Genomic DNA, 128,582 nt, shown 5'->3' with positions numbered 1-128,582 from the left:
GACTTTTATTTATTTATTTATTTATTTATTTAGATTTTGCTAGGCAATGGGGTTAAGTGGCTTGCCCAAGGCCACACAGCTAGGTAATTATTAAGTGTCTGAGGTCGGATTTGAACCCAGGTACTCCTGACTCCAAGGCCAGTGCTCTATCCACTGTGCCACCTAGCCGCCCCACCTCAAGGACTTTCAACATAATAGGGGAGACATCAGGCAAAAAAACCCTCAAAATGTTAACAAGCTATATATAGGATGGATTGAAAATAGTTAACAGAAAAAGGATACTGGAATTAATTGAAGTTCAGGAAGGTTTCCTATAGATGGTTAGATTTTAGTTGGGATGTAAAGGAAGTTGGGGGTCAGGGTCAGAGAAGTGGGGTTTCAGGAATGTGAGACAATCAGAGAAAATGATCAGAGCAGAGAAATGGAGGGTCTTGTTCAGGGAACAGTTAGAAGGCCCCTATCATTGGATTGAAGAATATGTGTGGGGCATTAAGGTACAAAAAGACTGAAAAGGTAAGAGGAGGTTAGATTATGACAGGCTCTGAATGTCAAATAGAGGATTTTATATTTGAATCCAGAGGTAATAGATACATTAACTAGATTATAGGAAAATCACTTTAATGTCTGAGTGAAGGCTGGATTAGAGGGGGAGAGACTGAGGCAGGCAGACCCATTAGCACTTATTACAAGAATCCAGAGGGGAGGTGATGAGGGTCCAGCCAAGGTGAGATGTCAGAGGAGAGAAGGGAACATGTTCAGGAGATGTTACAGATGGGAAATTGGTTGGCCCTGGCAACTGCTTGATACAACAGTGTGAGAGAGAAGGAATCCCGGATGTCTCCTAGACTGTAGGTCAAGGAACAATGATTAAAAATTAGCCTACTATATTTGTCAAATAATTAATTCACTCCTACAAAACTCCTGGAATTACTGAACTTTAAGATCCACCTGCAGTTGCCTTAGCAGCACCAGTCCAAATGATTCAGTGGGCCTTATGCTGACCATGGGTGGATATTTCCTATCCCTGAACTAGGAAGATAGCTGCCCCTAACAGTCATAGGGAAGGAAGGAGGTAGGGAGAGTTTAATAGGAACAATAAATTCTGTTTTGGATATGTTGAGTGAAAGATGTCTACAGTAAATCCAGTTGGAGATGTCTAAAAGGTAGTTGGAGATTTGAGATTGGAGGGCAGCAGAAGTAGATTTGAGAATCATTAGCAGAGATGATAATTAAATCCATGGGAGCTAATGAGATCACTAAGGGATTGGGTAGGGTAGAGGGAGAAGAGAAGAGAATCCAGGACAGAACCCTGAGGACACCTACAGTCAAAGGGTGTGCTCTGGAGAGGATCCAGCAAAGGAGAACGAGAAGGAAACTCAGAGAAGTAGGAGGAGAACCAGGAGAGAGGGGTGGGTGAAAACCAGAGAGCAAAAAGAGTTATCAAGAAGAAGAGAGTGATCAATAGTGTCAAAGGCTACAGAGAGATCCAAGATAATGAGGACTGAGAAAAAAGCCATTGAATTGAAAGGGCCATGGAATCTCCTCCCAATGCTCATTGTCCTTAGAGTCTTATAGGATCACAGGGACATTGAAAGATTCAGGGCCACGAAACCAGGATAAGTCAGAGTGGAGACTTGAATTTAGGTATTTCTGCTACTAAATTTGGTTCTATCCATTCCATCAGAGGGTATCTAGTCTCTCCCATTTTGATGGCCAAGCTGAAGGTTTTTCAAATGGTGGTGGATTCCATCAGGGAAGCTCTCTAATAGTCAACAATGTCAACAGAAGCATCACGGGGGAACCTTGTCACCGACAGAGAATCTCTAGTTCATTTGGAATCTGTCTACACTATACTTCTGCTGAGATAGACATTGTGAACCCCTTGGGGATTATATCCTCTTTTAAGCCAATTATGAGGATCAAAGCTATCTCCTCTCTGATCTGGAATCTTTTTCATTGCACTTAATTTTTCTGGAAGTGACTTAGTGGGATGACTCTGAAAGAGGAAGCAGTTATGCCAATATGTGAAAAGGACACATCATGTGAAGAAAGTTTTACCTTGGAGACATCTGAAGAACATCTATCATCAAACTATCTTCCAAAGATGACATTTGCCTGGTGATTTTTTTTGGAAAGGTTCAAAAACCCTACTTGTTCCAATAATCTTGAAATCTAAACTTAGACATCCTCATTAATTCTGGTAAGAAAATAATATAATTACACCCAGGCAGTGTCATTAAAATAAAGTTTAACAGTTCAGATCCTTGTTGCTGTCATCTCTCATCCAGTGAATTCAGTCCTTGCGGTCATAATAGTGATAACAATAGCTAGCACTTACATAATTTACACCTAGTTTTATTTATATAATTCATAGATTTCATATTTATTTGTTTATATTTATATAATATTTTAAGGTTTGAAAAGTACTTTACAAATGTCATCTCATTTAATCCTCATAACAACCTTGGTAGATAGGTGCTATTATTATCTCCATTTTACAGAAGAAGAAAGGGAGGCTGGCAGAGGTTAAATGACTTGCCCAGGGTCACACAGCTATTAAGTATCTGAGGCTGTATTTGAACTCACTCTTCCTGATTCTAGGAGCATAGCTCTATTCACTGCATCTCCTGGCCACTTGCATTATTCCAACCCTTGTTCTCACATTTGGGGAGTTTCTTACTAACATTATTGTCCTTTTTTGAATACCTCATCCTCTAAGTTCATGAGCTTTTTCAACTCCCTTGACCTCCATCTTCACTCTGCCTCTGCCACCCACCTTAGATCTCACTCATTCATAACTGCCTCTTATGTGATCTTGAAATCTGAAATTCTCTTCTATTTATAATTTCCTCTCCTTCCATTCCTCCCCTGCCTTGTTCTTCCTAAAAGTTATTCTTTATTCTCACTACAAACTTCAGTCCTCCATTTCTCCTTGTTCTTCTCCCAAAAGGACGACACTGTTCTGGCCTGTTCTTTCCTTCAACTCCAGTTCAGCAACACCTTCCTTCACCTCTGGATCCCCAAGCTCTCTTGTCCCTTCCTCCTTTACACTGCGCCAACCCTCAGCTCTGGCTTACCTCTCTAGGCTTCCTTCTCTTTTCCTCCCCCTGAGCCAACTCATTCAAGAGGAGAAAGTCATACATCCATGCTGATAGTCTGCTATCTAATCTCACCTGGACTTTCCCTGTTCAACAATGTTCCTTTTATTCTTCTTGTATTGACTTTATAAAATTTCCTTCTAGTTTTCAATGAATAAGTCTTTATTCTCTATCTCTCATAGAGTCTACAATTAAAGAAAATAAACCCTTGAAAATAAATGTCTAGGGGCAGCTAGGTGGCATAGTGGATAAAGCACCAGCCCTGGAGTCAGGAGTACATGGGTTCAAATCCGGTCTCAGACATTTAATAATTACCTAGCTGTGTGGCCTTGGGCAAACCACTTAACCCCATTTGCCTTGCAAAAACCTAAAAAAAAATAAAAAAATAAAAAAGGAAAAAAAAGAAAATAAATGTCTAGTTTAGCAAAACAAATTTCCACATTGTCCATGTCTAAAGTATCCCTTATTCCGTCCATCATTCTTCTGCAAGGATTCCTTCAACATGAGTCTTCTGGAATCATGGCTGGTCATCACAGGAGTGCTTAAGTCTTTCAAAGTTTATAATGTCATTCTATAAAATATCTTCCTGGTTCTACTCACTGCACTCTTCATTATATGTCTTCCTAAGTTTTTCTGAAACCATTTCTTTTATCATTTCTTATGACCCAGGGCTCACAATGAGGGAAAGTCAGAAGGCAGTAAATCAAAGCATCACCTTGGCCTCAGATCTCCCCTCAGATCCTGAAGAGTCAGCTGAGGATTCTGAATGCAGAATCCTTAGGAAGGGTTCAGCTGCATGTCCAAAGCCATCATCCTTGGAAGCAGCCTCTATGGAGATACAGTCTGGCAACCACTCCTTCATGTACCACTGGCCTACTGAAGACCCAGAAAAGAAAGTTCTTGCCACTAAAGTCTTTGACACTGTCAAACTGATAGGCTTTATCAAAGGAAATGACAGTAGAAATAGTAATGTTTGCTTTGCTGCTGTTCCCTAGGGACTATTTAACCTCCTTGCAAGTTGACACCACTCTATGTGTTGTCTCACCTATTTGAATGTGAGCACCTTTAAAGGCAGGGACTTTTCTCTTTCTAACCTCAGGTGGGGTACCAGTGCAGAGGAATCTGTGGAAGCATTCACTGATGCAGGCTATCTCTGAGTCAAGTAAGCTTTTAATGCAGAATGCTGGGGTACAGTGGGCTAAGGAGGGACTGTAGCACCAGGTTTGAGATAGGTCCTTAAATCAGGTGGAATGAACAAAAACGTTTTTGGCAGGTGACAGGATATGTTTTGAACTTAAGCCAACAGAGCAGGGCTCAGGTAGGATGAAGGATGAGATTGGGGGCAGCTGGACTTTGTATCAGAGGGGAACCTCAGGTAGGATGAAAATATTTTTCATAAGAAATGCAGGACTTGTAAACATATAATTCAAAAAATGTTTTTGAGGGTGCAACAAACTCAGAGTGGAGAGGGTTGGGGTCTCACATAGTAAGTAATTAATACAAGTTCTTTTTTCTCTCTCCTTCCTTTCCTTCCTCTTTCTTTTCTTCCTTCTTTTGTTTTTTCTTTCCTTCTTTTCTTCCTTTCTCCCTTTTTTCTCCCTTCCTCTTTCTTTCCTTCCTCCATTCTCCCTTCCCATAGGCAACTTAACTCAACATGCCCAAGACAGAACTCATCTTATTTCTCCCCCTAAACCTCCTCCTCCTCCAAATTTCCCATTGTTGTGGCAAGCACTAGTATCTTCCCAGTCACCTAAACTCATCACCTTGCAGTCTGTCAATCTTGACTCTTCCCTCTCTCCCAGACTCCCTGTTCTTCAACCAATCAGTTGTCAAGCTAAACAAATCTACTCTTCTATCTTCTGCACTTTCTCTCTTTTCATGTGGTCACTACTGCAGAGCAGAACCTCCTGGCTCCTTGCCTAGACGATTTCAGTCAGCTTGTAACTGGGGCCCTACAGAGACCTCTCCTCATAAGCAGCCCCATATGATTTTTTATTAAAGAAATACAGAAGACCCAGACAATTCCTTTATTCACCTTTCCCAGCTCTTGAAGAGTCCTTAGAATCCAGAACAATTACTCATTTCTCTTTGCATCAGACTTACAGGTGGGATTAGCTAGCATTTCATTCCAAAGCTAAGAGGGAAATGAATAAAAAAGCATTTATTAAGCAAGTATGACTCTCAAGCACTTTGCTTAAAGCTACAAATATCAAATGATAGTAATAAACCTAGCATTTACTCAGCACTATAATATTTGCAGAGGATTTTATATATGCTCACTTATTTCATCATTATTATTCATATAAATAGGGAGACAGACACAGACTTGTCTATGGTCACCTAGTCAATAAATATCTATGGCAGGTTTTAAATTTAGCTCTTCCCACTTCTCTCAGCACTGTATCTAAAGGGTATCTAAAAGCTGCATTCTCCAACCTGAAATAAGCAAAGTCACTTAGTAAAAAGGACAAAACCTAACTCTCGGACTTGGGAGTTCTTGTCAAGATTTTATTCACTGCACCACCTAGCTGCTGACAAAATATAAATTTGTCTGCTTCCCCAATAACTATAAACTCCCATATTTTATCAATAGCCACAGAATGACACTGACTTCCTGGAGGGGAAGATGCCATATTTTATGGAAATCTGTAACACAACTGATAAGGCATAATTATTCTGGGTAAGGAGGAGGCACTTCTCCCCTAATGAAATTCCTAATGGTTGTGACATGAAGCAGACATCCTGAATCAGGAAAGGAAACTATAATATATACTGTGACATCTTTATGACAGAAAATAAAATTTTGTTGGCTGCTGCCAATAATTTTATGGTCCTTTGTCTAATTCCTATAAATCTCACTTTGGGGCCCTGTTCTTAATGGGATCCTATGTATGTATAAAATGCAAACAATGTTAAGCTAATTCCATAGGCTAACACAAGTTGGCTTAATTCCATTTGTTCCTTATTAGGGGTTAACACACATGAGTTTAATTTTTAGTAGGACCAAACTCATGAAAGTTGTCACTGCAAAAGCAAAGATAATCCTTGCCCTGGAAGAGTCTACTTTTTTCCCTTCCTTAAAGTAATTTTTACTTTAAGGACATAACAAGGACAAAGGCACAAATATTTCCTCCCATATCCCTAGGACATACCCTGTTAGACATGGTCCAAGAGCCTTTTGAATTGGGAGTGATGTAAACAGGAGCGTGGTAACATACAGATTGACAGGCACAATGAAGAGAGAAATATTTATATATCAATTTATTTGGATATATACACAGAGAGATGCACAACATACACATTTGAGTGGAGGCTATTACATCCTTTAAGGCAGTTAGAATAAAGCCATTTTTCCTGCTCACTCTCTCAGCCGGCTTAGTTCCTTCCCATGCTATTTGCGAAGGAGAGTGCATTTATCCAAACAAGTAGATAGAAATCAAGGAAGTTATACAGATTAAATGATAGAATATATAAAAGCAAATGAGTTCCTCTACTCAGGAGCAAAATAAAATCTCAGCTTAGACCAAGAAGAGAATGATCTTACCAGAAAAATTTGTTCTTGGTTGTCTCTAAGGGGTGTGTTGGGGGATGGGGGCATATTGGGTTGTTAATTTCTCCATAGGTCTGAAGTTCTTGGGGCTCCAGTCATTCAAAGGTTTATTCTCTCTGTGTGTCTCAGGACACACGTCTTCCTCAGTGTATTAATCAGTTGTGGTAAGCAATTAAGCCTAATGCATTTTTTTTCCCTCTCTAAAGGACACAATTTGGCATGTGGGCTGGCTCTCCAGAAGGGATGCATTGGGCTATTATGATGATGAAAGAATGAGAGAATATCAACAAAAACATATTTTAGGAAAAAAGTGGTAACTTGGGCATTGTGATGCATGTTTCTCACGTCCGGCATCAGGAAGGCTGAAGCCGATGGCTCTTTTGAACTTCGGACGAAGCCCATCAGACGGGCACCTTAAGTTTAGCCCTGAGAGTGGGTCTCCTGCGGGCGGGTGGCAGCCGAGGGGCACACCAGCTCGGGTCAGAAGCGCAGCTTCCCTGGGCAAGCGAGGCAGGGCCGGCCCTGCCCGAAGTCTCCCGAGGCACAGCCCGGCCAGGGCTTGTTTTCCGGCTTTGTGACCAGAGGCGGGCCAGACGCCCGCAGACAAGCCGCACCATCCCCGCCTTCCCCGTCCCGGCCTTCTGGGGGCGTCCAGTCCCAGGCGGGGCCGCGCTGCCCAGCTCGGGGGTGCCCGCACACGCGGGGCCCACGGACCCCCGCATACACGGGGCGGACGGGCCCACGGGCGCGGAGCCGGAGAGGCCGGGGCGGCGGCCGGCCCGCGCCTCCGTCCGTCACCTCACCAGGAGGACCTCATTCGGGCCCCGCGCCGTCCCCGGGAAATGACCGTCGCGTGGCGGAGGGGCCCGGGGGGGGGGGGGCTCCGCCGGCCGCGCACGCGCAGAGCTCCCTCCCGGTCCCGCGCCGCCGGGTGCGCCTGCGCCGCCGCCTCCCGCCGGGTGCGCCTGCGCCGCGCGCCTGCGCACAGCCCCGGCCGCCGCCGCCGCCTCCTCCGCCGCCTCCTCCTCCCGGAGCGGCTCCTGGGCCCGTCCCGGGGCCCCGCCCAGGCGGCCGCGGCGCCGGCGACCAGAGGCGGAAGGCGCCGGCACGGCAGCGCGCGCCATGGGGCTCTTCGGCAAGACGCAGGAGAAGCCGCCCAAGGAGCTGGTAAGAGGGGCGGCGGCGGTTGGAGCCCTCCTCTCCCCCCGGGGCGGCACTGCCCGGGGCTGGGGGCCGGCGGAGCCCGGGGGCCTCTCCGCCCCGGCCGGAGCGAGGCGCCTGCCCGCCCCGCGCGGCCCCCCGGGCTCCCCCGCCCCGCCCGCGCCCCCTCCCCCGCCCGCTCCGCCCCGCCCGCGCCCCCCGGAGTTGGTACGGCCCGCCCCCCCCCCCAGCCTTGGAACGGCCCGGGCGGGGCGGGGCCCGGGGGCGGGGCCTGGAGGGCGGGGCCCGGGGCGGGGCGGGGCTCCAGGGCAGGGGGAAGTGACTTGTCCAGGACTAGGCGGCCGGTGCCACAGTGAGGCAGGATTTGAACCGGGGGCCTTGGAGACTCCAGGGCCGCCTTGTCCGTGCCCATGATGCCCGCAGGACCCGGCGCCCAGGCCAGCGAGAACCACCCTGGGGGGGGCGGAGGTCAGGCAGACCCTCAGGGGCTGCAGATGAGAGGGGGGCTGGGAGAGCCCCCCCATCCTGCAGTGGCCCCGGGTCTGGCCTGGGTCCCCGCCTGCGTTTCTTCTTCCCCTTGGCATGGGCATGACCTCGTGCCCCCGGGACACCGCCCCCGGCAGGCCCTAATGCCCGGGAAGGGCGCTGGAAGCCCCCCAGGACAGGGTCTGCTTGCTCTGATGATGACAATCTCGGGTATTTTTCTAGTGCTTGATGCACGTTTTCTCATTGTATCCTTGCAATGACCCTGTGAAATTGAGGTCTCTCGTTCTTTGTTACGGATGGGGAAACTGAGGCTAGAGATTCAAATGACTTGCCCAGTGTTATATAACTAGTAAGTGTCTGAGGCAGGATTTGCACTCGGGTTTTTCTGACTCCAGTGGTCATTCACCTGCTGGATTTCTATTCAGGTCACATCCATTGACAAGCCCCAGGGCCCTCAAGCTCAGTTGTCCACTCTCAGCTTCTCCCTTGCTGCTGAGACCCCTACCATTCTTCAAGCCACCCACCACCCAGCCCTGCAGACCTCACTCATCAAGCTTCTCGAAGTTTGTGCTCAGGCCTCTTGCAGTCCTCACAGCTTGCCACCAACCCTTCCCACAGCCCCAGGGCAGCCCCCTCACCCAGGCCTTCCAGTCTTTGTGAGTCTCCTGGGCCTTCCCCCACCCCTGCCTCCACCTCCCGCCTCAGGGCCCTTGCTCCCTGGTGACTTTGTGCCCCTCACCTCCCCTTCTTAATTTCCTGGTCTTTTTTCAGGCTCAGCTTAAACTTCACTTTCTTCAGGAGGCTTGTCCTGCTCCCCCCAAGCTGGTTGTGTCCAGCTCTGCTTCTCTACTCTCTCTCTCTCTCTCTCTCTCTCTCTCTCTCTCTCTCTCTCTCTCTCTCCCCCTGTAAGTGTTGTCATTGGGCTCCAACACAAGCTCCTTGAGGGCAAGCCTTGTTGTTGACTCCCTTTGTATCCCCAGGGCTGGCTTAGCTCTTGCTTGGTGAAGAGCAGCCACCTAATAAATGTCCACCAAGGTCAGATACCGGGCTTGGCCAAGGGGTGGTAATGAGCCCTGAGAAAAAACTGGTTCATCCTGTTCAGCTCTTGTGACGTGGATTGTCCCAGCAAGTTGATTACCTGTCTGAACTCTGCATCGAACGGGCCCTTTACCTTCTCTTGCCAGCAGGAAAATGAAAGCAGAAGGAGATTGAGAGGCTGCTTAGTGGCTTTCTGCACAGCCTTTTGGCTACTTATTCTTCCCCTCACCAAGCAGACCACTGCTTGCTATGGGCAAATCCTGGAGGGGAGCAAGACAAGGCTCTGCTCAAGTCAAGAGACATTGACTGCAAACCTGCTCTGAGGAGAGCCCACCGCTTAGGTGCCCAAGCCACAGCACTAATAAAACTCTGCCCTCGTGGATCTGGCAGTCCATTTGAAAGATGTGGCTTTAATGGATACCACACGACGACTTTGGAAGCATCCTTGATGTTGTGAAAGACTTGAGAGGCTAACAAAGCAATATGCTAAGTTTCAGGAAGAAAAATGAAAGCATCTTATGTACTGCTACAGTCAAGGAAAGTTTCCTCAAAGAGCTGACTTCGTGAAAAGTTCAACAGAGGAGAGTTAGAGAAGATAATTTAGACATATGTGAAGACATATAATCTAAGGAAGCATTGGAGGAGTTGAGAGAAGTGGGAGATGTCTGGGCTGATCAGGTCCAACAGAATAGTTAAGACAAGAGTTTTCCCTCCTGGCCTACTTAGAGTGGCCGCTATGGAGAGAGGGCTGGGGTAGAATAATCACCTTGTACCAGCTGCGTAACCCTGAGCAAGTTAATTCAACCTTCCCCCAGCCTCAATTTCTTATTTTTCTTTTTTCTTTTTTTCTTTTTGTTAATCAGGTTTTTTGGCAAGGCCATGGGGTTAAGTGGCTTGCCCAAAGCCGCTCAGCTAGGTCATTATGAAGTGTCTGAGGCCGGATTGGAACGCAGGTCCTCCTGACTCCAGGGCTAGTGCTCTATCCACTGTACTGCAGAGCTGAGGGTCATTGTGAGAATCAAAAGCCATGTAGAAAGCATTTTGTAAAATTTAGTTTTTGCTAGTTATTATTGTTAATAATAAACTTTAGAGTATCTTTATGGAGTTTGGGAAATTTACTCTTTATAAAGCCAAGAGATCTGAGAATGAAAATAATTGAGAATCTGTAAGGTACTATGTTTGTCTGTAGACAAATACTGGGAGACTTTGGTGGAAATAATAGTTTGATTAGGAAATAGGAAGGAATTTTGGGGGGGTGCCTATCAATTTTGTTTGACTCTTATAGTAAATGTCTTATGGAGAGCAGTTTTGGGGGCTTAAAGGAAAGGATGACAAGGTAAGTTCATGGTAGAATTTGGAAGGGCTTGAGTGTCCTGAGTTTAGAAATTATTTATTTGGAAACCATTGAAAATTTTTAAGGCCAGAAGTTGCAGAATTCAATGAACATTTATTAAGGACCTCTTTCCAGGGCATTGGCATTGGCCCCCTCCCTGCCCTCTCTCAGAGAAGGAATCTAGTAGGGAAAACTAGGAGAGGACCAGAGACCACTGAGACTTGAGCAACAAGGGAAGACTTCAGGGGCACCTCTCAGGAAGGGAAGAGCTTCTGAGCTTTGGGGGAAAGACTATTCCAGGCATGGGGGCCCTGTGTGCAAGAGTCAGGAGGCAGAAAAGGGCAGGTGAATTTCAGAGAACGGTCAATAGTGTATTTTAGCTTGAAAGTAGAAAACGGGAGCCAGACAATGAAGACCAAAGGACCCATCCCCAGCCTTCACAAGGACCTTTAGACAGAACACTTGCATAGAGAGGTAGACAGTTGGGTGGGGGGAAATCAGAAAAAAGCCTCCCTTAGGAGGTGTGGCACCCACACTGATCCCTGATGGAAGCCAGGGATTCTCTTGGTGTGAGACAGGAAGATTGATCAGACGCCGCAGCCTGGGCAGGGGTCTGCCAGGGACTGATGGGGGAGATTCAGCACAACATGCCCAAACAGTCATTCACCAGAGCTTAAGTCACCCTGTGAAGCAAGCCTTGTACCCAGAGGGTCTGAGGCTCAAGGGAGGCCTGGGTTCAAGTCCAGGCTCAGACCCTTCTTTGCAGGGTGACCCTAGGCAAGTCTAAACTCTCTGGGCCCCAGTTTCCTCATCTCTAGTGTTTTTTCTGTTAGAGTTTTTGCCTGTGATTTTCCTGCCTTTACTCACCTCCCTCTTCATTAGTTTGTAGATGTCTTCCCATGCTTTTCTCAAATCTTCACCTTCTTTGTTTCTTGTGGTACACTAATATTCCATTATAGTCAGGTACCACAATTTGTTTAGTAAATCCACAAATCTTTACTTTGTTTTTGTTTCTTTATTACCATAAAAAGTACTGCTGTGAATCTTTTGGAATATGAGGACCTTTGTCCTCTACATGTCTCTTCCCGAGTCAGACAGATGAGACATTTTAGCCATTTTCTTAGCATAATTCTAAACTGCTTTCCAGGATAAATGAATGAATAACAAAGAATTTATTTTTATCTCTGCTGAGCTGGGCATATGGGCAGCTAGGTGGCATAGTGTATAGATAGATAGAGTCCCTGTCCTGGCCTGGTCTGGAGTCAAGAAGACCTGGATTCAAATCTGACCTCAGACTTTTAGTAGCTATGTCACTTCACCCCATTTACCTCAGTTTCCTCATTTGTAAAATGAGCTGGAGAAGGAAGTGACAAACCATTATCTCTGCCAAGAGAAACTTAGAGAGTTAGATACAATTGAGCAACCACAATGATATGGGGACACAAATACAAAAGCGAGATTGGTTTCTGCTCTTAAGGAGCTTACATCCTAATTGGAGCAACCTCACAAATAGGGGAATGGTGGGCAGCAAGGAGCACTGTGTATTTTCCTCCCCTTTGCAACATACAGATAGAATCAAGGAAAATAAAGATATTTTCCTTGTCCTGAAATGTATGTTTCCTTCCATACCTTGAGACCAAAAAAGGACTTTGGGTCAGAAAACTACAGGGATGATGGGTGGAGAACAGGTGAGTCTCATAGGCGGTGGAGTTGTTTGGGTGCAGGCGCTGAGGTTCCTGGCAAGCAGCCTGTGCAGAGGAGGAAGGAAAGTGAAGCCTGGCTGGGTCATCCTGCAGTAGGGGCAAGGAGAGGCCCAGCCCCAGATAGCTGAGCATGGGTGTGGGCACTGGAGTCTCTGTCCATTCTTTTGTCATGTTTGTCAGTTTGTGGAATTTGGCAAAGTCTCAGAGCTCTTGGGATTTGTATCTCTATTTTAATATTAGTGAATAAAGAACCATCCTAAAATTTGGGATTTTCTCACAGTGACTTATGGTTTTAAGTTAGGAAGCCTGGGTTTGAATACCAGTTCTACTTTGACCATCTGTTTTCTCTTGGGTGATCATTTAATCTCTTTGGAACTCACTTTACTCATATAAAATGAGAGACTAGATGACTTAAAAGATTCCTTCTAGTGCTAGGTCTGAGATTGTTTGAAAAACTTGTGTGATAATTTAAAAAGGAATAGTTTCCAGGATTGAGTTATATCTCTATGTGAAAGATCCCTTTAATCCATTTTTGGCTTTGTGTTATTAGGTGAATAAAAAAGAGTACCGGAAAAGAACTGTAATTTGTTATTAAAGCTTTTACTTGAAAAATGATCTTATGTATGTACCACCCATAGGGTCATCTTCATGCAAAATAATTTAATATTCATACTCCATTTTAGAAAATTAATGACCTGTCTAGTATAGCATCTCATGGTAGGTTTTTTCCCCACTTCAGGTCAATGAATGGTCACTGAAGATCAGAAAAGAAATGAGAGTGGTTGACAGGCAAATACGAGGTAAATGATATTGCCTTTTTTACTCATTCTTAACCCTGATTCGTAAGTTTTATATTGGTGTATAATAATATGACAAAAATTCCTTGCCAGAATACTTGGAGATGTATTTTGTTAATTTTTTTGTGTATGTTGGGTATTAGAAAAATGAAGAAATAAATTCAGAGAAGCTTTGAATTTTGTCTAATGGATAAAAAGAGGAAAAAAGAAACTTACTTTGTAAGTAAGCCTTTTGTAGAATTTAAATGAAACAATTTTATGTGCATGAATAAAAAAGAATGCCGGATAATTTTTTTCAACTAAATTATTTGATGATGATGATGATGATGATGATGTTGTTGTTTGTTCTCTGTTCTTGAAGATCATGACATCAGGGAGGAGATACCATGAGAAGCAAGTGAATTGGATTTGAGTGTGGGGGCCTCACTTTCTCCTGCAGAACCATCTAGGTCCAGTGGCCAGATATGAATCAGGACCATCAGAATTAAGTGACTTGTCCATGGTCACCCAACTAAGTGTCAAATGTCTGAGGTCAGATTTGAACTCAGGTCTTCCTGACTCTAGGGCTGGTGCTCTATTGTACTACCTAGCTAGGCAGCTAAGTGGCTCAGTGGACAGTGTTGGGTCTCAAATCAGGAAGACTCATCTTTGTGAATTCAAATCCAGCCTCAGATATTTGCTAGCTGTGTGACCCTAGGCACTCACTTAACCCTGTTTACCTCAGTTTCTGAAACTGTACAGAAATCAGGATCTAAATTTTCATAGATAGCTTGGTTGTAATTTGAGGATATTATATTCTCAATACAGGAGATTTAAGATTTTTAGAGATGAAATCCCTCCTGTCCCCCTGACAAGCCTCTCAACTATCCCGGGGACCCCTCCTGAGGCAGCTGGATCTAGTTCTGGACAGTTCTGTTTGTGAGGAAGCCCAGCTTCTTCCCCCATCTACCTAGGCCTGGCGAGCAGGAGCCTAACCCCTCCTCCACCAGACGGCCCTGCAGCCTTTGAAGACTGCTTTCACGGCCACTCTGCGTCTTCTCCTCTTCTTAAACTGCTGTGTCCAGTCCTCTCCAGAGGTCTGACCAGCAGTGTGTAAAGGGAACGGATGCTTCTCACAGAGCCCACGGGGGCAGCCTCTGTTTGGGCGCCCATATTATCCTGCTCATTATTGATCTCGGCTTGGCCAGAAAAGCAAGACAGAACGCTATCGGGCCTCCCATAGTAGGCCCTGTGCTTGTGAAGCTGTTATCACATTCCTGCTTGTAAAAATCTTGGGATAAGAAATGGCTTGGTAATTGAGGCAAGATATTCCCAAGTGTTGCTGAAAAAAAAACTGGTAGAATGAGTGGATGAGGACAGGAGTTGGAAATGTGCATTGGATAGGAATGTCCTTTTTATCAAAGGATGCTATTTATATAGATCCTCATAGGAAATGTTTTTGAAACTACCTATTAAAAACTTGTTAAGAGTTGGATACTTTTTAATAAAATTCATATAAAATGCTTAATCACCCTTAAATCTATTAATTAGTTAGAACATTGTATATATCCTTGGCCATTATCTGAAAATAGAAGGTTTGTTGTACTGTGAAGTCCAAAATAACTTGAATCCAGTTGTCAAACATTGATTTCTCATCCATTTATAAACATAACATTGTACATGGTACTGACATCTGATGTACCATGTAATGGGTGAGACCGTGTCAGCGATCATGTTTCTAGGCCTTTGATGATATTCCCACAGTAGTTGCTCTGACACCTCTGTTTCCTCATCTGTCTTATTGCTCACAATACCTACTCCACACAGCTGTTAAGGGAAGTTTTTTTTCTGTAGTCCTTAAAGCAGTATTAATAGTAAAGGTTGAAAAAGATATCAAATAAAAATACTATTATTGCTAAATAGTAGAAGTACCTAGTCTATAGAATAATAAATTATTATAGGGAAGAAAATTTTTTAAGTTTTTAAATTGATCTTTGAGGTTGGTATTCCTTTTGTTTCTGTTTGTTTTTGGCAAGGTCATGGGGTTAAGTGATTTGCCCAAAGTCACACAGCTAGGTATTAAATATCTGAGAGCAGATTTGAACTCAGGTCCTCCTGATTCCAGGGCTGGTCAGTATTCCTTAGTATATTCACTTGAATAGAGGCAGAAGGCAAAAATCCCAGACATCCAAAATAAATGTTAACCATATCACTTTCTAAGGATTGCAGACATTCTAAGCATATTGAGTTTGGGGAGCAGATCACGGTCTATTTTGGTTAGAAAGTGGAGTCTCTGAGCGTGATTCATGTAGTTAGACTGGAGAGGAGGGGTTTGTTGGAGGGTGAGAATTGTTGGTGCTGAGGCCAGTGGCATTTGGGAGAGCCTGAGGGCTTGTGTCTCTCCCCTCTCTTATGTCACCCCTCCGTCACCCCTATTGGAAGAGGCTTCCTCAGCTGTCCCATGGCCAGGATCATAGCCCTGGCCCCTCTCTCAGGAGTGCTGGGGGCTCCCAGGAGATTGTGATGTTCAAGTGCTCAGTGAAGCCTTATGGATGAGCCTGCCACCTGCCTTCTCTTGCCAGCTCCTGCAGCAGTGCACCAGTTAGTCAACATGTCAGAAGAAGTGCTCCTATGCGAGGGAAATTTTGAAGGGAAACAGGCCCTGTGCCCAGGCCATAGCCCTTCTACTTGGGGGGGGGGGGAACATGGCCCTGTGCAAGAATAACTGGACCTGTGCAAGAATAACCAGCCCAGACAGAGAATAAACAAAAGGTGGTTTGAAAGGGAGGGCACTTGCATGGGGGGTGGGGAGGAGAGAAGTCTGGTGTGGAGGAAGGAACTGATGCAGAGTGAGGGTGGAGCTAGGGGATCTGGCTGTGATTGAGCGGACAGGTGGGAGCCAGGTGGGAAGGAGTCCTGTAAACACTCCCCACAGCGCTCCTCCATGGCAATCTTAGCCACCTGGGACTTCAGCTCCCAGGGCAGGCTGCTCTGCATCCGTGGCAGCAGCCTGACTTTGGTCCTGCTCTGGTCGCATCTTTATTTATCTTCCCTCTTCCCTCCTCTTCTCCCCTCTCATAGTCATCAAAGCTCTTCATGAGTTATTTCCAACTCTCCATGACCCCATTTGGGGTTTTCTTGGAAAAGGAACTAGAAGGTTTGCCACTTTCCCCAGCTCATTGTACAGATGAGGAAACTGAGACACAGGGTGAAATGACTTTCCAGACTCACACAGCTAGGAAGTATCTAAGACTAGATTTGAACTGACGGAGCTGACTCTTCCTGACTCTCGGCCTGGTGCTCTATTGGGGTGCCATTTAGCTGCCCTTCTCAAGAGTAGGGTCCATCCTGTTTTATTAGATAGTAAGTGATTGGTTGATTGTTTATTTACCACCTAAGTGACTCTCTGAACAGAGAAAAAAAAGACCTGTTGGTGATAATAAGGAGCAAAGGAGGAGCTTGAGAGGGCCCAAGACAGAGATCCAAAAGAAGAGAATTATTCTGAAAAGTCTACAAACAAGACCTTAAAGAAAACAGAGCTTGTCCACCGGGTCAGTCTTGGAAGAAATGGAACTGGAGTTTAAAAAGCATAATATGATTGAAATGAGAATCTGGAGAGAGGGAGGATTCAACAATTTAGAAGCCTGACTGCATTCAGACTCCACAGTTCCTTCTCCGTCCTAAGTCTTAGAATATTCTTTGACTATTGTGCTGCTGAAATGAGCAAGTGCATCAGAGTTGACCATCACACAGTGCTGTAGTTATTGTGTACAATGATCTCCTGGTTCTGCTCATTTGGCTTGGCATCAGTTCATGCAAGTCTGTCCAGGACTTCTGAAGTAACGTCCCTCATGATTTTTTTTTTAATTTAAATATTTTATTTATGTGTTTTTCCAACTATATGCAGCAGTAGTTTTCAACAACCATTTTTTTACAAGGTTTTGAGTTTTACATTTTTCTCCCTCCTTCCCTTTTCTCCCCCTCCCCCTAACAGAAAGCAGTCTAATATGGACTCTCTGTGTGTAACCATACTAAACATAGACCCATATTAATCATGCTGTAAAAGAAGAATCAAATCCAGATGAAAGGAAAAAACATTAGGGAAAAATGACATAATACATAAAACAATTTTTAAAAATTGAAGATAATAAGCTTTGGTCTTCATTTAAACCCCAAAGTTCCTTCTCTCTTGGCATTTTCCATCACAAGTCTTTTAGAATTGTCTTTGATTGTTGTGCTGCTGAAATGAGCAAGTCCTTCATGGTTGACCATCAACCCATGTTGTTGTTAGGGTGTTGTGGTTCTGCTCATCTCTGTATGAATTCATGCAAGTCTTTCCAGGTTTTTCTGAAATCTCATCCCTCATGATTTCTTACAGAACAATAAGGATCCATCACATTCATATATCACAGCTTGTTCAGCCATTCCCCAGTTGATGGAGTCCCTTCAATTTCTCATTCTTTACCACTATAAAAACAGCTTCAGTGAATAATCTTGTACATGTGGGTTTTTTCCCTTTCTCATGATCTCTTTGGAATCAGACCCAGTAGTGGTATTGTTGGATCAAAAGGGATGCACAGTTGGATTGCACTTGTTTTGTTCCAAATTGTTCTCCAGAATGGTTGGGTCACTTTACAACTCCACCAACAATACAACTACCATGTTTCAAGAAATTTTGAAGGAAAACTTTGTAGAACTATGTCTCATTTTCTATTTTTTTTAAATTTTATTTATTTAAGGCAGTGGGGTTAAGTGACTTGCCCAAGGTCACACAGCTAGACAATTATTAAGTGACTGAGTTCAGATTTGAACTCAGGTCCTCCTTACTCCAGGGCTGGTGCTCTATCCACTGTGTCAGCTTGCTCCCCCCATGACTCATTTTCTAAAGGAAACTTTAAAATGAAATTTTAGGAGCATCCTAGTTCAAATTGAAAAATTCTGGTCTCAAAGGAAAAAGGACTTATGCAGTCAGAGAGACAGTTCAAAGAACCAAGGAGACATCATCAGCACAAGTGAGATTTGGCAGCCACCGCCAAAGGAGGGAGGACCTTGGTACACAACCCTAGAGGCGGGGAGGCAGGTTGAGAATGATGACAAAGAGCAACTTACCTGCAAAACACAGTGACTTTAACAGTGGCATGCCCTATTGAGGAATTCCTGCTGAAAAGATTATCAAAGAGGAAATTTGAAATGGAAACACAGTCAACAGATGCTTACTGTTTGCCAGGTCTAGGGTTAAATGCAGAAATACAAGTGCAAACAGAAATCCATATAATGCCACCATCCTTAGGGAGCTGGCATTCTAATGGGGGGGGGAGAAAGATAGCCAGACAGGGGCATGAGGGAGAGTCTAGATAAAGATGTGGCTAGGGGGCAGCTGGGGGGGCAGTGGATAGAGCACTGGCCCTGGACTCGGGAGTACCAGAGTTCAATCCAGTCTCAGACAATAATTGCCTAGCTGTGTGATCTTGGGCAAGTCACTTAACCCCATTACTAAAAAGGTGTGGCTAGCTTGGGTTTTTTATCTTAAAATTCAGGTACTGAGGCTTCTGTGGTGTGGTGGAAAGAGATCCTGAAAAGGAAGAAGGAAGGTAAATTGAGGAATTGGAAGGAACAAAACAAGGATGAGTGTTATATTCTAATATCAGGAGAAGAAACAAGGTCCTCTCAGATCCTGATATCACAGAACACAGTAAGACAAAATATGTAATAGAACAAGAAATAGAGAATTTAAATAATCTAATTTCAGGAAAAGACATTAAAGAAGTCATGAATACTCAAAGAAAAACATCCCAGGACTAGACTAATTTATAAGTAGATTTTATCACATTATCACCAAACAATCGATTCTGATATTACATAAACTGTTTGAAAAATTAAGGGAAAGGAGGAATTTTAGATTAAATTATTCTCAAAATAAAAAAAATTAATCTAAACTGCAGAGAAAGAAATATTGACACAAACATAGTACATATCAGCAGTCTACCTTAACATAGTTAAAAGAATTTTATCTATCTACCTATCAATATATAAAGACACAAATATACATTATAACCAAGTTGAACTTACAGCAAGAATTCAGTGTTGATTCAATATAGGAAGCTATAAACATCATAAACTATATTAATAATAAAACTATTAAGATTACAATTATGTCAATAGATTCAGCAAAAATTCTTGGCAGATTATAACACCTATTTTTATTAAAAATACAAAAATGGGGGTGGCTAGGTGGCACAGTGGATAGAGCACCAGCCCTGCAGTCAGTAGTACTTGAGTTCAAATCTGGCCTCAGACACTTAATAATTACCTAGCTGTGTGGCCTTGGGCAAGCCACTTAACCCCATTTGCCTTGCAGAAAACTAAAAAAAAAAAGTATAGGAATAAACAACTTTTCCTTAATGTGGTCAATATTAATTAAAACTTAAGAGCTACCATTATATGTAATGAGGAATAAAAAAAAAGAATTTTTGTGTAATATCAGGAATAAAACTTTTTTCATTTAGTATAGTGTCATAAATGTTAGATGAAGTTATAATAGAAAAAAGGCATTGGCTTTTGCATGTGACATTATGGCATACTTTAGAATGCTAGAGAATTTAACTAAAAATGAAAATAATAACATCAAACTTGCAGGATAAAAAATAATTTTACATAAATCAGTATTACTGTCTATTAATAATGAAACTCATCAGGAAAAGGGAAATTCCTTTCCAAATAATCATATAGATATGAAATATTGAGTTTATCTACCTAAAATATCATATAAATTCAAATAGAAAAATTCCCTTTGCAGAAATGAAGACATACCTAAATTTTTTTTTATGTTAGCTTGGCCTATTCTTATGGATTAAATTATCATATTATGCTGTATAGTGCTGTAAAATAAATAAAATTTATGTAAAAAATAATAATGTAAAAAAATGTGCTGTAAAAATAGAAAAATAAAATGTTCCTCCTCAGCTGGAGGAACAAAAAGTGAAGAATCTCAAGGAAAATTATGAAAAAGGAATTATTCAAAGAACGTGAATGGCAGTTTTCCGATGAAGAAATCAAAACAATTTATAGTCACATGAAAAATACTCAAAATCATTATTGATTAGAGAAATACAAATTAAAACAACCTTGAGATATCATTTTATACCTATCAGTTTGGCTGGAATGAAAGAAGAGGAAAAGTGGCAAATGTTGGCAAGATGTGGAAAAATTGGAACCTTAATTCATTGTTGGTGGATCTGTAAGGTGATCCAAACATTTGTAGCGACATTTGGAATTATTCCCAAATAATTAAACTACCCATACCTTTTGACCCAGCAATGCTACCATTAGATCTTTTCCCCAAGATAATAAGGGAAAACAGAAAAGAACCTACATTTTCTAAAATATTTGTAGCAGCTTTGTGGTGGCAAAGAACTGAAAATTGCAGGGATATTTTGTCATTTGGTGAATGGCTAAACAAACTGTGATATATGCTCATGATGAAATATGTTACTCTTCTGTAAAAGTGATGATTTTAGAAAAGCATCAGGAGAGGATTTCCACAAAATAATGAAGAGTGAAATACGCAGAACTAAGAGAACATTGTATATAGTAACAACAGCACTGTTGTAACAACAACTTTGAGCAGCCAAGTCATTCTATTATAAATAACCAAATTAGCCTGAAAAGATCCTATGAAGGAAAATGCTGTTTGAATCTAGAAAGGAATCTTGTTGTGATGTAGGAAATGATGAGCTGTTGATTTAGAAAAACATGGAAAGCCTTGGGACTTGTGAAGGAACTTGCTTTCTGCCTCCAGAGAAACAGATGATTGGAGTAAGTAAGCATGGTATAGTCTTACGTATATGTGTATAGTATGCATATGTTTATATATATGTATATACCCATGCTTAATTATAGTCTTTTTTAGAATGGAGGGGGAGGGAAGGGGGAAAAAAAGCAAAAAGTACATAATGGAGAACAAAATAAAACCAACAGGGAAGCATTTGAAAACAACATTGTATTATTTATGGTGCAGGTTTTCTTGAAATGGAAATTTATTGTTTTATATTGAATCCTCCCTTGTGGTCTGCTGTGTTCATGGCAGTGTTTTTTTTTTTTAATTTTGTATTTATATAAAATAAAAAAAACTTGCAAAAAAGAAAAGAATTGAGAAAGAAAGATCCTAGCAACACTGGATCTCAAAGTCTGTGACAAAGCTGCTTCTACTGATTCAGAGGCAAGACTATGTCCATGAAACATATTTTACAATATAAAAAGGCAGCAAACAATAGCTTAGTGCTCAATATGGATAAAGGCCCTCAATTACCATAAGAAATCAATTATTTGGGTTGAGCCAAGACAGCAGCATGAAGGCAGGAATTCCCAGAAGCTCATTCCCCTCAAAAAATTCCAAAAGCCATCAAATTAAGACTCTAGCCAAAATTTAGAGGGGCAGAACCCACAGAAAGACTGAGTGATATAATTTCCCAGTCCAAGACAACTTAGAAGTTATGCAGGAAAGGTCTGTTCCACAGGGACCAGGGGTTGGAAAAAGCCCCAGAGCAGCCACAGCACAGCTGGGGTGGACCCCTGGGTCTGTGGCAGAGGGGGCAGTTTTCAGACCTCTTGGCCCAGGGACCATCAGGGACAGCTGGAAGGGGTCCCCACACCAGTGAGTGCCTCCAGCCTCCGAGCAGCCCTGCAGTGAGAACCTGCAGTGGGAGTCAGCAGAACCAGCCTGCATGTCCGAACTCTAATCCTACAGATGGTAAGGGGGTTGGGGGGAGACCGCAGAGGTCTTCTGCTCTCCCTGGGACAGGACTCAGCTGTTTGCCCATACTCAGATCCAGGTTACATCTGGGCCCTCACAACACCATCTTAACTGAGTAGGGATACTCCTCATAGCTCCAGGGCAGAGGGGACGTCCCACAGGCAAGAAAACAGTCAGAGCCTCTCATAAGGCTTTGGAGGAATTAAAATCCCTATGGGGTGTCCCCAAAACCCCCCAAAGCCTTGGAATGTAGTAAATCAGTCATAAGCTGAGGAAATGAGCAAACTACAGAAAAAGAAGAATCTGACCGTAGAAAATTACTTTGGTTCCATGGAGGATCAAAATACATACTCAGATGATGACAAAATCAAAGCTTCCATATCCAAAACCTCCAAGAGAAATAGAAAATGGGCTCAGGCTATGGATGAGCTCAGAAAAGACTTTGAAAAGCAATTAAGGGAGATAGAGGAAAAATTGGGAGGATAAATGAGAGCGATGCAGAAAAATCTGAAAACCAATTCAGCAACTTGGTGAAAGAAATTTTAAAAAATCCTGAAGAAAATAACATTAAAAAACCAGTTTAGGCCAAATGGAACAAGTAACACAAAAGGTAAATGAGGAGAAGAATACCTTAAAAAGCAGAATTGGTTAGCTGGAAAAGGAGATAAAAAAATTCTCTGAAGAAAATAACTCCTTTAAATGTAAAATGGAACTGAGGGAAGCTGATGACTTTGTGAGAACTCAGGAAGAAATAAAACTATACAAAAAACCCCCCAAATTAGAAGAAAATATGAAATACCTCATTAGAAAAACAACTGACCTTGAAAACAGATTCAGAAGAGATAATTTAAAAATTATTGGGCTACCTGAAAGTCATGACCAGGAAAAGAGCCTGGACTTCATTTTTCAATAAATAATATGGCAAAATTTCCCTGAGATCCTAGAAGCAGAGGGTAAAATAGAAATTGAGGGAATTCATCAATCCCATCCTGAGAGAGATCCCAAAAGAAAAACCTCCAGGAATATTATAGCCAAACTCCAGAACTCCCAAGTCAAAGAGAAAATACTAAAAGCTGCCATAAACAAACAATTCAACTACCATGGCTCTTCTGTAGTCAGGATTACACAGGATCTGGCAGCATCTACATTAAGGGCTCATAGGGATTAGAATATGATATTCTGGAATGCAAAAGATCTTGGTTTACAACTGAGAATCAACTACCCAGCAAAACTGAACATCATCTTTCAGGGGGAAAAATGGACTTTCATTGAAATGAGACTTTCAGACTTCCCTATTGAAACAACCAGAGCTGAACAGAAAGTTTGATCTCCAAGTACAGGACTCTGGTGAACCATAGAGGGGGTGGATGAGAAGGACTAATTATGAGGAACTTAATGACGTGGAACTGTTTGTATTCCTGCATGGGAAGAAGATACTAATAAGTCATGTGAACTTTCTCATTTATAAGAGCTGTTAGAAGGAGCAGATATAGACAAGGCACAGGAAGGAACTGAATATAATGGTATAATGTAGCAAAAAGATGGAATCAATGGGTGATAAAGGAAAGTGCTAGGAGGAAGAGAAAGGAGAGGAAGAAGGGGCTAAGATATTTCACATAAGTCAAGAAAAAGCTTTTACAATGGAGTGAAATGGGGGAAGGCGAGTGGGAATGAGTGAGCCTTTATTCTCATCAAAAATGGCTCAGAGAGGAAATAACATATACACTTAATAGGGTATAGAAATCTATCTTACCCAAGAGAAAAATGAGAAGAAAGGGATGAAGTAAAGGGGAATGGGTAAAGGGAAGGCAGGGAATAGGTGATAGAAGAGAGGGAAGATTGTGGGAGAGGGTACTTGGATGCAACACACTTCTGAACAGGGAGAGGGTGAAAGGAGAGAGAGAATAGAATAAATGAGAGTGGGGAGGAATAGAGTGGAGGGAAAGACAGCTAGTAATAGCAACTGTAGGAAAAATATTGAAGCAACTTCTTTGGTGGACTCATGATAAAGAAGTCAACTCATCCCAGAGACAGAGCCGTTGGATTCTGAATGCAGACTGAAGTATACTTTTTTTTCTCTCTCACTATTCTTGAAAATCTTTTTTTGGGGGGGGGTTCCTGATTACTCTCACAACAAGATTATTGTAATAATAGAAAATAAACAAAATGAAGAAATCAAGTATTTGATTAAAAATAACTTTCAAGAAAACTCAAAAACAGTCTTGCAGAAATTCTTTATATACCAGTGCATCCCACCAAAAATCAAGAAAAGCTTAGGCTAAATGATTTAAAAAGGTTATGTCATAAACAAGTTAGAGGAGGGGAAAAAAAGAAACTACCTTTCAGATCTATGGATTAGAGAAGATTTGTTACAAAACAAGGTTTTGAGGGAATAACAGAAGATAAAATGACATTTTCTTAAATGGTCATAGATAGCATTGAGAACCTCATCTGAAAATTGTTCATATCATTTAATCATTCAAGTTTTGATTACATAAAATTCACGAGTTTTTACAAATATTTAGAAACAAGTAATTAGAGAAAATATTTTTACTGTTTCTGTGAGAAATTCTACTCAAGCTATCTAAGGAACACATTCAGATTTGAAATATGATCCATTCCCAAAATTGGGATAAATTACCTAAGGATATGAAGAGGTCCGCTATCAACAACAATGTGAAGAAAATTCTTCAATTCTCTAATAAGGAAATGCAGAGCCAGGTAACTTTGAAGTTCCATTTTTACACCCCTCAGATTGGAAAAGATAACAAACAAGGAGAAATGGCAACTGTTGGAAGGACACATTAATTGGTGCCTTGTTTGACAGTGCTGTGGGAATGGACCCTCCACCCTCTGAGCTTGGAACACTGAACTTTGCCCCTTTTTACTTCTACAAGGTCTCTATCCAAAGAACCCAAGGAAGGAAAAAGGACCTACTTGTTCAAAGTGGTTTACAGCTACTCTTATTGTAGCGCCAGTGGACTTCACTGAGACGAGTCTTCAGTTGGGGAGCACGTCATGGCTGGTGAACATCATGTAAGAAATGAGGTGGAGTGAGTAGAACCAGGAAAGCACTGTCAGGACAAAGTGTCCAAAAGACTAAATAATTGTGATCAGTGCAATTGCCTCAGGAGGTGCCCAAGGCTGGGGCAGCTTCACTGGCCTGGGGGCTGGGTAGCACTGTCTGTTGAAATAACTGCTCTCCCAAGAGGAATGGAGGGCAGAGGGCAGCTCTTGGGTGAAGCTTGGGTGTCCTCCCAAAAGGAGAAGAGTCTAGAAGGTCAGAAAGTAGCCCAGCATGGGGTGGTGAAGAATGTTAAATGTGGATTTTTGATATGTTTGAAAGATTAAATAGAAGAATAGAGGAAAAAAGTGTCCAAAAAAGGCAGAACCAAGCCATATTAGTCTAATGGCTAATTCCTTAGGTGATAGAATTGGCATCCCAAAGAACTTGTCAGGCCATAAGTGGTTTTCTGCCCAGAGGGATTTGTTACCACTTTTCTCAAATAGCTCAAATCCAAAGAAATGTTCTTTTAATGAGTCATTCTTACAAACACTTCCTGTTGCTGTAAAGCGTCCACATCTGAGGTAGAGCTCAACTGGAAAGTTTTTAAAAAAGTGAAATCTACATTATTCTGAATATTTTCTGAGTAGTGAATGTTTAGTTCTTGTCTGTTCCTTGATTTTTCCCCCCATAGATATTAGGAGGTGGTTAGAGATTTCAGTGGTCCTTTAAAAATTTTAGGGGAGAATGAAATTCAGATTTCTCTTTGTATCTTTAACTCTTTGAAAAGTTAAAACCACTGATGTGTTACATCATGTGTAAGTCTACATGTGTAGACTCACTTATAAAAAATAATAAATAGTATAGTGACATAGGTACCAATATCACAGGATCAGATTTTTTTTAGCTGGAAAGGATTGCAAGAATTTTTTTAAAAAATATTTTATTTTTTTCCTAATTACATGTAAAAACTGTTTTAACATTCATTTTTTAAAATTTTGAATGTCAGGGCACCTAGGTGGTGTAGTGGATAAAGCACTGGCCCTAGAGTCAGGAGTACCTGGGTTCAAATCCAGTCTCAGACACTTAATAATTACCTTAGCTGTGTGGCCTTGGGCAAGTCACTTAACCCCATCTGCCTTGCAAAAAAAACCCCTAAAAATAAAATTTTGAATTCCATATTCTTTCTCCCTTCCTCTCACCTCTCTCATTGAGAAGGCAAGAAATTTAATACATATTATACTTGTGTTGTCATCCAAAGCATATTTCCATATTAGCTTTGTTGTGAAAGAAAAAAGATCAAAACCAATAACAGCAAGTTGACCAGAAGATACAGAAAGGGAAAAATAGTTTGCTTCAATCTGTATTCAGATTCCATTAGTTCTTTCTCTGGATGGAGATAGCATTTTTCATTATGAGGCCTTCATTATTGTCTTGAATCATGGTATTGCTGAGAATAGCCAAGTCACATTGCAGTGTGGCCAATGCTATGTACAATGGTGTGCTTCCCTTCATTTCACTTTCACATGAATTCATATAGGTTTGGTCAGATTTTTCTGGCCAGCATCCTTTTCATTAATTCTGAGAATATAATAGCATTCCATCACAATTCCATTCCACACCTTATTCAGCCATTTCCCAATTAATGGGATCCCCTCAACTTTCAGCTCTTTGCCACCAGAAATCTGCTGCTATAACTGTCTTTCTACAGAGAGGTCCTTTTCCTTCCTGTTTTTATCTCTTCTGAAATGCAGCCCTGGTAGTGGCATTTCTAGACCCAAGGGTAGGCATGGGTACAAACTGCTCCACAGAATTGCTGAATCACTTCACAGCTCCTCCAACAATGCATTCATGCCCTTTTCCCTACATCCCCTCCAACAGTTATCATTTTCTCTTTTTTATCCTATTAACCAATTCAGTAAGTATCAAGTAGTACCTCATTCACTCTCTGAGCCAATTTCTTTTTTTTTAGGGTTTTTTTTTTTTTGCAAGGCAGATGGGGTTAAGTGGCTTGCCCAAGGCCACACAGCTAGGTAATTATTAAGTGTCTGAGACCGGATTTGAACCCAGGTACTCCTGACTCCAAGGCTGGTGCTTTATCCACTATGCCACCTAGCCACCCCATCTGAGCCAATTTCAATGAGAGTAATGCTCACTCACACCCCTCAATTCTTCCCTCGCACCCCACTCCAGAAGCTGAAATAATTTCAAAAGGTGAACTAATTTACCTCCTTTTTCCTTCCCCATTTCCCTTCTCCCAGTACATTTCTTTTTCATCCACTGACTACCTCCTGTGCCTGGACCATATCTTCTTCTAATAAATGAGTAGGTCAGAATCATCTTCCCATGCAGACATAGACTCTATTCAACATCATTAAGTCCCTCATGAATCACCTTTCCAGTTGACCTTTTTTGTGCATCACTTGAGGCTCATATTTGAAGATGAAGTTTTCTCTTCAGCCCTAGTCTTTTCATCAGTAACATTTGAAAGTCACCTATTTCATTGAATGTCCATCTTTTCCTCCGAAAGAGGATGTTCAGTTTTTCTGGGTAGTTGATTCTCAGTTGTAATCCAAACATTTTTGTCTGATGGAACATCACATCCCAAACCCTATGAGCCTTTAATGTAGACATTGCCAGATCTGTGTAATCCTGATTGTAGCTCCACAATATTCCTGGCAGTTTTCATTTTAGAATCTCTTTCTGAAGATGATCATGGATTCTTTCAATTTCTATTTTATATTCTCTACTTTTAGAATATCAGGACAGTTTTCCTTGATAATTTCATGAAAGATGATATCTAGACTCTTTTTTTGATTATGGTTTTCAAGTAGTCCAAAGATTTTCCAATGAGAGAGATGTCATATTTTCTAGTTTATCATTCTTTCAATTTTGTTTTATTGTTTCTTGATTTCTCAAAAGGCATCAACTTCCACTTGTTCAATTTTAATGAATTATTTAATTTAAATTCACTTTATTGAATTACTTTAATGTATTATTTTCTTCAGTGCCATCTTTTATCTCCTTTTCCATTTGGCCAAGTCTGCTCTTTAAAGTTGTCTTCTCCTCATTGGCATTTTTTTCTATTTGTCCCAGTCTTGTTTTTAAGATGTTATTTTCTTCATTTTTTTTTTTGCATCTCCTTCACCCCTCTGCTTACTCAGTTTTCATGATTTTCCCCATCCCTCTCATTTCTCTTTGCAGTTTTTCTCCACCTCTATTACTTGATTTTCCATTTTTTTGTTGTTGTTTTTTAGTTTTTGCAAGGCAGTGGGGTTAAGTGGCTTGCCCAAGGCCACACAGCTAGGTAATTACTATTAAGTGTCTGAAGCTGGATTTGAACTCAGGTACTCCTAACTCCAGGGCCGGTGCTCTATCCCCTGTGCCACCAAGGCACCCCTCTTACTTGATTTTCAAAATCCATTTTGAGCTCTTCCATGGCCTGAGAATAATTCCTTTTTTCTTGGAGGAGTTTTGACTGTTCTCTTCTTCTGAGTGTGTGGTTTGACCTTCTTGATGACCAGAGTAGTCGTCTATTTTTTCCTTTTTTTCTTTCTACTGTTTGCTCATTTCTCAGCCTGTGACTTGATTCTAGCTCTTTGTTAAGGTGGGCTCTGCTTCCAGGGTGGAGAGTGCCCTGTCCCAAGGTTCTGTTTTCAGAGATAGTTTGAAGGACCTGCATTTCTTCCAAGGTAGCATGGGGAGGTTTTTACTGCTCTGTGCCTGTGCAGTGGTCGGAGGGTGACCACAAGGACTCTCTTGCCCTGGAGCTGTAAGGAGGGTCCCTGCTCCCCTCTAGAGCAGGCTCTATTGCTCCTTCTCTTCCCGAGACTGAGACCTGAGACTGCGACCCAGATCCGAGTGTGGGCAAGTCATAGAATCCTGCCTCAGGGAGAGTGAGGAGCCCCCTCTAATCTCATTCTGTTCTGTTTACTGTTTGTGGACCCAGCTCTCCGCTGGTTCGGTGGCTCCCCAGGCCTGCTCCTGGTCTCCTGGGGAACCAGGTTGGTGCTCTTGCGGCTGCACTGTGCTGGCCTGTGCTCCAAGCTCACCCTGGTGAGGCAGAGTTTTCCTGCTGACCTCACAAGTTGTCCTTGGCATTCTCTGGGTTGTGAGGTCTGGAAGTAACCACCATTGTGGCTGACCCATTTGCCCTAGGGTCTTCCTGGATGGCAGGAACTGGTCCAGGCTGGTGCTGTCCATGTTGCTCTGGGCTCCTCCTTTCTCACCCTGGTGCAACAGACCCTTCCCCCAAATCTTTCAAGTTGTCTTGGGTCAGAAAATTATTTTACTTAGTCTTTTTGTGGGTTCTGCCATTCTAGAATTTGTTTAGCATCATTATTTAAGGTGATTCCCCTCTGGAAGGCACAGATTTATTCTTTTGTGGGGCATAGATACAAATTGTTCTATAGAATGGTGCATTAGTGTCCCAGTCTGCCCACATCTCCTCCAGTATTTGCCATATTAATTTCTGTAAGGATTATTCTCTTATTCTAATTTTAATTTTCTCATTTTACATGAAGAAATAGTTCATGGGGTTAAGGGACTTGTCTCAAGTCACACAAATATCTGCCTAGAAGAATGGTGCTCCTTCCATTACATTTTATGCTTCCAGCTGCAGTCTTCCCTCTTTATATTTCTCCTTGATAGCCAGATCTCTTCAAAATACACAAGAAAAATAATTTGATAGAGGCAGCTAGGTGGGGCAGAGGATAGAACACTGGCCCTGAAGTCAGGAGGCAAATTCAGCCTTTGACACTAGCTGGGTGGCCTTGTTCAAGTCATTTAACCCCAATACCTCCAAAAAACTGCAAAAAAAAGGAAAAAATAATTTGATACTAAACTGTTTGTATTTACACATAATGGCAAGGGAAAAATTTGGTATGTTGTTGAATACTACATATCTCCTCTGTCCTAAGGGATCATCAAGATGATAGATAACTGCTCCTAACTTAACATCCGTGCATCACATCCTTTGATTTTATCTACAGTTGTTGAGGATGTTTCCCTGAGCCAAACAGGCACACTCACTCTCCTTCCCCTCCTATTCCTCCTTAAATTTATATTTGTATAATTGTATTCATTGTATATGTTTTTCTCTTAGACTTTATTTGTCATTATTTTATGGGTCTTTTTAAATGCCTTGATATTTCTCATCATTTTTTTTTTTTTGGCAAGGCAATGCAGTTAAGTGACTTTCTCAAGGTCACACAGCTAGATAATTATTAAGTGTCTGAGGCCGGATTTGGACTCAGGTACCCCTGACTCCAGGGCAGTGCTCTGTCTACTGTGCCACCTAGCTGTCCTTTTTCTCATCATTTTTGATGGTGATATATTCTGTTACATTGATATGCCATAGTTATTTTAGCCATTCACCAGCTGTGATTCATAGATTCCCCCCCCCCCGGTTCTTGACTATGACAAATGTTGTTCTGGATACCTTTTTTTATTCTTTATAAGAATACTTGGTATTTTTCCAATAATGCAAGGATTAGGTCAGTGATAGGTATAATCATTTTTATGACACATATGACTTGTCCTCCAGAAATAATTTTTATCAACTTTCATTTCTTCCTTATAAATCTTTTCCTCCACATTTTCACTGTAATTGAGTTCTTGCCATGTTGTTATTTTTGCCAGTTTGACTGTTGTGATGTGTTACTATATTAGATTAAAAAAATCTTTTTTTGATGTTTAATGAAATTGATTCTTCTTGTTATTTAATCCATTAGCATATCAAGTTTTGAAAATTAGTTTTATTCTTTGACCATTTATCCAGTGAATATGCATTGCCCAAGTAAATTTTAGATATTAAGATTTAATTGTATGTGCACAGATACTTTTCTAATCAATTGTTTTTCTTTTGTCTTGATTATACTATTTTTGTAAAGCAGAGTTTTATGTCTTCAGATTCATTAAGGCCCATTTTCAGTGCTGCCTCCTTCAGTAAGAAACATAGATGCATAGATAGGGTCTGAATTCAAGGCTTCTAAGGTCTTCCTGCAGCCTAGTGCCCCCCCCCCCACATTCTTGGTCAGAGAATAGGAGTCCTGTCATAGATATACTTACTGGCTACGGGACTCTGGGTACCTCAGTAACCTCATCTGTGAAATGATGATAATCATAGCACCTACTTCAAATGAGGTTCTAAAGTAAGGAAATGAGATATCACATAAGGTGACATAAAATGTTAGAAGTTAAAATGGATGCCTTTATAGTCATCTGACTTTAGCCAAGTTGGTTTGACTTCTACATCTCAGTTTACTTTTCTGTAAAATTGCAGATGGGACCAGATGATGTTCACCTTGGCCAGACTCCATTTGGAGTGTTGGTATTAGTTTTGAGTGAGAGGGGAGGGGGTCAGCAGGGTGCAGCTCTCCCAGACTTGTCTTCTGGGTCCCTTCAGACTTCACATCCTGGGGACATATGCTTGCTAAGGACCCTTGAAGCTCTCACAGCCTAGGATTGTATATAGGCTGAATGGAGAAATAGGTGAAGGATCTCTATAGAGCATCTTCCCATTCAGATTAATCATACTTTATAGTTGTTTGGGGATTTGCATATTTTCTTTAGAACTGGTATCAAAACCATTGGTGTTACATACATTGAGGCAGATCTGAAAATTGTCAAAAGCTGATAATTGGCTTAAAAAAATGAAAGTTGATACCTTTTTTGTCATGCTATAGACTATATTTCATTTATGCTTTTTGGTATATTTATGTATTGATTCTGAAAATATAAACCACTAAAAACTTAAGGATTTCTGTGTCAGCAACATCTCTGCAGTCAGCCTCTGACCCTGGTGTTTCTGTCTTGTTCAAAATTCAGATATCCAGAGAGAAGAAGAAAAGGTGAAGCGCTCAGTGAAGGATGCTGCCAAGAAGGGCCAAAAGGATGTCTGTGTGATTCTGGCCAAGGAGATGATCAGATCGCGGAAGGCTGTGAGCAAGCTGTATGCATCAAAGGCCCATATGAACTCTGTCCTCATGGGTATGAAGAACCAACTAGGTAAGGAGCCCCAGCCCCCGAACAACCAACTGGGAGAGAGCCCCAGCCCAGGGGGCAGGCCTCTTGAACCCTGGCTAGAATCTCAGCAGTGACTTTGACTTCTTTTCTCTCTTGATTGATGGTGCTTTGGAAAGTTTTCATTTCATTGTTCGTTAATGTTTTCTAAGTACAAGCCTTCTTAGTCATTATTACTTTTTAAAGGCTGCTAAGAATCATCCCCACCTAGAGCTGCAGCTGCTTCTGTCGGTGCATCTGTCGGAATGGGGAGCAGGCTTCATCATCAGCCTTTGGAATCGTGGTTGCTTCAGTCTCTAAGAGTCTTGGCATGATGTAAATTGTTTTTCTGGTCTGCCCCCTTCGTTCTGCATCAGCCATGGGGGGTCTCCCTAGATTCTTGCACCTGTCTTTCTCCTTTTCTTGTGGGACAGTCATTTATTATGACATGTACCTTAATTTTCTCAGCCATTCTTCAGTTGTTGGGTGCCCCCACAACAGGAAGAGCGGCTAGAAATAATTATGTCTGTGGCTTTTAGTATCTGTAGTCTTTCTAGAGTATAAGGCTAGCAAGGTATCAGGGTGTCAGTCACAGTGTAGTTCTCAGTTGTTTTCCAAGATGCTGTGATAGTTTGCCATTCCCACAAGCGGCGCCTCAATACAGCTGTTTTACTAGCACTTGGTTTTTTTTCCAGTTTTTTTTGGCACTTGTTTTTTAGTCATTTTTGTCAGTTTGATGTTTATAGATGGTTTACCTTTCAAAAGTGCATCTCTCAATTAGTTAGTAGAGCTCCCAAAATAGCCCTCAGAAGCTCACTTAACCTCTGCTTCAACTCCATTAAAGGGGAGTGACCCAGGATCAGTTCTGGGGGCTTGGAGAAGGGACCGCATGTGGGAACAAAAAGGAGGGAGGTCGTTTCTCCTTTCCATGAGCTCAAAGCCACCACCAGGCAACAGTTATAAATAGGTGAAATCCTTGTCTTTTATACCCTTTCCCCATTATACCTTCCATGCAGCTTTCTGGGCCTTCGCCTCCTGGCTGGGTGGGATCCTCCCCAGTGGACTTGCTGAAAGGTCGGGGGAAAAGCTGTTGTATGAAATTAATTTACACTGATGTTGAATGGCCAGCAAGTACTGGGGAAGGGGAAGGGGAGGGACCAGTGCCTGGAGTGGGGATGATGGGGGCCTCGGAGGGACAGGATGGTCTAGGCTCAGGACTATCAAGAGGAGATCCGGTCCTGGACAGACAGGCCGACAGCCTCCTAGTGGGGAAAAGAGGCTTCGGAGGCGAGGCGGGGGTGCCTCAGCCAGCTTCCCCCGGGAGCCTGCCCAGGGAGGGAAGATGGGAGTAGTGAGCATAGAAGGAAAGCAAGCCCCGGAGGAGGGGAAGGGGGGCTTGTCTGAGAGACTGCGGTGCTGCACAGGACGCTCCCGGACAGCTTGGGAGGGGTCCGGGGCCGGACACCTCTTCGTGCTTCTGAAGCCCCTGCCTGAGTTAGGCACTCGAGACAATGTATCTTCTTTGAGCCTTGCATCACCTGGGGGGGCTGTGATTGGTGGGAGCTGTGATTCGATGAGGGCTGTGATTGGTGGATCCCTTTTCACAGTTGAGGAAATTGAGTCAGCCAGCTGGGGGGAGGGGTAGTGTGTTCAGGGTCACATGCTAGTGGTGTCTGCAGCTGGGTTTGAACTCAGGTCTTCTGGATTCTGGGCCCGTACTCACCCGGGCCACCGAGCTGTTGCTTCTGGCTGATTCTGGCGCAGTTCTGTCCCAGTTGTACACTTGCCCTCCTGCGAACAGGACACATGCTCTGTTTCCCTGGCCAGACAGGCCGAGACAGTGGCCGAGCTGGAGGCTGCAGTCACTGGCCTCACTGACCTCCGGGCCTCAGCCTGGGAGGCCGTTCTGTCCCCGAGGGAGGGTGGGGTTCAGAGAGCTGAGATGGACAGGGGAAGGAGGCTGGAGGGCGGCCTTTCCCTCGTGCCCCCAGCCTCTCCCCAGCTCCCTTTGCAGCATCCTGCCCATCAGAATGTTCCAAGTGTCGTCCAACCAGATGGCTAAAGTTGCCACAGTCAGATCAGCTCTGGGTGGAGCAGGCTTTTAACTTTTGCATGGGCTTCAATTGAGGGGGCACTTGGCTCACCCCTCTCATTTTACAAGTCAAAAAGCTGAGACCCTCTGAGGGTCTCCTGGAGGCCAGAGAGGTCAGCTCCAAGGAATAGGGAGTGGAGTGAGGAGTTGAGGATGATGTCTGGATTGTGAACCCGGGTTGGGGAAACCTTCTGACTGAAAGGTGAACTGATAGGTACAACAAAACATATTTTTGAATGTGACCAAGATGGAATTTGATTTTCCTGATGCTACATATTTCTTTGCAGTTTGTTTTCTTTTTTCTTTTCCCAGTAGAGTGGGAAGGTGGGAGAGAGAAAAACATGCTTGATAATTAAAACATGATATTTAATTTTAAAACAGCAATAGGGAAGGATAATGAGTTTGAGGTGTCCAGTATGCAAGTGGAGACTGGGAGGCAACAGAAAGATTAAGACTGAATAAGTTGATCTGATTCCATTAGCAGAGTTAACAATAGAACCAAAGGGGATGGATGAAGAGACAGAGAGCAGGGAAAATCCAGAAGGGACCCCATTGTAGTGTAGCCAAGAAATAGATGGTAAGTGAACTAGAGGAAGCCAAGCCACAAAGACCTAGAGAGCAGTGAGGACCTAGGAGAAGAGGATTAGTGCTAGTTTGAGGCTTCAGAGAGGTCAAGAAAGACAAGCTGTAGAAAAGGCCATTGGTAGCTTTAGAGAGCAGTGTCCATTGCATCGATGATGAATGACAAGATCAGAAGCCAGCCTGTAGAGAATTTGGATCTGAGGGGTGGCTAGGTGGTGCAGTGAATAGGGCACCAGCCTTGGAGTAAGGAGTACCTAGGTTCAAATCCAACCTCAGACACTTAATAATTACCTAGCCGTGTGGCCTTGGGCAAGCCACTTAACCCCATTGCCTTGAAAAAGTCGAAAAAAGAAAAAAGAAAATTTGGATCTGATGACCTCTGAGGTCCCTTCTAAATGTAAATCAATTATCCTATGATGATATTTTGAGAAGTGGAAGAAGCCTTAGCAGCTAGCTCACTATACGAAGAGACTTGGCCATAGACTAGAGAGTTTTATATGTAGGAGACCCAACAGTTGACAGTGAGAAATAGATTTAAACCCTGAATATTATTATCTAAGTTAACAGGAAAATGGTTGTTTTTAAAACCTTAATAACTTTGTATTTTAAGTATTTGAAAAAATATTTCAACAATTAAATTTGTAAATTTGTCTTTTGCACTTCATACAGAAAATATGAAATGTCTGGTGTGGAAGGAAAGGAAAATGGTATTAATACCAATTCCTTATTTTTTTCAATCTTTAGGTTTTTCCTAGGGAATTAACCCTTTTGTGATTTTATTAGGTTGTCACAAAGCACTTTGACTATTAACAGTAATAAAGATTCAAAATATTTCTAGTTTCCTCTTTTTTTGTAATTTTAGTAAAATTGAAATCATAATTTTTAGTAAATTTGAAGTACTGTAAATCATAAAGACAGACAACAAACAGATGAAAAATAGAAGAGACGATTTTCATAGCAGATTTTTCTCCATTTGTCTAAGTGGAACTACTATCTTTTAGGCTATGACACTCCTTGAAGTGCTACCAGAGGAAGAAAAATGGCACTAAGAAAAAGACAAAGATGCAAAAAGTAGCTGTCCTTGACCAACCTAGAGCAAAAGGAGACTGTGCTAGAAGAGACAATGATTTTTGAGGCTATTGAAGGATTTGTTTCAAGATATTCAAGAGAGGAAGATACCAGCTATTTTTAAAAATTAAAAAAATTTTTTTTTTTTTTTTTTTAGTTTTTGCAAGACAATGGGTTAAGTGGCTTGCCCAAGGCCACACAGCTAGGTAATTATCAAGTGTCTGGAGGCCAGATTTGAACTCAGGTACTTCTGACTCCAGAGCTGGTGCTCTATCCACTGCGCCACCTAGCCACCCTGATACCAGCTATTTTAAGAAAAGATCTTAGACTTCATTATTACTGTAAAAGATGATCAGGTCATTAACAATAACAACTTATCCACGCATCTATTTTCCATTCTTTACAAAGTTTCTAAGGGAGTGATTTACATTGTACATCAAAGGTATCCTTTTTTTTTTTTTTTAGTTTTCAGTTCCTGTAAAAATAAGAAGTTATACAAACCTATTTCTGCATTTACCATGTTCTCCAAAAAAAAGCAAGAAAAATAAACAGAAAAAACAGTCTGTGCTTTGGCTTTATCAGTTCTCTCCAAAGGTGGATAGTATTTTTCACTATGAGTGCTTTGGAATTATGGTGGATTATTGTGGTGTTCAGAATTACTGTCTTTCACAGATGATTATAATATTATTCTTACTGTGTCCATTGGCCTTCTAGTTCTACTCCCTTCACTTTGCATCAGCTCATATAAGTATTGCCAGGCTTTGCTGAAACCATTCCTCAAGAATTTTTACTGTTCCATTGCATTCGTATACCACAACTTCTTCAGTTGTTCCCCACTGATGAGCATCCTCTTAGTTTCTGATTTTTTGCCACCACAAAAAGAACTACTATAAATATTTTTGTACACGTGATCATTTTCCTTTTTCTTTTATCTTTTTGGTGTATAGACCTAGTTACACAAATATATCCTTTTTTTGAAGTTATCAGGAGAAAATAGACAAACTTTTATGATGAGATTCTACCACAAAAGGGGGCAGCTGGGTGGCACAGTGAATACAGCACTGGCCCTGGAGTTGGGAGGACCTGAGTTCAAATGCAGCCTCAGACATTTATTACCCAGTTGTGTGACCTTGGGCAAGCCACTTAACCCCACTGTCTTAAAAAGTAAATTTAAAAATACTTTTAAAAAAGAGATTCTACCACAGACCACATCCTTATATTTCTATAACTGACTGAAAAGTGTAAAAATTCATGATCTTACTTTATTGTTTATTGAATATAAGAAAAATTTGAATGACTCTCAGAGGGAAACAGTGTCTTAAAAGCCTTCTTTCACACAGAGTTGCTCATATATAGGTAAATTTTTTAAAAATGATTTCTTAAAAGACATGATAACTTATAAACTACTTATTAATAGCCACCAAGGCACTAAAGGGTATGGCACTAGGAAGAGAGTTCACTTGCCCCTGGGGAAACTTACATTGTCCTGAATGACTTCTAAGTTTTCCCCGAACCCATCTTTTTTAACATCAGTATTCTTCCAGTAATGTTGAATTGCTTCAAGTTTCAGAACACCACACTTTACAAAGGGTAAAGTATTTCTTGGGTCACCCAATAGGCAATGGAGACACTCATCATGGGTATGAGTGGACTCAACAGATTACAAATGGAGAATTATATAGTGCTTCAAGGAGTGTTGTAGCCTAAAAGATAGTAGTTCCACTTAGACAAATGAAGAAAAATCTGCTATGAAAATCTTTTCTATTTTTCATCTGTTTGTTGTCTGTCTTTATGATTTACAGTACTTCAAATTTACTAAAATTATGATTTAAAATTTACTAAAATTACAAAAAAAGAAGAAACTTGAGGGGCAGCTAGGTGGCATAGTGGATAAAGCACCAGCCCTGGAGTCAGGAGTACCTGGGTTCAAATCCAGTCTCAGACACTTAATAATTACCTAGCTGTGTGGCCTTGGGCAAGCCACTTAACCCTGTTTGCCTTGCAAAAAAAAAAAAACCTAAAAAAAAAGAAGAAACTTGAAATATCAAGAAAGAGGTACACCTGTATCAATGAGCTCACAGATCCATTGAAATAGTAAATAAAATAAAAACTGATTTCATACACTGCATATCATATTTTATTTTTTATTCAAAACTGATATATCAAAAAAGAAACACAGTAAAATATTAGTAAAAAATAAATGTACTGGTATTTAACATCTCTGCACTTATTATCTAGAGGACACTGTTAATGGAAAAAGTTGGTGAATCTTAAACCAATTTAATCCAGATGGTTGATTTTTGTAGCCAAGGATTCTTAATTTTTATTGCCTCTGGAATTCTATTGTATATGTGTGTGTGTGTTTCTCTTCTAACTGGGAGAATCTGCTGTCCAGTATCTGTTCCCTTTTTGGTTTAGATCATTTCCTCTTTGTCTCAAACTTGTTGGTGCTGGAAGCTAGTTAACAACAGAGTGGATTGGAACACACATATATCTCAGCATATCTAAGAGTTTTTATGCTATAGTAGAATGTAAAATGAAGGACACCCTGGCTAAGGAAACCTACATGTGTTCTTCTGATGGATTAACAAGAGTTATGGAAGCCAGATATTCTTTCTTTTTCTTCATTGCTTGGTTTGCCAAGAGACCAAAACCTATGTTCTCTTTTTTACAGATGAGGAAACTGAGGCACAAAGTGATAAAATGATTTAGTAAATAATAATAATATTAGCTAGCATTTATATAGCACTCTAAGTTTTGCAAAGTGCAGCATACATATCTCATTTTTAACCAGAGTGCCTGAGACAGGATTTGAACTTGGGACTCCTAAGAGTCTTGAATAATTTTCAAATGATAGAAAGCTATGCGACTGAGCTAAAACATTGTATCCCAGAGAGGGATCCTTACAAGGTCTACAAAATTGGCCTGAATCTAATAAGATAGAATTGAGGGGCAGCTAGGTGGCGTAGTGGATAAAGCACCGGCCTTGGAGTCAGGAGTACCTGGGTTCAAATCTGGTCTCAGACACTTAATAATTACCTAGCTATGTGGCTTTGGGCAAGCCACTTAACCCCGTTTGCCTTGCAAAAAAAAAAAAAAAGAATTGAGTTAGAATGAATATAAACTCTTTGAGTTCAGAAAATCAACCTTGTACATATATGGCATGAATGATGTAAACAAAAAACTTTGTCTGAAAATTAGATTAATGGAATTTTAACTCTCAAGTACTCAGCTAGATCTCTGAGCTTATCAGTGTCAGTACTGTCTTGGTCAATGCAGATCCCAACTGGCCTGCCCCCTCTTATGTGGCTCTTGTCTGGCATGGGGGACCCAGCCAAAGTACTGGAAAGCTGGCTCCGTCATAGCTCATGGGTCCCAGCCCATTTGTTTTCACCATCTTCTGACGTCCTTTATTCAGATTCTCCTTAATTTTTTGTTTGTAATATGTTTCAGGGTACTTCTGTCCATTATATAGCTTTCCATTGCCCTTTTGAGTGGTCCTCATATTTAATTCTTCAGGGGCTGTCCTGTTGTCCCATGACTCCAGTCTTTAAGAAATACTGGCACTCTTAAAAAGATGGGCCCCTGGAAATAATATACACACTTAATAGGGTCTAGAAATCTCTCTCACCCTAGAGAAAAAAAATGAGAGGAAAGGGATGAGGGAAGGGGGGGAGTAGATGGTAGAAGAGAGGGAAGATTGTGGGAGAGGGTACTCAGATACAACACATTTCTGAACAAGGGACAGGGTGAAAGGAGAGACAGAATGGGATAGATGAGAGTGGGGAGGAATAGAGTGGAGAGAAATGCAGCTAGTGATAACAACTGTGGGAAAAATAGTGAAGCAGCTTCTCTGGTGGACTTATGATGAAGACAACTCATCCTAGAGACAGAGCCCTTGGAATCTGAACACAAACTGAAGTAATTTTTTTTTCTCTTTCACTATTCTTGAGGTTTCTCATCCTATGCCAGGGGGTGGGGGTGGGATTTATGATTACTATCACACAAGATTATTGTAATATAAAATAAATAGAATAATTACTTTAAAAAAAAGATGGGCCTCTGTTTCATGGAGATGGTCAGGGGTCATTAAAGGAACTTTACACTTTCTTTTTTTTCTCTTAAAGATTTCATTTATTTTGAATTTTACAATTTCCCCCTAATCTTGCTTCCCTCCCCCTACCCCACACAGAAGGCAGGCCGTTAGCCTTTACTTTGTTTCCATGGTATACATTGATCTCAGTTGAATGTGATGACAGAGAAATCATATCCTTAAGGAAGAAAAATAAAGTATGAGATAGTAAAATTACATAATATAACGGTTCTTTTCTAAATTGAAGGTAATAGTCTTTGGTCTTTGTTCCTACTCCACAGTTCTTTCTCTGGATACAGATGTTATTCTCCATTGCAGACAGCCCAAAATTGTCCCTGGTTGTTGCACTGATGGAATGAGTGAGTCCATCAAGGTTGATCATCACCCCCATGTTGCTGTTAGGGTGTACAATATTGTTCTGGTTCTGCTCATCTCACTCAGCATCAAAAACTTTACGTGTTCTTAAAAGGTATAGTTAGCATTCTTTCTCCAGATTAATCCATTGACCATTTGCAGCATTTATCAGGATATTTATTCCAAAGAATGAATAGGTTGTCTAGCTCCTTATACATGCATAGTCTGGACAATAGACATTCTTCATGCAGCTTTTTTTTTTTAAATGCATATAGTTAAGCCAAACTTTCAAATAGCTGTGGTGAAGAGAGCAAGAATTCCAAATTAGTGGAACTTGCTTTTTGTTTTTAAGTTTAATTTTCAATTAGAAATTCTCTCCTTCCCTTTACCTCCTCCCTCATCCATTGAGAAGGCAAGAAATACAATACTTATTACATATATGAAGTCATGAAAAACAGATTTCCACATTAGGCATGTTCCAAAAAAAAGAAAAAGAAACAAAGGGAAAACCCATGCCTCCATCTGCCCTCCGAATTCATCATCTCTCTATCTGGAAGTCACTAGTAATTATTGATGATGAATCTTTTGGAATTGTGGTGGATTATTGTCTGGATAAAAGTTACTAAGTCTTTCCCGGGTGATTATCTTTACAGTATTGATGGTCTCCTGGTTCTGCTCACTTCTCTTTGCATCAATTCATATAGGTCTTCCTGTGGTTTTCTGAAACCATCCCTTTATTATTTCTTAGAGCACAATACTATCCCATTACAATCACATCCCATAACTAGTTCAGCCATTCCCCAATGCTTTGCCACCACCACTACAAGAGCTGCTCTAAGTAGTTTTTGTACATAGGAGTCCTTCTCTTTTTTAAAAATCTCCTTGAGATTCAGATCCTAACAGTGGTGTGGCTGGGTGCCCAGGTGCATGGACCTTTATTTTCAAATTGTTCTCTGCAAATGACCAGCCCTGTTCACAGCTGCAACAGTGCTTAATTCCAGCATTTGTCATTTTCCTCTTCCATCACTTTTGCCAATCTAATGGTTTAAGGTGGTCCTTCAGAATTGTTTTAATTTGCATTTCTCCAATTTAGATTTCATATGACTATTGATAACTTTGATTTTTCTGCAAAAAAGCTGTGTATGGGGGTGGCTAGATGGTGCAGTGGATAGAGCACAGGCCCTGGAGTCAGGAGGACCTGAGTTCAAATGTGGCCTCAGACACTTAATAATTACCTAGCTGCATGGCCCTAGGCAAGCCACTTAAACCTATTGCCTTGCAAAAGCCTAAAAACAAAAACAAAAAACACTATCTTTGTCCCTGGACTCTCATTTGGGGACTGATTCCTATTAAAAATTTGATTCAGTTCCCTATATAATTGAGAAATGAGACATTTATCTGAGCAACTTGCTGCAAAGATTTTTTTGCCCCAATTTCCTGTTTTCCTTCTAATATTGGCTACATTGGTTGTTTGTGAAAAAAAAATAATTATATGTAATTCAAATTAACCATTTTATCTCCCACGAACCTTTTCTATTTCTTCTTTGATCATGAACTCTTCTGCTCTCCATAGATCTGCTGAATAATTTCTTCCCTGTTCCCCTAGTTTGTGTATATCATCCTTCAGGTACTCATTTTGAATTTTTCTTGATAATGGTGTGAGATGTTGGTTTCTGACTAGTTTTTACCAGACAACTTTTTGGATGTTCCAATAGTTTTTGTCAAACAGTGACTTCTTGGCAATGTGAACACCCAGCATTATTTTAGCTACTCAGTTCTGTTTGTAATATTTTCCCTTTTTTTGTGTTTCTTGAAAATCATGTAAATTTTGAGACATAGTATTGACTTTGCACTTTATCCTCTGGTTAAATGTTTAGTCTGTTTCTCCTTTATCTTGCCCATGTTGTTGTGACAGGATTTTGGCCCCTCGGCACTTGCCTTGTTTCAAACACTAGTGTTTGATCTCATTGCTGGTAAATCCTGCACCCCCTGTGATTCCTTCAGTGTCTCTTTCCTTTATTAATTTTGGGGTTTCATAGCTAGTTTCCTTAGGCTCTCTGAAGTCTCCTCTTCACTGAGGGGTCTCACTGTGCACTCCAGTATTTCTTCTTCAGGACAATAGGAAATTTTAAGAAAGTTAGGTGTTTTGGTCAGGGGGAGGGAACAAAACTAGTTTTCTATTTCTAGATGGCACAGGGAGATAAGAGCTCAGGACTTGGGGTCAAGAAGACTTGAGTTCAAATTCAGCCTCTCAGACACTTACTCTTGGCAAGTCACTTACTCTGCCTCAGTGGACCCATCTGAAAATGGGGATCATAGCTCCTATCTTGCAGGCTTATTGTGAGGATCAAATGAGATAACATTTGTAAAGCATTTCACAAACGTTATAAAGCAGTAATGTTTATTGATTCCGTTAATTAGAATGTTTTTCTAAGTAATTAATCATGTTTGGCCTTTGTTACAATCCATCACAGAATAATGAGACTTTTTTTTTCTTTATTGAGTCTAAGTCAGAGGCTGTGATCTGTATTCAGTCACAGGCTTTTGATGTTTTTAAGTTGAAACTTTTAAGAATCAACTTTTTCCCATGTTTAAATAGCAAAGGATGCCCTGTGTTAAGTTTAATGATAACTCTTTATTTCTATGTGCCTTTTATTACTTTTTCTTTTCTTCCCTTTAACAAATCTATCAGTACTATTTAAAATCTGTAGTTAATAATGTTCTATACCTAATTTTTTCTGTTTTTATCCTTTTTTCTTGATATTATTTTTATATTTAGTTTTATTTTTTCTATTCCCTCCCCTTTTATTAATATGAATTTTATTGTTAATATCTTTCTATGTCGTAATAACATAATCTGTAACTCTACTTTCAAAGAGTTTTTAAATTTATTGACTAGAGAGCAATTTTGTTTCTCTATCCTTTATTGGAAAGAAATCAAGTTTACTTTAAAGCTGTTGTCTGCAAAATGGTGGCCTGACCCCTAAGGAGTGTTTGATCAATCAGCCTGAAGATGGGGACCTAATTAAACCCCACCCTCCAGGGCTGGTCCCAGTCACCCCTCTCCTGGACTCACCCTCAGACTCCCCCTTCCCATGTGGCTCTGCCAGGCTCCCCACTCCAGGCAGGGGCTTGGGATGAGCACCTTGCCTCCCACCCCCAGCCTTCCTCCACCTCACCACTGTGCTTCCTCCCCTCTCAGAACCTCTTCTTCCCCTTTCCTCTCCTCTCTTGCTTCTGCACTCTCTGGGGTTGTCACATCCAGTGGCTTTCTCAGTCTTCATCCTTCTCGACCTTTCTGCAGTCTTTGACCTAATGCCCTTCTTCTTGAAATTCTCTTCTCCTAGGCTTCCCTGGTTTCCTCCTACTTGGCTGACTGTTTCTTCTCAGTGGAAAAAGGGAGGATGCTGTTCCTTGGGTGTGATGCTGTCACCCAGGAACAGAGGCCATGAGGAGATGGGCAGTGCCCCCCATTATCCCTGGGGGATAATGCAGGTGTGGGAGCCACTCTGGCGCTCCATGAGGGCAGTCAGGCCTTGGCTGGGCCCCAGTCTCATTGGCTGTAGTGACCATTGGCGAGGTTTATTGTGGCACTCATGGCCCAAATCCTTTCCCCTTCTAGCTGTCCTTCGAGTAGCTGGCTCCTTACAGAAGAGCACTGAAGTGATGCGAGCTATGCAGAGCTTGGTGAAGATCCCTGAGATCCAGGCCACCATGAGGGACCTGTCCAAAGAGATGATGAAGGTGAGACTCAGTTACCCCACCCCTAGGTGACCCTCCCTGTGTAGATGGCAGGACTGGAATACTTGCCCAGGTGGGTGCTTGATGTTTAGATGACCTTGATTCAGAGGAGTGTAAGTGTAGACTAAATCAAACCTGGTGGTCCTGTGGTTCTGGTCCTTCTTATTGCTGCTCTGAAGGCTGCCCCACACCACGCTGGGAAGAAGAGTTCGGCCCTGGAAGCTGGGAAGTTTAGAAGTAGACCAGGGAAAGCCACAGGCTATGTTCTTGCTGAGGGGGTCCTGATCTTCCCCCAGGGAGGGGGGGGGGGAAGCTTTGCCCAAAGTCATCTGGGCAGTTGAGTAGAAGAACCAGGAACTGAACCACCATCAAGACTTCAGATCCAGTGCCCTTTCTAGGGCATGTATCATAATATGACATATAGAAGAAGTTAAAATAGAATAGTTAACAGAAGAAGTTAAAAACTTGAATAGAATTTTAGAAAAAAAGCTGGAGATGAATTAAACAGGTTTAGGAAGAAATTTGCATTCCCCCAAGTTGTAACTGGCACCCTTACAAAAAACTGACCCTGTGTTGGGGCATGATGATCTCATCAAAAAAAATGTAAAAAAAACTAGCAATTTACTGAATATACTTAGAATGAAGAAATAAAATTTGGAGATTAAATAACATCTCTCAGGAACTAGTGGGTCAAAATGAAATAATTTTAAATTTCCATTAAAAATTTTACATTAATGAAACAACCTTATGGTGAATTAGTTCTTGGGAAATTTTATAACAGAATGCTGCCATCAACAAAAGAAAGAAAAAATTGATGGATTATATACACAACTTAAAAAAAGTGAACAAATCAAACTCTCCCAACCAAACAACAAAGAAGAAATTCTGAAAATTATTGAAATGAGTTAAATTGAAAGCAATTTCATGAATTCATAAATCAGACTTGGAGCTGATTTTTGGAAGGAAAGAAAAATTTAAAATACTTGAAACAACTAGTTTTATCTTTATAAAAAGAGGGGAGAAACTAAATTGATCATATCAAAAATTACAAAGGAGAACTTAGAACAATTGAAGAAGCAATAAAGAAAATTATTAGAAACTATGCTGCTGACAAAATATGCTAACCATTAATTTAGAGCAAATAAAAAATATAAAATATCCAGATCAACAAAAGAAATAAACTGTTTAACCTTATATGGGGGGGGGTAGTTGAGACATAAATGAACTCCAGTATCTTATATTCAGAGAAGGAATCACAATCTTTTTGCAGTCATCCACAAATCAGTGAGTATTTATTAAGCACCTATTGTATGCTAGGTACAGTGCTAGAGAGACAAGGCAAGACAGCCCTGCACTCGAGAGGGGATGACTGTCCAACCAATATATTGCTATATTGATCCATATCTGTATTTGTCTATCCATCTCTCTCTCACATATGTACGTGTGTGTGTGTGTGTGTGTGTGTGTGTGTGTGTGTGTGTGTGTGTGTATAAAATGTATATGGTATATAGGGTAAACTAGAAATATTAAAGAATGCTCTAGAATTAGATTGGGAAAGGCTTCAGAGAGGAAGGTAGGAGACAGGCAGAGAAAAGACCCAGATTTGGCAGCTGTGCGGGTCCTATTTGCAGACCAGCAGAGAGGCCACCATATTGTAGACTTTGTGGTGGGGAAGAAGGGGAGGAACGAAGTTATGAAGCGCCTTCCTTGCCTGCCAAACAGAGGCTCTTTGGAGAAAAGGAACCACTGGAGTTTATTGGGGGGGTAGACCTGGTCGGATCAACACTTTAGGAAAATATGTAAGAAGCAGAATGGACAATGCAGCAGTTACTGCAGTAGTCCTGATGTGAGGCCTTGAGGCCAGAGGTGGGGGTGTCAGGGCAAAGTTTAGGGTTTTTGAAGTGAGATCAACAGGCCTTGGCCACAGCTAGATATGGGGGCAGGAGTGAGAAATGATTCATGAAGAATGAGACCTAGGTGACAACTGGGAGCATGGGGGTGACCTGACAACAATCTGTTAGTTTGGAGGAGGAGAGGGTTTGGGAGGGAAGAGACATCCAGAAGGCCTTCATCATTTCTTACCATCTGTCTGCTAGCATTCCATGCCATGAGTTACCACCTTCAGCCGTCCCCCATCCCTCAGATTTCTGCTCTTTGCCATCTCAAGTTGTCAAGACCTGTGTACATCCTTGGTTAGAGCTAGCCTGCCCCTCCCTTGAGTGGAGGATGGTTGGGGTTGGGGGTGGGGGGGGTCTGCCCCTGAGCTAGTCTAGGGGGTCTTGTTTTGCTCCTCATTGGGACACAGATTCAAGGAGACCTCCCAGAGCTGCTCCTGCTTCCTCTAAGTGGTCCTTTCTACCTTTGCTCCTGGGTTTGAACTTCAAAACTTATGCTTCCCCACAGGCTTTTCACTTGAAAGATCTGATTGGATGAGGATTCTAAAGGTTTTGCCTGAGCCTTGGGGGGTCTCCAGGCCAGGAGCCTCTGACTATGGCTGCTGGACTAGGAGGCTCCCTAAGGCACAGCTTGAAGTCCCCCTTCCCCACTCTGACTGCCAGCCTGAGCTCCTGTGCCCCCAGGCAGGAAAGACCAGCGTGGCACCAACACTTAGTCTCAGTTTTTTCCTAAATGATTTTTTTCCTTGTCTGTTTTTCAGCTTTTTTTTTTCTTTGCTATGAGGTAAATCTTACATTTTCTATTTCCTTTTTTTTCCCCCAGTCTTAACATTGTTTTTAATGTTAATTATTTTCTCATCAGCTTCTATTTGGTTCATTCTAATTTCCAAGGAGTTTGTTGCTTGGAAAGGTTTTGGTGCCAAACCACTAATTCCCTTTTCAATTCTTTCTTTGTTAGCTTTCCTTTCTTTTCCAGTTCTTCCCTCTAATATTCTAATTTTATTTATTAAAAAACATTTTAAAGCTCTTCATGTTTTCTAAAAATTCTGATTGAAATTTTGCCCAGTCGGGGCGGCTAGGTGGCACAGTGGATAAAGCACCGGCCCTAGAGTCAGGAGTATCTGGGTTCAAATACAGTCTCAAACACTTAATAATTACCTAGCTGTGTGGCCTTGGGCAAGCCACTTAACCCCATTTGCCTTGCAAAAACCTAAAAAAAAAAAATGTGCCCAAGTCCTTGCTTTTCTTAGGCTTTGGTTCTAGATGTTTTGGAAGCCTTCTGTTCTTTTCTGCATGCTCCTTCCACTGCCTTACTTTGAAGGTTCCTGGCCCTGGGCAGGTCTCCGTCTTGGAGCCTCAGGTTTTTCATCTGTAAAATGGAGATAATGGCATCTACCTTCTAGGTTTGTAAAGGTCAAATGGAAAAATCCACTTAGGATTCTCAAAAGGACAGTATCCTAATCTTTTTCTTGTCAGGGGACATGGGAAGGGTGGGTTTTGCATGGTTTGGTGCCAGTGGGACGCACTTCTGCCTCACTCTGGATGTGAGGTGGCAGCATCACCCGGAACTAGTCAGGCTGGAGCCCCAAAGGTCAGGAACATGCTTGATTTGTGTTTAGGCGGGGATCATAGAGGAGATGTTGGAAGACACTTTTGAAAGCATGGACGATCAGGAAGAAATGGAGGAAGCAGCAGAAATGGAGATTGACAAAATTCTCTTTGAGATCACAGCAGGTAAGGACAGCTTCTCCTTCCCTTTCCCCTGACTCGGCCTCCTGGCTCCTGCAGATTTCCATCATTCTTGATCTAATTTGAGGCCCAAGCCCTTGTTTCCCTTTTTTCTTCACTTTCCTCTTCCCTTTCCAGGGGCCTTAGGCAAAGCACCCAGCAAAGTGACGGATGCCCTTCCAGATACTGAACCTCTTGGGGCGACAGCTGCTGCTGAGGTGGAGGAGGAGGAAGACGACGATCTTGAAGCAATGCAGTCCCGACTAGCTACCCTCCGGAGCTAGGTGGGTACGCCTGCCCGCCAGCGGCAGGTGGCTTGGTTTGGCCACCTAGTGGACTCCCCTTCCAGGACACAGGCAGCTTTTTATCTCTCCCGTGAAATACTTTTTGCCTTTGGTTGCCACATTAGAGGGTTCTTTCTACTGACTTCTGTTGAGCTCCTTCCAAAGGAGATGGGGTTGTCACGGGTGTGGAAGAGGGCATTGAAGCCCAGATGATCCTTGCTATGTTAGTGTGTAATTTCCAGATATTAAAGTGTTGAGTGGAGAAAAATCTCTTGAATAAGACATCTTCCCACAAAGCACTTTTAAGTATTCTGCTGCCTGAATGTTAAGTATTCTGTACATTTTCCTGAAAAACACTATAAATGGATTTTAATAAATTTCTGCTTTAAGCCTGGCCCTGTTGTTTTTTTCTGTCTGTGCTCCAAGTTGCTGAGCCATATCCTCAGGCCGGTTCATCCTGCCAGAAGGAATGCTTCCCAGGGTGATGCCCGGTGGACGGGGGGCAGAGAGCAGGCACTGCGTGGGCTGGGCTTGCCAGTCTCAGCTGAACTGATGGCGCTGTCTGCTTTTATTGTCCGGGCTAGGTGGCTTTCTGCTCGCAACTCTCCCCCTATGGTGTGCCGAGTCTCCAGCCGAAGAGGGACAGAATGCCACCCGCCGCTAGTCAGTGCCTCCTTAGGAGCTCGCCAGCTGGTAGGTGAGATGCAGTCCTCCATCCTCAGGAGCTGCGCCTAAAATACAGCTAGAAATCAGTCTCGGGAGGGAGTCCAATCATTAGCATTTGAATATAGAAAGTCCCGGTTTCCATCTGCTTGTTTTTGTACAATCCTGGAGAAATTGCTGGCTGGCTGACCCTGACCCAAGGCCAGGGCCACAAAACCCCCTTCCCCTTAACTTTCAGAATCGACAAATAGTCAGTGATTCTGCCAGTGGAGTGGGCACGCCTGTGACCCTGCTGGCTCTGAGGTCAGGTTGGGCCACCCCTGCCTCATGAGCCCTCCAAAGGTGTGGTCCGGGGGATCCTTGTGACTTCCTTTCTGACCATTTATCCCTTGTCTGGACATTTGTGGGAACTGAGGCTCCCTCTGCTCTTCTTAGAATAGAGCTACTTGGAATTAGGGTCAGATCCCATCCACTTTCTCTCCTGCCCCCAGCCCCAAAGGAAATAGGCTAACTATTGGTGCATTCACCCACATACACCCACAGGTCACCCAGCCCCCTCCCTTAGATGTGCATCCCCATTGCCAGTGGCTGTGAAGGTTCAAATGCTGCTTCCCACTTCGCTGCCTGGGTGACCTGTACCCACTTTCCCTAGCTGAGTACAGATAAAACACCTGCAACCACACAGGCTAAGCCAGCGGTATTGGAGATGCACTTACTCCCTGGCAAGACAAAGGCTGCTCAGAGGAAAGGTGGGCTGTTAGCTGAGGCAGAAAGCTATGCAGGGGGAAAAGGGCCAGAACCCCCCCACCCCCTTCCATAAAGTTGACCATAGATGACTTTGACACTTCCCCCTTCTGACTTGGCTCATTGGCAAGAAGGCTGGATACACTCCCAAACTGGCTTAAACCCCATTAACACTTCTCAGAGCTCCCAAACTCTGCCCTTTTCCCTAGTACCCCCCCCAATACCCCCAGAACACTGAACCTCTGGGTCACAAATCCTATCTCAGACACTATTCAAGGTGGCACCTTGGGAAAGTCACCTACCTCTGCAGAAAGGATCAGATGAGATCTTTGCAAACCTTGGATGTTAGATAATAAACTCTGAATTCTACAGACACGTTTCTTGGCACTGCTACCTCTCTTGGCCAGAGCCTTGCCATGTGGCAGGAACACTTGCTTGAAGGAAGCAATACTGAATTTGAGGAGAAGGCCCCCCCCCCCAACATCAGTAGGAAGTCCTGAGAAGTGTTGCCCACTGCTTTCAAGGACAGCAGATTCTCACTTGAGAAGAGTCTGGGGGTGTGCCCCGGGAGGCTGAGCGGGCCACACAGAGGTCCCATCCTGGCTTCCCCTCCAGCTCCTCGGGATGGAACCATAACCTGCTATTTGTGTGTAAGGGAATCCAGTTCCTACAATTTAAGTTAGCAACACGTTCCCCAAAGTGCCCCTCCCTTCCTGAGTGACTGCAAGGTCCACTGAGAGGAAGCAGCCTGGAACAGACTTTTTTCTAGGACTTTTGTTCTTTTTACTCATTTGAGTGTTAAGAAGCTAATCTTATTGGTTGGTTTTATTTTAGTTTGGTTACTCTTTAACTGCAGGTTTCTTGTGGTAAATTACTGGACCAGGATGCTGATGTTTTCTCAGTGACTCCTTACTTGGGCCCCAGTAGTGTGTTTTTAGAATGTTTCTCTAATTTTTACTTAGATTTGGAAAACATCTTGAAGTTCTCAAGCTTAGCAGAAGGTAGCAAGACAGTGAGCCTCTCTCCTAGCAATTCTGTCATTTTGGGGTTCTGCCTAATGAACATCTGTGCCAAAGGATGAATGTGGGCCCAAACTCCCAGGAAAGGGGTCTCCGTCTTTGTGGTTAACCAAGCATCAAATTCCTTTGCTCTTAGGAATGGGGAGTGTTTCATTTCATAGCCAACAAAGTGGACTAGACAAAGGTGTAACAAAAGTTTTATCACCCAGAAAAGACAACCCAAAGTATTAAATGAATATTGTTTAATGTAAAATGCTTAACACTTAGAAATTAGCAAAGCCTCAATTAAATTAGATTTCATTTGCTTAAAGATGGTTAATTCCCATGAAATTGTACAGTAGATTTTTTTTTTAATGTTGCTTAATGCAATTCCTATGGTAATGCATTAAGAACCGCATCGGTCACTGTATTCTTGGCTCTTTCTCTGGACTCTAAGGGAAAAAAATCCCCCAAACATTCATAAAACAAAATACGTTCCCCCCTCCCCCCCAAAGACTCCCAACAGTAGTTACAAATCCATTTTGACAGTGGCCTCCACAGGCGGGGAACAGTCATAGATGTTTTCCAGAGCTCAATAAGAGGTAATTAATTTTCTTACAGTTTTGTTTAAAACTGTCACAGGTGAGAAGTCCCAGGTTCAGGATGCCAAGGGGTCAGTGAAGAATCCCTACATATACACAATGAGTGTTTGCTTGTAAACACCAGAAATGTACATTAGACAAAGTACCTTCTCAAGACAGGCACTGCTTAAAAAGGAGGATGAGGTAACGCGAGTTGGAAGGTCGGCCCAGGCCAGCTGCTGGTCAGTCAGTCCAGGAGGATCTGTAGTCAGGGTTTGCTGTAGCCAGATTCATTGGCTTTCAGTATTGCCACCGCATCTTTCACTGCGTGATAGATCACATTCTTCACCTAAACAACAAACAGCAGGTAATTACAATAGCATTTACTTACAATTGGACTTAGGAAATTACATTTTTTTTTTGGCTTCAGTCAGAATTTAAATGATGAAAGCTCAAACCCAGCTTGATTGGCAGGTGACAAAAGCTAGAAGTAAATCAAGGCTTGTACTTGGCCAAAACAACCACCAACCCAGCTCTCTCCATCTGAGGAGGAGGTGGGGCTGAACAGCAGCTCAGATGGGGCGTCCAAACCATTGTAGTTAGTTTTGGGCTTGTTTAAAAAGACGAGAAGTCCAGGAGGCCAACTAACTGGTCACACTATAGCTAATCAAGTTTAGTAAACAGTTACAAAGGGTAGCCAAGGCCTGGATCAGCTGCCATTCTGAACCACAATGCATCCACCAACCTAAACCAGATGGGGAACCCCTGGCTGTGACCCCACTAAGTGCTCCTGGACCTTGGCTTCGGGTAGAGTTCACTTTCAGCTCATAGAGGTTCGTGATTCCCAAGATCAGCTTCACAAAATTTACCCATGGGATGATGGAGCTTTCCCATTTCCCTTCAGTTAAAGTACATTCTCATGCACTTTGGTGTATGTGGCTACACATATATTTTTGCACATGAGATTTTTAAGTTTTTGCAAGGCAATGGGGTTAAGTGGCTTGCCCAAGGCCACACAGCTTAAGTGTCTGAGGCCAGATTTGAACTCAGGTACTCCTGACTCCAGGGCCAGTGCTCTATCTATTGTGCCATAGCTGCCCCCTGATGGCATTCTTGACACTTTCTTCCTGTGGCATGGTTTCCCTCCAACACAGACAGATACACTTAAGGCAAGTTGACTGTGCAGGTCTTCTGTCTCAGGGACATGGAGGGCCAGAAGAAACAGTTCCAACCATTTCTTATTCACAATAATCTTTCCATGCCATTTCTGTCTTCTCTGTGAATTGCTATCCTTCCCCTTTGCCCCTGAAATGTGGCTGGGATTTTTAGTTTCAGTTTGTAGATTTGGAAATCATTTTACAACTCTCCAAAGCTTATTTTCTAATGACCTGGTCCTGAAGAGGTTTTATGTTTGTGAAAGCCTGTGCTCAGCCCTGCCACTAAGATGACTATGCCAGGGTTGAGGAGTCCAAGCCTCCCTCTCCAATCCACCCTCCAACTCCACAATGGCAACTGGTGAGCAGAACAGGAGGCTGCTAAGGAGGTGGGCTCACCTGCTGCAACACCCCCCCCATTCACCTGACTCGTTCTTGTCCTTCTCAGGCTTTTTTATACTAGATTTGGGGGAAGAACCAGCTTGAGGATGGGGCAAGGATTCGACAAAACAGAGAGGTCAAGGGGACCTGGAGCTGGAAGAAGAGGAAGGCCATGGCATCTGGCCAGAAAAGACTACAGGAAGGGGAATAAGCAAGGTTATGAAGGGTTCCAACAGCAACTTCTATTGAAGCCCCTTCTCCAGCAGGAGCCACTGCAGCTTGTGGAACAGAACAATGGAAACATGGCACCGGGCTAGAGAGGAAGAATTCGAGAAGACAAGATTGGGCAGCTGCCTGATCAGGCCAGCGAGGAGCCAGGGAACTGAGTGGCAGGAACTGAGGCACCCTTGAACAAGAGGGAAGTATGGAAAAAGAGGTCTGGAGGGAAAAAATTGGACTTTGGATAGGATGAATGTGATTCTCATGGACATCCAATTGGCAAGAATGGGAGAGGACAGAAACTGGTCTTGGAGTGTTGAAATCCCAAGTTCCAAACCACCTTGCTTCTGACCGACACTTCCACGTTCCAAGGGGACAAGGTACCACCACATGCTGGGACCTTGGGACCCTTTCTGCTTTACCCACCCCAGAAACATGCTGCCTTAGGAAGCCAGGTGACCGCTGTACAGGTTAGACTCCCAACTTTGAAGATTCAGTCTCCAAATTAATGAGTGAACTAGGTTCCTTACAGGCTCAGATCCTAGGGACTGAGTTAACTACTCCTCAGCCTCAGGTAGCCTGTTGTCGCTCTCCCCAACTTCCCAGTCCACCAAACAACTTCTAAGAGAGGACGAAGCCAGGAGCTCCAAGCAGTGTCCATCAGCTTGGTTTTAATGCATGATGATTAACTTGAACATCTGAGTTCAGGGACCTGAGGATTCACTTTGGCTAAACTATTACCTAACTAAAGGGTCACACCAGTACAGCTGACCATTTAAATCTTACACATTTACCTGTAGCTTATCTTCATGGTTAGTGTGTGTCTGAGACAGATAGCGGAATTCCTGAGTGAGCCAGAAGCAGTGTTTGACGTGCTCTGGAGAAACAAAATCTTCTGCCACTTTGATGCAGCTGTACAAGTTGTGAACCTAAGAGATGACACAAGAAGTTAGTCACCCCATTCAAAGCCCAGAAACCCACCCCTGCAGGGCACATAGGGCCTGCCCTTACCTGATGGGGAGCGCCTGCTGGGATGAAGACGACATCCCCCAAAAACTGCACAATGGCCCAGCCCTGAACACCATACTCCTGATGAAGACGCTTTCGGAGTGGGCGGTCCAAATACCAGCTCTGGTCATGGATAGGGTCGTGATCAGCTGGGTTTTCTTGACCTTGTTCTTCTGAAACCTGAAACAAACATTCAGAATACCTTTCAACAAATGAATACTTGGACCATAAGCAAAATCCTCCAAAACAAGATTTGAACATTTTCCCAAACTAATAACATTGGCTATAAAAATGAGAATCACCCTCTGTGGTTATTAAGTCTAGTGTTCGTTTCCTGTTGTTCCTTACTGACTTGGGGGTGGGGGGAGAGCAAAAAAGTTTTGTCTGTTGGGTGCTTTGTATCTATTACACACTTAATTAAAAGGTCAGTCAGGCCAGCTTCATCTTATCCTGTTCCTGGTTTTCAAACAGCAATACCTAAAAGCTTGGGAAGGCGTCTAATAAAAAACCAAAGCCTTTTGGAGAATGTATTATTTTAAACTTAAATTTCTTAGCCTAGGTTTGAGATCAGGACATGGCTTATATATATATATATATATATATATATATATATATATATATATATATATATATATATATATATATATATATATATATATATGAAATGTTCTAACAGGGTAAGAAAAGTGCTACTGAAAAAGCACAACAGTTTCTGACTTCATCCCACTAAGACTTTTTCTATTTGTCCTTCCAAAATGAGGAGTACAGTTTAATTTTGGTCCAAGAACAGTGTTCTTTAAAGCAGTTGCAATTGTTGTATTTCAATATATGGAGGAAGACTGGGACTCAATCACATTGTTTCCTTGGGAAGGGGGAAGAGGGAAGTGATAGAGCTTCTAAAGCAAGTAGCTTCAGAACTTGAAATAGGTGTTTTTAGATTTTTTTTGGTTAGTCAAAAAAACATGCTTAGTATTCCCATTCTGATTGATCCAAATACACAAGGAAGCCTTCTGAAAGAATCCAAAGATCCATGAAATGACCATTTGGTTTGATGACTTTTATCATAACACAACAACATTAGCTTCTACTTTTTTTTCAGGGGTGGGTTTGCAAGTCAGTGGGGTTAAGTGACTTGCCCAAAGTCACACAGCTAGGTAATTATTGTCTGAGGCTACATTTGAACTCAGGTCCTCCTGACTCTAGGGCCAAGTGCTCTATACACTGTGCCAACTAGCTGCCCCTAATATCAGCTTCTAATAAATGAACTTAGTAAACTCCTCCAGCGGAAGATCTAGAAAGATCACCATGGACCTCATCAGCACCTTGGTTCTCTATGGCATCTGAGTCAATGCTAAGTGATGGGCCTGGGAAGTAGACCTGGGAGTCCAGGATGGAGTCCCCCTCAGGTGAGGCAATAGCGTTTCATCACCATCCCCTCTCCTCCACTCCACTGGCATAGTGATCGCAGAAGCAACCTATGCAAGGTCTGCAGTTTTCTAAGACCAGTGTAAACCAGGGTCATGTGATATGATATGGGCAAGTAAAGAATACCTTCTTAAGGAAGGATCGGATCTTCTCTGTGTCTTTAGCAGCAAAAATGTGCCAAAGGGCTCCTGGTTTCTCTTTTCCTTCAATAAAGCGCTTTATTGTTAGTTCATCACAGTCTCCATCTTGGATGGTTTTAAGTACTTCTGTTGGAGAGAAGAGATGAAAATAAATGTAAAAAATACATTCTGCTCTTTAGGGGCAGGAGGCTTCAACCCATGTTTATGAACTATTATCTCACCATCTTCCTGATCGAGCTGTCCAGAAGGGATGCCCACGTAGACCATCACGTTGGCTGCATCAGATATATCTAAATGAAGATTGGTTGTTCCATACTTCCTATCTTCTGGTGTGATTAACCCTGTACAAGAGAAACTATTTTTAATTTCTACAATTAAAAGAGGACCCTGGAAGTTAAGAGTGGTAATGCAGAATTGTGGGAACACAGGCCATGACACAAATCATTTCCAAGTAAACCACCACCTGGACAGTCTTAGGAGCTGGCGTGCTGCCATGAGACATAAGGTAAGCCGGAGTCCTTGGGAGCTGGACATTCCGCCCCACAGCCCAAGGGCACAAGACACAGCTGTGTTTTACCACCTCCCCCAATATACCCCCTTATCCTGTAACACAAGACGCTGCACGTACACACCGCTTGTGTACCTCCATTCCCTCAATTATTCTTTGTTCTACCCCAGAAGATCTAACAGTATATATATAGAAGGTAAGCAGTAATAAAACTGAGCTGGAGGCATAAGGCAGTGGTGGCTTGACTCCCTACTTTCAGCTCCCCTCCGGGAGGGAGGTCGCCGCTGTGGGCCCCAAGGAAGCAAGCCACAACACAGAATGACTAGTGCCATACCAGCAATATCCACTCAGACCAGTCTACCATTGACACCAGCACCAGCCTCATAGGACTAGGATTTTTTTAGCCCTTACTCTGAGATGACGGTGGCACATTCTAGGAAGGGATGTTCTGGGCTCCACATGGACTCATCCCAAATCTCCCTGTCCTGGGACGGAGTGGAAGCTCACTCCTTGCCCTATGATGTCTCATGCACTTGTTTCTTCTCTCACCACCATGCTTTAATGAACTGAGCCTTTTTAGAGGTTCATTCCATTCAGAGTTTCTATTCAAGCTGCTCCCTCTTGGTTACCTGGGCCTGCACCATTTTCTTAATGAATTCAGTACTGGTTTACCTTCTTCACCCATAATTCTCATTAAGCAGCTCCTTAAAGGTCAGTGGGCCTGGAGTTAGCATGATCTGAGGGGAATTCCAGGGTCAGATACTTCTTAAACTGTGTGACCCTGGACAAGTCATTTAACCTCTGCCTCAGTTTCACAATAGTACCTGCCTCCCCAGGTGAAATCTTTGTAAAAGTGTTTAGCACATAGCTGTCTTTCCCATGATGCTCCCCTTGTCCACAAGGGTCCTGCCCTCATGCAGTCATCTGGCCCTTCTGATTGCTGCCCCGATTCTGGGGTTCGGTCCTCTGACTCCAGGCTGCTATCTGGAGGCATTGCTCCTGCCAGACTCCTCCTATCCCTTCTACTTGGGTGCTGCTAAACTGAGCTGGAGAAACCTTGGAAAGGCCTCGACCCTTCACAAAGAAGGGACCTTCCCACACCTACCCTCTTTCCCGCAGGCTGAGAACTTGGCCCCTAAGAGATGAGCAAAGTCAACTCCAAACTTGTTCTCCCGGAGTGTCCCTCACCTCTGTGTATTCTCATTCCCAGTCAGTTGTCCTCCATGTGTTTTTGTGGTGAGATTTTCCAATGCAGATTTAAGTGTTTCTATTATGCCCATTATCTCCTCACAATTGTTCCCTTTTAGATTCCTAGGAAACACACACTGTGGTCCCTATTCTTCTCTGTCTCATCGCCTGTTTGATCCTCTTCCTCCTGAGATCTTTATCCCTCTTCTCTTGCAATACTCAGTGACTGACTCCTATTCCTGGGGTGCTGGTTTCTTGGGTCTCCCATGACAATGCTCTGCTCAGCAGTGATTTAGGTGAGGTGGGAGAATGACAGAACTAACCCAGATAGATGATGGTTGGCTGGGCTCTTTTCCCAGATGTGCCAGAGTGTCATATTGTCTCCACCCCCACCCATGTTCCACAACCAAGCACCCTGAGGGAGAGAGGGGGGAGGAACTTTTTTCATTTATTATCCTCTCTTCCCCATCTCCAATTTTTGCCCCACAAAGCCACCAAAGTAATTTTCCTAAAGTGCAGGTTTGACTACACACCTCCCTTCCTCAAAGGACTCCATGGCTTCCTGTCATTTCAGAAGCCCTTCCAGTCCCACACGCCTTTGCAAATTTATTTCTCTTTGGGTGCAGACCCAGCTCTGCCTGTGCCATGGCTATCCCCAGCGCCTCCCAGGACAGCCCTTGTACACCCTTCAAAATATGGCAGGGGCCACCTCGACCTTCCTCCCCAAGAAGCTTTTACCTTGTATTGTGTAAGCGAGCACATTTTACCCTTTTTGCATACCCTCTTTACAGTGTCCACATTGCCTTAACCAGGAAAAATAAAATGTGTAGAAAATGAGAAGCACTTAATATGGGTGTTGAATGATCTCCCTAAGAACTCCATCTTCTCTAGAGTTGGAATATTAGATCTCACAATAACCTGAAGCTAAGAGTGAGATAACATCTAGAAGCTGAGATGATGCAGGTGGACAAGAGAGAAGAGCAGCTGCTAAACTCTCAGAGACCACCAAGAGTCAGAAGCAGCCGGGCTAAAGGCACTCGTTTGGGACAGGTGCATTGGGGAAAATTCTATTAAGGCCGTGGGGGAGGGCCCTGGAGGAAGGAGGAAAAGGACCTGGGCTTTCCCTGAGCCTCGGTGACCTTAGCCACATCCTTCCAAAAACCTGGCTCCTCAGTGGTTACATGAGGGGGTGGGGGGGAAGAGAAAGGTAATTTGACAAGCTGTCCTTTTCAGTCTAAAAATCCTATAAGGAGAGGCCTTTCTTATGGAAAAGCCAGAGACAGGTGGACCAAAAGTGATAAAAATGAATGAAAGTTTGTGAAGAGCTGGCTGTGCCATCACAGAGCAAGCATTCTATCTAAATAGAGACGAGACATGGAAGAGAAAGCTCAGATGACTGGAAAGGCCAGGAGTCCCAAGGGTACAGTCGGGCCCATAGATTATGTCAGCAGAGTAGAAAAGTTGGTGAAGGCCTGGGCTATCTATCTGACATGACTTTCAACCATCTGCAAGGAAGCCCTAAAGGGCAAACAAAGCTGGAAAGGACAGCTGAAATCAGGATCCCAAGAGATCTCGACAGAGCCCTCATTCCCAAGATGGTGGTGGGTTAGTGTTGGAACGCTAGCTAGGATGGATCCATCCATCGGTGCACCAATGCAATGAGAAGTACTTGCTTGAGGATCAGCAAGGTGACGGTGCTGTCACCAGAGGGTGGCAACTAGAAGGATCAGTGATGGACTGAACTAGTCATCGTTAAGAGGTCCTGGGACTGTCATGTGCGCTTGTGTTGGCATACTATTCCACTATGGGGAATGAGAAGGATAACTCGCAGAAAAACTACAGCCCAAGGTTGAGCACAGCTCCTTGCACAAACTGATGCAAAGTGAAATATACTGTGGACCAAGGAGCTTTATTGTCAGATGATCAGCTGTGAATAACTTAGCTTTTCTCAGCAATCCGATGATCCAAGACAATGAAGAATGTTATCCATTCCAAAGAAAGAACTTAGTGTCAGAATTTTCACCATTTTCAACACATAAAATAATTTATTTTTAATTTGTTGATTTAAGAAGAGTGTGTTCATTTGTAACAAAGATGTATTTTTTCAAGGAGTATCACTAGTATTCACTGGTTCCTAGCAAAAACTGTTATTAAATTAATCCAAACTCTTAAGTGTAGTTGATTGAAATTTTATTTGTTTTTTCTAAGATAATATAGGATAGAAAGGCATGAGCTTGGTATAACTTGTAAAATAATTACCTTTATTCTGCAAAGACCAAAGGGGTCAATGTAACCCTATTCTAAGCAATGCAATGAAAAAATAATTTAGAGGCAGCATCCTGTTATTATCAAATTCACCATTAACACAGAATGTACATTCTTAAAATGTGATGGAAAAAAAGTAGAGGATTCTCACTCACCATAAGCATTATACATCTTAGGGCCCAGATCTGGACGAACAAAATAATTTGGTAACCTAGAGGCCAAGTTCAGCTTGCCGTCTCTCCTGGTGTACTCAGGCAATGGGATGTTTGTCATCAAATCTTCAAATCTACAATCAGACAATTGTGAATTTCTGAATTGAGACACTAATTTTCATGTAAAATTTAAAAAATATTTGTTCTATTTCCTATAAAAGTTGTTTTCTCTTACACATTTGATGCCCAATATCCACTAAGGAAGGGAACTGAGAGTGATACTAATTTACAGCGTTTCCAGGGAACTGGAGTTGTAAATGTATTTCTCATTTTAGTTGTAGGAGCTTTTTCCTTCTTCCTTTCTGAAGGAAACTTTAGCAATCAGCTCACTTGTCTCCCTCTCCTCCCCAACACCTACCTTTTTGCTAAAGGATTTCAGAATTCAGATTCCTGATTCCCATCACCTGCTGCTTCTCCCTCATGGCAGCAAGGCAGTCTTTACAAAAAATAAGGCCACCTAATGTGCCCTTCCTTTCCTTTCCTCTCCCTCCTGTTCCATCTCAAACTCCATCAGCATCATCTGCACTTTCTCCTGTGGCCTCTGCCATGGCCAAACCCTCTCCTTGGTGCCCTCAGTCCCATTCCCTACTTGTTTTCTCCAGCAGACTGAGACATCAATTGAGCCCTCTCTCTCTACTTTAATCTGTAACTTCTCCCTGTCTGCTAGTTCCAAAGATGACCATGTCTCCCTTTCTTTTTGTTTTTTTTTCTCTCCCAATCCTTTAAATAAAAACTTTCATTAGATTCTACATCCTTCAAGCTAACACTCTCCTTTCTATCTGGTGACCCTGGCTTCTCCTTGCAGTCACTCACACTCACCCCACCCCTGCTCCATGCCTGTTAGTCTTTCCCTCATCATCTGCAGGAAGGCTTCCCTATTCCTTTATCTCCTCTATTGTATTTTGCAGGTTGTCTCATCTCCTCCCTTAGACTGTAAGCTCTGTGAGGGAAGGCCTGTGTTTGTCACTTAGTACGCACCCTGCCCCAGTATCCCTAAAACACTGACAGAGCCATCATACTCCTACCGAGAAGGCATCATGTCTCTAAAGTCTTCCCCTGGAGGCCAGTCCTTGAGTTTCAGTACCATTGGCTCATCATCATTTTTCAGGCGACCTTAAAATAGAAAATAAAAGCAATCATTAGCTGGGGCCATTTTAACTTTCTAGAATTTTATTAATACTATGCTTACATACACAATAAACCAATCTGTCTTAACACAAGTGATAAGAGGGAAGAATAAGAATTTGGCAAAAATTAGAGGAACAGAGGCAGCTATGGCACAGTGGACAGAGTGCCACCCTGGAATTAGGAGGACCTGAGTTCAAACTCCAGCCTCAGGCACTTAATACTTATTACTTAGATGCATAACCTTGGGCAAGTCATTTAACCCCACTGTCTTATAAAAGTAAACAAAAAAATCACAGCAGTTCATACTTGAAACTGGAAAAATTATGCAGCTCTTGTTTCTAATAGCACATTGAATTTATCAGTCAAGTGAAGTGTGCATTTTCTTTTTAAGTGAATGAGACGCTGAAAGTTTCCAGTGCTTTAGACCTGGATTTCATCTTGACATCAATTAAGTACTGTCACTGCAGAATCTAATACAAAACTATGAAATCATTTGTATTTTTGAAAGATTCATCAAATGCCCTGAAAATTTTTCTCTGCCTAGCAATAGTTGCAGATAGGTGTCCCAAATGGGGCCATGAAGAGTTGGCTACACCTGTAACCACCAAGGTGGGTCAAGAGAGGCTTGTGGTACCCACTACCCAGCATCTTCCTTCTTTGTGGTACCTACTTGGGATATCTTCAAATCCTTCCCAGAAATCTCCCACTGTGGCTCCGGTGATGATCTCATTAGTTCTGCAGTTGACGAGATCCACTTCCTGCTCCCCAAACTCCTTCTTGAAGGAGTCTGGTTTCCACAGCTCAGCATTCAGTCTGTGGTGCACTCCGGACACCATCACAGGCTGGATGGGACAAAGAAAGAAAAGAGCCTTCACTCTCTTCTATCTCATCTCTCTTCTCTCCTTGGAACTCAGTCATCCACAGGGATCCCTATATTGTCTTCCTTCCCCCGACCTAATACTGCCTCTGTATGTTTAGAGTCTTACAAGTCTCTCCCTAAAATACTATATTTGTGAATTTTTTATTCTGAATTGATTTTAACACAAAAACTCTTAATTTCCCACTACAGAATGAAGTTTCCTCTGCACTAGACACACACTTAAGTCTTCTCAAGAATATCAGTTATGAGATCAGAAAGTAAGTCAAGTACTGTAAAATTTGCTTCAGGTGTGAGAGGTCTCATGATATAGTCCAACCCTGCTCAAACAATAATTAACCCAAACCTTTCTTCAGCACAAAACAAATATTGCCAAAAGGAGACTACCGAAATCTATAAATAACCCTGTTTGCTAAGGCTCTCTTCAGTTATTATGTACAATTAATTTTGTGTACTTAAAACTCTGATCATAAATTCAAAAGCAACTTGTATCAAAATAACCTAAGCAGGTTTCCTGTAGGAAAAAAAATAATTCCAAATTTTCATTTTCTAGAACCCCCCCCAATTTATTTCAACAAATTCACTGCTGTCTTGGCACATATTCTCTGTCAAAAACAATCAGAGGAATCATGAGATAGTCAAATTCCATTTTTGTTCCAACTCATTTAGGACCCTTCAAAAATGGTGTTGGTTGGGGCAGCTAAATCTTTGGCCCTGGTGTCAGGAGGACTTGAGTTCAAATTTGGCCTCAGACACTTAGAAACTGAATGCTGCCCCATTACACATCAATTGTACATACTTAATATAATCAAGAGAAAAATCAATGGTTCCAAAGATCTCCTCTTAGAAGAGAACATCTAGGTGTGGACAGCATTAATAAGGGATGGAATGGCCCCAGGGAAGAAAGATTCACAGAAAAAGGGAAAGAGCAAAGCCCAACCTACCTGTCCCTGCTTCCAACACTCCCTGAAGACATTCCAGTTATTCTTATGGTTAGGATCTTGTAGACACAGCAAGCGGTTATCACACAGCCAGTAGTGAGGAGTATCAAATCCCAAAATGCTAGGCTTGATAACCAATCCCTGAGGCTTCTTAGGGATGTCACATGAAGTCTTATTTTGAACCAATGACGCAAAGATGTCATCCAAGATTTTTGGTGTGTTCTTGAGGCCATTTTCAGTCTAAACTTACAGAAAGAAAAAAAATTTAAAATATTGTTGTTCTCTGCCTCCAAAAGAGCTTGGAGTACTGCAAGCCAAGTGCACAGACATTAAGCCCAAAAGCTAGAGAGAGGTTGAGGTTAGGAAAAGGTGATAAGGACCCTTGGAGAGGGAAAAGCTGTCACAAGAAGATATATAAACTCCTCTGATGCCATCAGCCAGAAAACTACCATTATCTCTTCCACACTGCAACTTTTCTCACCACTAGTTGGCAAAAGAAATAGAATGGAAATTTTTGGAGAGTTGTCCAGGAGTCGCAGAGGACATTGCTAAGGCCATCAGATGACAGGGAAAAAAAAATTAGAAATGAAAGAAATGCATAAAACCTATGTATGGTATTTTATATGATGGAATTTGTGAAGCCAGATGACATTTTTTCTGCTATAAAGGGGAGAAGTGCTGCACCTAAACCCTGTTATGTGGAAGGGATAACTGTAGGCTAGCCCGAAGAGGTCTACCACTGCCTAGGATCTCTTCATCTCTCCATATCCCCAGTTGCATCCCCTGAAGCTATACATTAGCAAGTGTGGACAACAAAATTCATCAAGTAGTTTCATGCTTTAAAAGCTATCCTACCTAAGATTCTAATGCAAAATGCCCTAATTGGTTCTAGCCCAATGGAAACCTGGAGCACAAATTCTAACAATGAGATCACTTCGGAGGTTCCCATCTCTGTGCTGCTTTGGTCCTAGCCTTGGAAGCTTTAAGAGGTAGCTGATGAACACTGTCACGGGCCCTGCAAGTCCCCCAGAAAACTCAAAGTTAAGCATACCTTCCCTCCAGAAGAGTTCAATAGATTCCGGAGAAAACCAGAGCTGTTGTTGCTTACAGGTGTTAAGATTGTGCTGTTAAAGGTGTGCAGAACAGTAGGAAGTTTAGTCAAGGTGGGAAGAGACTGGAGAGATTTGTTTTCATTTTTTAAAGTTGGCATTGTGAGTGGTTTCTCTAAAAACAAAGAGAAAAACTTAAATTAAAGAGCAAACTATGAAGAGTATTAAAAAGAAAACCCTGCCTGAAACAAAAAAAGTTTTAAAAACCAAAACTAAAAATCTTCTAACACACTTTAAGAACTATTTAATTTCTGTGTCTCAAACCAAGTGGCAGATGTAAGTTCTGATTCTCAACTCTCCACCAAGTCCACTTGAGTTATTTTCTTCCCTACCCCTCAAACACTGGCAGGCACTAGGATTCCTCATCCATGGCCTTTGTTTTGGAAGGCTGAGGAGAAGGAGGAGGAGGAGAGGGAGAGTCAGGAGGTTTCCCTTTCGATTTTTCACATTAAACTAAGGGATATGGTCTCTATTAGGTAGCTGCTGAGTAGCAGCCCCTGTGGTCCCCAATCAGAGAACAGTGTATGGGGGAGAAGTTATTCCAGAAGACAGTGGGGGGGGGGGGGATAAAGTCAACCATAACACATTAAATTATGGGTTTTAAATAGGTAAGGAGAGAGATCTTACAGAAGAGTAAAATAACTTCAACTACTTTAACTTGGATTTAAACTCAGAGGATTTAAACCAGATTTTAGAACAACAGTTCAGAATAACAAATTGCCTATCACACTCAGATAGAACTCAGGGCCACAGGACCCCCCCCCCCCCCCACTAGAAAAGGATTCCTCTGTACTCTTCCTGGATGGCCATGAGAAACAACTGTTTTGCCAATTAACAAGTCTATTCAGCTGTCACAAGAGATTTTCAAGTTCGTGGTAAAAACTGTCTGAACGGCCCTTGGACATAGTTAAAAAGTAGGAAACAATGGCAAGGGAAATCTTAGAGCCATCTCTCAGAAAAGATGGTGAAGCACAATCTCTTTCCAGGTACTGATGATAGGCTTCTACTCACCCTTATTTTCCTTGTTAACATTTCCACTGGTTAAGTCAGCTAGCCAGTTTAAAGGAGAAGAACTAACTGGACAGCTGGGCTTGGTGCCGCAGCTGGGCTTGGTGGCAGGCTCACAGCTTCCATTTGTTGGATCTAATACACAGTTATTTCGCTGGAGGGTTGCTCCAAGACTAAGCTTTTCTGCAGCTAAAGAATTCTGCTAAGGAAAAAAAATATAAAAATAGATCTATGTTTAGATTGCTTTGGGGGGGGGGGTGAGGAGGGAGAATTGTGAAACTCAAGCAAAGAGCAGAGAGGAAATATATTTCAGGAAAACGAGGACTTCAAGCTAAATCTTTAATCAAATTTTGCTAAAAATTCCACCTTCCTTACAAATGCTTCCTCCCTCCCCCATGGACATTCTAAAGCAGTTCCCAGAACAAACACCTGACTTACAGGCAAGTATCTGGCTCAGCTGGCAAAACTGGAGCCGGCCTCTACAATTCAGAGGCCAAATGGTGTCAGGCAAGTGAGGGGAAATGAAGAATCTCAAGGAGAGGTCAGAATGGCAGGCCTCCTGGCCAACAGGAATGCCCCAGCTTTGCCTCCCTCTCTGCCCAGCAGACCCCCATGCCAGGGACTCTCTGGTATACCCGCCTCCCTTTGGAATCCCGGAAGTCCAGTTCTTTCTAGCTCCCGTGCAGCTGACCTTCCTGGATTATTTCTTCCAACTCACTATGGGTTCCCAGACTGCAGAAGACATTGTGCAGTTTGAAACTCTGGTGTTTAGCACAGTACTCAGCAAAGAACTTAATAATAATTGCCTTTTCAGTCATTTCCTCAGACTAGTGCTGTAATTTATCACATTAAAGAAAACTACTATTGTCACAACAAGGCTGATTTTTGGACTTGATAAGTTCTGTTCCCTTCCTGGGCCCCATCTGAGTCAGAATGCTCAACATCAAGCATCATGACTGTCCCCTTGCCTCACAGTGACACCCCGGCGTCTCCCAGAAGATGAGCCTGGGCCAGGGCCGTACCTGTCTCGTGTCCTCCTTCGGGGCTGGCTTGGAGAGGAGCTTGATTTGCCGATTAGAACAAGGACAGTTTGCCTTTATTCCCCATTTTGCTCTTACAGAGTGAACGATATCTCCCACATCATACAGAGCTACAGAAAAAGTCAGACAAGACCAAGAGCATTGCCAAGAGCAATGACATTTATTTAATTTTGTAGGAAGCCCCTAAGGGGCAGATATGGTTGCATGACACCACCCTCACCCAACCCAGCACTGAAAAGATGTCAAACTAACTCATTTGTTCTATTATGGATTTACCTTTAAAAACAAAATAAAATCATGCTATAATGACTTGATAACCTTAACAAGGCTCCCAAATGAGTGCACTGCAGTACCTTTCCCTGGAATGATCTGGGTGGGCATGAGGTTTTCTGGTTCGTGGATTTGACTCTTCACACACTTCAGCCAGGAGAAAGTCTTGTAAGTGCCACCTGCAAGCAATCGACTCTTAGCAACTCCTTGGAATCAGCCAAGTTCTCAGAAGATAACGAAAGCAGAAATAATGCAGACTCAACAACAAACAAGGTCACCTTACCTTGCTGGACGTTTTTTTTCTTCATCCTGAAGCAGTCCACACACACCCCAAACCCACAGCGAGGGCATACCCAGTGCAAGTTAAAGATTGTAGTGTCACACACATCACACATTTCTCGGACGCCTCGAACAGCACGTTTCCAAGCAACTTGTCCTGTTGGGGGATGGGAGAGGAACAATTCACCTTCTTTAGGTTCAGAGAGTGAAACAGGAAGCTAATATTTTGGGTTTTGTTGTTCAGTGGGCACTGACTTCTTAGAGCATCTGTGTAGATTGTCAATTTGATAGCACAAGTAATTTTCTCATTTAGGTTAAACCAAAGTATTTAATGCCTTTCTACTAAATCACCCCTTTTAGGTTGGTGATTTTGTCGAAATTCAAAACAATGCTTCGTGTTCCTCTCTCTGAACCTTCCAAAATGGTCAAGAATAGGTAAAATACAACCCCCCCATACCAGATGTGGATAATAAGGCAAGTCCCTTGCCCAAAATCTTGCAGTGAGATAGAACTAGAATCAGAACCAAGATTTGAGGATCATCATTAGAGTTTCACAACTTAAATAAGGTCCCCTAGCCATCACCAAATAAGAACCCTGTTAGCATAACCCAATTTTCTATTATTATATAGTATGAAATTATTGACACTTGGATTTAGAGCTAGAAGAAATCCTAGAGAGATCATCAAGTCCTGTGCTCTCATTTTATGAAGGCGTGGAGATGTCAAAGGATCAGCTTAGGGTCACAGTCTGAGGCAGGACTTGAACCCAGGTCATTCTTTTGTTGAGAGCAAGAATTACTCTCCCTTATCTGTTCGATCTAAGGCTCCAATCAATCAGGTGGCTAATAAAGAGACTAGACTTCAGTCAATCTGTACTGGACCTTTTTAGCTCCAGAGCAGTGGCCCTTGAGCCTTTCTTTGTATGCTTGGGGCAGAGCATCCTGCCTGGCCCACAGCTCTGAATGAATCACAGGTGATCCTCTCACAATGTTGCTGCTATAGGGGACAATGTTCTCCTGGCTCCTCTCACTTCACTTTGCATCAGTTCATATCTTTCCAGACTTTTCTGAAATCTGCTTGCTCATATGTAATTTCCAACACATTCATATAGCACTTGTTTAGCCATTCCCCAAATGATGGACATCCCCTCAATTTCCAATTCTTTGCCATCACAAAAAGAGCTGCTTATGAGTATTTGTGAACATATGGGACATGGTTGGGGTTCATATTCTAGTTCTGCCACTTTACACCTAAGTAACTTGAAAGCTCCCATGCAAACCAACTGGCTCCGTCCTCCGAACACTCTCCCACAACAGGGACTCCTCATGAGCAGGTTTTTAATGCTCCAAGTTCTGCCCTTTTCTACTTCAAGCTCTTGACTCCAGTGGCAAATCGCAGGGAGCCCGACATGGTATGGACCCCAAGGGCTGTGCTGGAAAGAGAAGGAGGACAAGAAAAATAGGACCTGCCCTCAAGGTGGGTCTTCTCTTGAGGCTATTCCTGTGTGACTCCTCAGGTTCCTTTCCCCTGGGTCCTCCTCCCTTTCACACATCTTCCTAAATCAGCCCCCTCCCCTCCACCATAGAATTTCTAATGTGTCTGACTGAGGTAGAGTCAAGTGATCGCCTCACCTCATTCTGCCCCATGGTGCTGGCCCCCATTTCAGTATGTCTGACTCTGTGACCCCCCCCCTTTGGGGAGGGAGGGAGAGAAACACTCAAATGGTTTTCCATTTCCTTATCTATCATCAAATCATACTTGTCAGTTATTTATTAAGCACCTACTAGATGCTGGGTCTAGAATCATAGAGCCACTATGTGTGGTTACATGTGCTAGAGCCCTGCTGCCTTGTGATCCTCCACCACCTTGACTCTGGGTGGGTGCTGTCCTTCCTTCTCAAAAACAACGCAAATGACATCACCATGGTGAGATGAGGGTACAGTGGGTCCGATTGGGGCTGTGCCAAGCTCCAAGTGTCTACCACAGGGTGGGTGCAAGAGGCCACATGTCAACTCCTGGGTGGGTTCTCTAAATCTGTGTGTGTGTGTGTGTGTGTGTGTGTGTGTGCGCCCATGTCTGTGTCTATCTCCTCCTTTCAAAGCTTAGACATAGGACTTTATGATTTTCCCCATTAAATCTCAATTTTGGAACTGGCTCATCTTTCTAGCTTGTCAAGATCTTGTAGCTCCTAAGACTTACAGCCAGGTGATCAGTAGTTAAGAGACCTGAGGCCAAGAGTCAGGAAAATTCATCTTCCTGAATTCAAATCCATATTCCAACAGTTACTCTCTCTGTATGACCCTGGATAAATCACTGAAACCTATTCACAAACCCTGCTTGAGCCTCCCGTCATCTGTCAGATAAGCTGGAGAAGATGCATCTCTGCCAAGAAAACCCCAAATGGGGTCCTGGGAGAGTTGAACAGGACAGCAGTGAGAGAGTGACCACCTAATGCCCACCCGCTACTCCTCTCCAACTCCAGAGCTGTTTTCTTCAGATACTCCACAGCAAAGAGCCTGCTTCAATCAAGTTGCCATTTCTACTCTTTTGTTGTGTTTTTCAGTGAATCTCCCTATTTGACTCATGCAGCTCTTAAGAGTCAGTCTAAAGACAAGGGGATCAAAAACATCACAGTCAAAAAAATACCAAAAATTTCCTTTGAAATCTGAATCTGAGGGTTTCTCCCTCCAGTCTGGCTATTCCAAATTAAAAAATGGTTTCCCTAGAGGCCTTTCTTCCTTGCAAAAGGAACAAAATCAGCTATTTCTACTACTACTAGAACACTATACATTTTACAAAATACGTTCCCATACAGGATTCACTTATCTTCCCACTAAGCCCATTTCAGAGAGGAGGAACTAAAGCTAATGGATTTGCTAAATGCATTCAGCTCTGAAGATGGAGAGATCTGGTAGTGACAGTTTGGAGTCCAAGCAAGAAGCAACATGGGGTCAAATAGAAACATTTTTTTCTTTACAATTCTGATAAATTAGAATTAAAAATTAAATAGTGACATTAGAGAACAAAGGCATCTCAAAACACCCCACTCTCCAAAACATGCTCTTACTGTGTGGTTCAATGGTTGACATTGCCTCCTTTTCGGATATCACCATTTGGCAGAAGTGGTCTCCAATGTTGGCAAGGATATATTTTGCAGTGTCCAAATCAGTGCCCACCACATGTTTGGCCAAAGGCAACCACAGGCCAATGGCTTCCATATCGTACTTATTGGGGGTCAAGAAGCCTTCTACCCGCAACACACCATGTTTATTAAATTGCAACCTATGGGAAAGGAAAATAAAATTAGCAAGTTTGTCAGAGAATCAAATACTTAAAAGCTTATATCAAAAACTGTTCACCATCTTGGTTCACATTTCTGTCTTCCCTCTTTATAACATATTCCAATTTCTGGGTGTTCTTAATCTTCAATATTTTTATTATTTTTTTAATTTTTTATTTTTTGCAAGGCAATGGGGTTTTAAGTGGCTTGCCCAAGGCCACACAGCTAGGTAATTATTAAGTGTCTGAGGCCAGATTTGAACTCAGGTACTCCTGACTCCAGGGCCAGTGCTCTATCCCCTGCACCACCTAGCCACCCCTCTTCAATAGTTTTGATTTAGTATTTTAGCAACTTAAATTGAAAGGGTTAAAAACAGATACCGAGAATTTCTTTTTAAAAATTACATGAATAATTCTCCCTTTATAACTGGCTTACTTTGTGATCTTCTATTAATATATTTTTATGCATTTTAAACCATTATTCTGAGGAGTTCACATAAAATCAAATGACAAATGTACAATTTTGCAGGGAAAATTATTAGATTTCTGATCAGATTTCAAGTAGTATGCTAGCAAAGAATTAAAATCATCACAGAAGAAATGGAAACTAAACAAAAGGAGATATACAGATCACTTTGGTGCTGAGCAGGTAGCCCATTAGATTACCAGCGATAGTCCAGGGATATTCCAGGGATAGTCACCTCTACTTTTTAAAAAAACCCTTGAATGAAGTATGAAAGAAAATGAAATAAAAAGATGTTCTTCAACATTCATTCAATTAGCAGGTAACCAGATCCAATGTAGTAAGTAATAAGAATCGAAAAGGGTCAAGATGCTTCACCACTTAAAGTTTCAAATGAATTCAAGATTCAAGAAGGAGAAAATACAATTATATTGGCAGATGCTGTGAAGTACCATAATGCTGGGGGGGGGGGATACTTTGTTTTTCCCCATTTACCCTATAAGTCAAAGGTGTTCAAAAAGCAGCTCTTGTGGCCCACAACACTCCCAAATCAGATTAAAATGTAACTGGGAAATATTTAATAAAAATACAATAAACTACAGATAACCAAAAAAACCACTTTCAGGGAGTCATCTCTGTGGGTCCTGCTGTAGACAGGTTTGTGAGCAAAGTAACACCCACAAAAAACTAAGTCCTCTTGAAACATTATTTCTAGGAATAAGTATAAAGGAGCACTGAAAAAAAGGGAAAACAGAAAAATCAAGTCATACCTGACTGGGTCACAGGCAAAGCTATTTTAGCCCAAATCAACATTTACTAAGTGCCCAAGGAAGGTGACCAGTAACACATACGGACAGAAAGAAGTAAAGTGAAATGAGACAACTGGATGGGAAAGAGGGAAAGAGCACGCTCCAGCATGAGAACAGTCAGTGGACCTTGGCTTAAGCCTTAGGTCACAGCTAATGGAGAGGAGGTGCTGCGGGTCACTAGCAGTGTCCTCACCAGGGTGGACTGGCACAGGAGCTTGTTCAGACAAGACAAGAAACAGTGAGTCACCCACTCCTCTGAGGCATGGGAGATGATGTTTCTTGGCCAAGAACTCAAGCAATACACAAGTATCAACACAAAGACTCAGAGATGCTATCAACCTCAGAACCACAGTCTGGTCTAGGAGGTAGAAATCACAAGTGGGTGGCAGAGAAGCAGCAGAAATGAGGCAAAGATTCCTCCTCAGATGCTGAGGGAGTGCCAGGCCACATGAGGCTTTTGTTTAGTTTTTTTAAGGAAAGGAATTTTTAGGCAGCAGAGTAAGAGGTTGGAGAAAGAGAGAGATGCCCAGAGGGAAGGGCTGGCTTGACTAGGGGAAGGTTCCTATTTTCCTTTGTTTTCTCAGTAAAGTTGGATTCATAGAAGAAAAGTTAGAATAAATGAATGGCTGTGAGAGAAATTGTGTAGAAATGATTAACTAGGCTTTAGTCAATGTTTCTGGGAAGCTGGGTAAAAGAGGAGCAATGAATCGACTCTGGACAGTCGACTCTAGACAGTGGACCCTGAAAGTGAACAGTTAAGAGGTGCTCAGTAACGGTCTCCTTAGTCTTCGCTGGCTCTATCTGTGAGTGACCCGAGAAGGCAATGTTCAGCTGTCAGCTGGGTGAGGAGGACATCTGAGCGGATACAGAGAATAATCCTTTATAGAAAGGAAAAGAACTAGCACAGTGACAAGACAAAGCCAAGTTAAACTAAGATTTTTCTGATGCTAGGAGAACTAAATTTATCTATTAGCAGAGAGGAAAGAAAGTGCTAACAGAAGAACAGATTAGGAATGTTGTTAGAAGAAGGAGATATAAATTAAGAGGACAAAATCCTAGAGGAAATAAAGATTGTGTTAAATTTGTCAAGAAAAACAGATTTTTGTTTTCAAAAGTTAAGGGGGGGGCAGAGGTTAGGTGGCACAGTGGATAGAGCACTGGCCTTGGAGTCAGGAGTACCTGAGTTTAAATCCGGCCTCAGACAGTTAAGAATTACCTAGCTGTGTGGCCTTGGGCAAGCCATTTAACCCCACTGCCTTGAAAAATCTAAAAAAAAAAAGTTAAGGGGAATAAAATTTTCGGGGGGGGGGGAGGGCGCAATAAGAAAGCTCAAAATGGCAGATACAATCTAACTAGCCAAAACAGTTATTCTGAAAATATCCATGATAAAGATCCTCAGAAAGGCAAACTCACTATCTATTACATTAAATTAGAATGATTTCTCAGCTAAAACCCCTAGTGCCACTTTTTCACAAATGCAAATAAATTATGTGCTTTAAAGATGGAAAAATTAGGAACAAGATAAAAGCTTGTTTTATATAAAGAACATATAATCTATAAAAACTATGAGTTTAAAATTGGAAGTGGACTCAGTAGTAATAAACAAAGTAGCCTTTTTTTTCTACACACAGGAGCAGATTAAAATTTAATTAAAAAAAAAAAAAAAAACAGAAAAGGAAATAGGAAAAAAGAATATGGAGCCAAACATTAATTTCTCAGATAACAGCTGAATTTAAAGACTTATTTTCTAATTGCTAGTATTCCATGAATGAAAAAGAACAGAGAATTAATTCTTATACTAGAGACCAGGTTTCTCTGCCCACTTCTCAAAAGGGCTCACCTCCTGAAGTGAAAGAATCTGCAGAAGACAGGGGAGTCCTTGTCCTTGCGATAGCTATCCAGGCGGCACTCACGACACTTGGACAGGTTTGCAGTGATCGTTGCACAGGCACCATCCTGGACAAAGGCCTCGCCACTTTGCTGAAGTTTCTTGACCTTGGCTGGGTCCATCAATACTGATTTCCGAGCAGTGACTAGGAAAACAAAGACAAAGGATGAGAACCTGTGACGGGCAAACACCATTAAGCACTGGCTTGAGACAGATGGCTTTGGGCAAAGTTTCAGATGTCGTGCATCAATCCAGCTTTAAAAATCTTTTTAGTGATCCATGGGACTCCTAATTATTGAAATGATTCCATTCATAGAATCTGCTTCTGATTTTCTCTGATTCATTTATTAAGTCAGATCCATCAATAAGCAGATGATCCAATACCATTTTAAAATCAATACTGCTTACACACAGCACTAGGATATTACCCTGAGCGTTTCACAGCTCAAGAGAGGAAGATGTCTCAGGGTGACATTTCTAGGACAAAAAAGAGCCTGTCAGGAAGATCAGGTGTCCCAGGAGGCAGCATCACGTGGAGAACACTAGGGCGCAGTCTCTGCCTTTCATCACCAGTACAATCCTAGGCAAGTCACTCCCTTTCCTTGGCTACAAACAGTAGCCCCCCAGGACTTGTATTCCATCCTGGTCTCTCCTCCCTCACACAGAGGACACTATGGGTGTATGCGACTGATCCCTTGGAAAATAACCTACCATTTAAATGCTTCATGGACTTCCTTAGAGGAAAGACAAACAATAGGTACAAATTGGGGGGAAAGGATGAACTAAGACAAAAAAAAGGAAAGGGGTGGCTAGGTGGCATAGTGGATAAAGCACCTGCCTTGGAGTCAGGAGTACCTGGGTTCAAATCCTGTCTCAGACACTTAATAATTACCTAGCTGTGTGGCCTTGGGCAAGCCACTTAACCCCATTTTTGCCTTGAAAAAAAAAAAAAAAAAGGAAAATTTCAGCCTAATTCTGGAAAAGGCCTATTTAAAAATGAAGTGTCCAGAAAGCTTAGGGCTTAATTTGCTTCTACTTCTGCCTGAGGACCCAGAAAGGACCCCTTTGTCTTGAATTCGAAAGGGTAAGGCTTGGAAATCAGAGCACTAAGACTTCTCTTGAGAGAAGGGGCAGCAAAGGATAGCCATCCAAGAAGAGGGACTTCTTGAGTCAGGCCCGTTCCTTCTCTGGGGTCTGCTCATGTGATGGACAGAATTAGAAAGGAGAGGCCTCTGTCAGACCAGGCCTAGAGAGGAGGAAGGAAGCAAGCGACTTGTATGGACCCTGAACCTCAAGGGCAAGCCAACAAAAACCTGACAGGTGCAGCAGGCTCCCCGGGGAATAGCTAAAGAAAGTGAAAAGGGTTTTTTTTTTGTTTGCAAGGCAAATGGGGTTAAGTGGCTTGCCCAAGGCCACAAAGCTAGGGAATTATCAAGTGTCTGAGACCGGTTTTGAACCCAGGTACTCCTGACTCCAGGGCCGGTGGTACTCTATCCACTGCACCACCTAGCCAACTCTGAAAGTGAAAAGTTTTGGAAAACTCATGTCCATGCTATTTCCATGCTATCATGAGCTTCAAAGACAGGTAGCTGGAGAGGACAGAAGTCAAACTTCTTTTCTTCCATCTATTTCTGAACTCAGCTCCATTTGTAGCAATCTTTGCTATTCCTGGTTTTTCATCTACTAATGTGGAAAATTGAGCTACCTAAGAGCTAACTTTTTCTCTGATAGTATAGGCATATTATTTTCTCTCAATGTTTAGCGTTTTAAAACAAGCTAAAATTATAATTAAGATTCTTATTCTGAATTTCCAGAAAGATGAAAACCTCAGGTCAAAAAGGAAGCCAAGGATACACTGTCCTCAATATATGCAAACAGAACATCAAAAAATAAAAGTTCTTGGAAAATATATAAAAACAAAGAAAACTTCAAATACTTAAAAAAAATGCACAGCTGAAGCAATAATACAAAGTGTTAAAATAGTCAACTAGATGAATACCTGAACACAACTTTTCACCATTCTTTTGTGTTTGTTTTTTGCAAGGCAATGGGGTTAAGTGACTAGCCCAAGGTCGTCACACAGCTAGGTAATTAAGTGTCTGAGGCCAGATTTGAACTTGGGTCCTGACTTCCAGGCCAGTGCTCTTATCTACCTAGCTGCCCCTAAACACAACTCAGAAAGCAGCAAAGAGCAGACTCCAAAAGAAGGACAAGTTTAGAAATTTACTGAACTGGGGAAAAAGTCTTCCAAAAAACCCACTAGAGTTTCAGCTAAAAGATAGTATCTTAGAATAACCAGTGTCTTATAAAACACAGAATAAAAAGCAAATAATCTGTTCATTTCAAAACAATTTTAGAAAACTTCCCAGTCTCATCTAGAACAAACTGAAAAATTGATCATCAAGTAAGAATGTACAATTCAGCTATCTTGGCAGAGCTTAGAACTTTCCAGTGCTATGTCAGCTGTGATCACACTTTAAAAATACAGAGAGATAAAGAAAAAAATTCTTCAAGTCAACCAGAAAGAAAGTAGTTCTATACTAAAACTAAAGCAGAATAAGAGGATGAGATATTTCAAAAACATGATTCTGGATTGCCTCCCTGCAAAACTGGCATTCAGATGTATACTTAAAAGCCATTCACTTAAGATCCATCCCAAGAAATAACCAGTGAGCTCCAAGTCCCTAGAGAATAGAAATAAGCCAAGAAGGGAAGTGATTAAAACTACAAAAACATCAGAGGGATGATAGAGGAAAGATGAACAAGAGAGACAAAACAATTTAAATGGTCAGGTTTTTTTTTTTTTTAATTAAAAAAAGGGAAATAAGAAGGGAAAAACAGACCAGTTGACTGAGGATGGGAAAAGCATTCTTTTTCAACAAAATGGTAAACATTGAATTCTACCAGCTGTGAAGTAACACTGAATGTGAAGTGAATTCACCCACAAGTAAGGAGACTGATTCAAACAGAAAATAACTACTTTGCTGCCAGCAGGAAGGAAACTAAGATAAAAACGCTTTAAAAACATTTCAATTGAAAAACTGATCTACTACAGATCTTGCAATCTCAAAACCCAAGCCTTATGAGTGAGCTATTATAGTGAAATAATAAAAATGAAAAAGTTCTATTAAGTTTCCACCTATAAAAGAAAATTTACAGTTTGGCAAAAATTACATAAAATCATTGTGGGAGATCTCAAACACATTATTAGAAGACTTGAATAGATTAATTACCAAGCTGACTTGGAGACAGAAAATTTAAAATGGAAGAAAGGAATACTCTTTCAAGTACATAGAATAATAAAATTTTAAGGCAGAACACTAACATACTATGTTGTCACTATACATTAAAATCAAGACTATACATGGAACAGAAAAACATAATTAAATCTGAATTATAGAAAGTAAAGAAAAAATTACAACGAATATAACAAAGCAAGATAAGGCATTCTTGGTCATTTTCAGAACCAAATTTCGAAGCAATGAATGCCCATAAAACTGAATTAACTTAATTTGCATTTAAACAAGGAAAGAACAAAATAACCCAGAGGAAAGCAGAAAAGGGAAGTGAGTGTAAATTATAATGAAAGATAAAATTAACAGGACAGAAAACAAAAGAATCAAATTTTAAGCACTTATTTAAAACAGATAAAACTATTAGCTAATAATTTAAAAAATAATCCAAATGTATATAAACAAGAAAGGAGCAAAGAGATTGTGCTATACACAACACAAAGAAAAAGGTGACACCATTCTCAGCTTGAAAAAACAGGAAATAGGAAACAAATAGAGGAAGCTCAGGACAGCTCAAGAAATTAATGATCTACTCCCTTGTCCCCGCCCCCTTCCCCCGGAGGTACCCGTATCAGAAGGATCAGTAAAATTTTTCCTCTCTAGACCTTCAAGTAACAATTAAATTTATAGATAGTCTGAGTTCCAAAACTTAGAATTAAACCCTGTATAATTGTAGGCCAATTGGGGCAGCTAGGTGGCGCTGTGGATAGAGCACGAGCCCTGGAGTCAGGAGGACCTGGGTTCAAATCTGATCTCAGACACTTAATAATTACCTAGCTGTGTAGCCTTGGGCAAGCCACTTAACCCTATTTATCTTGCAAAAAATCCTAAAAAAAAAATTATAGGCCAATTTTCTTCGCATAGACATGGATCCAAAAATTCCAAATTAGTAAACAAAGTAACAGATCTGTCTTGGGAATGAAAGGAGAATGAAAAGACTATCATGATTTATTAATTGATGCAGCAGAGAAGGTCTCAGAAAGAATATGTGCACTCATTTTTAAAACACTAAATACTGAAACGGAAGCATTTTTCATAAAGCTAATTTCAAAAGGTTATGAAATACAAGTGGGGTTTCCCCCTCAAGAAAAGTCCTTTGAAGTCCATTCAATCCAAACTGTGGTTGCCTCAGGTCACTCCCCATCATCCTCTGCCCATGCTTGAACCACACTCACCTCCTCAAACCCAAAGACCACCCCTTCCTTCCCTCCAGCCACACCCTACATATCACATTACTCCCTCTTTCCCACCTCTCTGAACACAGGCCCATCTCTCCAGATCTTGGCCTTGCCCTCCTACCCTCACAATCCCTTCATCACCCCCTCAGGACTGTTCTAGCTTCGGCTGCCTCCCTTTCCAATCTCTCTACAACCCTTCCCTGGCTCTCCTGCAGCCTATCCCAGCCCTCAGCCACTCACTCCCACCACCTAATTTACAAAGCCTTTTCACCCTTTTGTCCTCCTTCAATCCCTCCCTCTCTGGGGCAATTCTACAAGCTTCTACTTATCCCAAATCCTGGACATCATCTCCTAGTCTCAAAACTCCTTTCCTTGTTTCTGAAGTCAAGTCTAATTCATCCCTCATCCCAACTCATCCATTTTAATAAACCTCAGGGTAAACCACTCATGCCCCTCTTCAACCTCTCCCTAAACGATTGGGTCTTTCCCTAAAGTCTCCCTATGCCTTGGCCTCTCTCCCCCTGGAGGCTGGGAAGTCTCTTCTCTCCTCCTTTAAAGCTCACTCTCCAAGCAGCCTGTCTCCCATGTATCTGGTCTAGGCCCTGTTTCTACATAGATCTCTCCGAGGGCAGGCATTGTCAGTGCTCAGCACAGTCTCTGGGGCACATAAATGCTTGTGGGGTTGACCTTTTTCATTCGCAGCCCCTCCTCACTCCTCTCAGTCTCTCCCCCAACCCTCGCTGTGGGGGTCTTCTAGACTCAGACCACTAAACCTGCTCTCTCCAAGGGCCTGGGGAGCTGGCGCCCACTAGACATTGGAGACAACTCTCCTCCTGCATTTTATGACGAAACAAGCCTCCTCTAAAGTAGGGGCTGGATGAGGAGAGAAATGCAACCAGGAGGAGGGAGAGTGAAGTGTGGGAGCAACGCCCCCATCACAGAAAGCTGGCGGCAGCAGTAGGACTACCAGTATGAAATATGTTCAACATGATTGTACATGTATGACCTTTATCGGATTACTCACTGTAAGGGGGAGATGAAAGGAGAAAAAACCTAACTCAAAAACTTACAAAAAGATGAATGTTGAAAACTACCTTTGCATGAAATAAAAAATAATTAAAAAAAAAAGTTTACTTGGAGATATGTGGAGTTGGAATTGTTTCCGGCACATCCATCTGCAATGTCCAAGGGATAAGAGGGAAGGAAGCCTGGGACTAGACATCAAGACCTAGGAACCATCGCTCAAGGGAGCCAATGAGAGAAAAGAACAATGGTACAAAACCCAGAATCTCTGAAGAATTGCTTCAATAATTTTATGGTTGGATTTCAAGATAATTGAATATGATGCATCTTAAAAGATGCTAAAAATAGGCTTGTAGAGGGACTCAAGGGCCAAAGCCTTGGGAAACCCCTCTGGGGCCTGCTGCAGGTGAAGCCAGCAGAGGAGACAGAACTAGAGGGAGCAGAGGCCCACGGCCTCTGACCCCATCCCTCTACCCCAAGCTCTCTGATTTTCTGGTATGTAACACCACTTTCCTTTTCTCTTCCATCTCAGACAATTGTGCTCAACTGAACAGCAAGATTAGAGCTGTATTTTTCCAGAGCTATTTTTCTGGTGTTTACTGCATTTGACAGATGAGGGTGAAACGCAGAGAAAGAAAATACAAAAAATGGTCAGGATGAGTAAGAGTTCAGGGAAAGAAGGTCACTCCAGGTAAGGTTAGAAGTTAAAAAGATAATCTCCCCCCAACCAAATGGGTAAGGACTCACTGTTCTGGGCTTTGCCGCCACTTCCAGGATGCCAGCCATCACTGTCCTGCCTCATGGTGGTAGCAGTCTCTTTGGAAGCCCCCCAGAGGGAAGGACACCCAAAAGTAGAGTTTTCAGGATTCTTCCCCTCGGCACTGTTGGGCTGGCTAGGAGGTGCCTTCCCTGCAGGCTCCAGGGTAGGGGTGGCACAACCCTCGGATGTGGAAGGTTTACAATCCAGGTGCTTCTGCAATTCAGAAGTCTCTGTGGTCTCGGTTCCTTCCTGGGAAGCTGCAGCTGCCTGGGGCTGCTGGATGAGTGGCGGCAAGTCATCCAAAGGAAAATCCACAGGGGCCTTAACTAACGAGTCAACTGGGTTTTTCTGGTCACTTTCATTATAATTTTGCGTACTGGTCAATGGAAGGGGATTCAAAGTCTTCAACTGAGTATAGTTCACTTTGGGTTCACTCAGGTTTCTTAAGTCCCCTGTGCCAACTTCAGCCGACTGGTTATAAAGGGTCTCCTCTGCATCTTCATTATTTTGTGGTGTCTCCATCTTTATGTTTAAACAGGAAGAAAGTCCTTCAGGTAAACTCTGTGCATGATCTCTGAAGGACAGAATATAGAACAGCAACAGAGAAGGTATAAATGGGAGCCTGGCTCCTAAAGCTCACCTCCCCAAACCAAGAACATTGTACTCCTGGGAATCACTATAAAAGAACCAAAGACTAACATGTCTCAAGTGCTTTTCTGGGCTTCCTTAGCTTCAGACACTGGACATCTTATTATGCATTATGCTCTTGGCCTTCTCTGGGCCCTAGGAACTGGCTCAAATTTGTATGTTTAACCAACTTACCCATTAGGAGATTTTGCTCCAACATTAGGCGGAGAATTAGCTGCTTGTGGAGTGCTTTGTCTGACATTCTTACTAGCAGGAGTTGCTGCAGCACATCCAGGAAGCACCTCCCCAACAACTGCCGGGGGAAGAGACTGCCCAGGCCCCAGGTCGGAGGATGCCTGGAAGACACCAACATGAACACTCAAGGCCCCAGAAGCTCCCACAGAAGCTGCAACACTACCGAGAGCAGCAGATGGAGTTGTCTTATCTGTGGGCCCTGAAGCTTTCAAGATCCTATCAGAGTGGGAGGACACGTCAATCATGCATCAACATCAAGAAATCTGGGAAAGGGCAATGATCAATGTTGGAAGTGATGTGGGAAATCTGAGACACTAATATATTGTTGGTGGAGCTGTGAACTCATACCTTTTTGGAGAGCAATTTGGAATTATGTCCAAAGGGCAACAAAAATGTGCATAACCTTTGAACCAGCAATACCATTACTGGGTCTATATATACCCTGAAGAGATTATGAAAAAGGGTAAAAACATCACTTGTACAAAAATATTCATAGCAGCCCTGTTTATGGTGGCAAAGAATTGGAAATTAAATGAATGTCCTTCAATTGGGGAATGGCTTAAAAGAACCAGAAAAACACTGTATACCCTAATAGCAACAGGGGGGTGATGATCAATCTTGATGGACTTCCTCATTCCATCAATGCAACAATGAGGGACAATTCTGGGCTGTCTGCAATGGAGAATACCATCTGTATCCAGAGAAGGAGTTGTGGAGTTTGAACAAAGACCAAAGACTATTACCTACAATTTAGGGAAAAAAAACCCTGCTACCTTATTTATGTAATTTTGCTATCTCTTATACTTTACTTTTCTTCCTTAAGGATATGATTTCTCTCTTATCACTTTCAACTTAGATCATGTATACTATGGAAACATTGTAAAGACTAACAGACTGCCTTCTGTGGGGGGTGTAGAGAGGGAAGCAATAATGGGGAAGAAATTGTAAAACTCAAAATAAATAAAATCTTTCAAAAAAAAAAGTTCTGGGCAACTGGGCCTAAGTCATCACCACATGGATGACAGTCAAAATTGTAGAAAGCAAAGAAGGATACAAAAAGAGTTAATAAACATGTTATGTTTATTATGTTATTATTATGTTTATTATGTTATAGGGAGTGAGGAACAAACTAACATAGACTGCAACTCTAATGAATTCCTTTTGAAAGTTGCATTTTGGCCCAAATTTGACCCAAATCTTCAGCACTGGGTCAAAAGGAAACCATTTTTTTCCCCAGCGCAGAGAGTTCAAGAAGCCTGGCTTGCCAAAGGCAGGGGAAGCTGGGAGGGATGCACTCCAGTGGTCTCCAGCCATCAAGGACAGTGACAGCTGGATAGATTGGGCTTCACAAAGTATTCTATATTTAGCACTGAACTCACATTTCTAAGTATTTCCAAGCACCAAAGAATTTAGTAAGAGGAGAATAAGTTGAACCCTAAGGCCCAGCTACAGGACATGTGGACAAAGCAGAGATTTTTGCGACATGTCCTGTATCTTTGACTGTCTTAAATGATCCAAAATCTTACAAACCTCTCTTCCCACCACCTTTACTTAGTTCTTTATCCCCAACTTACCATTCAATGTGTCTTTTTTTAATGGGGAATAAATCTAAAGAATAAATAATTCCAAGCTTCTTCGGGGGGGGCTCCTTATTTCTAACTATAAGATTACATTAAAAAAAAGCAATAAAAAGACATTTTGAATCTGTACCAAATGTTGACTATGTAGACGATAAATATTTCTTTGATATCATTTATTCCAGTCTCCTAGCAGTTGCTCAGTAAACATACTTTATTTTTATTTTTTATTTTTTTAGGTTTTTTGCAAGGCAAATGGGGTTAAGTGGCTTGCCCAAGGCCACACAGCTAGGTAATTATTAAGTGTCTGAGACTGGATTTGAACCCAGGTACTCCTGACTCCAAGGCCGGTGCTTTATCCACTACGCCACCTAGCCACCCCAGTAAATATACTTTAGAAGCACATAAAGTTTTTACACCTGATTTTTAACAATCATCAAATTTTTCCTCACAGTTGAAAACATTTGTTCACATTTGGTATTAATAGGGATCAAGTCCTTTTAAATATTGGCAGTCTTCCTTCGCCACTTCACCACTGCTACATGTTTCAATTTCTTAGCCCTCTTTAGCTAATGACCTCTTACTCTCTTCTCCTGTGGTATACACAGGACCTGAATTCTGGGTACAGGTCTGTCACCAGCCAGCTGTGGGCTTCTCCTCCAGCCTATAAAAGGAAGTGTTCATTGGACTAATCTAAATTATGTAAGAATCAAATGATTCTGAGATGCTACTTATTCCTAGACTGGCCACTCAATGGATGACCTCAAGTCACTTCAAATGTTTCCTTTATCATCCTTCATGTCTGAGCTGGCAATGACCATTTGGATCACTAACCACTGGAACACCAATGCCATTCATCTGTGCCACTGCTTTTTTTCAGGTCTCTACCACAACTGGCAAATCGACTGCAAAACTAAACTGAGTCTTATTCTTTTATAAAGAGTTTAACTATCAGTGATTAATATTGAGAAACAATTATGGATAGTCTCTTGCTGAGAAACTGAACTAAAATCTTTCTAAGCAAAGAGTCAAATGACCCAGGATCAGATTAAAGACAAGAAATAAAGGTAAAAATATCAACATTTTACTAACATTGTCCAGACCCAGACAGAGTTTCACTTAACCAGAAAATGAACTGAACTAATGTTCCTATTTCTGTAAGCTTATCAACAGCCTCTGGTCAGTGAAGGGGTTAATGCTTCTGACTTGAACTTTTATTCTTGGTATTTCTTCCACATTTGGCATGACAAATAGTTCTGCCCTGCCAGCAGATGAAGACAATGCATGTGAATACATGAAATCACATTTAAAAATAGGAAATTGTTGGCTCACATTCCTCAACATATCCCCCCCCCCCCCCCATTAACTAAGCAAACTTGATCAACAGGAGGAATAATCTAGTCTAGCAAACCACCTTCAGGAAAGCTGATGTTAGAATTCCTCAACTTTAAAAAGGTTTTCAAGATCCCATCTTAAAACCAAAAAAAAAGTCTTAAAGTAGCTGCTTCTCTGATACTCTAAAATTTAAAGTTTTGCTATAGTACACAAAATATGGTACTGTAATCAATCGTCAAACTCCATCAAATTAACTGCCAGTCCTTTCTTTAACACACTAGACCTATGATTCTTCCTTCCCTAGTCCTCTATGAACTTATATCAACTCTGTTACACAGAAAATGACAGCATTTTTTTACTGCACACTCACACATCTATTTCCAACAAACCTTTAAAACAAAAAAGATTTATTTGCACTATTTCAACCTAGGTCAAATATTCATCTTTTCTACTGTGGGACCACAAAGCCTGTCACTGGTAAGTTATGATATCAGAGGTTCAGTTTAAGGTTCTTTTTTTTTTTTAATAACAGAAGAAAGTGGGAGGCAGAGGTTTTGCCTTATGGCACATAACCAATTCATGTTGATTTTAATTCTACATCTTACATACACTACCACAAAAATGGTGGTGGACATCTTTATTTTTATTCATTCATACCTCTACAGACTCTTCACTGAATCTTATTATCTGAATTATACTTCTTCATGATCTCCTTTTGCCAAACATACTGAGGATCATTCCAGATACCCTTCTCTTCACAGTATCATCCTTATCACCTTCACTTGCAACTTAAATCAGTTAAATGAAATACAAATACCTCATTGAGAGGACTTATAATGTTCATTCAGTTTAATCTTCAATAAAACTGCTTTTCATCAATTCTTTCCCCTAGAGATATATATGCAACCAGATTATACCAATGATCCACTAAGATCCCTAATGAGATCAGAGCCATTGCTCTTGATTCAATGAGCTGTCTACTGTTTGAAACTATCTTTCTGAGCTTGGCTTCTGGGAGAGGGGTGGTTTCTCTTTTTAGAAAAAAATTTCATTCTCCTCAGGAGTTAGCAGTTGATGCTTCTTCAATTCCTGGAGTGATTTTCCAAGCTACAATCTCTTCTGATCTCTTCTTATGAAATAAAGATAATAATATGTACTGTATTTATAGGATTGTTGTAAGCACCGAATTAGAATCTACACAAGTATTAATATGAAAATCCTATAATTATAAGACAGATACCTTTCCTTATATCTACTGCTTGCTTAGACAAGCCGATTCTGCTTTTGGTATTATTTTCAGTAGTCAGTAAAGGTCCAGTTCTCCTCATATTTTCCTCCTAAGTTTGCCCATTAGGCTTTAACTGCTCTATCACTCACTTACATTCAGATCGATGAATTAGGAATTCCTGGTGCCATCAGCTCTTTTCCTGCCTGGGGTCCTGAACAGCCAAAGTGATCATATTCTTTTAGTTCTTGATATCCCATGCCTTTGGGTCCTCACTTCCCCCAGGGTGCAACATCCCCCTCTAAAATGCTCCTGGGTTCATGGTCCTGTCTGCTAACTGGCAGACTCTGCCTAAACACAGCTCCTTACCCTTCATGCAAACCCTAGTTGTTCCCCAGGGAGTCATCCTAACTGAACCGTGGAGCTAGCTATAGGGCAAAGTTCCTCTGGGGGAGGACTTTGTATTAAGTTCAGCCAAGCCCCATCAGTACTCAAGTGCTTCTGAGGATTTTAGAAGCAATTACCCCAAGTAGAGTGAATTTATTTGGGGAGTTTGGTTTTCAAATCCTGGTATCAAAATACTTCTTACTGAAGAAAAAGAATGAGCATAGTTGAAACAAAAAAATATTGGAAGTCAAAATAATTTTAAGCCTTGGAATAGGTTAACATACAGCTGAGTTCTCATGATGTGCCCTCCTTCTGCACCATTAGGGGACGGAGATCCCTACAGACATAGTGCCCTTTTAAGCTATTAAACTTTAGTAGGCTTTAATATTAAACCTCCTTTTACTGGTCCCTTCCAGTCTGATCAGACTCCAAAAGCACATCTATTAAAGAATCAGAGAAAACACCTGCAAACACTCAACATCAAAACATCAAACCTACTGAGGGCTGCCAGCAAAAAAAATAAATAAATAATCTTTTTTAAACAAAGGAAAGAAGCAAAAGTTTATTTTATCACCACCTGCTGGTATGGAAAAATTATAGCCATTATCAGCTCCTGGGTAGAGCAAAAGAGAAGTTCTCAAACATGACTCAAGGTCACTGTCTGTTTTATAAATCTCCTAGTAAAAAGAAATTCAGGATTACCTCAGAGCAAGATCTTGGCTGCTTTGACACAAGAACTCCTTTGTTCTCAGAAGACTTTCGTTTAACAGCAGGTGCTCTTTTAGCTTTTCCTGAAAAAGTTAAAACTTTCTGTCAGGTTGCTTATTGTCTTAGGGAGAGGGAAAGGGAAGGGAGAGAATTTGGAACACAGAATTAAGAAAAAAAAAACAAATGTTTAAAAATTTTTTACACGTAATTGAGGAGTAAAATAATTGTTTTTTTTTTTCAGAAAAATGTCAGTCTCCTTTACCACGAGGCTAACAAAGCTTTCAATTCTCACCACAATTCCCGAGGCTGTCATGTACAACTTCAACGTGAATCAACGCTGGATCAACAATTTTGAGAGCTGGAATCTTTACAGAAGGAATCAAAAATATAAGAAAGTTTAAATTAATTTTTAGTCTATTAAGGCAAAAGCCAATTGTGAAGGAAACTTAAAAAGTCAAATACAAGCTGGGAAGTTTCCCAGGGTCCACAATGTCAGCATCTTCAAGTCACTAGCCAATCCCGTTCCCGAAATCCTCACACTGGAGTCTTCCCCTCCTAAATCACAGGTGCTATGCCAAGCGTCAGTGATATAGACAGAAAGGAGGCCATCAGTTGGGAAAGGCTTCATGACCAAAGTGATGTTTGGATGGGTCACCAAGAAAGCCAAGAGAAGAGATACAGAGGGGAGTGTGCCATACGGTGGCATATGGAGGCACAGACAGTGCCAAGGAAGAGGGACAAGTGAGGGTCAAAGAGAGCCCCCCTCACTCCACATCCAGGAAGAGCAAGGAAAGATCAGGATGGAAGGGGGCCCCCAGGAGAGGAGCACTATGCTCCAATCTCTGCTTTAGGAGTTCACAAGTACAAGGCTCTTTTTAAAAATAGGTCTGCGAGAGGTGAGGAGGGACTAAAGGCAGGTGATGACTCAGAGCAGAGAGAAGCACTTGGGAAGGCAGAAACAAGATCTGGCAGATGAATGGATCAAGGGGCTGACTGAGAATGTGGAGTTAAGGGTAATTCCTAAAGCCACTAAGAGATCTCAAATGTTTAATGAATGAAAGAATACTATCCATGGATGACAGGAGGAGCCTGCCTCCTACCATCAATGATCCAGCATTCCTTTTGCTGCCCCTGGTAAGGTGTCCCCTCAACCCCAAATTCCAGGAGCTTCAAGGTACCTCTTCACAGCGCACTTCAAGTGTTTTTGAGGTTGGATTGCCATTTACAACAGTTGCTGAAAACCACTGGGTAGATGGATCCAAACTATAAATTTTTACTTCTGAACCAACTAGATTTTTGTCACCTTAAAAAGAGAAAAAGAAAAACTGAACATTAAAGTTTGTCTATTTATTCTTACGCCAATATCTCAGCATAATTTTTACCTTGGTCTTAATCCATAAAAAGAATAGGTGTGTGTTCTAGTGAAGGTGCTTAAATAGAATTTTTATTGAATTCCCTTCTCCCACTGACTTTAGTCTTTAGACTTGCCATAACAAATGGAATCTGATCATTTTGCTGCATTTGTCAACATTGAGAAATTGTTCAAATCAGCAAATCAGACTGGTTGGATTGCTGAAGAAACCAAGTATAAAGATCATACTGGATTTGGTAGAGCAAGATAATATGTAATTATGTGACTATTATCTCAATTTCACAAGAATGACCTTTTGAGGGTCATCCTGCTGCCATAAAGCCAAAACTTGCTATGCATTTAATAATTAACTGCTTAAATACAGACACTCTCAGAAGTTCAATTCCCTTTATAGCTATAATGAATTACTGAAGTTTTACCAGACTACTTAAGTCTGCATCAAAAAGGATAGGCAAGGCATTTCTAAGTAATGTTAGACAAATAAAGTATAAGAAGAATGTGGTCTCTAATGTAATTTTTATTAGTCTATCATGATTAGAGAGGTCAACCAAAAAACCATGTAAGATTAGTGTAGACTTGAGACCCTGGAGTCAGGAGGACCTGAGTTCATATCCAGTCCCAGACACATAATAATTACCTAGCTGTGTGACCTTGGGCAAGTCACTTAACGCCACTGCCTTACAAAAAAAGATTAGTGTGGACTTAACATCTCATATCCAGGTTACATATACATACCTTGTAATAAATGGCTTTCATCTAAATGTTTCACAATCAAAGCCTGAAACTCTTTACTGATATTCTGATGATCCATAAGAGAAAGTCGAAGACCATTTACATCCTGATAAAATAGAGATTACTGAATAGATATCACCAACTTCTTATAGCTAAATTACTTTCATCTCCCCCACCCCCAACATCCAGGCATGCTCAAACACGATAAATAATACATATTTTTCTAGACATGCAGGGATATCTGAGCAAACTAGTCTTCCAACCAAGAATAAGAATTATAAAGTTCATTTTCCAATGGATACTTGCATGTTTCTTGGACAGACTAATAGAAACAATGTTTACTCGCAACAAAATAATGAAACAAACTCTAATGAAAAGCAAAAAAAAAGAGGACATCAAATTCCCTAATTAAGCACATCACAGCAAGCTAAATCAGGACTGCCACAAATCAAAAAAAGAGATGAGAAATAGTTTCAGGATACACCCTACAGTATTTGATAATATGTAATGGCTAATGTAGCAGTAACAGTATTAAACCAAATGTGACTGAAAATGATACTTCAAAAAGTCGAATCCAAATCTAGGGCAGTGTTAAACTGGTGATGGATAAGATTACTCAGATAATTGTACCATCAAGTCACACCCATTTCTACACCGATAGTATATTCATTAATCTTTTCCTCAACTTACAAAAAAAAAAAACAATTTAAAAAATTTAAACAGCTAAGTACAGAAAAACAAGTTATATGCTATATAGTAAAAGAAGACATAAGATATACTTGCTCCATCTGTGGAAGAAGATGACACAGTAATACAACTCTACATAAGAAATGTACAAACAAAATGTGAAAAAGGTTCATCAAAGATTAGGAAATAGGGGTGTAAATGGACCATTTTTGTTAAATATGTATTTTTAAAAACTATAATTATGGTACTATGAATGATCATCTATTTTATTTGAATACTGGGACTAGTAATTACTGTTCAAATAAAAAATTTTAAATAAAAAAAGTACTATGGAAGGCCTGAATAACAACAATATAACAGAATAGAAAAGAGCATTAAAAACTCAGGATTACAGAAAGCTGCCTAAGGAACAAGAAGAGGAAGGATAAAAAATTATATTCATGGAAATAAAAAATAAAATAAAATAAAGGCAAGGGCAATTCTACCAGGGAGAATTGAACAGCCTAGGTGGGCTAGAAATCAAAGTTTTAATATGAGAAAGAAGAGATGAAATACAGTATAGCAGAGTTAAGGTTAAGAATTAAGAAGTGGATTCAAGTCCATTCTCTCACATATACTGGCTGCTTGTGATTATGGGTTCCTTCATCACTTAATATTTCCTTCATTCCCTAAGACTGGAAATGACAGATGAGTTGCCTATCAGGTTAGGTGGAGAAAGGCAAAGAGAGTTCCCTAAGGGTATAAACTTCAGGGTTCAAAACCCAGAGCTAGTAATGAGGGAAGGCCTTGAATCTCTAGTGTCTGAACTTTTCTGGCTGGACAACTAGGAGCACAGCAGAGAGGGGAGGAAGTGGGGGGGCTTTCGAAAATTCCAACCCTCATAAAATCGATAAGTCCACAGGCCCAGCCATCTGTTTCAAGATTCCTCTGCTTTTGCCACAGTAAAGTTTCATCTCATGAATTTGGGTCAGTTTTGTATGATTGATGATGTTTATGTTAGTGTTCCTTAACCTCCAAAAGTAGAGTTAACACAGTTTGACATCCAGAATGACTAAACTGCTAGAAACAAGATAATAAACTATTTAACTTTGCCAATGAAGAAACTTCTCCCAAGGGCTGACAAATGCTTAGAAGTTGTAGGGATTCTACAACACCTTCCAATATTAGCATATAGGGAAGGGCAAATAAAAAGGAAAATGGCAATCATATAGGGGAAAAATATAAAATGGCAGCACGAAACAAATCATACATGAAAAGAGGAAAAATAATCCTTATACTGTTTTATTGGGAGAAAAAGGAGATTTGTGGAATTATACATAAATAATCCTAGTCTTTACTAACTGGGGAAACTAACTCCCAATCAATTGTTCTCTCCCAAAATAATAGCAGAAGCTGAAGGGAAGAACCCACAAAGTCTTGGTTTAAGTCTTAAAAGTTTAAGGACAAGGGGCAACTAGGTAGCACAGTGGATAGAACACTGGCCCTGGAGTCAGGGGGACCACAGTTCAAATCTGACCTAAGACACTTAATAATTACCTAGCTGTGTGACCTTGAGCAAGTCACTTAACCCCACTGCCTTAAATAAACTTTTTTTTTGAAAGTTTAAGGACAGGGGTGGCTAGGTGACATAGTGGATGAAGCACTGGCCCTGGAGTCAGGAGTACCTGGGTTCAAATCCGGTCTCAGACACTTACTAATTACCTAGCTGTGTGGCCTTGGGCAAGCCACTTAACCCCGTTTGCCTTGCAAAAAAAAAAAAAAACTAAAAAAAAAGTTTAAGGACAGCTCTGACTTTTATGAACTAATTATGATAAACCACTGCTAGAGCTTAGTATTAAAGTGAACTTTCTAATTGTTCTATTACAGCAGATTTAGTTTGAAGTTTACCTGAATAGGCTTCAGAAGGTCTTTAGAAATGAATATTCTTTTGTCTTCTCCAAGAAAACGAATAGAGGTAATGGATCCTAAACCAGCCTTGTCCAAAAGGGATTTGTACAGCTAAAACCACATAAAAACAAAGCAAAATTTACACATACTTCTGGATTTGGACAGCAGTACAAATGACTTCAGTGAAACACTGAAAATTAGAACTGACAATTTTCCACTTAGAAAAAAATTGGATTATAGCTATTTATTGCAAATTTATTTACTACAAAACATTGTTTTTGAAACCAAATATAACACTTAATGAACACATATGTACATGTATTCCAAACCAGATCAGTTAAAGTAAGAATGAGGACTTAAAAGCTTAAACAAGTAAGGAAAAGGCAGACTTCTGGAACCAAAAAGCTGTATAGTGTGATGGAAAGAGTGTTTACAGAGAAAGGGACTCAATATATATACCTATACATATAATACTAGTGGTTTGATAATGGACAAGTCACTAAACTTAATTCTTGATTTCATCTTATATAAAATAAGGGATGGGGAACAGAACTGTGATTTCAAAGGTCTAAAATGAGAATTCTCTCTCTACCAATGCTTTGACTAGATTAATGTTTAACAAAATAAAAATGCAAGACAACCTAATGCTAATTTGCTTTTCTAAGTCAAAATGTGGGGTTGGAGGCAGCTAGATGGTGCAGTGGATAAAGCACTGGCCCTGGAGTCAGGAGGACCTGAGTTCAAATCCGGCCTTAGACACTTAATAATTAACTAGCTGGGCAAGCCACTTAACCATATTGCCTTAAATAAAATTTTTTGTAAAAAGAAAAAAAAATGTGGGGTACAGGGACCTGTTTCTATTTGAGTTTTACCCAATTGGTCTAGAACACTGAGAGGTTAAGTGACCAGCCCCCAGTTTTCTGTTCCTTGAGCTGTTTTTCTGTCCTCTATACTTTGTGGCTTTCTTCTCTAAAATGGGCATTATACTACCAACAGGGTGAGTGTGAAAAGGACTCTGCAAATTTTAAACCAATTCATTAAAATTCTAGTCTCTCACTTTATTATAATCACACAAACCGATTTTTATAGAATTATCACAACTATTTAGAAGAATCTGAAACAGAACTCATTGTTTCTAACCCCACCATACCAAGTTGTTTCTGTTTAATTTTATTAATATAGTCAATCAATCAAATGTTGGAAGTACTCTGATTATAAAAACTCAAATGAAGCAGCTTACTTTAAAATGAGGACAAACTGTAAAATTCAAGGTAGTTGGAGAAGGAAGCTAGGGAGGCCTGGAAAGACTTCCTAAAGAAGGCAGCACTTTAAATTGTCTCTTGGAGAAGTCAGGGATTTCCAAGATAAGATATAGAAAAGAGAGAATTATCATGTAGACCAATGTGGGGGGGACAGAGTTCAGTGCAGAGATGGGAAAAATGGAAAGGTGTTTCCATGGCAAACATTTATGTTTATTTCATCCTGAATGCAAAATCAAATCCAGTTCATTCAATTGAGCCTATACTTCAGAAAAATCACTTTGGCAGCAATGGAGAAAATGGACCAGAGGCTCAGGGAAGCTAGAAGGGAGATTTTCCAGGAGGCTCTTCTAAAAGTCTAGGCAGGGGTGGCTAGGTGGCACAGTGGATAGAGCGCCAGCCCTGAAGTCAGGAGTACCTGAGTTCAAATCCGACCTCAGACACTTAATTACCTAGCTGTGCGGCCTTGGGCAAGCCACTTAACCCTATTTACCTTGTAAAATCCTAAATAAAATAAAATAAAAAGTCTAGGCAACAAATCAACTTGGGTGACTATGTGAGTGGACAGGAAGGGACGTGGGAGAGAGATATGGAGAAAGCCCCAACAGGATTTGGCAATACACCAGCAAGGGGTAAACACGGAGAGTAAGGAGAAGAACTTCATACCAAATGGAAGATCCAGGAGACTACAATGGTGAAAAAAAGTTCAGAAGTGATGGAGGAAGGAAAAGAATGGAATTGTGCCAACAGGACATCCAGTTTGAAATGCTTCATAGGCAAGCAGCTGATCATATAAAAAGAGACTTGGGCTGGCTCAACAGAGCTGAGAGTTATCAGGAGTTGTTCATTCTCTTACCATTAAATTGTGAGACCTTAAGTCACTTATTTCCTTAGGCATCGTCTAAGACTAAAGTATCCCTTCTCTGTTATAAAATAATAATCATTCTCAATGCAGACAGTACTAATGCATATTGCCAGCAACTGAGAGCCCCTCATACCAAAAGATTGTTCATTCTATTTTTAATTAGGTATAATTTTGGGGAAATCCTTTCTTATATAGTCAAAAACTATTTTCCTGGAGGAATACACAATAGCCCTTGAAATATTTGAAGACAGTGATCAAGTGTTTTTCTAAAAAGTTAAATTCTAAGTGTTTGTTATTCTCTCAACTGTATCTGAAAAACCAAGCTAGTACACCTAAAAAAGGAGAATCCTACAGTCAATATTTCTTTAAAAGAAAGGGAACCCAAATTTACTTTTAATGGGGGAGAAAACTCCCAAGTCAGGTTTAAAAGGAAAGGCATACTAGAATGCCAATGGTTTTTCATTCTAGGACCTTGGGTGGGAATCCTGGCCTTTCTCCTAACTTACATGGCTGATATCTGGCAATCTCTCCTGGAGGACTACATGAACTCCAAGTTATAGCCCTACATCTATGATCCTAATTAATGGAAAATATGAAGTAGTTATGGAAATGTAGGAAAAAATAAAGAATCACCTGATAGAGATATGGAAATGTTTCATCAAGTTAAATGCATAATCATTTTTACGGTTTTTCCCCCTTTTCTTCTTTTTCTTTTGTCCTATCTATAAAAGCCTATAGAAAAACTATTAATTACACAAGGTAGGATCTAAGCAAAATTCTTATGTAAAGGTAACTTTAAAATGAAAACGAAGGATATTTTGATGTGCCCATAATCACAGCAATCAATTTTTTTAATCCACAATATATTTTTCTTCTAAAATAAACACACACACACACACACACACACCTATATATATTCCCTTCTGATTCAAATAGTTATGAGTGAATGGTCAGTGATAGTCAAATTTTCATAATGCAATGCCATGCTCATCAGTACATTTATTTCAAACCTATGGACCTCTTCAAATGTAAGCATTCTGCCATCTCTGGATGGCTCCTTATTCCTCTCCATCTCCTGAACTCATGAAATTTGACAGGCCTGCTAGTATAGCATCCAATTGATCTTTGGGTCCCACTGCAATTTTGTGAATCTACCAGAGCAGCTGCCTCATATCTGGAAGACAGTCATCACACTAGTGGATAGTCTCTAATGTGCTGCTTCCTTTCTTTGACTACCATGACACCTGTTATCTTTTTCTCCTTGCCCACCCCCCCAATCTGTTTTAATCACCTTCACTTTCCCCTCCTCCCCCAGACTTTCCTGGGTTCCCACTTCAATGCTGTTCTCAATTACACTTTCAATAAAAAGAAATATAAGCTGTGGCATCAGAGAACCTGAGTTCAAATACCAGTTTGGGGGCTTTCTTCCTTTATCACATGATCCTAGGGCACTCATCCAAACCTCTCTACACCTCAATTTTCTCATAAAATAAAGGGAACAATCATCCTATAAAGATTCCTTTTAGATGGAGAAAGTGCAACTTTCTATTTCCTACATCCCACCCTAGATTACCAACCCATCTGTGTGCCCTTCTTTCTTTGTTTCATTTCCTAAAGAAAATTGTAGTGGCCTAGGCATTAAAAAAAAAAGGTGGAGGGAGAGAAATGAAGGTTTTTCTCACTTTGCTGGGTCTATAAGCTGCTGCTTAGCTGTCCTTCCCATCCACATAACAAAATTAAGGGCCGACAGTGGGTCAACGTTTTGATTTTTCTCATGTGGATTTCCTTGCTATTGCTTTCAAATTGTCACTAAGCACCATTTCATTTCCTCATCCTGGATTTCTGGAGTATGATCTCAACCCTCTATTTGTCAAAAAAAAAAATGCAGGGCTTTCTCCACCTTTCACCAGCCTCACAAATTAAATTCCCTTCCACCTGGTTCTGAGAACGTTTTCGAACAGTGCATTCTCTAAGGAAGGGATCAGCGTATGGATGGCAACCTAAGGGTAGGCACAAAGCCTCTCTCTACTAAGAGCTTCCCATTCTACCAGTTAAAAATACATCCCAAATAGTCTTCAAGACTCACTCTGGTCAGCTAAGCCTTATTTGTTCATCTCTCCTACTCAATTACAAGACTTATTTCACCCAGGAGCCAACGAGCAACCAGCTGATAGTTACCCTGGAGACCCAGCTTTAGAATTGGGCATTAACAAGCAATGGCAGCCCAGATGACGACAACAACAGAAAGCTTCAAATAGACAAAAACCCCATCTGCTGGTCTTTGGAGGGGGACTGAGAGCCTGAGATCCCTGCTGGGGGGTGGGGGGGGCACCTGGGGTTGATAGCATCTTGAATTGGAGAGTCCTGAGCTGCCAAGTGGGCTAAAACTGAGGAGTCTGTCAACTGCACAAACATGGTGAGTCTTCAGGGGCAGGAGGTAAAGGCTTAAAAATCAGAATAACTCAATACTTTGGTGCTGATTTGTATTGGAAATGAGCCTGAAGTTTCAAACAAGGAAAAGAAAGAAGGGGCATGGAAAGGAGTCAGGCCCCACCATTACTATTACCCAGGTCCACATGGCCCCTACATGACCTTCCTAACGTGATCTCCTCCCTCATTTTAAGAGGCTCCATGAAGTTAAAATAAAGTTATCTTTTGTCACAAGTCACCTGGAAAAGGTCCTAAGACTTTTACTCACTATTGCAGGCCACTGCACAATCTCAGCAGACTTCCGCTCAGCCAAAACCAAGTTATGTTCTACTAAAAATGCCTTCCTTTGAAGACTATACACTTCTATCCATCTTCTCTTCTTCCATGATTCTCCATCAAATTCCACACATACCTGGGAAAAAGAAGAAAAAGGATAAGAAACAATAAAATGCAAACCAGTCAACAATATAAAGAATGACCCATGGTTATTGGTCCTATGCCATATCCCCAAATATATAGATTTCTCACTTTTCCCCACTTTTTATTACTATAGTATATCTCCCTGATCATGAGGGGTATTAGGAGAGTAAACCAGGTTTTCTGCTCTGCAAGACCTTCAAGTCAGGGAAAGTATGTCCAGGTCACTTCCCAATCGATCAAATGAAAAAAGCAGTATGGTCTGTCTTGCTGCAAGCTGGGTATGCTGTGAGATTTGACATTCTCCACTCCCTGAAGCTACTGGCCATAATCATCTTTCTTCCTTCCTTAGGTTGTTTTTGGCAACCTGCAAATTTTAACAATCCAACTACCAATAGTTTTCAGAATCTTCATTTCAGTGAACTGAGGAATGGAGCTTCGCTAGAGCATGGACTCTCTTTGCCATTCCCTAGCTGTGACTATGGACAAATCCCTTCCATGTCTGAGGAGCCACTTTGATCACCAGACAAAGTGACAAGTGTTTGCACCATGGCATAGGGAGGACCCAAGTGTTTGGGCCATATCAACTGATGGGGCCTGATAAAAGACTTGTATGTGTAAAGGAAGGTCATGTGAGGAATGTCAAGTTGACTGTCTCCACTAATTGTTCATTTTGCTAAATTGTCCCTAAAGGATGGCTCTCTGGAAGGATGTAGGGGGAAAGAGTAGAATGGTATTAATAAAATAATTAAATAAAATATTTGTACTTTTAACAAGGCTGTTTTGTTATGAATCAAGTGCTGAAAAACATGTCAGCTATTTATTTCTTTACAGCAGGTTACCGTGAGGATCAAACCAAATGTAGGTATAAAATGCCTTATAAAAACTAAAAGTCTACATAGATATTAGTTGTTACTTCAAAAACATCATTTATCATGTAATTTACAGAAGTCACTGTAGCTCTGTGGACCACAATCTCCTACTCTGTAAAAATGAAGGCACTGAATGAAGTGACCTATCAAACAATTTCCTTCCAGTTCTAAATCTATGATGCTACTTCTGAATCAAACAACCTATTTATGAAGCCCAGGGAGACTTCTCAGTCATATGTTTACAGATTTGAGAGCTGGAAGATATCGTTTCCAGATGAGGACCTGAGGTTAAATGACTCTGGTTCCCTTATCTACAAACATCATGGAATGCCTCTAATCCCCAACCAGCTTCTAATTATTAGTTTATTAGACAGAGTTGAAAAAAGACTTCAGAAATCATCTAGACAAATCCTTTTAGTTAAAGGGGGAAAAAAATGCCCTGCATAGATACTGTTTAGAGCCACCAGGTCAACCTAAGTCTGTGAGGTTGGACTAATGTACCAAAAACCAATCTCATTAGCCCAATCAGTCTCAAGTTACAACTGTACAAAGGACAAGGGGAAAAAGTTACAAGAGTGATCAACAAGTAAAGGGATATTATCATTTTTCAATTAATCAAGAAAGGAAGACTTAAGCTGAGTCTTAAAAAATAGTGTTTCCTCAACAGTGCTAGGGGAAACATGCTCCAAAATGGCTAATGAGAAAAAGGTAATTACACTAACAATAACAATAGGTGATAAAAGATAAATGATGAGATCCCCAAGATTAAGAGAACAGAAGAGAAGATGGTCAGGACAATGCTTTAGGTTATTATCCAGTTAAGGGGCAGAAAGTACATGCAGTCTTTGGTTTGCATTTTCTTTTGCAACATGGCTAATCTGGAAATGTTTTGCCTGACTATTCATTTATCATTTAAATCAAACTGCTTGCTTTCATCAAGGGGGGGTGGGTGGGAAGAGAAAGGCTGGGAGAGGATTTGGAAAACAAAATTGTTTTTAAAGAACATTAAAATTTGTTGCTTATATGTAACAGAAAAAAATTTAAATTAAAAAAAAACTCATTGAAGAGAATAATAAATGACAAGGTCAGGCCTGATATCAGCTGATTTGTCAGCTGACAGAAGATAGATTGGAAAGGGAAGAATCTTGAATAGAAAAGTTTAGGAAGCTTCCAAGGCACTCAACGAGAGTGTCAGCAATGTGAGCACAAAGGACACAGATAGAAAAGCTATTGTAAAGGTAAAATCAATAAGACTTGGCAAACCGAAGGTAGGAGAGATAAAGCAAGAATGACTCAAATGGTTGTGAACCTTTGTGACTGAAAGATGGTTCATGTCTTTAACAGAAAATAGGGAATGGGGGTGGGGGGGTGGAAGAGTAGGATGAAATAATGCTTTGTTTTGTAGCTGTCCTTATGACACATCCAGTTTGAAATATTCAATGGACCGCTGGTGAAAAGGGATTGAAACTCAGGAAATAAACTGATTAAATAGATGAGTCATTTTCAGAGATTAAAAATAAATCCCTAAGAGGTGGTGAGATCAAGGTAAAGAACAGAAGACAGTCCAGGACAATGCTTCAGAGATTTATCCACAGTTAAGAAGGGGCAGAATATTAATGCTACCACCCTTAGTATACAATCAACCCCCTATATTTTCCTGAGGATCTTTTACTTCAGTTCTTAAGCAGCTTGCTCACACCCACCATACACCTCCCCAATGTCCCACCATCTGACATTTTCAATTCTTAAAAAAATACCGTATTATTCTCATTGTCATACAGCAACACATCAAGGAATGTATTGTTTCTGAATCACTAAAAGAGCCAACTTTAATTTCCTGAAGGCAATCCAGGCTACTCCCCCATCATCCTCTCATACAATTCTGGACCTAAATAAGCACTGTCCATTATTTCTGTATGCACCCCAATTTGACAATCTTAATAGGCTAGCTACCCATTCAAATGGACATCATTATTTGGCAAATATTCATCCTTAATCAACTTTTCTATGGTCAGGCAAAACACTTGAGTAATCACAAATCTCTTCCAGAATGTTCTGACAGATATTGGGGGGCTTAATGCAATGGTAACATACATCCATGAAAACGGAATTTGGTGGACTGCATCAAAAACTTAAGTTTGAACCCTGGACTAACTCTCCTTTACATCTTTGGAGAGTACCTCAGTGCCTTGCTTGATGATTATGAATAGGTAATGAACAGTGTTATTCCTGCTATATCATTCAAGGAATCTTGGAATTATTTTGTTATGTGAATGGAGATAACCTTAGGGGAAAAAAGTCTTTAAGGCAGTATTTCATTACAATTAGATGCTTTTTCTACAATCAGCAGTAAGTACAAATAAGGTCTTAAAGTCTCTGTATCTTTTAAATCAACTGTGAAACTGTAAAAATGTGTTCTGCTTTTTTCTTTCTTCCACCTAGGACTGCAGTAGTTTGTTTCAGTGTGGGGTGGCTTTTACAATATTTTACAGATCTTCCATTTTTCTTTGCTTGCTGGCCTTCCATTTTCAGCCTTGTCGATGCTGCTGCTGCTGCTGCTGCTTAGTCAATTGTTGCCAGACTTCTAAAAGCTGCTTTTACCCTCTAATGCATCTCTATTTTGTGAAGCAATACTGTGCATTTATCTATCATCCTTCAAAAGAATTTAAAGGCAACTTTGGTGTCTGAATTTGACTCTTATTGCAGCCTTTGGCTGCACACTTGGCAATTTAGTAAGGACAATGTGTTGGAGGCAGTCACAAAAAGTGCCTGCCAGCTCGTCTGGCAGGTGCCCTGGCTGCTGGTCAGTGTGGAAGCACAACATTCTGGGGACCCCAAGTTTTGACGGAGAAGCTTTCCCTTTCTACCGCCCAGAGTCCAGCTTCTTGGCCCACTCTCACACTTTTTCCTCCTGAGCTTTTCTAGACACTACTTCATCAGCAGTGCCATGAGCCCCTGGGCTTCCTCAAGGGTGTATGTACCCTTGGACCCTTCCTATCCCCAGCCCCCCCAACTTCTTTTAAAAGTGTTTTCTTCACGTTTGATTGGGTGCTCCTTGCCTTTATACTCCCAGTGTTCCGCACTGCCTCTGCTATTCTAGTGCTTAATTAGCTTTACTATAGTTTTGTTTATTTATTTTCAAGTAAAAGCATGTTTTTCAACTATTCAGGCTAAGTAGAGGATTCGGGATGGTGACAAGCCTTAAGTTAGATTTGTTCTAGTAAATGACATTTATGGAGAGTGGGCAAATTTGCCAAGCACACCTTAAGGACCCTCTGGACCAAATTCACCCAGAAGATGAATTCAAACTGGCCTTCACAACCCTCCCAAACTCAGAACAAAGGGCCCAAAGTAGCCAGACATGGCCTCACAATCAGAAAAAACCCGGAGGACCTTGTCTTTGGAAGTCATTGATTTTTCAAGTAAAGCCTGGATATTTATCACAGCATTCCCCTGCTATATCTGGGTCAAACAGTTAATTGACCCCTATAAAGTTCCTAGGTTTAATGAATTTTGAGTCCTGCCTGCAGCTGCTGGCAGTGCCAAAACAAATAACGTTGTGGGCCTTAGATAAAGGCAGCTTTTTGCCCCTGGCCTAGAAAAGAGTGAAACAAGGAACGTAGGAGGAGAAAGTATCTCCACCCCCAAGCTCCCCTCCCAAAAGCCTCTAAAATCCCATTGTCTATATTCTGCAGTCAACTAGCTAAAATGTAAGCTTCTTGAAGACTGACCTAGTTTCACCTGGGCAGTCCTAGCATTGTACACAAGAAGCATTTCATTAAGGAAGGCTTGCTGATTTAATGGGATGGACAATATGGCCTCTAAGAAATTTCCATCCCTATTATAAATCTTTAATTGAAGGATCTACTAATGATTTGAGAAGTTAAAATATGATGTAGTGTATCAAGGGAAAAAAGGCCTACCTAAAAGGAAAAGTGCCAGATTACAGATTGATTAAAACGTAAGGGGCATTGGAAATGGGATACTCAATACAATTATGCCAACACTTAAGAGGAGGTTGGTGCCATTAAAAGAAAAGGGAAAGTGGACAAGGCCAGTGCAAATTAGTAGGAATATAGGGACCAGATCCCAACAAAGCCCAACTGAAAGATCCTTGCAGGCAGGTGAGACACAAACATTATAACAAGACCAGAAAGCTTACAATCAGAATCCCCAGGCTTTGAGACTGAGTGGAGGAGCTTGAAGCTTGAGCACTCAAGCCTTCCTGGGACCAGTTTCATTCTCTGTGAGATGGTGGAATAGAACTTTTTGTAACTAGAGGCAGCAGGGTACAATGGCTAAAGAGATGGGTGGCCAGGGAGCTTGGGAACAAACTGACCTGCAGGCCATTTGACCTAGGGTCCCAGGCAGCTCTTTGGATAGTAATGGCAGTCACCAGCATGGTCAGGAGCTTCCCTATACTAATGAAATTCCAAGTTCAGTCCCTACTCTTGAGATGTGAGAATAATTTGAAGCCTTAAAGAGACAGTTAGAGATTTATAACACAATTCCAGGTTCAGAGGAAGAATTCTTAAAATTTAATTTTTTAAAGTACTAAGAAAAAGTCAAAATGTCAAAATGCTATTGAGAAGTCAAAAAAAGGTTTAGGATTTAGCTTTGGACCTAGTCAATTTGGATTTACTACAATGGAACGCAGAAAGAACAGTAGAAAGAACACTACAATACGAGTCAGGAGACCTGGATTCTAGGCCCAGTTCTACTTCTAACTGTAAATTATTTGCCTGAGGTCACAGGAGACCTCTCTGGATTATATCTTCTCCTATAAAATGGAGAAATTGGATTAGAAACTACATGAAGCATCAGAGCATTTCTCTCATATCATACTTTTACATTTATTTTATTTAATATTAGCCACACAGAAGGATGACCAGGTCAATGTCAGGAAACAGACATGGAACCCTACAACTTCCAAATAGGGAGAAACGAGCATCATGACTGAAAGGACAATAAGGGATGTGAACCTGCAGCAAAATTTAAGAAATTCAGAAAGCAGGAGTCTAAAGTATGAATGCAATGTTTGAATTAAAAAAAAAAATTAAAAGACTGATCACATGATAATTTCAAGAAAGAAGGAAAAAGCTCCCGCTGGACTTCTGGGAAGATAGGGACTCAATGCATCCATACAAAGATTAGAAGAAATATGCAAACTGATGACCTGCCTGGCCCATTTAGGAAATGGATTTTTGATCAGGTTGAAAAAAAACAACAGCCAGGCTCTTCCCTCACATCGGACTGGTTGCCTGGTTTAGCGAACAGCTGATCCCTGGGTTTGCTTACTCCAAGTAAGCATTTGATTTAGTAGTCAAAGATTCCCTTGAACACGACAAAGTCATACAAATGGCCCATAAAGATGCAGCTGAGATAGCTCTGTTCAGACAACTCTCTGATGAGAATTAATATCAAGTTAAAATGTAAAAACAAGATGAGGAATATATAAATAGCACAAAGATGAAATTCTTCCCACGTGCCAGCTATTGTGTAAACTCTAGGGACCCAAACAGACTAGAAACAAGAGTGTCTGCCCTCAAGGAGATTACATGCAAATGGAGGACTACGCCACAAAGGACTGGAAGGGTTAGGGGGATGGTCAGGAAATTGCAGGGGACTCCTTACAGGTGACATAAGGTAAAATGGTCACATGTCAAACATTTATTACAACTCCCCCCATCCTGAGACTTCTAAGATCTACAATCCCAACTCTTGCTTGAGCTCATTGACCAGAAAAAGGGGGGGGAAATGGATAAAAAATATTTATTCTACTAAGGAAGAGATGGAGAACAACACCAAAAACAAACTAGTTTTCGATTACATTAAATTAAAAAGCTTTTGCGCAGATAAAACCACTGTAACCAAGATTAAAAGAAATGTAGCAAACTGGGAAACAATCTTTACAACTAATGATTCTGACAAAGGACTCATTTCTAAAATATACAGAGAACTGAGTCATATTTTTAAAACAAAAAGCCATTCCCCAATTGACAAATGGTCAAAGGATATGCAAAGGCAATTTACAGATGAGGAGATTAAAGCAATCCATAGCCATATGGAAAACTGCTCTAAATCATTAATTATTAGAGAAATGCAAATTAAAGCTTCTCTGAGGTACCACCTCACACCTCTCAGACTGGCCAATATGACCAGAAAGGATAATGATCATTGTTGGAAGGGTTGTGGTAAATCTGGGACACTATTACACTATTGGTGGAGCTATGAACTCATCCAACCTTTCTGGAGAGAAATTTGGAACTACGCCCAAAGGGCAACAAAAATGAGCATACCTTTTGATCCAGCAATACCACTACTGAAGAAATGAGGAAAAAGGGTAAAAACATCACTTGTACAAAAATATTCACAGCAGCCCTGTTTGTGGTGGCAAAGAATTGGAAATCCAGTAAATGCCCTTCAATTGGGGAATGGCTTAGCAAACCGTGGTATATGTATGTCATGGAACACTATTGTTCTATTAGAAACCAGGAGGGACGGGAATTCAGGGAAGCCTGGAGGGATTTGCATGAACTGATACTGAGTGAGATGAGCAGAACCAGAAAAACACTGTACACCCTTAACAGCAGCATGGGGGCGATGATCAACCTTGATGGACTTGCTCATCCATCAGTGTAACAACCAGGGACAATTTTGGGCTGTCTGCAAGGGAGAATACCATCTGTATCCAGATAAAGAGCCGTGGAGTTTGAACAAAGTTCAAGGACTATTCCCTTTAATTTAGAAAAAAACCCAAAAGTCTTACTGTCTGATCTTGTTATCTCTAAGACTTTTTGTTTCTTCCTTAAGGATATTTCTCTCTCATCACACTCAATTTGGATCAATGTACAACATGGAAACAAAGTAAAGACTGACAGATTGCTTTCCGTGGGGGGTGGGAGGAGGAAAGTAAGATGGGGGGGGGGGAAATTGTAAAATTCAAATAAAATCTTTAATTAAAAAAATTTATTCTATCAATTATGATAAACATACAGCAGCCTATAGGCTGCTCTGGCCCCAAGCTTCTTCCCTCAACAAATGCAGTAGGGGCTGGTGGGAAAGGGTCTCCCAAAGGGCAATGGTTAAGCCCATGATGCATGTGGGAAACTTGCCAAAGAACTGTCCAAGAGAAGTAGTGTAAAGCATAGAAGAATGGTGTCAGTGATATGCAGTTTCACAAGATCTAATGGGACCTGGCCCCAGCTGGATCACCATCTTGTCAAGATGGAGGGGTTCGAGTAGCTCACTCAAAAGATGGGACAGGTCAATGTGAAGAGTAGAGTTCTGACCCCAAAGTGAGCCACTGGAGAAGGAAACGGCAAACACTCCAATCTTTGCCAAGAAAACCCCATGGACTGTATTAAAAGACACTAAGAGAGGGTCTCTGGGTAGAAAGTGTCCAATATGCTGCTGGGGAAGAGCAGAGGGTAACTACATGTGGATCCAGAATAAAAGATGTGGCGGCTAAAGCCCAAAAGAAGCTCAGCTGCAAAATCAATACTGTTATAGTTCAGAGGAGCAAATAAATTTTAGTTAGATGAGCTTAGAATCTGGATATCAGAACTGTGAAGCAAGGTAAACTGGATGTGGCCAGACAGGAAATGTCAAGATTATATTCACAGTGAACTTAAATGGATGGGAAATGGTTGAGTAAAGACCATTACAGATACACCTGGGGGCAAAAAGCCCTTAGAAGATTGGAGTAGTCCTCAGTCAATAAAAGGGTGTGAAAAGCAGTGCTGGGGTATAATTTCAAAAATGACAAAACTATCTGTTTAAATCAAATCCAAGGCAAACAAACTGTTCAACCAAGCAGTAATACTAGTTTTTGCTAGAACCACTGACGCTGAAAAGGCCAAAATGGGATCAGTTCTATAAAAACCTACAACTTCTATAACATTAAAAAAAGTCATTCATTACAGGGGACAAGAATGCTACAGTAGAAATCAAAATATAATTGGAATAATAAATAGGCAGATTTGGTCTTGGAGTAAAAAATAAAGCACGACAAAGACCAATGAAAATTTTGTCAGGGTCATAACAAACACTTTCCAGCAACCCAAAGGGTGACTACATTTAGACAACACCAATTGGTCAATACTGAGATCACAATGATTACTTACTTTGCAGACCTGGAGCTGATTGTGGCTCAGATCATGAACTTCTTGGTGGAAAAAACTCAGACTTAAAATGAAGAAAGTAGAGAAAACCATCAGATAATTATGGATATGACTTAATTAATATCTCATGAATAAGAACTAAGTGATGAATAGGTTTAAGGGCTTGATCTAGTAGATAGTGTGCTTGAAAAACCATGGACAAAAGTTAGCAATACCTTAGGAGGAAACAGCAACAGAAAACATCCCCCCAAAAAAGATCAAGAAAGTAAATTAGCTGCCTGATGAGGTTTTACAAATAGCTGAAGAAAGAAGAAAAGTGAAATATAAAGGAGAAGGGGAAAAATATACCCAAGGGAATGCAGAATTCCAGAGAATAGTAAAGTGAAGTTTTCTTTAAGAAATATAAGAAAATAGAGCATCAAAGACAAGACTTCAAGAAAAACTAAGATATCGGGGGACAAAATGGATAAAAATAGTAGGGAATTTTCAGAAATAGAAGTGCTTATGAAGAGATTACAAAGAAGTAGTCTGACTGTACAGAATTCTTAACAAACAAAAGCTATGGTGGTATATAGATACTGATCTAGAGTCAGACATTCTGGAAAATGCAATTTAAGTGGGCCTTAGAAAGCACTGCCAACAATAAGGCTGATGGAGGTGATGAAATTCCAGCTGAGCTATTAAAAATCCTAAAAGATGAGGCTGTTAAAAGTGCTGCACTGCACTCAGTACACCAGCAAACTTGGAGAACTCTACAGTGGCCATTGGACTGAAAGAGATCAGTTTCTGTCATAATGCTTGTGAAACCGAAAACTGATATCTTAACTTTATTTTGTATTGAGACCGAGGAATTAGTTTGCTTTAAAGGATAGCTTGACTACTTAGCTTAGCAGATCTGATGTCTTAAGAGTAAATCCCTTCATTTCTTTGGGTTATAGATTGATCTCTCGCTTGGACAGGGGAGGGATTGGTCTTGCCTAGTCAACCTCTAAGGCATGAGCTAACATCAGACCTTCTGGGGAGTCTTTTCCATTGTCCCCCCATAAGTGAGGCTAAATCTAAATCCATTCTACATATTTACCAATTACATAAAAGACTGCTCTGTTTGAAGGCATCCCTGGCCATCAGGGATTCTGGATCTCATTTCCTGACCACACTCTTCCTCTGTTGCCTCACAGATTTTTTTTTATCACACCATTCTAAAGAAAGGTCATGCCAGAGATTGCTCATTGCTCTGGTTTCACATAAGAACAAGGCGTAAACCCAAGATTGTGTAAACTAGACTTCAGTAATATGTGAACCAAAAATTACCAGAAGAGCAGACTAGTTTGTGAAGAGGCAGAGGAACGAGAGACCAAATTGCCAATATTTTCTGGGCTTTGGAGAAAGCAAACATTGCTTTCTGCTTCACTGATTAATCACACAGAGTATATTGTCTCATCAATCAAATGGCCAGGCTGGACAAACCCAGCACCAGAAGGAAGCCGGCAGAAATAACAATCTCACATACAGACAATATCACTCTTATGGCAGAAAGTGATGAAGAAAAGAAGCCTTTTGATGAGCAAAAAGGATAAGTGTAGAAATTTAAGTTTAATGTAAAAAAAACCCTAAGATTCTTGACAATTAGTCCCATCACTTCCTGACAAAGAAGGAGAAGAAATGGAAGCAGAGTCAGATTTTATATTCTTGGGCTCAAAGATGTGGTGGTGACAATTTTATATTATATAAAATTAAAAGATGCTTGCTCCTTGGAAGGAAAGCTGTGGCAAATCTGGACAGCAGACTAGAAACAGAGAGACATTCACCATGCCCAACAAAGGCTCCACAAGTCAATGCTATAGCTTCTCCAGTAGCAATGTATGGTTATGAGAGCTAACTATGTGGAAAAGTTGAGTACTTCAAAAACTTTGTGTATTGTGGAGCTAAAGAAGACATTTGAGAATCTCTTGGATTGAAAAATCAATTGAGTCAATATTTAAAAAAAAATTAATTTAGGCTATTCATTGGAAAATCAAAAACTGAAGCTGAAATTTAAAACACTGGCCACCTACCAAGGCAGGATTCATTGAAACGACCCTGGTACTAGGAAAGATTGAAGACCAAAGGAAAAGGGGACAGCAGAAGATGAGATGGATGTAACAAACATTTTGGGAGATAGTGGAGGATAGAAGGGGTGAACCTTCTATGGTCATGACTGAACAACATAAAATGCCAGAAGAACTCAAGTAAGGACTCCCCCACTGGCTGGTCCAGCTAAGGCAGTTTTACTGGAAAACACAGACAAGAATCACAGTATACACATGAAGGCATGGCTAAGTCATGAGCTGCACTCATGGAGGGAGTATCTACATGGAGGAAATTCTAGATCCACCCAGCTACTGTGTCTTTAAAATATATTTTGATTAGGAAAATGACAGCAACTCCCAAGTTATAGTGGAAGAACAGGATCTTAATTATTAATGATTAAATTTAGTTAAGGATAATTCACTGATGCACTAAAACTAATAAGAAACTGATGAGAAAAACAGGTCCTCTTAATATGACATAAGATTAATTTTTCTCACAAAAATGAAGTATTACAGTTATTACATCCATTTTACAGATAAATAAAATGAAGTTAAGCGACTTCTCCTTGGTCACATAATAAACCAGAATTTGAATTATAGCCATTAACTGAAATTACATATAAGTTTTAAAATGTTAAGTACCTTAAAGAAATTATATGCTAAATGGTTATCAGAGGGCAATGTAGGTCTATGATACCTGTGAGCAGGTTGCACCATCTAAACAACTCCAGGGCCAGAGAGGATGCAAAAGGAATGGCCAAATGGACCACTGCCAGAGTGATGATTAAGTGGCAGACCACCACTCCTCTAGGGGCTTCCTAATGGGTTTAAGGTCCCTTGGGACAACAGATGAATTCCTGGTGCCACCTTGTAGTAGAGGAACTACTGGACAAAGAAATGTGCTCTATAATTAATCTATTCTGAGCTGGCCTTACATTTAATACAGATCTTCATTGCGTAGCATACACAAGGCCACTGACTCACCTAGACATTCCCACTCCCAACCCATACTGTAACTTAAAAAGTACCTTACCCCTCCTAGGCATAAGACAAATCCCTATCAATAAAACAAGGGATCCTGGTTCCAGAAAGGTTTAAGTCTTTAAACTGCCCTTCATCTACATATCCCTAATTACAAGAGTTACAGTCCCCATCATCTAATACCTAATTACTTCATCTTCCAGGCCCTAGAAAAGCTCACCTTCTCAGTTGAGGCTTGGATCTCCCTTTGGAAAGCCAATCTGCTCTTGGGGACCCTGACCCCCTGTAAACTCCCATGCCCCTATGCCATTCATAACATTCCTATTTACTTTTTCTTCTTTACTGTTCCTGCTAATCCCCTTGGGGAATTAATCCCCAGTCATTTCCAACTGTTCCAACTCCCTGTATTCTTTCTCCTGTAGGTTTATTTAAGTACTACTATAGTAAGCTTTTTTTTTGTCCCAAAATTCTTATTCTTTGTCAAGAGTTGTTCTTTTAAGTGAATTCATTTAAGTTTGCTCAAACCTTTGAAACCTCCAGCCAGCCATTTTTCTGGCAACAAATTCACTCTTAAATTTGCATGTCAAAATATGGAATTAACACACAAAACAATCTCAAAGTTACTGCCTAAGGGGTGGCTAGGTGGCTCAGTGGATAGAGCACAGGTCCTGGATCAGGAGGACCCAAGTTCAAATCTGAATATTACCTAGCTGTGTGATCCTGGGCAAGTCATTTAACTTCATTGCCTTGTAACCCCCCCCACCAAAAGTTACTGCCTAAGTCATAAAATAAATGCCTCATGAATTAATAAGACAAAGTATTAAGAAAGAATTGTAAAGATTTGGTGGGGGGAACCAAACCCCAAGTTCTCAGAAACACCAAATGAATAAAACAAAAAAAAAAATGGCTTTGGAAACAAGTGGGTCTGTGATTTGTCTCCAAGGCAGTGGTGGTGGCCTGGGAGAGGCAGGTTTTAAACTTGGAGCAGTATTATCTCTGACTAGCCATATGACACCAAGAGCCCCATACTCTCTAAGTCTAGGAGGATCTCATCAATTCAGAGATTCCCTCACATAATGTAGAGTCTTGGTTCTGGGAGATCATGCTTCCTTGTGGAGCCTTTGGCTATCTCCAATTGCACCTCCCACTCTTCTAACTGTGCTAAAATACAATTTTCTGATTACTGGGTTCACTTACCATGTGCCTCTCTGTTGCCTTCTATGTAATAAAAGCCATGTTCTCCAGTGGCACTTGCACTTCAGGTAATCTTCCTGACAGCTAACTTTTATACACTATATTGCTAACAAACAGCTTATTCTTTTCACCCACTGAATAGTTGTAATCCTGTAAATGTAATTATCTCTATCTTCAAATGAGTCAACAGGGGCTTAAAGAAATAAATCATTCAGTCACACAATGTTATCAAGCACCAAAGACAGTACTTGAATCAAGGTCTTCATCTCCAAAACCTTTTCTCTCTAATTAGGATAGAAAATGAGGTTGAAGAGGTGTGATTTGAAATTTTAAGGTAGGGAGGTGGTGCAATGGATAAAACCTGGCTTTGGAGTCACCAGCTTATGGATGGTGGGCAACTCTTTTAACCTCTGCAGGTTCCACATGTGTAAAACCGTCACCTATCTGTCAGGGCGGTTCTGACGTTGTAAGTCTGTGAAGCACTTTGGCGCACCTGGAAGGCACCAAGTCCATGCTAGCGAATGTGATGCTAGTCCAGCTTCAGCTACATCGAGCCCCCGGGGGAGCTGCGGCTTGTTACTTGGTGAGACAGCACCAGCCCGGCCCCGGCCCCGGCCCCGGCCCCGGCCCCGGCCCCGGCCCCGGCCCCGGCCCCGGCCCAGCCCAGCATCGGCCCCGGCCCAGCACCGACCCCGGCCCAGCACCGACCCCGGCCCCGGCCCAGCCCAGCCCCGGCCCAGCACCGGCCTCCCCGGCTCGGGCGGCACCTGTAGCCCCACTTGTAGCAGTTGCCCGGGGTTCCGTCCACTCACCCGTCTGTCCACAGCTCGAGTGGGAGGCCACGTGGAGCCTCGACTTGTAAACGAAGCCGCGGGGGGCAGGGGGCGGGGGGCCGCAGGGGGCAGGGCCGGGGCCGGGCCGTTGGCTTCTCCGGGGTCCCCAGGGCTCCCACACCACAATAGAGAGTCTGCCCCCCCCCCCCCGCCACCCAGCCTCAGCTCACCTGCCGCTTCCCGCCCCCTCGGGCCCCCCGGGCTGTCAGGGCCCCCGACCTCGCTCCCCAGCCACGCGCCGCTCCTCGTCCCCCGAACCCCCCAAGCCGCTGCCCCAGGCCCCCCGCGCCGGACGCGACCCTCCTCCCGCTGCGGGGCTCCGGGCGCTGCCCCAACGGTCGGCCCGGCCCCGGCCCGCGCCCCGGCCTCCGCTCCCGCCGCCCCCCGCCCGGGCCCGGGCCCCATTGTCCTCCCGGCCCGCCGCCACCTGTTCGGCCCGGGGCCCCGGCGGCGGCCGCGCCTCCTCCTCCTCCTCCTCCTCCTCCTCCTCCTCCTCCTCCTCCTCCTCCTCCTCCTCCTCCTCCTCCTCCTCCTCCTCCTCCTCCTCCTCCGGCCCCCGCCCAGGCCGCCCTCCCCGCGGGCCCCCGCACAAAGGCCTCTCTCGGGACAATGGCCCGCGCGGGCTCGGGCGCGGGTTCGAGTCCCGCCCGGCCGCCTCCCCCGCCCCGCCCCCGCCCCGCCCCCACGCCGCTCACCTTCAGGTCCTTCTTGGTCACGTCGATGTGGGACACGGCGCGGATGGTGCCCGACACCCACGGCCACTCGTCCACGCGCGCCAGCTCCAAGCTGGGGCCGCCGCCGCCGCACTCCTTGGGGGCCGACACGCTCAGGAAGCGCTTCCCGACCAGGACCGGCCAACTTTCCCCGAGCGTGAGCACCATGGCCGCGGGGCCGGGCCGGGCCGCGCCGCCTCCCTCGGGGCCCGCGGGGAGGGGGGAGGGGAGGCGCCGCCCCGCCCGGGCGGCCCCCGCGCTCCGGCCCTTTAATCCGGGCCCGGCCCGGCCCGGCGGCGGCCCCGCCCTCGCACCCCGCCCTTTCCGGGCAGCCCCTCCCGGGCCCCGCCCGGCCGCCGCCGCCGCGCCCCGGCTCGCCTCGGGGGCCTCCCCGGGCCGCGCCCCCGGCCGCCGACCCGCCGGCGCCCCTAGCTGGGCCGCTCGGCCGCGCTCCGGCTCCTCGGACGGCGGCGCCTCCGACCGCGAGCTCCCTCCGGCTCGGTCCCAACGCTCTAGCGAGACACGCACAGAGCCCGTGCCCGCCCCCGCCAGCCGCTGCGGCCGCCGATTGGCCGGCGCCGGGGGGTGGGCGGGACCTCGGGGACCTTCGGCTCCCGCCACTGGCCGCCAGGCCGGGGGCGTGGCCAAGGGGAAAACAATTCCTGGCTCCCCCCCCTGCGCGTCCCTCCCGCCCCCTCCTCCCGGCTCCTCTCCCGCCCCCTCCCTCGCCGGCGGGCCTGCCGGATCCCTCCGCCGCCGCCTATTCTCTCCACGGGGGCCCGCGGACTACGTAAAGGAGTCCCTCCCACAAAGGCGCTCAACTTTGTGGGAAGCGCAAACAAGTCCCGGCACCTCGGGCGAGCAGCCTCGCAAAGTTGGAAAAGCTAGTCCCTTCCGCTCGTTGGCGTCAAGGACGCGGCTCACCGCGGCGGAAGGATCTGGGGGAGGGAAGCGCGGCGTGGACTTCTACGTGCGGGTCCAGGCGTACTCAGAGGGGAGGCGGAGTGAGTCGGCCGCGAGGGCGGGCCGGCGCAGGCGCACCGGCTCCCGAGGGCGGGGCCCCCGAGGGCGGGGCCCGACCGGGCGGGGCCCGGGCGCGCAGGCGCGGACGAGCCCGCTGGCCTCGGAACGTGGACGGTCCGCCATCTTGAGCGCGATGAAGAAGGGCCAAGGCCCGGCGGGGCCTGCGGGGTTCGCGGGGCGGAGGCGAGCCCACTCGAGGCCGGCGGCACGGACGGGCCGGAGCGCCGGAAGGCCGGCGTGGCCGGGCAGGAGAAGGGAGGGCTGAGGAGGGGCGCCGCCGCGGGAGCAGCCCAGGCCCGCTGGCCGCTGGCCGGCAGGAAGCCAAGGCGAAGAGGGCGGCCAGGAGAGCGGGCGGCCAGCCGAGCGGCCAGTCCAGCTTGTGCGGAACCTCTGTGTGGCCGGCGCCTCGGGGCCCGGGGAGACCGAGCCCGGCCCCCACTGCGCCACCCGGTAGCGCCTCGGGGCCCGGAGAATCTGGGGAGACCGAGCCCGGGGCCCGGAGAACCTGGGGAGACCGAGCCCGGCCCCCACTGCGCCACCCGGCAGGGCCGGCCTGACGTGAAGGCTAGTGAACACCACAGCGACCCCATGGAAGGAAAGAGCCTTGGAGAGGAGTTCTGAAGCAGACCTAGAACGATCAAACATAACATCGAATTGGACCCCATGTTAAACCTTTTGGACACAATGCCACTAGAATAACAAAGCTGCTCGTTCAAGAAAAAAATGAAGACTCCTACAAAGAGAACACAAAGTTATCAAAAGGATTGCGGGCTACTAAGATGGCTAGGAAAATTGTTCCCCATTCCGAGAAGTAAAAAATATGCTGGAGTTTTATTAAATATCTAGAAAATTGGAAAAGGTGACAAAAGATAGGTAATTTTCCCTGAAAAAAGTAGCTATTGGTTTAAGAAGTAATTTAGCAAGTCATCCTGATTTGTATCTAGCCTCGGGATACAGATGTCTCTGGAAGAGAAAGTGACTTAACAGAGCCCCACTCGCTCTAAGCCAGTTCACACTTGTCAGAGCATCATCTCCCTGGTTTCGTTGTCTTCTTTGAGACTGAAAGACAGTGTTAAGTCAACAAATTGAAATTTGTCTCATTTCACTCTAAAAGTATTCTAAAATAGATTCATGAATAACAAAAATTCCGGTTCAATGTTGACATTTCTTGTTTATCATTTATGTAGATAGACCTTATACTTTAAGAGTAAGGAATTTTTTTTTCCCCCACTGAGGAACATGTATATAGCACAGTAAGGCTTATTTTCTCATGTGATAATCTTAGAAATAAGCACAAGGTGTGGGGCTCCAAATCTTGACATTGGAGAATTTCCAGAACCCTAATAGGGGAGAGACCCAAAATCTTGACAGGGGTAGTGGGCATGGGGATGAAGTTGCCTTAAAGCTTTCATGTCTTACACAATAGCAACCACAATAAAATACAACTCAGATAAACCAAAATGGCAAAAAGGACTTCACTTTCATTTCACACATTCCATCCAGATGTCCACATCATATGCCATTTTGCCACACACCTGCCCTGAAATATGACATCTTCCATTCTACCTTTTACTTGGGAAATCAAATCAGTCATACCTTCAAATCTGGAAAATTTGTCAGTTGAGTGTCCTAGGGATCAGCTCATTCTCAGTATGACACCACAGACTAAAACTCCCTTCCTTGGACTCCAAGCTTCTGTATGAATCACTTTCATCCATTAGAAGGTGAGGACAAGGAGACTGTTATTTTTTAATTTATAGTTCCAATATCCAGCAGAGTACCAAAAACAGAAAATGTTTTTTCATTTATTCTATTCACTCAAATGGAAGGATCTAAGGGAACTTGAACAGAAGTTTTGACCTATGGAATAGAATTTTATCATAAATTCATGCTGATAATCTCAGGTAGAACCCCAAGGCTGCTTATGGCAATGTTTTTTAGGAATCAAACCATCTCTATTAAAATCCTTGTTGCTTCTATTAGAGTTTTTCTCCTTTCAGTCCCTATTGGGACTCATTTTTCTAGAAAAAGGTTATCTACAAATTATGTGACTATTAAGCAACTCTCATTGTTTCTTCATCTGAGAAATGAGGGCTAGGGATCAGAACTGTGGTTTCACTGATCAGGTCAACTAACTCTACCTATGCAGCTCAGCACATTCTTTGCATCTTGGTTCTTTTCCTCCCCAGGCTAACTCACCAGGTTCTCTGCCATGCTTCCCCCCCCCCCCAATACAGTCACCCCAACCCCTTCTGCTTTTAAGCTCCCTTTTATGTATTTTCTTTCCCCATTGAATGTAAGCTCCTGGAGGGTAGTACTCATTCCTTTTATATTTGTATTCTTTGCACTTAGATTATATGATGGAGTGTTAGGCACTTACAATTCTTGTTGACTTGTGGATTTGATGTAATCTGTCAGAGGAAAGATTTGACCATGTCACATCATTCATTGCCTGGTTGGTGGAGCTGGGAATCAGTACAACCATTCTGAAAAGCAATTTGGAGTTTTACAAATAAAGTGAATAAAATGTCCACACCCTTTGACTTTGGGCCTAAAATCCAAGGAGACCATTAGTAATAAGAAAAGCCATATATATATCAAAATGTTTTAAACAACACTTTTTGTGACAGCTGAGAGTTGGAAACAAAGTGGATGTCCATTGATACAAGAATAACTAAACAACATTGTGGCAAGAAAGTAATGGAATGGAACTGTGTTGTAAGAAATAGAATTAATTTGATGACTTTGGAGAAGCATGTAATAGTCTACATGAACTAATGCAGATGAAGTTAAGCAGTCAAAGAAACAGAAGTCTATAACAAAGTAAATGGAAAGCACAGCCACCAAAAAAAAATCAATGTGGTGAAATTATAAAGAACAGGTGTGTCTTGGAAAATAAACATGAAAAACCATTCCCACTTTTTTTTGGGGGGGGGGGGAATAAAATGTCCCTACCCTCTAACATTAGAGTATTGATAGGAAAAAATGCCACACACACACACCAGATTCTTCACTTTTTTTTGTAAAAGTAAAAAACTGGAAACAAAGTATATGCCCAGAGACTGAGCTCCACATCCTCCTCAAATTGTAGTACATGAACAATTAATTGAGAGGTTAATTAGGGGAATTACAAAAAAAGGAAGGAAAAAATGGAAGAAAAGGAGGGAGTTATGCATTAGTAGCCTATCTGGTAATAATAATTGTCCTTTGATTCAAAGAGGACTACATCAACCAAATCAATGCTGTCATGACTTGCACATTATGTTTATTATATTAAGGGCTATGTTGTGCAAAGATATCTTCACTTGCTTATTCCAGAACCATTCTACCTCATGGCCTGATTGAACTATTGGATAGAACTATTAGTAATGGTCTGGATGCTGGGGGAGTCTCTTGGCCTTTGAATTGGTTTCTCTTCCTATATCAGCTAGGTACTGCTGCTTACTGTCAACACCATTAAGTCAACTATTAAAATTGCTTGGGATGGATCTACCAGAAGTGAACCAAAACCTGAACCAACTCCTGCCTCTCATCACCCCCTTGATGCTCTTAACTGAGTGTCCTTTGAGTCCTAAAGCATTTACTTTGAAAAAGAGAGTGTTCAAAGCTGGCCTGTTATAGTTCTGACATAAATGATGCCAACTGGGTTCCATCAGCATTATATCCCATGTCCCAGTGGCCTGCTTTGGGAAAACCAAAGTCTGGTTTCCAGGGGCAACCTGGTTGAAGGTGGAAGATCTGAGAGGAAAGTCTTGCTGAAGATTGGTCCATCCAGAGGTTTGGATGCAACAGTTGTCACATGCTGTCACCAGATATCTAGCTTTCAGGCCTTAAATCTTTTTCCTTACAGAAGCACATTTTTCTACTTAGCTCTATTCCATCTGACCCTGAAACTTCCATCTCTTGCTAAGTGGGATCATTGAGAAAAGGTAGCAGGGGGCTAGGAGTTTTTTTACTTGACCTTTTGTGAATCTTGACCTTTATGTGAGGGGCTACTTTCTCTTGATTTTGTGCATTTTCCTTACCTGTCCTCCATTACTGGAATGCTCTCCCTCCTCATCTCCACTTCCTAGCTTCCCTGGCATTTTTCAAGTCCCAACTAAAACCCCACCTATGGAAAGCTTTTCCCCAACCTTCCTTAATGCTTGGATCTTTAGTTATGTGTTTGCATACTGTCTCCCCCAGTAGTCTGTAAGCTCTTTGAGGGCAGGGTGCCTTTTGCCTTTTTGTATTTGTAGCGTTTAGCACAGTACTCGAGTAAGGCATTATTAATAAAAGCTTGTTGGCCTGCTGGCTCAATAGTACAATACTAGAGATACCCACTGGGCTTTCCTACTGCCCATCTTAAAAATGGACTAGATCCTGTACGTAACCATGACAGGTTTCATCATAAAAGCTCAGTGAGAGACTGCTTTCCCAAGACCACCCTAACTAAAGATGGACAGGTTCATTACCCATAGGCTGACCATTAAGTAGTGAGGTCTTTGGCTGTGACCACCTGTTTTCTAGAAGGGTTCTTTTAAAACTGTTCTTTTAAAACTGAACTTACCATCTTTCTTCCAAAACCTGCTCCTCTCGCTGCTGTTTCTGGTTTTGCCAGGAGCACTGTCATTTCCCATTTTCAGGTGAGTGTTTAGAAACTGGGGGATTGTCTCTGAAGCCTCACCCCTCCTTGCAAACTTTCAGTCAGTGTTAAACTCCAAGCAATTCAGTCTCTATGATGTTTCATGGATCCATTTCCTCATTTTCATTCATCTCCATTGTACTAAATGATACAGATGCAAAGAAAGTTAAGAGACAGTACCTGCTCTCTCAGGACTCTAATCTTATGGAGAAGGCAACTAAGGGTGGGGCCAGGGGGTGAACCTCTTACAGAAATCTGAACTCTCAGAATAATCTAACCAGTGTCCTTGCCTACAGTCTCTTCCTTTTCTGCAATCAGTCAACAAATATGACATCCAAGGAATCCATGGATAGATTTTAAGAGTTTGGGATGGGGGAAAAAATTTTATTTTCATTTTTAATTGAACTTTAGCATTTCCTTTCATCTCAGAAGGGATCCATGAATGCCAGGGAAATCCACTACCCAGAAAAATTTTGTATGAAGAGGATTGCTTGGAGAAGCAGAATCAGGAAGGACTTCTTTTAAGGAAGTAGCCTGTAAACCAAATGATAAAAGGAAATGGGGTTCAAAAACAAGCTTGGGAAGGAACAGGAATGGGAGATTTGTTACAAGATATCCATTCTACCAAAGAAGAAAAAGTTCTACAAAACATGTTCTACAAAACCAGCCAACACATCAATTATATTTAATGATCATACTAGCTACCATTTCTCTAGTGCTCTAAGATTAGCAAAGAACTTTACAAAGTTTATCTCATTTGATTTGTACTACAATCCTTGGAGGTTATGGCCCTCTGATAATGCTTTTTGTTTAAAGAAAATAAAAAAGGTACTCATATTCCCACTTTTGGAGATGAGGAAACTAAGGCAGTCTTGGTTGTAGGTGTGAGATAGCATATGAACTCAAGTCTTAATGATTCCAGGTCCAACTTTTTATAACACCATCTAACTAACTAAACAGTAAATTCTGAGCAAGCCACCTAACCTCTGTCTACCTCAGATTCCTCATTTATAAAAATAACACCTCTCTCTCAGGGTTAAAGTGAGGATTGAATGAGAGCATATCAAGTATTTTCCAAACCTTAAGGCATTTTAGAAATGCTACGATTATTTTGTTAATGTTCAATATTAAGTTTTAAAAATACTTTTTTCAAGTAGTTTTTTTTTCAAAGATTTTATTTATTTTGAGTTTTACAATTTCCCCCCTAATCTTGCTTCCCTCCCCCACCCCCCCACAGAAGGCAATCTGCCAAGCTATACATTGTTTCTGTGGTATACATCGATCCAAATTGAATGTGATGAGAGAGAAATCATATCCCTAAGGAAGAAACATAAAGTATAAGAGATAGCAAAATTACATAATAAGATAATGGAATAACACATACTTCTACATATATATTGAAGATACATACAAAAGAGTTAGGAGGTAACCTTTAAGGAAAAGGCACTCCAAGTTGGAGGGACTGGGAAAGGCTACCTACAAGAAGTTAAAACCTGAACTAAGTCTTAAAGGAAGCATGGATTTTCAAAGACAGAAATGGGGGGGGGACATATTACACATGAAGCACTACCAGTGCAAAGACACAGAGATGGGAAATAGACTCTTACATGTGAGAAATATTGAATAGGACAGTAGGAGAAGATATCAGGTTGATAACATCAAAATGTTGCAGAGCCTCATGAAGAAAGGTCTGTATGCACTAAAATGAGTTTGGCCTTTCCATTGACTCAGGAAAGATCAAATGGATGAAGAATGCATAAAGCCAAATAGACACCCTTTGGAGTTTGAACAACAGTGTCTTTTTGGTAGACTAGAGCTGGACCTGGAATTTTGAAAGATGAGATTGAGTTGAATTGCTTTTGGGAATGCAAAGGTTCATCTTTTTTGGACAAACATTTTGCCAGGATTGAAGCATGGCAGTAAGATCTACTCCTAAAGAACCAAAGATAAGCATCCCAGAGAGAGTAAGGGAAAGGCATAAGCAGGTTGCAACATATACCCATTAAAGGAACTTCAAAGAAGAAAAGGAGGAAAGAATTGTATGACTTATTAAGAATTATCTAGGTAAAAAGTTATGAAGGCTTGAATTATAATGTGACTTGAGAGGAGTATAGATTTTAGAGATATATCAGTATAATCAATAGAATTTGGGAACTGATTATCTTTAGATAGTGATAATAAAGAATCAAAAAAGACTTCTTTTTGAGTATGGATGACTTTGGAGTATAATAATGCCATCCACAGAGAAAGGAAAAGTGAGAGAGGCACATTTGGTAGGGAAGTCATTGTTCAGTTATGGAAGTTTTCAGTTTGATATTTTCATAGGACATCCAGGATAAGATAAGCAGCAAACAATTGGTAATGGGGCTGTTGTTGTTATTCGGTCACTTCAGTTTGTGTCCAGCTCTTTGAGACTCTATTTCATAGCAAAGATATTGCAGTGGTTCCATCATTTTCTTCTCCAGTTCATTTTTTTCTTCATTTTTTTTTCAAGGCAAATGGGGTTAAATGCCTTGCCCAGGGCCACACAGCTAGGTAATTATTAAGTGTCTGAGGTTGGATTTGAACTCAGGTACTCCTGACTCTAAGGCTGGTGCTCTATCCACTGTGCTACCTAGCCACCCCTCCAGTTCATTTTAAAGATGAGGAAACTGAGACAACAGGGTGAATGACTTGCCTAGGATGACACAGCCAGTAAGTGTTTGAGACTGGATTTGAACTCAGGTCTTCTTGACTCGAGGTCCAGTGTTCTATCCATTGCACCATCAGGTTCCTTTGGTAGTGGATACTGAAGCTCTACATAGAAGAATTCAGTACTTATCTACATTAAAATGATAATAGAGAATGGTGGAGTAGATGGAATTGTCAAGGGAGAAAACCTAGTGAGGGAAAAGAATACCATGGGCAGATCTTTCAGAGACACTTCTACTTAGGAATCGTGAAGAAAAGAAGGAATGAATGAAAGAATAATAAGAAATAAAGAATAATCAATCATGTCAATCAATTTGGGAAAATGAAGGAGACTGGAGACAGAAAAAAACATTTCTTACATTTGAGAGATCATTGATAATTTTGGAAAGAACGTAAGAGTAGTATTTGATTATAAAAATATTTCTTCTACATTATTTTCTTGTGAGCAAGTCATCATTAGAAATATAAGGCACATCCATATACTTTGAGATTTTTGCTCTTCAGGTCACTTGTAAGATTCCTTTTTGAGATCACAGCATTCTGTGATCTGCAGTCATACCATCATCAGGAGAATATGGGTGCTCAGCTGCAGCTCGCCCTGCTCGCGTGCGGCCAGGCCCTCAGGAAGCCCCCGGGCCAGGACCCACTGGCCTCCACGGCCATGAACAGCCTGGCCAGCTCCGTGTTCAGCATGGCCATTCCCGTGGATGGCAAGGAGGACAGGTATGCACGCGGGGCCCGGCGGTCAGGCAGGGGGGCACGGGCCGCTCTCTCAAGTAGTTTTATATTTATATCAAAGGTTTTTGTTTACCTGTTTTATCAGGCGTAGTAAACTATAAGTTTTCTGAAGCAGAGGCTTCATCTTATTTCTCATAAAGAGAAATTCTCCCTAGTGAACTACAATTGCATAAGATTGATGCTGAATGAATGAATGAATAAAGTATTCAGTTATTTAAGATGTGTTCAACTTAACAGTGATGGATATAACAACACCTAGTTAGGGAGGATCTAAGTAAACTGCCAAGGTGTTGATAAACTCTAAATATGATAAAACATGAATATAAGGAGCCGAAAAGGATATGTGGCATGTCTAAACCTCTCTTTTTATAGATGAGGAAACTGAGGCCTAGAAAAATCATGTGATTTCCCCAACAGCATAGAGATAGTAAGCCTCAGAGTCTGTGGGGAGCCCAGGTCCTCATATTACACAACAGCAAGTAGAAGTAGCCACTGGTTTACAACAGGAAGTTTACCTCTACTAACTCTTTAGTTATCAGTTCAGTTCACTTTTAGGTCTTTAATCCCTTCTCCATTGTTTTTTCCCTTTGTAGTTTGGCCATGAAGAATCCCACCTTGGAACAGATGACTATATGCAGAGGTCACCCACAATAAAGAGGAAGCTTGGTTAATTAATTGTTAACGTGCTTGGGAAAGGGAAGTTCTGAAGTTTTGTGTACAGCAATTAGGAAGCTGTCTGCTCAGCTCATTTATCCTGCAAACGACCATCCTCCATGATCTAAAGTAGGAATGATAACTGATCATAAAGTATTTTGCAAATGTTAAAGCCTAGGAGTGGTTACCATCAAGATCAGGAAAAAATTATTAAAGAAAAATTAAATCCTTCAGTAAGTGGGATAACAAAATGTTAGATTCAGCTGCTGTTTAAAGAGAGCTTAAGGAAGTATTCCAGAAAAGTGAAATAATATTTCCATGCAGCATTATGATCAGTTAAAGGAAAGAGAAAGAAAAGAAGGCTCTGCTCCCCTCCTTAGCAGGCCCCTTTTTTTCTTTGTGATAAATTTGGTTTCAACCAAACAATAACAAAAGGAACAGAAAAGTCCTGGAAAAGAATTCGGAAGAGAGAGAGAGAGAGAGAGAGAGAGAGAGAGAGAGAGAGAGAGAGAGAGAGAGACATACACACAAACACACTGAGATGCCATCAGACACTTTGGTTATAAACAGGAATACAGAGCTTTCGTTTTTACAATGTAACATCATTGTTGCCTTTAGAGTTCATCAGAGTTTTGTTACTATTGCTTCATCAACATTGTAAACTGTGTATATTTGCTGTTCTGACCTTGCTCCCTTAGGTCTGAATCCCTTTAATAGGTTTTACCACAAATCTCAGAATTTCTTGGGATGGCAAATTCTTAGGGATTATTCTTATTCCAAAATAGTCATACAACAATATTTATTCAACCATTCCCCAATTGTTGGGCACATTTTGTTTCTGGCTTTTTTTGTGGGGCCGGGCAGGTGGGGGGGTGCAAAGCAATGGGGTCAAGTGACTTGCCCAACACAGCTTGGTATTTCTTAAGCATCTGAGGCCAAATTTGAACTCAGGTCCTCCAGACTCCAGCGTCAATGCTCTATTCACTATACCATCTAGCTTGAAGAAATGTTTTATAAATATCAGAAATTAAGTAACTTGCTTAGTCACAAGTGTCTGAGGTTGGATTTGAACTCAGGCCTTCCAGACTCAAGGTCCAGGACTCTACACACTGGGCCACCTAGCTGTTTTTTTAACACTAATACATCAGTGTCTACCCATTCTTTCCTATAGTTTCAGAGAAAACCAGTAAAGAGCATAGTATAATGCTTAGAGTGATAAAATTTCAGGACATGAATCCTGCCTCAGTCATTTACTAGTTGAATGACCTGGAACAAATCACTGAACAACTGCGGCCTCTGTTTTCCCACCTGTAAAATGAGGGGCCTGATCTTGGTGGCCTCTGAGGTTCTTCCTGCTCTGGATCTATGATCCCTCTCTAGGGCCTATATCTGAGGTGGTATTTCCCTTGCTCAGGAAGAAACGTAATCCCACCTCTTATTCCTTCTTTTTATAGCAAGTTTTATAACAAGATAGGAAAACATATCAAGAAGACACTAACAATTAAGTTTTTAGTCTAAGAAGTCTATATACAAATACACAAAATATGGATAATTAGGATGAACCAAGGGGTCCTAATATAAAGAAGCAAATGTGATAACAATGATATCACTATGATATCACAATGATATCAATAGATATCAATGAGGTTCTGTGAAATGACATACTCATGACTACAATCTGAAATCTGGGTTACTTTTATACATAAAAAAGAGTATACTTTTATACATCTGGGAAATTAGGTAACAAGGTATGTTCAAATATACTGATGAAGAATCCAGCATCTTGAGAAGAGATGGAGAACAATTAAGTGAAGAACAATAAAGGAACACAATTGTTGTGGGAATATGCACCACATCACCTGGACAAAAGGCATTAGATGACTTCAACTAACAGGGAGGTGTAACTGTGGTGAAAGGTACTTCATATATCCAGATTTCTGCTGGTGCCCTTGCTCACTCTATCTCTCTGTCTCTTCTTTCCCTCTCTCTCTCTCTCTCTCTCCCTCCCTTCTCTCTCCCCCCCTTCTTTCTTTCCCAGTTTCTTTTGCTTTCTCTTTGTCTATGTTTCTCTCTGTGTTTCACTATCTCCCCTCTCTCTTTGACTCACTGTCTCCTCTCTCTCTCTTCCTCTCTCTTCTCTCTTTGTCTCTCTGTCTCCTCTCTCTCCCATTGGAAGAGTCTCATCTTTTTGTTTGTTTTTTGCAAGGCAATGAGGTTAAGTGACTTGCCCAAGCTAGGTAATTATTAAGTGAGGTCAAATTTGAACTCAGGTCCTCCTGAATCTGGGGCCAGTACTCTATCCACTGTGCCACTTAGGGGCCCAGAAGATTCTTATCTTGACTTAATCTCATTCTTATAGACTTACAGAATTTGGGAGACGGAAGGGATTTTACCAGTTATTAAGCTCAACCCATACTTGGAATACTAATATTGTTTTTTAATTGATATTTTATTTTATTTTTCCAATTATATATTATGGAGGTTTTTCAACATTCATCAACTTGCATATTTATAAGTTATACATTTTGCTACCATTCCCCTTCCTACCCCCTCCCCTTAGTGGTAAACAGTCTAGTAAAAGTTGTATATATAGTTTTGTGTTAAATGTTTAAATGGAAGTAATTCAGTTTCCTGACATGGCACTGGTAGACTGTCCAGGTTTCACAGGCATATAACCATGAGGTCAGCACAATGGTTCTGTAGACCTTCAGGTTGGTAGTCAGTCTAATACCTCTTTTCTCCCACACTTTCTTCTGTAGTCTCCCAAATACTGCACTAGCTCTGGCAATTTAAGTGACAACCTCATTGTCAATGTGTAATGCCTTGGAAAGAACATTGCCAAGGTAAGTGACCTTGTCCACAGTACTGGAAATTGCTCCATTTACTGTAATTGATGGTTCCATATATGGGTGGTATGGTGCTGGCTAATGGAGCAACTGTGTTTTCTTGGGTTTCGTTGTTAGATCAAAGTTAACACAAGCAGCAGAGAATTGAGCCTGTTGCATCTCAGCTTCAGAGGCTGCATTGAGGGCACCATCATCTGCAAACAGAAGATCATGCACCAACACTCCCTCCACTTTGGTCTTGGCTTGTAGCCTTTGCAAGTTGAAGAATTTGCCATCAGTGTGGTAACTGACTTTGAGACCATGTGCATCCTCAGTGACAGTGTTTGACACCATGACTGATAACATCATGCTAAAAAATATAGGAGCACAGGCACATTCTTGTTTCACTCCACTGGTGACTGGGAAATCTTGACAGCATCATCCACTATGTAGAACGTGGGCAAGCATACTGTCATGAAGCTGATGTATAATACTGATGAACTTCTCCAGGCAACCAAATTTTGACATAATTTTCCATAAGCCCTCATGACTGATGGTCTCAAAGATATGGTTTGTGAATGTTATGAAGTACTATTGTTCTGTAAGAAATCATGAGCATGGGGCGGCTAGGTGGTGCAGTAGATAAAGCACCAGCCCTGGAGTTAGGAGTACCTGGGTTCAAATCCAGTCTCAGATACTTAATAATTACCTAGCTGTGTGGCCTTGGGCAAGCCACTTAACCCCATTTGCCTTGCAAAAAAAAAAACCTAAAAGAAAAAGAAAAGAAATCATGAGCGACCAGGCCTTAGAAAAGCCTAGAAAGACTTGCATCAACTGATACATTAACAGCTAAATTGTGAAATGGATAAACTATGATGGGCGCAGCATCTCTTAATAGTTCAATGATCAAAGACAACTCTGAGGGAGCTGTTGTAGAAAATGACAGACATATCCAGGAAAAAAAATAACCTATGGAGCTTAATGAAAAAAAGTGCAAAAGAAGGTGGCTTAGCCCTATCCAATCTAAAATTATATTATAAAGCATCAGTCATCAAAACTGTTTGGTATTGGCTAAGAAATAGAATGGTGGACCAGTGGAATACACTAGGTGTAAAAGCAGGAGATGATTATAGTAAGCTGCTGTTTGATAAACCCAAAGAGTCTGGCCATTGGGATAAAAACTCCCTCTTTGATAAAAATTGCTGGGAAAATTGGAAGTTAGTATGGAAGAAACTTAGATTAGACCAACACCTCACACCCTTTACCAAGATAAGATCCAAATGGTTACAGGACATAGACATAAAAAACCATACTATAAGCAAATTAGAAGATCAAGGACTAGTCTACCTGTCAGATCTATGGAAAGGGGAGCAGTTTATGACTAAGGAAAGAGTTGGAGAACATCACCAAAATCCAATTAGATGATTTCGATTACATTAAATTAAAAAGTTAATTAAATTAATTTACATTAATTTACAATTAATTACATTAAATTAAAAAGATAAAACCAATGTAACCAAGATCAAAAGAAATGTAGTAAATGTGGAAACAATCTTTACAACTAATGATTCTGACAAAGGACTCATTTCTAAAATATACAGAGAACTCAGTCATATTTTTAAAACAAAAAGCCACTCCCCAATTGACAAATGGTCAAAGGATATGCAAAGGCAATTTACAGATGAGATCAAAGTAATCTATAGCCATATGAAAAAATGCTCTAAATCATTAATTATTAGAGAAATGCAAATTAAAGCTTCTCTGAGGTACCACCTCACATCTCTCAGATTGGCCAATATGACCAGGAAGGATAATGATCATTGTTGGAAGGGATGTGGGAAATCTGGGACACTATTACACTGTTGGTGGAGCTGTGAACTCATCCAGCCCTTCTGGAGAGCTATTTGGAACTATGCCCAAAGGGCAACAAAAATGTGCATACCCTTTGACCCAGCAATACCACTACTGGGTCTATACCCTGAAGAGATGAGGAAAAAGGGTAAAAACATTATGTGTACAAAAATATTTATAGCAGCCCTGTTTGTGGTGGCAAAGAATTGGAAATCCAGTAAATGTCCTTCAATTGGGGAATGGCTTAGCAAACTGTGGTATATGTATGTCATAGAACACTATTGTTCTATTAGAAACCAGGAGGGACGGGATTTCAGGGAAACCTGGAGGGATTTGCATGAATTGATGCTGAGTGAGATGAGCAGAACCAGAAAAACACTGTCCACCCTAACAACAACATGGGAGTGATGTTCAACCTTGAAGGACTTGCTCATTCCATCAGGGCAACAATCGGGAACAATTTTGGGCTGTCTGCAAAGAAGAATACCATTTGTATCCAGATAAGGAGCTGTGGAGTTTGAACAAAGTGCAAGGATGATTCCCTTTAATTTAGGAAAAAAAACAAAACAGATAGCTTATTGTCTGATCTTGTTACCTCTTAGACTTCTCTTTAAGGATATGATTTCTCTCTCATCACACCCAATTTGGATCAAGGTATAACATGGAAACAAAGTAAAGACTTACAGAGTGCTCTCTGTGGGGGGGAGGGGGGAGGGAAGCAAGATGGGGGAAAATGTAAAACTCAAATAATATCTTTAATAAAAATAAATTTAAATTAAAACTGAATAAAAAATAACCTATGAAGTCTGAATACAGAGCCAAACATACTGTTCTGACTTTTTGAAACTTTTTATACTTTTCTTTTTCATGTTCCCCCCCCCCACCTTAGTTCTAATTCCTCTTCCACAACATGACTAATATGGAAATGTGTTAAACACAATTGTACATGTGCAACTTTTATCAGATTGTTAGCTGCCATAGGGAAGAAGGGAGGCAGCAAGGGAGGGTGGAAGAAAAATGTGGAACTCATAAATTTGCAAATGGATGAATGTTGAAAACTACCTTTGCATGCAATCATAAAAAAAAATTTTAAAAAAAGAAAAGAATTCCCTTTATGATATACCTATCCTCTTTGCACTGTACCATCTATTTGCTATTAGGACAAATAATAGCAGCTTTTTGTCATTGAGTAAAATGATGAGGTCTCAGTTAATATTCTGTAGGCTCACTGAAAGTTTCTTGAGGATGACTCGGTCAAACACAACTGAAAAATGACATAATGATATTTGACCTAACTGGGTTAATGGTCTGCAGAACAATAAATATAAAAGAATAATCATGTGATAGCAATTTGCCCTTTTCTTTCTGAACTTCATACTGAAAGATGAGCAGAATAAGAGAAATAATACCACAACCTTCCTGAGCCTCAATTTCCTCATCTATAAAATGAGCATAACAACAATATCGACCTTGCAGGGTAGGATTAAAATGAGTTGATAAAAGTAAAGCATTTTGAAAACCTTGCTGCTTTAGATAAATATTAGCTAATGCATCTCTAATAGAGGTAGATAAATCCAGTAATAAATAGAGTTCAGGACCTGGATTTATAAAGAACTGAATTCAAATCCTGCCTTAGATACATACTGTGGAACTCTGATCAAGTCATGTTCAAATCTCGGCTTCCTCATTGGTAAAATGGGGATAATAACAGGACCCATCTTCCAGAGTTGTTACAAACATTGAGATATTTGTAAAAATCTTAAAGTAGGTGCTGGCTATATCTCATCAATATGGCTACTTCAAGGGCGGCTAGGTGGCATAGTAGATAAAGCACTGGCCTTGGAGTCAGGAGTACCTGGGTTCAAATCCGGTCTCAGACATTTAATAATTACCTAGCTGTGTGGCCTTGGACAAGCCACTTAACCCCGTTTGCCTTACAAAAACCTAAAAAAAAATAATGGCTACTTCATCTCTGAGGGTTGATTTTAACCCATCCATGCCTTCTCATGTTGTCCTTATCTATATTCTCCTCCCATCCACTCTCTGTGCTGCAGGCCTTTGGGGTCTTTTTTTCATTTCACCGGTATCTTTATAATCTTTGGGCTTTCCATTCATTTCCCCTCTCTTTTTGCTTGGTGATCGGGTCATGCCCTTATCCTAGCCCACATTTCCTAGGTGAAATTCCTTCTACCACTTTTTGCATATGTTATCCTTGGAATGTGGTCTTATACCTCTGCTCCAAAGATGATAAAGGAACAGGGAAGGGATTCCTGGGATCAGCTAGGGAAATAGGAGTGGAAACTGTTCAGTCAGTGTAAGGATTCTCTATGGGCTTCCTCAAGCAATAGAACCTCAGCTTATCTCTACAGCTTCCCAAGTGTTCCCAAACAAGCTGAACCTCTGAGTCAGGCCTTATCATTTCAGCTTGGATCAATCTCCTTTTTCCTGCAACAAAAGCAGCTATTATATATATGACTTCTTTCACATGGTGAAAGAACAAGCATCCTTGCCCTTTTACTTTGGGTCAGAACTGTCTCTTATGAGTATGTAAATTGTGCCTATTGAAAAGCTGAAATGACAGGTGTCCTATTCTGTTGCAGCTGCTTTGAGGCTTAAACTTTCAGTGATTCTGAAAAGCAGTAGATCTTTACTATAGGCCCATCTGAACTCACACAAGGGAAGGGCATAAAGCCTAATTTGAGACAACCATGGACATGTGGGGGAGGTGATAAAGGAAGGGAAGGACTTATGGCAAAAGGATTCACTTGGATCTCGGTCAACAGAATCAAGAATGCAACTCTTAACTCAGTCATTAGAATCAGAGAGGCAAGGTAGTGCAATGCTCTTCAAATCATAGCCAGAAGAGAGGACGATGATCATGCAAGAGGCTGCCCTGTAACTTGGCACCCTCAGTTTTGCAAAGTTCTCATTAGCTGATCTCCTGCAACTTTCCTCCTCCAAAGCATCTCCCACATAGTGGCAAAAGTGATTTCCCAAGATGCAATTGTCAGCACTTCATAACCCTATTCAACAAACTCCAATAATTCCTTGTTGCCTTTAGGATGGAAGATAACTCCTTCACTAAATAGTTCTCACCTCCCTTTTTCTGCCTTATTCCACCTTATTCCCCTTGTTGGCCTCTGCAGTCCAAGCCCAACTAGCCTTTCCATCTCATCCCTGGAGCCTAGGATCTGTCCCTTCCCATCTCCACTTCTTAGAAGCCCTTGATTCCTCAGAATTTACCTCCTGCCACTTTGTGTGTGAAGTCTTTCCTAACCCCGCCCCCCATCCCCTTCTTGAATACATTTTGTATATTCTTAAATAATTACGTGCTACTTCTCTCCATAAAGAAAGCTCCTTGTGAGCAAGCGTTGTTTCATTTCTAAGGACCAGGCACATAAGGTCACTTTAATCAATGTTTATTGATGGTTGAATCTTTGTCATTTGGGTTCTAGCCTCCTCACCTGGGGTTTTATGGAAATGGATCGCTTCTCATTCAGCCCCTTCTGATTGACTTCTTGCCTCTTATTTTAGGATGACCCCTAGGGATTGTCTAGGAGATCCTTTCAGTGAATTTCTATGGGAGATTATTTTAGCAGAAGAAATGGCAGATAGGTTCCGAGAAGGGAAAGGACAAGAATAGGGTCCTCCTCTTCCAAAAGACCCAGAAAAATCAAGAGACTTTTTGGTGAGGGGGTGGAGAGATGCACAATATTTGGAAAAATCTCTTCCTAGATTTAATTTAGTAGTCCTACTGTAGATTATAAACTGGAATTCTTTGGGCTGGGCATTTGGTTAGGCAACCTGAGTTTCGAATCAGGAAGTAGAAGTCTCCTAGTGGCTGGAGAGAGGTAGTATAAGATTGAAAGGTGCCAGAGATGATTGCATATACTCAATAAACCTAGCCTGTCTATCTTCTTTGTTGACAGTTATCTGCTTGTTGTCTCTCCATTATACCCAGAGCTCTTTGAGAGCAGGGACCATTTTACCTTTCTCTGTCTTCCAAGTGTTAGAATAGAGCCTACCACATAATAAATGTTTCATGAGTTGATTGAGTAGCACTAATTAAAAAAAACTGAATGCTGTCAGAGATGGTCAAATCCCATGACAGCAAAGAAAATCTATGAACATAAAAAAATCAAGACAAGCGAGTGAATTGGATTTAAGGAAGCGAGAACTGGGCTAAGTCGCCAGCCTCAGGTTCTCCTCCAGGGCCATCTGTCCAGTGACCAGTATGAATCAGGACAACCGCAGGTGGCCCTGGATGGAAATAATCAGAAATAAGTGACTTGTCCAAGATCACATATCTAGTATCAAGTATTTGAGGTTGGAGTGGATCTCAGGTCCTGACTCCAGGTTGGTGCTCTAACAAGTATGATAAAGAGTTAGCAGAGATAACTGAAGCTCTAGATGACAGGTCAGGATCAAAAGCTCTTGACAGGCTAAATCCTTGGGCTGAGTGAACTTAATAAAATGAGATTGAAGATGGATAGGATAGAGGTCAAGTCTTATCTCAGCTGTGTCTGACTCATTGTGGCCCTGTGTAGAGTTTGTTGGCAAGGATACTGAAGTTATTTGCCATTTCCTTCTGCAGCTCATTTTTATAGACAAGGAAAACCGAGGCAAATAAGGGCAAGTGACCTGCTCAGGGTCACACAACTAGTAAGGAACTCTGGTCTTCCTAACTCCAGAATCAGGGCTCTATCCACTGGGCCACCTAAGCTGCCTGTTTAGATATCTAGAAAGCAGGTTCTATAAAAGATTGGGAATCCTACCCACTCTGCTGAGTGATAAATCTCATAGCTTGGTTTTACCATTCAGTCCAGGCAGGGTTAAGACAGAAACAAGAATGAGAAACAAAAACCAAACTTTTGTTTCAATTAATAGAAGTTGATAATTAAGGGGTCTAAAGTCATTTCAAGTAAAACCAAGGATACAGACCTACCAATTGTAGTTCTGCAACTTCCCCTCTGGTTTCTAAGCCCGTAAGTGTTTCACTTCTTAAATAAACCTTATTTAAGCTTTTTTAGGACAGCTAAAGTCTGCAGCAAACTACA

The 128,582-nt window shown here is 41.7% G+C and overlaps 2 protein-coding genes across 13 annotated transcripts; one reads left to right on the top strand and one right to left on the bottom strand.

Moving 5' to 3' along the window:
* Window positions 1-7,634: 7,634 nt before the first annotated feature.
* On the top strand, window positions 7,635-53,811 carry CHMP3 (charged multivesicular body protein 3). Of its 7 annotated transcripts, none has more exons than XR_012470802.1 (8): window positions 7,675-7,815; window positions 13,109-13,169; window positions 31,730-31,909; window positions 43,715-43,836; window positions 47,348-47,462; window positions 47,595-47,740; window positions 48,325-48,433; window positions 52,344-53,811. XR_012470802.1 is itself a non-coding variant. In XM_074196953.1 (7 exons), the coding sequence occupies exons 1-6, from the start codon at window positions 7,771-7,773 to the stop codon at window positions 47,738-47,740; spliced, it is 669 nt and encodes a 222-aa protein (XP_074053054.1). In that variant the 5' UTR covers window positions 7,675-7,770; the 3' UTR covers window positions 48,325-53,811. The 7 variants fall into 7 exon arrangements, 3 of the variants coding, with proteins under 3 accessions (XP_074053074.1, XP_074053054.1, XP_074053043.1); XR_012470800.1 differs by having other exon boundaries at window positions 52,329-53,811; XR_012470807.1 differs by having other exon boundaries at window positions 48,325-48,437.
* Window positions 50,392-109,375, bottom strand: KDM3A (lysine demethylase 3A). 6 transcript variants are annotated; one of them, XM_074196917.1, is made up of 26 exons: window positions 106,096-108,157; window positions 103,333-103,393; window positions 94,186-94,329; window positions 89,364-89,474; window positions 86,793-86,895; window positions 85,865-85,988; window positions 84,978-85,066; window positions 84,680-84,768; window positions 79,394-79,554; window positions 78,559-79,145; window positions 72,270-72,462; window positions 68,946-69,160; window positions 65,883-66,035; window positions 65,683-65,778; window positions 65,312-65,439; window positions 64,293-64,491; window positions 63,224-63,396; window positions 62,176-62,412; window positions 61,025-61,196; window positions 60,252-60,339; window positions 59,170-59,300; window positions 55,275-55,394; window positions 55,040-55,179; window positions 53,492-53,668; window positions 53,275-53,409; window positions 50,392-51,075 (listed from the first exon to the last, which is right to left on the bottom strand). In XM_074196917.1, the coding sequence occupies exons 1-26, from the start codon at window positions 106,113-106,115 to the stop codon at window positions 50,995-50,997; spliced, it is 3,927 nt and encodes a 1,308-aa protein (XP_074053018.1). In that variant the 5' UTR covers window positions 106,116-108,157; the 3' UTR covers window positions 50,392-50,994. The 6 variants fall into 6 exon arrangements, with proteins under 6 accessions (XP_074053018.1, XP_074052991.1, XP_074053000.1 ...); XM_074196890.1 differs by lacking the exons at window positions 103,333-103,393; window positions 106,096-108,157 and adding an exon at window positions 109,102-109,375 and having other exon boundaries at window positions 84,978-85,050; window positions 85,864-85,988; XM_074196899.1 differs by lacking the exons at window positions 103,333-103,393; window positions 106,096-108,157 and adding an exon at window positions 109,102-109,375 and having other exon boundaries at window positions 64,293-64,488; window positions 84,978-85,050; window positions 85,864-85,988.
* Window positions 109,376-128,582: the final 19,207 nt, after the last annotated feature.

This window comes from Macrotis lagotis, chromosome 1 (genome assembly GCF_037893015.1).
Source record: "Macrotis lagotis isolate mMagLag1 chromosome 1, bilby.v1.9.chrom.fasta, whole genome shotgun sequence".
In the NCBI taxonomy this organism is placed as follows: domain Eukaryota; kingdom Metazoa; phylum Chordata; class Mammalia; order Peramelemorphia; family Peramelidae; genus Macrotis; species Macrotis lagotis.
The sequence above is the reverse complement of the archived record's forward strand: the minus strand, read 5'-3'. Positions and strand labels throughout refer to the sequence as shown.

Bases quoted from the DNA above. Each gene is read 5' to 3' on its own strand.
- CHMP3 (XM_074196953.1), top strand. From the start codon at position 7,771: ATGGGGCTCTTCGGCAAGACGCAGGAGAAGCCGCCCAAGGAGCTG. The intron at 13,170-31,729 runs GTAAATGATATT...TTCAAAATTCAG, and splicing joins GGTTGACAGGCAAATACGAG to ATATCCAGAGAGAAGAAGAA. The intron at 43,837-47,347 runs GTGAGACTCAGT...ATTTGTGTTTAG, and splicing joins TGTCCAAAGAGATGATGAAG to GCGGGGATCATAGAGGAGAT.
- KDM3A (XM_074196872.1), bottom strand. From the start codon at position 109,287: ATGGTGCTCACGCTCGGGGAAAGTTGGCCGGTCCTGGTCGGGAAGCGC. The intron at 89,475-94,185 runs GTGAGTAAAAGT...ATGTGGTTTTAG, and splicing joins TTGTGCAGTGGCCTGCAATA to CTGTACAAATCCCTTTTGGA. The intron at 61,197-62,175 runs GTAGGTTGGGCT...TGTCCCATCCAG, and splicing joins AGTGTTGGAAGCAGGGACAG to CCTGTGATGGTGTCCGGAGT.